This window comes from Armigeres subalbatus, chromosome 3, assembly GCF_024139115.2.
Source record: "Armigeres subalbatus isolate Guangzhou_Male chromosome 3, GZ_Asu_2, whole genome shotgun sequence".
Lineage (NCBI taxonomy): Eukaryota > Metazoa > Arthropoda > Insecta > Diptera > Culicidae > Armigeres > Armigeres subalbatus.
In genome coordinates this window covers 63,386,455-63,530,633 of record NC_085141.1, presented here as the reverse complement: position 1 = coordinate 63,530,633, position 144,179 = coordinate 63,386,455, and the positions used below count along the sequence as shown (strand labels likewise).

General features: G+C 39.5%; 3 protein-coding genes and 2 long non-coding RNA genes across 5 annotated transcripts in view; 2 read left to right on the top strand and 3 right to left on the bottom strand.

Moving 5' to 3' along the window:
- The window catches only part of LOC134219863 (neuropeptide SIFamide receptor-like), a 110,841-nt gene extending 91,673 nt beyond the window's left edge, over positions 1-19,168 (bottom strand). Inside the window, exon 1 of the mRNA XM_062698752.1 lies at positions 18,421-19,168. The gene's annotated coding sequence lies outside the window, so the exon portion shown is untranslated. The remainder of the gene's footprint in view (positions 1-18,420) is intronic.
- On the top strand, positions 1,988-2,848 carry LOC134225863 (uncharacterized). The gene is made up of 3 exons (XR_009983341.1): positions 1,988-2,112; positions 2,174-2,246; positions 2,325-2,848. It is a non-coding gene; the product is annotated as an uncharacterized LOC134225863 (long non-coding RNA).
- On the top strand, positions 11,510-12,583 carry LOC134225097 (uncharacterized). The gene is made up of 3 exons (XR_009983163.1): positions 11,510-11,633; positions 11,694-11,766; positions 11,845-12,583. It is a non-coding gene; the product is annotated as an uncharacterized LOC134225097 (long non-coding RNA).
- A 10,314-nt stretch (positions 19,169-29,482) lies between the features above and the next one.
- LOC134227324 (leukocyte elastase inhibitor-like) lies at positions 29,483-42,495 on the bottom strand. The gene is made up of 4 exons (XM_062708711.1): positions 42,242-42,495; positions 30,479-31,243; positions 29,981-30,417; positions 29,483-29,920 (listed from the first exon to the last, which is right to left on the bottom strand). Exons 1-4 carry the CDS (start codon positions 42,273-42,275, stop codon positions 29,615-29,617), a joined length of 1,542 nt encoding a protein of 513 aa, XP_062564695.1. The 5' UTR covers positions 42,276-42,495; the 3' UTR covers positions 29,483-29,614.
- Positions 42,496-51,291: 8,796 nt separating this feature from the next.
- Positions 51,292-141,909, bottom strand: LOC134221676 (uncharacterized). The gene is made up of 14 exons (XM_062700863.1): positions 141,326-141,909; positions 95,348-95,614; positions 94,644-95,290; positions 94,416-94,586; positions 93,911-94,042; positions 93,665-93,850; positions 93,320-93,601; positions 74,022-75,308; positions 71,266-71,314; positions 53,450-53,554; positions 53,096-53,355; positions 52,573-52,962; positions 52,130-52,511; positions 51,292-52,068 (listed from the first exon to the last, which is right to left on the bottom strand). The coding sequence occupies exons 1-14, from the start codon at positions 141,342-141,344 to the stop codon at positions 51,374-51,376; spliced, it is 4,872 nt and encodes a 1,623-aa protein (XP_062556847.1). The 5' UTR covers positions 141,345-141,909; the 3' UTR covers positions 51,292-51,373.
- Positions 141,910-144,179: the final 2,270 nt, after the last annotated feature.

The window sequence follows — 144,179 nt, the reverse complement described above, 5'->3', positions numbered from 1 at the left end:
TAGTGATCAACTAGAGTTTGTCGCCCGTCGAATGCAACTTGCTGAGAGGAAATCGGGTAAAGATTACTATACGAAAAGTTGGCTAATGTTTTTCGGTTCTCGTGTGCACACACACACACACATACACACGGACAGACAGACATTTGTTCAGCTTGATGAGCTGAGTCGATTGGTATATAGCACTATGGGTCTACGAGGCTTCTATAAAAAGCTCGTTTTCGGAGTGAAATGATAGCCTTTCGGTACAACTTTGTTGTACGAGAAAGGCAAAAAGGTTGCATTACATAAAAAAAATATTTTTTAACAATTTAGATCACTTTGAATATTGGTATTAAAAATATACGGAAAAACTAAAAATGCGTATATTTCCAATTTTGCAGATTAATTACTATGATTCATGCATTGCTGAGTTATCAATTGACTAAATATTGGAGAAGAAAATAATATATTTAAATAACTGTTTTTGACTATTCGTATACGAAGGGCACAAAAACCGCTAGCAGTATTAATCAGGTTTTTTTTTATTTGATTTTTCATTACATTGAGACAATTTACTATTGATTTTTTATTGTTAGCTAAAGCACTGACAACACGAAGCAGAATTCGCGCTATGTCCATGGTGAATTCCGACCATACGCATAAGCAAACTCCTACTATTTTGCCAAATTCCAACGAACTTTATGATATCATATAACAACCTTCTCGGTTACCCTAATTTATGGCTGCATTGTAGCCGGTGTCTGCACGAATAGTCTGACGTTTATTCAAGGTTAGAAGAATAAAATGCCACAGTAATTAATCAAAATGCATGGTCGGGGTTCTGCGAAACCGCACCAAGCTCCCTTTTGAATGACTTTGGCAGTTAGGATTTTTCCTCTGGTTTAATTGAACCATGTCACATGTGAGCATTACAATTTTTGCTGAATGACTAAACTTAAGATGATCGTTGCAATAGAAGATTGCAAAGATTTTTGTCAAAAGTTGGAAATTACTTTATTGAACATTTGTTGCAGTGTCTCAATATTAGAAATTCTATGAAGCTCATTAATACTATACCAGGGAGGCAACTTAAGAATCATTTTCAAAATTTTATCTTGAATCCTCTGAAGTGCCTTCTTTCTTGTGTTGCAGCAACTAGTCCATATTGGCACAGCATACAACATGGCTGGTCTAAAAATTTGTTTGTAAATCAAAAGTTTGTTCTTAAGACAAAGTTTTGATTTTCTGTATATAAGTGGATGTAGACATTTATTATTATATTTGTTACATTTGGCATGGATGCCTTCCATGTGAATTTTGAAATTAAATTTTTCTAGCGGAGTCGAAAATATTTCGCTTTGCTTGACCAATTAATTGGAACCTCATTCATAGTGACAAGTCTACTAGAAGGTTTCAAATAAGAAGCTCTCGGCTTATGTGCGAAAATTATAAGCTGAATTTTGGAATCATTCGGGGAAATTTTCCATTTTTGCAAACTTTTTTGACAAATGACACGAAGGCTTCGCCCATTGGCTGAAAGGCCCGTGTTATCTTGTAACGAGCATGTCCGTTCGTTAAATGTATTCGTATTATTATCTTCAGTATAAATTATCCGTATTATTAGATTAGTTTGAACCAGTCTAGTACTGGAAAGTTCACCCACTGCATGAATCTGGTTTCATATTCACGAGTAGCGTCCCACAAGTAATCATTTAAATGAGTTCCTACCCTAGCCAACTCGCACATGCTGTAACCGCCCAAAAAGGGAAAAGTGATAGCAGCAGATATGAAATTTGCGCGCTTGCTGCTGTGCATTGACCCCGGAGGAATGCATTCAGGGATATTGAACTTATCCTGAATGGGTCCGCTCTCTCAGATTTAGCGAGCTGGGTGATGTAAGCCTTTCGGCGTAGACTAATCCTCCCTTTAACCTTGATCGTTTCATGAGCGTGGGAATTATCCAACCTTCGGATTTCCTCTCAGGATTTCCCGAAGGTTATGATTGCGAAAGCAATTAATAATGCGCACCTTGATCTGAGGAAAAATTGACTTTGATCGATCACTTCGTTCTGGCTAGTGGAAGAGGCAGGAGTGATCGAATTTTAAGTGTCGCGCCGTGATGTGTGTTTAAAGGTGAACAAAATATTAGCATGCTTTAATTTAATTAATTTTACTAAAGTCTTTCCCTTATTAGTTGAGTCAGCTAAGGAAAAGTGCCAAGTTCCGTATAGCTACTAGTTTCGTGCGTGTGTTTTAGTATTGTGCAGGTAATTTGTCGGTCAATATTGTGTACATTATGTGTGTGTGCTAATCATGTCGTCGAACGACACCACGTGTTTAATCAGGTTTGTGGCATACTGCGAAACCCCACACATCGCACCCCAAAGCCAACGATCGCTTCTGACCCCACCGTCAGCTACGAGGGTTTCCCGGAAGTACGTCGACCGGAAGAGGGCTTGCGTACGTTTCATCGCGCCCTAGGCAGAGGTTGCAGTCATCCGCGTTCATCATCGAATTGCGCCAACCACATACAGTTCATCACCGCGACGACCGTACCCGTTCATCGCCGCTGCGTGAAGCCCACAGACCGGAGGGAATATCATCTGCGTCAACGTCAGCGACGCGAGCTTCGATCAACGGTGCTCATCGAATGAACGACCGTTTGATTTTCGAATTCCCTCCACCAAAAGCGTACGCAAAGCAAACCGTAAGTAATCATGCATGATTAGATAAGTCCATGCGCATGGCTCAGTTCCCGCCGCTACCGAAGAACTAACAGTAAGTAGCGTGCCAATCGAAACTTTCACGTGGCTGTCCTTAGTCCCCGCGCTTGCGCTGATAGCCACGCTTCTGAGCACACACACCTAAACCGACCCGGAATGAACACACGCCCCGAATGAAGACAGAGGTTAGATAGAGAAAGAGAGAGTAAGGAAAGCAAACAGTAGGCCTAGGCAGAGAGGAGAATGGAAACATGAAGAGAAATATATGTATGTGAAAATGAATCTGTTCTGAACATTTGTAGTGATATGTTGTTTTGTTAATGCTGGTAGCATAAATGCAGGCGAACCGTCGTTCGTAAAAGTCTATCCCGAATGCAATGCAAGAATAAAGTTGGTTAAAGTTTAGCATGTTAATCGGTCGTTAATTTATTTTTATTATTTATTATATTTTGCTGGGGCGGTTCCCCGAAACAACCACGATAACTCCCTATTCTTTTATAGCAGGATTCGCAGGTTCTTTCAGGTCATCCAGTGATGATAAAAGGGCGTAAGTATTGTTTCGCAATCGCCTAATTCCTGCGCTAGTAAATCGATTTCCCTTCCCCTTTTCCCCTTCATTGTCTTCACCCCCAGTCTTACGTCACCCGATTCGTTCCCTCTCTGAAAACGGGAGTAATTAGACCCATCCCCTGGGGTCTCAGCGGCCGGGCAGCCCTATATCTGGAAGGTGGTCTCCGAAAGGAGTGGCGCTTAAACCACCTATCTTATTTCCCCGGGAAACGTGCGGGTTGGCGGGTTATAACTGGCGCCCAACAAAACAAGGCTTTTGAAGTCCTTTTTCACATAATTTCTTCTAAATAAAACACTCTTGTGTAGGAACTTTTAGTTTAAATTTGTGTTTGTATATTTTCTGTTTGAACATAAATTGAACGTTTTTTCATTTTTGTATTTATTTTGTTTCATTGGTCATATTGCTACTCGTTTCTCCTATTTATTTATTAAATTATTTATTTATATATTAAACTATTTATTTATTTATTAGATTATTTATTTATTTTCCTTTTTACAAAATTATTTATTTATTTATTTATTTATTCAGATATTTATTTTCTAATCTAGTCATAGAGCTAGCATTTTCGAGTACCATTTTTTGGTTAATACATGCAATTTGAATACTCATTTATTATTTACACATAATTACGATTTACATTTGATTGAGAACTCTCTGCTCAAAATGTTTCGTTTGTTCCCACGTGCAGAGGATCTTAATCTAGAAGAGTTAGATTATGAACTTCTTATACGCAATCAACCACAAGACGTTTTCTCACTCGATTTGACTGGAAAGCAGAGACATTTAAGAAGCTTATTTAAAGAAGATTTAAAAGAGGGTAGATCTTACCGATCACCTCTATCAATTTCGGCGGAGGTTCAACACATTCAAGGGCGAATTGATACTCTCGAAAAGGCTCTTGAGAAGAAAGTGGAGTCAAAGTATGAATCGAGGGTTCTACATTACTGGTATCGAACGAAATGGAGTAGGGCTACAGGTGAAGAAGAAAAGAAGATGCGAAGAGAGCTAGGTCAAAGGATTGAGACGATCATGAAACACTACCAGTTTGGACCACCACAGACCCCAGTTATCAATCAGATAAATAATATAATTACGAGTACAGAAGGGGCTGTAGGCGGTCATAAGTCGAATTCAGTAACACCCGAACGAGGAAGCGATAAAGGGAAAAATCCTTTGGAAGAAAAAGTAACCGGAACCACACCAAAAAAGCCAACTGCGAGTGTTGAGGACCCATCAGTTATCACCGTCAGTCGAGCAGAATGGAATGAGATGCAGACAATGTTGAGAGAACTGACTACTAAACTTTCGGTAGCTAATTCTTTAAAACCGATGGACAGAGTTACAAATGATGGTCCACCCAGGACTTCAAGTCAATGGCACGACGAGGACTTGAACCAACGACCATTTGATATGCAGAGAAATCAACCAGTCAATAATCGTTGGCCACTGACATTACGACCAAACCCTTCGGAACGGCAGACACAGGTACACTATCCCATGGCGAACACGTACCGCGACAACAAAGATGACACCAGTAGCGATGAAGACAGACACGTTCCTACCAGACAGCATCATGAGCTACCTAGACCATTTCAGGGATCACTGGGAACCTACCGAACACGCGAAGGAGACCAGAGGAACAGGTATTCAGCGAGCAGTGACTTCTCGGAGTATGAGAACTCAGGTTATCGTCCAACCACAGGGCATCCACAGGAGACACGAACGAGAGTCCACTATAGACATTCATTTCAAAATCGCATTGAAAAATGGAAGATCCGTTTCTCTGGAGACCACAGGTCGGTCTCCGTCGAAAATTTCCTCTATAAGGTCAAAAAGTTAGCAGAACGTGAAGGAATTCCTATGGAAATCCTTCTACGGGACATACACATGCTGCTTGAAGGGCCAGCGTCAGACTGGTTCTTCACCTTTGTCGACGAGCTACAGACTTGGCAAAATTTTGAAACGTCCATCACCTACCGATTCGGTAACCCGAATATGGATCAGGGCATTCGATCTAAAATTCACGAACGGAAACAGTTGCGAGGGGAAACCTTCATAGCATTTGTCTCCGAAATCGAAAAGCTTGATCGGCTGTTGTCTCGGCCATTATCTAAGCGCAGAAAATTTGAGGTAGTATGGGATAACATGCGCCAACACTACCGGACTAAAATTTCTTTGTTCGAAGTGACAGATCTTCAGCATTTAATCCGGCTGAACCATCGAATCGATGCAGCTGACCCACAAATTCAGCAACAGACACCTGAAGTACCAATGCGTAGACCGGTTCACCAAATCGAGGCACAGTACAGCGACTATGAAAGCGATCAGTCAGCGTCTATCAACGCGATAGGAAGCAGAGGTAATAGGAATTTTAGACAGGGTAATGAGCATGCTTTGACTAGGAACCAACAGACCAATTCAAACACGTTAAATTGCTGGAATTGCCAGGAGCAAGGCCACGGCTGGAGGCAGTGCCAGAAACCCAAAATCATTTTTTGCTATGGGTGCGGAAACATAGGCAGAACCATACGCAGTTGTGAGCGATGCTCGCCGCCAGCGGAAGGTGTCCTCCAACGCCGACAGGGAAACGAATAAAGGGGTGTGACGTCGGGAATTCGCTCATCCCTTCGGAAGCCGACGTTCCCAAAAACTCAAAACCAAACAAGACATATAACCCCTTCTCTCATATTTATCACATTAGAATCAATCATACGAAATGTCCACATATCAGGGTCAGAATCTTTGATTCTGAATTAGATGCTCTACTCGACTCAGGGGCGGGGATCAGCATCTTAAACTCCCTTGACATTGTCCACAGATACAATCTTTCAATTCAGCCAGCAACAATCCGAGTCACTACGGCTGACGGTTCTGCATACGGCTGTTTGGGTTATGTAAACATACCCTTTTCATACAGAGGCCTTACAAAAGTCGTCCCGACATTGGTGGTCCCTGAAATATCTCGCCATCTAATCCTGGGTGCGGACTTTTGGGAGTCCTTTGGGATTAAACCCATGATTGACGTAGGGAAAGGACTCGAGGAGATAGAAACGGTTGAATACCGCGATAACTCTCCGCTCTGTTTCACAATAGAGCCTTCAGGAGATCTTCCATCGCTGGATACGGCAGAGGAAGACGATACATTAGAAATACCAGTATATGAGGGGCCAACAGAATCAACACCTAATACGGACGCGATAGAAACCGAACACGACCTTTCCGAACTACAAAGACAGCAACTGTCGAACGTAGTAAAAAGGTTCGAACTAACATGTGTAGGTAAGCTAGGAAGAACTAACCTGATAGAGCATGAGATAATTCTCAAGGAAGGGGCAAAGCCTAAAAATGCTCCAATGTATAAATGCTCCCCCTACATTCAGCAGGCCATCGATGAAGAAGTGGAACGATTCAAAAAGTTAGACGCGATAGAAGCATGCTACAGCGAATATACCAACCCTCTTGTACCAGTTCTGAAGAAGAACGGCAAAGTAAGGGTATGTTTAGATTCGAGGAAAATCAATAAAATGACCGTGAAAGACACGTACCCAATGCGCAATATGCAAGACATATTTCGTCGATTGGGGAAGGCAAAGTACTTCACGGTCATTGATTTAAAAGACGCCTACTTCCAGATTCCCTTGAAGCAGGAGAGTCGAAACTTCACAGCGTTTCGGACGGCAAAGGGCGTTTACCGCTTCAAAGTGCTGCCTTTCGGTCTTATGAACGCTCCATTCACCATGTCCAGATTGATGGATAAGGCGATAGGCTTCGACCTTGAGCCATACGTATTTGTATATCTGGACGATATAGTGATAGCTTCAAACACCTTCGAGGAACATTTACGACTGTTGAAAATTGTAGCGGAACGATTGCGGAAAGCAGGTCTGTCAATCTCACTCGAGAAGTCGAGATTTTGCCGGAAGCAAGTCGTATATCTAGGCTATCTTTTAAACCAAAGTGGCGTGGCCATTGACACTTCACGCATACAGCCAATACTCGATTACGCCCAACCTAAAACGCAAGAGGACATCAGGCGACTGCTGGGCCTCGCGGGGTTTTACCAACGTTTTATTAAAAATTATAGCCAGATTACTGCCCCGATCACTGATCTGCTAACAAAAGAAAATAAAAAGTTCAAGTGGACAAAAGAGTCGGAGAGTGCCTTCAGAAGCCTCAAATCTGTCCTCACGTCAGCTCCGATTCTAGGCAACCCAGATTTTTCTCGGATGTTTACAATCGAGTCAGACGCCTCCGACAGAGCCGTAGGAGCAGCACTTGTTCAGGAACAAGAAGGGGACTAGGGTCATAAGTTATTTTAGTAAAAACTTAACCGAACGCAGCGTCGCTACTCTGCCGTGAAAAAGAATGTTTAGGTGTTCTCTCGGCCATACAACATTTCCGGCATTATGTAGAGGGAACGAAGTTCCGTGTGGTCACTGATGCCCGGAGCTTATTGTGGCTCTTTAATGTGGGAACTGAGACCGGAAATGCGAAATTGCTTCGATGGGCACTTCGTATTCAAGCTTACGATTTTGACCTAGAATACCGAAAAGGAAAGGCCAATATAACGGCAGATTGTTTGTCTCGTTCGATAGAAGTCGATACGGTTACGATAACGGGACCAGACTTTGAATACGAGGATCTAATCGATAAGATTCAAGCAGACCCTGGAAAACATGTTGATTTCCGAGTAATAGACGGCCAGGTATACCGTTATGTAAAATCGCTGAGCAAACAGACCGATCCACGGTTTGCATGGAAGCTGATTCCAAGTTCATTACAACGGAGAGAACTAATTAGGAAGGAGCATGAAAAAGCTCACCTGGGCTTTGAAAAAACGTTAGCAGCAATAAAACAACGTTTCTTTTGGCCGCGAATGAACGAGGAAGTACGCCGGTTCTGTAGAAGCTGCTTGAAATGTCAGACAAGTAAAGCCGGAAACTCTAACGTTACTCCGCCAATGGGATCACAAAAACCTGTCGAATATCCCTGGCAGTTCGTGACCCTAGACTATGTCGGGCCACTGCCACCATCGGGAAGAGGTAGACATACCAGCCTTCTAGTGGCGACCGATGTCTTCAGTAAATTCATACTGGTTCAGCCGTTCAGGGAGGCAAAAGCGCATTCGCTGGTTGAGTTTGTAGAAAACATGATCTTCAGACTATTCGGAGTCCCAGAAATCATGTTGACCGACAATGGTTCGCAATTCATATCAAAGCAGTTCAGAGAGTTGCTGAAGAACTACAACGTATCGCATTGGTTGACCCCGGCGTATCATCCCCAGGTTAACAATACCGAGAGAGTTAACCGGGTGATAACGACAGCCATTAGGGCAACGCTGAAAGGCACTCATAACCATTGGGCAGACAATCTGCAAGAAATCGCTGACGCCATCAGGAATGCGGTTCATGACTCGACCAAACATAGTCCGTATTTCATAGTGTTTGGCAGAGATAAAATTTCTGACGGGTCCGAATACGCACGAATAAGGGACAACACCATAACGACAAACGACGGTAACAATTCGACGACCGAAAGTAGACGTAAGCTGTTTGACCAAGTGAAGCAGAATTTATCGACCGCCTACGCGAAGCACTCCAAGACATACAATCTCAGGTCAAATCCTAATTGCCCGTCTTACACTGTTGGGGAAACTGTTCTTAAACAAACTTTCGATTTATCGAACAAGGACAAAGGGTTTTGCAAAAAACTAGCTCCGAAATTCGAGCCTGCAATTGTTAGGAAGGTATTAGGGACTTTTACGTATGAATTGGAGGACCAAAACGGCAAACGCTTAGGGGTCTACTTTGCCAACAGGCTGAAAAAGATGCAGGCTCATCTAAACCATTAAGTGGTAGCAGTTTTTTAAGCTATGTACCTCCTAGTGAGTGACCACAGACTACGATGAGGAAAAAACACCTACGGGGTTAATTGCATCTTGAAGGGCATTTCGACGGACTCGTGGGAGGCAAGTTTTCGAACGAACCGAACACTGAGGGTACCGAAATTGTTCCTACACCAGCTATGAATAACTTTCTTGAAGTGACTACAAAACGACGCGTTGATATAAACACCGAAAGGGCAGACTCGAAGACGAAGTTACGACCCACTGTGGCGTACACGTTGTAAATATGTAAATAGTTAGTTATTAGTAATCCTAGTTCCCTAAATCTTAGCGTTAATGTTAGTATAGAGCCTTTTCGTTAATAGTAAATTAATTGTCACTCACGATTACACTCGTTTTGGTTGGGTTTGTCATCATTGTACATATAGTAGTTCGTTCAGTTTCCATTTCATAGTTATTTATTTACATTTTCCGTGTATATTTATTTAAATATTTAAAGTCGTTGTTTCCATACCTAAAAAGGGGAAAAAAATATAAATTTTTGTCCAGTCACTAGTAGAATTGTAAATTGGTACAATAATTACCTTTTTGTAGTCATTTCTGCAGTTATGGTGTAGTAGACGTCTAGTCATTCTCCGTTCTTTCGTCCGTCCATATCTTCATGCATAGCTCATACGTAAGGTGACTCGTTTGTATTTTCGTCCCCGTCGTTGTCATCTATGTAGCTCGTGCGTATTTTTGTCCCCGTCCTCCCGAGGATGTGGTCGGTCCAACTGGGGAAGAAAAATAAACAAAACAACTTACATCTAATGTTTGGAACGATCGCAATCGGCAAACTATCCTGAAAAATTGGTCCAACCGGGGTGGGACACCTGCGGAACACTCCAACGGTACCATTTTCCTCCGTAACAAACCCGAAACACGAAAACTTTCCACTTTTCTACGATTTCCACACGCGAACCGAGTTTTCCGCGACGACGTTGTTTTGACGTTTCTTTTTGTTGTTGACCTGTATGCTTGATAGACTGGTATGAGTGGCGATGAATGAATGAAGTAATTCATCAGAGTTCATTTATTTTGAATGCAAGGGGTGCATGGATGGTATTTATTTTGTGTTAATGTTTTAGAAAAATTTCTTTGAGAATTTTGTTGTCGGGTAAAGCCCGGCGTGAAAAATTCTTTCAAGAAGATAATTTACGTTCCGATTTCAGAATGAGCATTAATCGCGGATGTGAATCCGTGGCTGCAAATTCTGAATAGGTACAGTATTTATGGTGGGAAGAAATCGAATCTCGCACGCTCGCTTCGTGTTGGGCTTGAGGTTGCAATTTCGACCCATCGGTTCCGCGTCCACTTTTGTGGGATTTTCGTGTGCACTGTCTTCGCTAATCGGCATATGTCCTGGTGTAGAAGATAGTGTACCGGTTCGTTTCGTTTACCGCGTTAGCTCACTCATGTTTGTCGACAACATTGAGGTGATGCCTTTTAAATGTAGTTTTTGTTTATGTATCGTTATTTTTCTAATTTTGCGTGTATGTGGTCATCAACAATAAAAACAAATAAACTTCTTCAAATTATGGTCTCAATAGCTTTTTCCGTTCAAATCAAAATCAATTGTTAGTATATGTTTGTAATTAGTACATTGAGTCTTTCAAGTTCATTTTCGCTGGAGACTGGAGACTTAATGTCGTTGATAGTCAGTAGCAGGCAGGTTCCGTGATAGAAACTGTGCTGTAAGCAGAGATGGAGTTAGCCCAGGCTAACGATGAATCTATATGACCCCGAAAATTGAACAGATTGCTTCATGCACTATTGTAAATATGTAAATGAAAATGTCTTGTAGACTGTGTGTGGCCTACGAAAATTTGATTGGTAATTGTTATCTCCATTCCAATGCCAATCAAATTTTCGTACTTTTAGTGGGGAATGATGTAACGAGCATGTCCGTTCGTTAAATGTATTCGTATTATTATCTTCAGTATAAATTATCCGTATTATTAGATTAGTTTGAACCAGTCTAGTACTGGAAAGTTCACCCACTGCATGAATCTGATTTCATATTCACGAGTAGCGTCCCACAAGCAATCATTTAAATGAGTTCCTACCCTAGCCAACTCGCACATGCTGTAACCGCCCAAAAAGGGAAAAGTGATAGCAGCAGATATGAAATTTGCGCGCTTGCTGCTGTGCATTGACCCCCGGAGGAATGCATTCAGGGGATATTGAACTTATCCCGAATGGGTCCGCTCTCTCAGATTTAGCGAGCTGGGTGATGTAAGCCTTTCGGCATAGACTAATCCCTCTCCCTTTAACCTTGATCGTTTCGCGAGCGTGGGAATTATCCAACCTTCGGATTTCCTCTCAGGATTTCCCGAAGGTTATGATTGCGAAAGCAATTAATAATGCGCACCTTGATCTGAGGAAAAATTGACTTTGATCGATCACTTCGTTCTGGCTAGTGGAAGAGGCAGGAGTGATCGAATTTTAAGTGTCGCGCCGTGATGTGTGTTTAAAGGTGAACAAAATATTAGCATGCTTTAATTTAATTAATTTTACTAAAGTCTTTCCTTATTAGTTGAGTCAGCTAAGGAAAAGTGCCAAGTTCCGTATAGCTACTAGTTTCGTGCGTGTGTTTTAGTATTGTGCAGGTAATTTGTCGGTCAATATTGTGTACATTATGTGTGTGTGCTAATCATGTCGTCGAACGACACCACGTGTTTAATCAGGTTTGTGGCATACTGCGAAACCCCACACATCGCACCCCAAAGCCAACGATCGCTTCTGACCCCACCGTCAGCTACGAGGGTTTCCCGGAAGTACGTCGACCGGAAGAGGGCTTGCGTACGTTTCATCGCGCCCTAGGCAGAGGTTGCAGTCATCCGCGTTCATCATCGAATTGCGCCAACCACATACAGTTCATCACCGCGACGACCGTACCCGTTCATCGCCGCTGCGTGAAGCCCACAGACCGGAGGGAATATCATCTGCGTCAACGTCAGCGACGCGAGCTTCGATCAACGGTGCTCATCGAATGAACGACCGTTTGATTTTCGAATTCCCTCCACCAAAAGCGTACGCAAAGCAAACCGTAAGTAATCATGCATGATTAGATAAGTCCATGCGCATGGCTCAGTTCCCGCCGCTACCGAAGAACTAACAGTAAGTAGCGTGCCAATCGAAACTTTCACGTGGCTGTCCTTAGTCCCCGCGCTTGCGCTGATAGCCACGCTTCTGAGCACACACACCTAAACCGACCCGGAATGAACACACGCCCCGAATGAAGACAGAGGTTAGATAGAGAAAGAGAGAGTAAGGGAAAGCAAACAGTAGGCCTAGGCAGAGAGGAGAATGGAAACATGAAGAGAAATATATGTATGTGAAAATGAATCTGTTCTGAACATTTGTAGTGATATGTTGTTTTGTTAATGCTGGTAGCATAAATGCAGGCGAACCGTCGTTCGTAAAAGTCTATCCCGAATGCAATGCAAGAATAAAGTTGGTTAAAGTTTAGCATGTTAATCGGTCGTTAATTTATTTTTATTATTTATTATATTTTGCTGGGGCGGTTCCCCGAAACAACCACGATAACTCCCTATTCTTTTATAGCAGGATTCGCAGGTTCTTTCAGGTCATCCAGTGATGATAAAAGGGCGTAAGTATTGTTTCGCAATCGCCTAATTCCTGCGCTAGTAAATCGATTTCCCTTCCCCTTTTCCCCTTCATTGTCTTCACCCCCAGTCTTACGTCACCCGATTCGTTCCCTCTCTGAAAACGGGAGTAATTAGACCCATCCCCTGGGGTCTCAGCGGCCGGGCAGCCCTATATCTGGAAGGTGGTCTCCGAAAGGAGTGGCGCTTAAACCACCTATCTTATTTCCCCGGGAAACGTGCGGGTTGGCGGGTTATAATCTGCAAACAAAAATTGTTGACACCCTGGTGGTAAATCAGGTAAGTCAGAAGTAAACATGTTATACGATATGTGCCTAATTTCGAATTCTGATAGTTTACCTGCAGTGAGTGATTTACCAATCGAACCTTTATGCCAAACACTCACAAATACTTTTTTCTATAACAAGAAGAGCAACTCCAGTCGAATATCTTTCAGATTTGTTGATTCGATTTAAATTCGTAACACTTAACAACTGAATGCCCATGACAAGAACCAAATTGCTCATCCGCGAAAATAGAATTGTCCATTAGATCTGTTCAAATTTCAAAAAGTTTTTTAAAATCGACAAGTCTACGACAATTCTTATGCGAAGATAGACTTCTGGTGATAATTTCAGCTCAATTGGTTGAAATTTAGGTGTGTTTCAAATCGATTTAGTGTTTTCGGCATGCTTTTGCTCCTAAGAAAATCGTAACTCTGAGTTTTCTACAATTTTTATTTGATACTCACTTAAGATTGAATTCCATGCTATACTAAAATGAATGTTTTTCTGCAACTTCCAGACACATTTAATCCAAAATAATATCTGGATGTATATTTCATAGGCCTTTTATCAACGAAATATGTTGATTTTTGGGTATCTTAAAGGACAAAATCTCTTAAAACACAAAGCAGACCTGTTCCTATCATGAAACAATGTTGTACAAAGTTGTCGAGGATGGGTATGGCTGTCATTTAGTTGTTGTTGAAACGTTCATCCCATTCAGAGTTTCGATTTTCTTAGGGGAACAATCATGCCGAAAACACTATATTATCGATTTTCAAGCACACCTCAATTTCATCCAATTGAGCTGAAATTTCCACCAGAAATCTATCTTAGCATAAGAATTGTGCTAATATTGACCGATAGATTTTAAGAAGCTTTTTGAAATTTGAACAGATCTATTGTCCATAATATGAATCATCATTTCATTCAAAACTACCCAAGTAACATTTTAAGTTTTATAACGCTCTTGAAGACCATAATTTGCTCTTCAAGCATAAAACCAAAATGTTATTAGGGTAGCTATACGTACCCGGCCTTGCTCGAAATTGTCAGTTTGATTCGCAGTTTTTTCACAATCGGAAAATGAATAAACCAATTGGTCAACAGGTTAATTGTGTTTTCTTATTGATACTTCATCATTTTGATTAATTATGATTAACCTTAACTTCATCATTTGTTTAAAAGAAGGCAGATTTCATTTGAAAACATTGACTTATTTTGAAGAAGGGATCAAACCCACAATTGCCTCATTCCGGGCAAACGTCTATTTCTAAAGAGGGAAAAACATCCACCAATGCCTTATTCCGGGCAAACGTCTATTGTTAAAGAAAGGATCACATTCACCATCCAGAAGAAAACACATTAACCATTGCTTTTCACTGGGCAAACCATGATTTCGATAAAGGGTTCAATTGATCGATAGCTAAACAATACCTCTCCCCCAAATCCTCCCCTTTTCCATACCTAACCCACTATCGTCGTCTCCTTAATATAAAGAATGTGTGTTCCAAATTTGGTTGAAATCGACCAAGGGGTTCAGAAGTTACACTGAGTTGATCGATAACTGAGCAATGCTTCTCTCCACACACCCTCCCTCTTTTACGAAGAACATTCCTAACCCCCTATCGTCGTCTCCTGAAGATAAAGAATGTGTGTTCCAAATTTGTTTGAAATCGGTCAATGGGTTCAGAAGTTATGCTAGAACATACATACAAACATACATACAAACTTACATACAAACATTGAGTTTTATATATATATATATATATATATATATATATATATATATATATATATAGATAGATAGATAGATTTTCAAAATATTAAAATTATATATAGACCTCAGTAATTTCGAATGATTTTTTTTCTCAGAAGATATCAATGAGCAAATGGATGTTTCTTGTATTAGTAGCCAAAATACCTATTAGTTAAAAAAACGAATGGCAACGTTTTCCAATATTTTCTTCGCTTTCTACTAATCTGCCGTAATCTGGCGAAGTGACGTATACGCCATTTTAAAAAAATGGTGTTAATGAATAGTTTTTACCGTACTCTTTAACGAAAAATGGAAAACATGTAGGGTAGACCTCTTCATGTTTTCAAAAAGTATCCAAAATTTGACCAGTCAGCCCAAAATCATAATTCTTATGCTAAAATAAGCCGCCTGTCAAATTTTCAGCTAATTCGGATAAAATTTCGAGGTGGCTCAAGTCGATTTAGTGTTTTTGGGCTATTTTCAATTTTGAAAAAAATCTAACAAGAGATATAAATGTCGAAAACTATCGCAACAACCTCTATACGAGAGCTTTTGGTGTGCTCTACAAGTCTTGTGAACATTGCGATTCGTTCCGTTCACGTTTTGACCACGTTAAAGTGATTTTCGAGCTTTTATATGCATAAAAATACGGTTTCCCCTAAAAGTCGTTGTTCTATGAAATTCTTGAATTCATGACAAATCATTGCTAATTTATTATATTATTATTCCTCTTTTATCCCTGGACATTTGAGTAATATAATTGCCAATGTGCGATTTACCATTAAATTCTTAAAAATGAGAAGCTGAACATTTGTCATTAATTTGCACGTTAGGATTTCTTCAAACAAGTTATTCGAACAAAACATAAATCAAATCATATTATATTTGATACTTACAACAAACGACTTCCAAATTTGATTCATTTCACCATATGTCTGTATGCTTTTACCATTGAGTGCATCGTAGTAACAAGTGAAATCAAAGCTTCTTTGTTCGAACAACTTGTTTGACGAAATCCTAACGTGCAAATTTATGAGAAAGGTTCAGCTTCTGATTTTTAAGAATTTAACGGTAAATCGCACATTGGCAATTATATTACTCAAATGTCCAGGGAAAAAAGAGGAATAATAATATAATAAATTAGCAATGATTTGTCATGAATTCAAGAATTTCATAGAACAACGACTTTTAGGGGAAACCGTATTTTTATGCATTTAAAAGCTCGAAAATCACTTTAACGTGGTCAAAACGTGAACGGAACGAATCGCAATGTTCACAAGACTTGTAGAGCACACCAAAAGCTTTCGTATAGAGGTTGTTGCGATAGTTTTCGACATTTATATCTCTTGTTAGATTTTTTTCAAAATTGAAAATAGCCCAAAAACACTAAATCGACTTGAGCCACCTCGAAATTTTATCCGAATTAGCTGAAAATTTGACAGGAGGCTTATTTTAGCATAAGAATTGTGATTTTGGGCTGATTGGTTAAATTTTTGATACTTTTTGAAAACATGAAGAGGTCTAATGTAGGGGTAATGACTGCTTTGGTGGGTTTTGTTCTATTATTGGCAGGGGGGTTTTTTATGACTGATTATGCTCAAATTTGGCCCAAACATTCTTTGAATATCTAAGAATATTGTGGCCAAATTTCATAAAATTCGGTCGACAAAAATCCCCCTGCCAATAATAGAACAAAACCTGTCAAAGCCGTCTGTTCCCCTATGTTGTAAAATGGCGCAAACGTCACTTTTTCAGATTACGGTAGTAATGCTTTTCAATTTTATTATTTATACGTAAGCATAAATTACTATTTTGTCGCTCTAATGCAGCGGTTCTCAACCTAGGGTACATATACCCCGGGGCTACCTTTGCTGACCCCAGGGGGTACCTCGGACGAAAATGCGTAATGGCAGACGTATTACAATTCCAATATTTTTTTTGTAAAGTTGTAATGATTGTATAAATTTATATTGCAGGACTTTGTATTATATATAATATGCATAGCAATCAGTAAATCAAAACATATCGAATCATGTCCACCACAGCTAACACAGTGTATGAAGGGCTTTGGTCATAAGATCAAAATAATCTTCAAATCCAATCTACTTGATGGAAACACAATTATGAAATATGTTAAGAATATACTTCTTAACTAAAATATGTAATTTGAAGGTTCAGAAGCCTAAGGCATAAAGGCCCCTTTTCAAGTGGCTCGGAAACCCAATCGAGGGACTCGGAATTCAACTTTCAAGAAGCTTGAAAGCCTACTTTCAAAAGGCTCAGCAACGTCATTTTAAGATGGTCAAAACCTTCTCTCAAGAGGTTAGAAAGGCCCCTTTCATGTGGCTTGTAAACCTCCTTTAGAGAGGCTCGGAAACTTCCTTTTGAGAGACTCGGAATGATTCTTTAAAGAGGCTTGGAAGCTCACTTTCAAAAGGTTCAGAAACGTAATGCCCAGGAATAATTTAGTTAATAACACTAGGAATTCCTTTTTACATTCGTCCAGGGATTCCTTCGCAAATCTCGCTGAAATGTCTTTGTAAATTTCTCTCTCTCTTCTGCTTAGAAACTTCTTCCAGGAAATCCTTTTAGTAAAATCATACGAAGTTTCTTCCAAAATTCCTGCTGGAATGATTTTCGGAATTTTGTGGGAAGAATCTTTCCGGAAATTTATTAAATAATGAGTTTTCGAAAGTTTTCCAAATGAATTTTCAGATGAAATTTCCAAAACAACTCTTAAAGTAACTTTTGAATTATTCCTAAAAGAATTTTTGAATATCCGAAAGACTCAAGGAATATTCAATTAAACATCCGAAGGAATTCCGAAAAAAAATCCAAAGACTTCCTAGATGAAGTTCTGAAGCAATTCTGACGCAAGCCTCATTTCAAGAGGCTCACAAGCCTCATTTCAAGAGGCTCAGAAGCTTCATTTCAAGAGGCTCGGAAGCCCCCTTTCAAGAGGCTCCGTTTGAGGGGATTATAATTCTTTTAGCCAACCTCCACGATTGGTCGGAAGCCTCTTTTCAAAATGGTCGGAAGCTCGGAAGCCCCCTTTCAAGTGGCTCTTCTTGCAAGAAGCTTGGAAGCCTACTTTCGAACGACTCAGCAACGTCATTTCAAGATCCTCAAAGTCTCCTTTCAAGAGGCTCGAAAGACCCCTTTCATGTGGCTTGTAAACCTCCTTTTGAGAGACTCGGAAACTTCCTTTCGAGGGGCTCGGAATTATTCTTTAAAGAGGCTTGGATGCTTACTTTCAAAAGGTTCAGAAACATAATTTTAAGATTCTCAAAAGTCTCTTTTCAATAGGTTCAAAAGCACTCTTTCAAGATAATCTTATGAGTTGGGCTTGTCAAAATAGGTAGTACCTCAACGAATACAAAAACAAGAAGGGATACCTCTCAAGAAAAAGGTTGAGAACCGCTGCTCTAATGCAAAGAGTTTGGTTGCAATATTATTGTCTAATTTCATAGCAATTTTCTTTTGACTTTCGCAGATATTCATTATGCAGAAATTAATATGAAATACATTATCATAAAACATTAGCCAAATTACATATCTTACACCTCTGTTTAAACGCTTTTCATACATAATAAAAGAACTCAGGATACTCACGTTTGCAATTGATTGCACTCAATTTACCAATCCAGCATAAATGAGCAAACAAAACATCCGAAATCGTTATTATGATTCTGTATACTTTTGCCCGATACTGTATCCACCGATACGTAACATGTGTAGCAAATTGTTTACCACAAACACAGACTAAACTACTCTTCAGAGTTTATTCCTTCTTAGATCTCTCTTTGTTTTGTGTTTCTGTGGAACGAATCCACTTCACCTATCGCACAAACAGATAATAGCTTGCCACATAAAACTTGGTCGATCCGGTCAAGTGGTTCCCTTACTTTTCGATTCCACTTCCAGCGGGACTTTCGGGAGACACTTTGTCACAATCAGAAACTTAACCATAGATACAAAAATACGTTCAATATTCCAAAGGTCCTTCAAAGTGGTACACGGGTATCATTATCCTTAGGACGACACAACAACATCGTTTGGCGCGACTTGGGTTATTTTGCATCGGTGACATGTAGCAATAAAATCAATCAAAGCGCAGGACGATGCAACAGATTAATATCCAAATCGCACAGAATAACGAACAATCACTTCAACTAACTTTCACTTTCGAACGTGAGTTCACAAATAACCGCCCACGCTGCGAGCCCAAACTGATTTCGACAGTTGGAAAAGCGCTCCACATGTAGGTATAAATCAGGCGTCGAACCGCGCGGAAAATTGCGAGAACCGAGAAAAGCACATTCGCATCCGGCGCTGGCCGAAGTCGAAGTGAAAGTGAAAATGCAGACCCCACCGAGGGGAACCCCATCAACAGGACTGCGACGCGACGCCGTACCGGCCTCTCTTTGTTGGTGTTGTGCGTAGCGCCGGCGACGGCGTCCTTTTCATTTTTCTTTTCGGTTGTCTCCACCCAAATTGTGCTGTTAATAATGACAACGTTATTAAATTATCTCTATAAAGAGCTTATTATAGTGAATCTGGAATGTTATGTAAAATTTATTCGAACTAGCAATTGTTCAATTGAATTTTATTCCTCAGTCATCCGTTCTAAATAAAAACTATCTTAAGACAGAGCATTGTGTCCTTTTTCATCCAAGTTTCTTTTCAGACACCTCGATTTTCTAATAAAAGAATATTTTTGCTGCAATACATAATGAAGATGTTTTTCTACATAAAAGTTCTAAGACTATTTCCAGTAGGTTAATAATTCGGAAATATCTAATGGGATTACAGGGTTTTCTCAAATATTGGGAATTTGATGTTATTATTGAGGATATAACATCTATGAACTCCACATATTGTTCATATAATAGATTTTTTGACGTAGGACTTACATCTTTCTTTACTATACTGGGTGTCGGTTAGATTTATGGAAATCGAGAGCGTTACGCTGAGAAAGAAGATTTCGAACGTTACTAGCGCCTTTATCTTTCGATGGATTTTGAAGATTTATATATCAATCGACTCGGACACTCTCCAGCAATTTGTCAATTTCATTGAAACTTAATATTATTAACGATACGTTATTGAAAATGTGATATATGTGATTAATCCCGTGCATTCCTAACACGAACATCAGAATTCTGTTAGTCACGGGCCTTCGGGTCCACCGCAAGATTCTCTTTGTGAATAAAAGAAGCATTGACTTCCATGTGCGAGTCATTACAATTTCTGACAGCAGCGCGTACTGAAGTGCTTTTTGCTCGCTCATTTTTCGTTTCATTCGTTTGTTCGCTGTGTTTACCTACACAGCATGCAGTCGCCAGCGGGAGAGCTGCCGGTGGGTCTGCGAATATGCATGAAAGAAGAGGGCGCAATTGTTTTGTCATTCTGTGCTTGATGATGGTCGGATGCAGTGGTATCGGTTGGGATAGATGCGATCGCCCATCGCATCGCTAGGAGTTAACGGCTAGAGGCCGATGATAGCTGAGGCAGTGGTGGTAGATGAAGAAGGATAAAATTAGCCCAGAGAGATTTGGAATGCTCATCCACGGAAAGTGATTGGTTTCATAATCCATTTGATACTGGGATACATGGCATATGACTGACCATTAGAGTGATTCAAATTTTGACTTTTTCGCTCCCCTATACTTAAACGATTGTTTTTACTATTTTAATAGTCCTCCCAAATTTTTAGCTGATTTGGATGTAATTTGGTTGTGCACGTGTCGTTTGAAGGTTATATGAAAATTACTATGAGAATTGACACTTATGTAAAGGATCGTTTCGTGAAGCAGCCCAGAATATATTTGATTATATTTAATGCATCGTCATCATAGAATAGATCCTAAGCTGAAAGTCAGTTGTTGTTGCGAAGCAATCTGACTTTTGTGAGCAAAATTAACCTTTAACCAACTAAGCTACGAGGGACCTCCGTCGGCCTTCGCAACCTAGCGGCTACTGAACGAGCTCGAGATTCTCAAATTGGACGCATAGTAATTCGCATCTCCACCGAAAATTTATGAAGAAAATATACCGAAAATGAAATCAACAATGGAGTTTTTGGAGGAATTCCTAGATTAATTCCTCTCGGGAGTTTCTTCAGAAATTCCTCCAGATGATCCTTCGAGAATTCCTCCGGGAATTGCACCAGCAGTTCATCCAGGAGTTTCTCCTGGAATTCCTCCGGGAGTTCCGCCAATAGCTCTTCCAGAAAATCTTTCAGGCTTTTTTTCAGTAAATCATTTAGGCTTTCTTCAGAAATTTAGCTGGAAATTCCTCACAAAGTTCTTCCGATAGTTTCTCTGGGAGTTCCTCCGGGAGGTCCTCTAGGAATTCTTCTAGGAGGTTCTTCTGGAATTCCTCCGGGAGTTCTTAAGGGAGCTCTTCCGGCAGTTCCTACGGGAATTCCTCAGGGATATCCACAGGTAGTTTCTATACGAATTCCTCCGGGAGTTTCACTGACACTTCCTCCGGGTGTTCCTTTTGAGGAGGAACTCCCAGAGTAATTTCCGGAGGAACTCCCGAAAAAATTTCTGGAGGAATTCCCGGAGAAATTATCAGAGGAATTCTCGGAGGAACTGCCGGTGGAACTTCTGGAGCAGATTCTTGAAGAACTACAAGAAGAATTTTCGGAGGAAATCCTGGAGGAACTCTCGTAAGAACTCTTGGATGAACTCCCAAATGAACTTCCGTACGAACTCCTGGAAGAATTCCCCTAGGGGAGCTCAAGAAACATGAGTGAGTAATTAGTGATTTTATAGTAATAGAATGTTGATGGATTTCACCCGTGACATTAACGTCATCTCCTGCACGCTTCTTTTTAACTGTAGTCATGTGCGTCGCTACGCCACGCCTGCGAGAGTATTTTACCATCACGACTGCCCGATGAGGACTGACAAATTGTTCTTCTCGGAAGCACTCCTCCAACGTACCCCGATAAATGGCAATAGAATAATGCAACAATCATTGGATGCACGACATGAAACATGAATATATAAAAACATGAAATCATAAAAATGGACTCACGATAAGATGGATAATAATGGCGAGTAATAATGAAATCCCAAAATAGACCCTGTGTGGATTCTGTACAGCAGCTACTTCTATGGTATTCTGCTCGGCACAGTAGCAGGAAAATAACACTAACAAATAAAGAAAGGAATAAAAAATATCGAAATTTATTATTTCTGCAGAAAAAATAGTGCGAAGTAAATACTTATGCTTGAATTGTGCTGTAAGTAGGCATAGAGTTAAAGGTTTAAAATAATATCTGAACATGTTATACTGTCTTAGTTGGTTTCAACTGTTGCAGCTTTAGAGTTGAGGTAACGAGGCTCAATAAGAGTAATATTATTGGGTTTACAACTGAACCGTTTGTTTGAGAAACTGCATAAATAACATTTTTGGCCAAAATGAGATTTTTATATATTCTGAATCCTTTTCCAAAAAAACGTATTCTGGCAAAAAATACGAAAAAAATTTTTTTTTTCAGGAATGTATGAAATTTTTTTCGTTTGTTTGAGAAACTACATATGTCCATGTACTTTGAAGAGCAATTGTGGCGTACTGCTTACATTTTTTGCACTGAAAGTGCCCCAGGGTGTTGCCAAAAACTATTGATCTGTATCGAAGAAATCGAAAGATTCGGTGCAAATTTGTTCAAAAACAGTTTTTTGTTGTTTTCTCGAAATAGTGTAAAATGGACTCATGCAGTTTCTCAAACAAATGATTTAACTATTCATGTAAACCCTATCTAAACGCGTCTAAATTTGAATCAATTTTAATTTTGAGCTGCCAGGGAATAACTCTATCTAGTTCGATCCGAATTCGAACCCTTTTGCACTACTTCTAGTTCGTTTGGAGCTAGGACCATTTCTCAAACAAATTTTAAATGCTTCAGTCGATGGTAGAAAAGACATAGGAAATAGAGAGATCATAGTGAAATATAGCTAATTTTATAAATTTTGTGACAGCACGTAAGAATGTTAGTTAAAATATCAAACTTAAACTTTAGGTGGCATTTTTACCTCTACAGCTGTTATTTAATTATTATTTTGGAATATTTCGTCGGTAATGGCTCAGAAAAGGAACCAGGGATGAAAGTAATAAAAAATATACAACCTGCATGCATGCACTCATTACGCACACATTTCACCCCGATCGCCAGTCAGCCCTGCTTCACCAGATCCATTTCATTCTCAATAATCAAATTGCGCATATATTCTGCTTCGTACGAATCCGTGGAGAATTCACTCTTGTAAGCTTGAATTGCTGCTTCGCTACTAGGAGTCGAGCGTTCAGTAGAGATGGCGGCAGATTTCTCCAATCAGCTGCAATAGTAGGAATCCGACCGGACTCGGAGACACGACACATTCCACCAGATTTATGACGTCGTTGTATGTTAAGGTCAGGAGGGTTCGCGACTCAAAAAATAAAGAGTTATCCATTTTTCTGCTTGGGCCAAAATTTCCGGGTTTCAAAATTGACAGCGAACGGAACGCGAGAAAATACGTCCAACTTGTAGTAATGCTTACTACGATTCGAGGAACTTCTGGAGGAATTTGTAGTTAAATTCCTAAAGAAAGCCTAAATAAATTCCTGAAAGAAAGCCTGAATGAATTCTCAGAGGAACTACTAGTGGAATTCCCGGAGGTATTTTCAGAGGAACAGCAGGTGTAATACCGGGAGTTTAATTTCTACAGAAATTTCCGAAATCCCATTTCCCGTGAAATTCCTGCCAAATATCCTCCAGGAATTCCCTGTGAAGTTCCTGGAGAGATTCCCGGAGGAACTCTTGGAAAAACTCCTGGAGGAACTCCCCAAGCACCTCCGGAGGAATTCCCACAAGGAAGTCCTGAATTAAATCTTGGAGAAGTTCCTGAAGAAATTTCCGGAGAAATATCTGAAGAAATTCCCGGAAAAATACCAGGAGGAATTGATGCAGAAATTCCCCGAAGAAATCCTGAAAGCATGATGAATTGCTGAAGGAATTACCGGATCAATTGCCGGGTTTGTTCTGAAGAAATTCCTGGAAGAACTTTTAGAAGATATCCTATCAAATCAAATTAATTTCCGAATGAAATTCATAAGCAAATTTCGAGTGAATTCCGAAAAAAAATTCAAGGGCAATTCCGTGGAAAAATTCCTAGAGAAATTCCTGAAGGAATTCCTGGAAAAGTACCTGAAGGAATTCCGGGGAAATACTTGGACTGGAGAAATTCCTTGAGAAATTTCTAGAGAAATTTTTGAAGGGTATTCTGAAGTAATTGCGGGAATAATTCCAGAATGAAATCCTAGAAGATTTCATTATTGAATTCATGAAAAAAAAATCTTGGAAGTTATCCCGGAGGAATTAAAGGAAGAGTCCTAGAGAAGTTCCTAGAATAATTTCTGAAGAAAACGCAAGAAATCAGCTCTATCTTGATTTGATGAAATCAGTAGAGAAAATGAAGGATTTTTATGCACTTTCAGAAGAAAATATTAAATATTAATATCCGTTCTTCTTCATTAACATCATCTACTTCTTCTTCACCATCTTCTCTTCTTATTGGCATTACATGTCCCCACTGGAACATTGCCGCTTTGCTGATTAGTGATCATTAAGCACTTCCACAGTTGTTGACTGCGAGGTTTCTAAGCCAAGTTACGCATTTTTTTGTATTGCATATCATGAAGCTAGCACGATGATACTTTTATGTTGAAGGAAATCGAGAAAATTTCCAACCGAAAATTTCCTAGATCAGACCAGGAATCGAACCCAGCCACCTTCAGTATGGCCTTGCTTTGTATCCGTGCCTCTAACCGCACGGCCAACAGAGGCCTCTATGCTGATGAAATAACGAACTTTTTTTTAAACTCCACGCGCGATTTTTTGGACATCCTGTTCGTTAGCTTGCAGCCATTTTATTCGACAAGTTGAGGTCGAAATACGTTTCTGTGAAGATTGCAACGTGGTGGAATTAAACGGAATAGTAGGTACTGATCTCGTCTTATGACAGGGGAAAATTTAACGTTTTTAGTCCGTTACTGCATATCGCTTGCCAAATCATAATTTCATCAGCAAACTTTTCAGCAAACAAAAATTTGAATCTTTTAAAAACATCTCGAGCCCACAGAAAAATGGCGATTCTCGCTTTGTTTTTGCTCCTTTTGTGTTGGTTACTGCACAACTGTGTAGAACAAGTTGAAATGCATAATCAGAGCCAGTGCTCCCCGCATTTGGAGCTTTCTAAAAGAAATTTATCACGGGGTATAGCCTCCCGAATCAGCTTCTTTGCTCGAACGCCACTAACATCGTAGTTTATAAAATCAAACACTCAAAAGCAGTTGAATGATCTAAATAGGGTAAAAGACCCAATAGTGGAGGAACTAAGCACGTTCCACCACTATTTCTTGCTTTCCATTAAGTCTATAATTCATTGCACTTACCTCAAGAGTGTATAAGAAAGATCGTTAAACATATTTTATCCGAAAAATGTTGTAACTGCAGTAGAATCCATTATTGCCACCTAAAATAGTACCTCCAATTACTGGTACAGTGTTCCAATAGTTGCGTTATTTTTTAATTCGTGTTCCTATAGTTGCGAATCCCATTGTTTTCATATGAGACTTGCAACTATGGGAACACTACCGCAACTGTTGGTGCAAAGTCGAGAAAAAGATAAGGTATTTTAGTGATACTTTACCGATTTTGAGGGAAATCTAAACCTGTTTCCTTTTATTTCGTCTACTGACTTGTCAACAAATTGATGGACATTTGTTGCGTTCAATTCGTAAATTTTGTATAAACAACACTACCGCACGGATACAAATCTGATCCCGTTATCATGATTTGTAAATCATGAAACCAGAAACTACATTCCTTTATGAAATCATGACTATGAGTCATGAAATCATGACTATGAATCATGATTGCAAGACCGAAATTACCATTTTCGTGATTCCGCGCACCCATTTTCATGAGCCAGAAATCATGATCACAGCAAGCGTTATTCGTAACTGTCAAAACGTGCAATCAATCATTTTGTAGCATCGTTCGCGTTCGAAAGTAAAAATGTGAAACTTTTGAAAAAGTTTGTTTTTATGAAATAAGAAACATTTGATCATTTCTTTTTCATCAGCTCAGTGCCAGTGTTTTCGTGCCATCGTTTTTGTAGGTGTTCTTGTCCGCCAGTGAAATTTTAAATTTCGTTTATTTCGTCGCCATCCTGTTTTCGCTAAAGTTCCGGTAAGTAAGAAAAATTGATAAACTTGAAAGAATAACTTTCCTTTTCTCTCGACTTTTTATGATTAAGTGCTTGTTTTATTCAACACAGTTCCCGTTATCGTACGTCCCGTCCAGGCCCGTCTCCAGTCCGACCAGTTATGTTTCTACTTGCGTCGATCAGTTCCATCCAATTGCGTCAGTTAGTTCCGTCTCCGCTCCATCAGGTAGGTGGATCATTTTGCCTTTCTATACAATTTTTAGGTTGCGGAATTAAAACTAATACAAAACTAAATTTTAGCATATTCATCAGTATGGATCATGGAATGAACCTCTGCTGCCTGCAGTAATTGCGGAAATAACCCATGAGCAGAGGTTTCTGGACAATGAGGCTCTAGATGTGGATTTTGAAACGATCTTGGACCGTGCAGGGCTGGCCAATTACTCCTACGGAGTTCTGCGAGCTAAAGGAAAGCGATTAGAGATTTTCTGTGGAGTTGCCAAAGATCGTATCTTACGGCAAAAGCTCTAAAAGAACTTGGCAAGACATTTCTTTCTTAACTCCCTTATTTCCCAATTCAGAAAACTGGTAGTGCATTGAGGTCTATTTTGGCCCAGTAATGATTTAAAAACGTTGCAGCTTTGTAACCAAATGTTAGAGGGTTTTGAAATTTTCTGACTATTCCTAACTTTCGGAAACGTAAATTTTTGGGTGATAACCGGCTTTTAGCGACCTCTAGGAACGCCACAACAAAAAAGTGACACTTTGTGCATTAGCGGGTCAAAAACGGCCCCAACTTGAATTCGTTCCCAGAAGTTCATTTTCGAACCGATTCTCAATCTTTTGGAACCAAATTGGAGGTATAGATTCCGAATATGTCGTTTTTGCAATTTGGCCTTTCTGGTTTCCAGGAATCGATTTCGAAGGAACATAGATTCTTAGGCCAATTTTGGGCGTGATTTCTTGTCTTTCGAAGGATGATTTTGGAAATATGAGCATTGCGTAGCAATAATCAAAATAAAATGTAGTTATTGTCCATTTCCATGGATCAACACAATTCCTGGTTATTCCACGGTTCGGTGTCCCTCCGGAAAACCCGGAACGTCCGTGGTCAATTCATGAAACTTATCATAGAAAAGCGCGGTTTTTTCAAAGTTTTCCATTTTCGAATGCTGAGTAACAAATTATTGTGGTGACCCATTGTGATAGACTTGAGTGGCCACCGGAGGATCCGGAACATCCGTAGAAGTGGTCAATTTATGAAACTCATCATAGAGGAGCACAGTTTTCTCCAAAGCTTTTTATTATCGAACGCTGAGTAACTGATTGTGGTGACCCATCGTGATGAACTTGAGTGGCCACCTTTCTAAGATCCGGAACATCCGTAGAAATGTTCAATTCATGAATTTTTCACCATAGAAGAACACGTATTTTCCAAACTCGAATCATAAGAGCACGGTTTAAAAAAATCTATTATCGGACTCTGAGCAAGACATTATTGTCGTGACCCTCACTTATGGACTTGAATGGCCAGTGAAGGCCCTCTCGTGGTCCATACACTATTAGAAACTATGGGTTCCGTTCACAGATTTTACTTTCTCAAGGCTATATTTGTAAAACAAATTGAAAAATTAAAAATATTTTTTTATGATATTGTCACGTTTTCTATTTTATCACCCCCAACATTCATCAAGGGGTGTTAAAATAGCGATATTACTGAACATGAATGCAAAAATGGTAACAGGATTGTGTATTTTGGTGAGAAAATCAATCTCTCAAAATTTCAGCTCAATCGCTTTTTGGTTCTGATTGCTCGATTGAGCTCAGAATTGCAAAAAGGTCAGTTGGTATGATTAATTATTTTAGAGCGTCTTAGGGGTAATGCTACAAGGTTAAAAGACTATTATTCTTCCATTTACTTCCACTATTCACCACTATTCAGTTGGTATGTTACAGAGCAATTTCATAGAAGATTGTATGATGAGTAAATAAACTCTTATATAGTTTCCGGCTGATTCGATTCGATCAATAAATCCAAAATACACAATCTAGCTCCTAATAAATCAGCCGTAAACTAAGAAAAAGTTCATTTAATCATCACAATCTTCTGTGAAATTGTTCTGCAACATACCAACTGCCCTTTTTGCGAATCTGAGCTCAATCGAGCATTCAGAACAAATTTCCAGATCGAATGAGTGACGGAGGTGCATTTTCCTATATATTTGGGCTGAAATCCCCATACAAACTTTAAATCAAATGCGCCAGCTTATGCAACAAGCGATTGAGCTGAAATTTTGAGAGATTGATTTTCTCACCAAAAGACACAATCCTTGGGGGTGACCCGTGGAATTCGACAACTTTTTTTTCTCCCCATACTAAGCTGTCCAGCCAGTCTTTTGTCCCATGTTTCTTTTAGTTTACACCCAACCAGCGGATGGCAGATTTTAATACAGTTCTGCATAAGAACCTTACAGAAACTGTATAATAATTGAGCATATACAATTTTTGGAAGATTTTAATACAATCGTTGTATTGAAATTATACAGATTTGTTTTATTTTAATACAATTTGTGTATAAAAACCTTACAGATTTGTATATGGCACGTTTTTATATAATAATTGTAAGAACTGTTTTTTGGGTGTACGTTGTTTCTTTACAAAAATCGAATTATTTTACAGCAGAATTCATGTCTTATATTTCTACAAAGATGTTATATACACATTATTTAAAAGCTTTTTCCCCTTCAAGAAAACTCTGTTCAAGGTATCGTGCGACGGGAAACCAGTAAAGACTTTGCAACCTGAACCGAGGCCAGAATCAATGAAGCAACTTGAGAACTCAACGCAAAATCTGAAAAAGGTATTCTACGTGATAAATCGTCAAACAATAAATAAAAATATTCATTTAGTACATTCAGTACTTAGTACTATTCTAGTACTATGAACAAAATAAATCTAATGAAAATACAAAAATGTGTATTACATACAGATTCACAATGCCAAAAACATGTTTTTATATATGGTACCCGAAAAAGTCGCACCCGATTTTATTATTCAAAATCCCGAAATCATGATTTGGATTCATGGTCCTAGAAAAAAAACCGGAATCATGAATTGTGCGCATCCACTATCATGAGCCAAGGTCATGATTCCCAGAATTCAAATCATGATTTGGGGAGCAGTGACTCATGATATCATGATTCCGATTCATGGTTCTCTCATGACAGAATAATTGGTAACGCTTCGGATGCGTTACGGGAGCATGAATCATGATATCATGAGCTCAAATCATGGTGTATTTTCATAAAGGGAAAATACACTAGGCTCATGATATCATGAGTCGTTTTTACCACTTTTGGGAGCGGGTTTGTACCCGTGCGCAACTATTGGAACACCCACGACTTTCACCCTACGATACAGATGACCATTAACAGGGAAATAAAAACTGCTTATTGTTTTTTTGGCTAAGACGCGCTCGATCTTTTTTATAAAATTGTATCCCAGTCTTATCATATGCACATCAGATTATCAAAATTGTATATTTTAATCGCTTTGATCTGTTTTCTGAGTACGATCAACTGTTAACCAAACGCTCGTTTGTCATCGTCTTTGGTCTTCAGTGGCTTCCGAATCTTAGCCAAGAACAGTGGAATCTCCCGCGTTTTGTCGACTACCATCACCAAGAAAGGTTCGTCGCACTTGAAATCCATGTCGTCGTACGTGTTCAGGCTGAGGGGAATAATGGTGACCCTGCTGACCGCGGTGGCAGTCGTTCCCTTCTCGTCAACACTGAGAAAAGCATCCTGTTTGACGTCTCCCACTCGGGTTTGCGCTTTCGATAGCTTTGGCAGTGGGCTATCATCCTCAAATATTTCTTTAATGCCGAGCTGCAATAAAATTATAAAAAAGTAATAAGCATAGAAACCTACTAATACGAGAAAATATACCTTCTTCAGCGGTTGGACTAATGAAACTGAACTCTGGATGGTAAATCGTGGCATTTTAAGGTGAATCTTTATCGGGTTGTGATTACGGCGGAGTACTCTGAATATCTCTTGGAGATGACTTCCGTTAGTTTGGCTCAGCATTTCGTCCAGTTGGTGGCGCATCTTTGGAAGGAGAACAATCATCGACAGCTCGTCGCCATCGTAGGGCAGCTCGACCCAACGTAACCCTTTCTCGGGATCGGAGTAAATGTCGAAGTTGATCTCACCAAAGCGAAGCTTATTCGTTTGGGACATCATGTGGACGGACATTTTTTTATTTTTCATCGATTCGAATTGACCCCGTCTATTTGTTTCAGTTTCATTAAACTTGTATAACCAGGTTCCCTTGAAATAGATAGCATTTACCAGTAGCATTGCCATGTCCGGAGAGATGCCTTCTGTAAGTTAAGCAAATGTTTAAGTTTTATTCGAAAATTGCAAAATTGTTACTAGCCTTACGTTCTGAAATTACTTGTGGAATGTTTCCTCTAGTTTTCGTACTCGCCCATTCGTTCACGGTGCGCGCGGCTTGTGCCGTATCAGAGAAATCAATGTCAATCATTTTAATGTTATTCCGTTTGGCATCGTCACGGAATTCATCTAACAGCTTCATACTTTTCGCTTTGAAAAACGCCGATGCAATATCCAGTTTGTTTGCAGTGGAGTCCTTATTGGCCGCGGAAGTTAGGGCATCCACAAGGGAGGCCGCTTCATTTCCGTTCAACTTTAAACCTTTGATCATTTCCATCCGGGCCTTCTCAGAGCACGCCTCAGTCAGTTGCGCTAGCAGCACTTGCGGTGACAGAGGACTTACGATAAAATTATCGTCTGGGTTTTTGGGATCAGCGGCTTGAAATAGATCAAGCGCAAATTGCATTGCTTTTCCAGCAGGATCATTCGATGAATCCAGATCGTGCTCATAGTTGCATCGATCATTCAAGCCAATGTAATAGTGTTGGTGATCCATGCAAACCTTCGCCCCAGGTTGTGAAGGTAGATATTTTTCGATGTCTTGCTCACAGGTTTCCCGTTGGAGTTCGAACTGATTGCACAGGCATGCCCAATGGTCCATTTGGGGACTGGCAGGAATGTTCATAGCTTCACAGTTCCGTGAATCGAAAAACTCGTTATCAGCCGGTGTTGGAGTGGTGGATGGTTGAAGGGAGCGATTTCTCTGAGTCAGATTGTTCCGATTTCTCTGGCCGGCTGTTAACATCAAACTAGCTAAAATATATGAAGATAAAATAAAAATATTTGAAACAAATTTAACGACCGTCATTATGATGATTGATTTGTCTATCGGCTTTAACGGTCGGTCCTACTCAAAGCATGAAGGAGTAGATAATTGAAAGTAATTTATTTGAAAATCAGCAGATAGAAAGCTGTTCGCTAGGACGCGAACAAGTATGAAGCGTCAAGGCATAGAGACCATCTATTGAGCCCCGAGCAGGAGCGACGACTTCAATGACAGAAATTGGTATGAACTAGCCTTGGATAAGAGATAAAATACCAAAAAATAATACCAAAAATTTATATGCAAAATACTTTAGACATAACATGCTTAGGTATTTCAGTACCAAACGAATAATAATTTGTGATACGTTTGGTATTGTAATAACAGAGTATGTTATGTCTAAATTTTTGGTATTATTTTTTGGTATTTTACCATTTTATGCAAGGCTAGCTTATAACAGAGTATGGTATCAATAACAGGAAGAGGTATTGTTGAGTTAATTTCTCCTGCTCGGGACAGCACAACAATCGAAGCGGGAATCTTCTTGTCTAACGCCCTGGTTTGTAGATAAAGCCGATAGACAAATCAATAAAATATTAACATGTGAAATGAACACGCTACTTCACGATGCATTATTCCTATTAGAACTAAGCTGGACTCTAAACTTGCTCTTATGAACACATTTTAGGTTTCCGAGCCTCTTGAAAGGAGCTTTCCGAGCCTCTTGAAGTCGGAGTATCTTGAATAGACGCTTTTGAGCATTGCAAACTTTTTGAATGGCCGAATGGAGAAGACTCTTATATACCGCACAGGCCACTTCGGCCTTAGTCTGAATAAATAAAATAAATAAACTTTTTGAATGGCGGCTTTCGAGCCACTTAAGAGGAGGCTTCGGAATATCTTGAATGGACGCTTCCAAGACTTTTAAAATAAGAATTCCGAGCCTCTTAATGGGAAACCACTTGAAAGGAGGCTTTCGAAGCTCTTGGAAGGAGATTTCCGAGCCATTTTAAAAGATTTTTCCGAGCCTTTTAAGAGAAGGCTTCCAAGCTACTTTAAAAGAGGTTTCTGGGCATCTTGAAAAGGGGCTAACGAGCCTTTTGAATGGTGGCTTTCGAGCAACTTAAAAGGACGCTTCTGAGGTTTTCGAAAGTATGGTTTTAAGCCTCTTGAATGAAGAATTCCGAGCCTCTTTAAGGGAGGGCTTCCAAGCCTCTTGAAAGGAGACTTCTGAGCTTCTTGAAAGGAGGTTTACGAACCTCTTGGAATGAGGCCCTCGAGCCTTCCGAGACTTTGAAAAGAGCTTTCCAAACATTTTAAATAAAGGAGAAAATAAAAACAAACCTCAAGGAAAAAAACTTAAAAGAAGGCTGCACAGCCTCTGAAAAGTAGGCTTCCGAGCATTTTTTCTTTTTAATCTTTCGTTTATTTTGGAGACTCAATTGCCGTGAAGCGTTACGGAGCCGAAATCAAGTTTAACAATTTATTTTTTAAATCTTATACATAATGTTAGTTTTGGGGAACCGAAAGACTCGCGGTTTGGTCGAGGTAAGGGAATACAATAATATAGTAGGAAAGGAAGGGAATTTGGGGTGCTTAAGTAATTAGGTTGCTAATGTTCATATAGTTGACATTCTTGGCGATGTTTCACATCTGTAACAGGACAAACATTTTTTTGGGAGACAACAATGAGAGGAAGACATACGAAAGGGGTTAACGACAGACATTGAAATGGACAACAAGAGGAAGACATTCGATATGGGGAACGACAGACAAGGGGGTGGGTAGACTAAGATCACAATCTTTTATCAGCAACTTTCACAAATTGGTGGACGAGGGACATGTATTCGAGATCAAGGCCCGCCAACACTTCCCTAATAGGCTTTGGTTGTTTTCCTCGGACCCGGAGATGTTCAGTTAATGCAGATCTGGGGCTGCGATTCTCCTCGCACGCCCACACAACATGATCAATGTCCTGATAATCCTCGCCGCAAACACAGAGATTGCTTTCCGAGAGCCCCACTCTAAAAAGATGTGCATTTATAGTGTAGTGATAGGACATTAGACGACACATGGTTCGAATGAAGTCTCGTCCTATATTCAATTTTTTGAACCATGGACGCTTCGACACCTGCGGGCGAATTGAATACAGCCATCTACCCAGCTCCCCATTTGTTCATTTCTGCTGCCAGCTGATCAAGGTTTCCTGACGAACTAATGAGAAAAATTCATCGAAGGTGATTTGCCGATCGTAAATATCACCCACCTTAGCCAAAGAGTCCGCTTTCTCATTTCCCGGGATCGAGCAATGAGAAAGGACCCAAGCCATGGTGATTGTGAATGACCGTTTTGATAAAGCACTTAAAGCTTTCCGTAACCCGGTTAGAAGATACGCTGAGTGCTTTACAGGTTTCATTGGCCGAACAGCCTCCAAGGTACTTAGACTGTCGGTGAAGATAAAGAAATGGTCAGGAGGTAGAGATGCAATATGCTCAAGTGAATAGTGTACAGCAGCTAGCTCAGCGGTATACACGGAACAACGCTCTTTCAGCTTAAAGTAGGCGCTATGAAAAACGTTAAAAACACCGAAACCAGTGGAGTCATCCATTTTTGACCCATCTGTAAAAAAGCTTCTCTCCTCACTGGCGTGCCCGCATTTGCTTGCAAATAATGGAGGTATGACCTCCGCACACAGAAAGTCTGGTATTCCTTGAACCTCCTGCTTCATGGACAGATCAAAAGTAACAGAGGAACTGTAAGAGTCTAAGAAATTAGCACGATTGGTGTCAACCGAAGATGGGCTTACCTCCAGCGTCATATACCAGTGGTAAATACTCATGAATCGAGATTGAGGATTTTGTTCGAGCAGCTTCTCGAAGTTGTTAATGACCAATGTATTGAGAACCTCACAGCGGATGAGGATCCGGAACGATAATTCCGCGAAACGGTCTGTCAGAGGCAGTACTCCCGCAAGTACTTCCAGACTCATCGTATGAGTCGAACTCATACAACCCAACGCTATACGGAGACAGCGGTACTGAATCCGTTGAAGCTGCAGCATGTGTGTTTTAGCCGCGAACTAGAAGCATAAACTACCGTATTCGAGAACCGACAGAATGGTTGTTCGGTACAACGTGATAAGATCTTCGGGATGCGCTCCCCACCAAGTTCCCGTTATCGTTCGCATGAAGTTGATTATTTTCTGGCATTTTTGTACCAGATACACAATGTGCTTCCCAAAAGTACGTTTCGAGTCGAACCAGACCCCGAGGTATTAAGAAGACATGCTATGAGTGATTGCCCTACCCATCAGTTGGAGTGGGAACTTTGCCGGCTTATGTTTTTTTTTAAAGACAACCATCTCAGTTTTCTCCGGAGAGAATGCGATACCCAGCTTTAAAGCCCAAGTAGACAAATTGTCCAGAGTATCTTGCAACGGTCCTTGCAGATCAACTGCGGTTGGCCCCGAAACGGATACAACACAATCATCTGCAAGTTGTCTTAACGAGCAATTTGGCATGAGACATTCATCAATGTCTCTGACGTAAAAATTGTAAAGAAGGGGGCTTAAACATTAGCCCTGAGGCAGACCCATGTAGCTAATTCGTGAAGTTGCCGAGTTACCATGAGAAAAACTCATACGCTTCTCTGACAACAAATTGTACAAATAGTTGCTCAAAATTGGTGAAAGTCCTCACTCGTGGAGTTTGTCGGATAAGACATCGACGCAAACTGAATCAAAAGCCCCCTTAATGTCCATAAACACTGAGCCCATTTGCTCTTTTTTAGCGAAGGTATGCTGAAGGTATTTCTGAAGAAAGCAACGAAAGACAGTCGTTCGTTCCCTTACCCCTGCGGAAACCAAATTGTGTATCTGACAACAAACCATTCGATTCAATCCATTCGTCTAGCCTGAAGAGAATCATCTTCTCCAACAGCTTCCTAAGACAGGACTACATCGCGATGGGGCGAATTGCAATCCGACGCGGGTTTTCCAGGATTTTAGATGGTTATCACCCTCACTTGCCTCCAATCATCCGGAACAATGTTGCACTCCAATAACTGGTTGAACAAGCTCAATAGGTGCCTCTTCGCGACTTCTGGGAGGTTTTTGAGAAAATTGAACCTTATTCTATGCATCCCTGGAGCAGAATTGTTACATGACAGGAGAGCAAGCGAGAATTCAATCATCGAAAAGGGCCGATCCATATCATCCCTGTCAGCAAAAGCATTATGTCACACTTGCTTCAACGGCACCGAATCCAGACAAACTTTTTTTGTAAAATCGAGTTTTCATCGCGACGAGCTTTCACGATCTTCGTTTACGGACGACGCGTTGCGCATTCTTCCCCCAACGGTCCACAGAGTTTTCATTGAGGTCTCGCGCGATAAACCTTCAACAAAAGTGCGCCAAAATCCACGTTTCTACACTTTCACCAGCTTCTTGAACTGGATTTCGAGCGCGATGTACCGTTTGTGAAGAACGATCGATCCATGTTTCCGAAATTCCTTAAACGCGTTGGATTTCTCACGATAGAGCTGTGTGCACGCAGTGTCCCACCACGGACTATGTGGTTTCCTACGAACCGAAGCTCCTGGCACCGGACAGCGTTGTCCATGGAGAGCGCTGTCAATAACCAACTGAGATAGAAACTGGTACTCTTCCCGCTGTGGAAGTGTTTGTATCGACTGTAGGCCATCAATGATGGCCTCCCCATATTTCCCCCAATCGATGTGCTTTGTGAGGTCATATGAGAGGTCGATAGAAGTGGATTGATTATGTCCATTGGAAATTGAAACTTCGATCGGCAAATGATCACTACCATGGGGATCTTGGAACACCTTCCAAGTACAGTCCAATGATAAATGAGCTCGAACAAATGGAAAGATCTAGACGGCTATCTCTTGTTGGAGGAGCCACTCGTGTAACTTCTCCTGTATTCAAAATTGTCATATTGAAGTCGTCGCAGAGGTCGTATATCATTGATGAACGGTTGTCGTCGTACAGTTCCCCCAGCCTGTTCCGTGGGAGTTAAAATCTCCCAAGAGCAACCGTGGCTCGGGCATAACCGAGCAGATGTGCGAGAGATCTCTACGAGATATCGCGGTGTTTGGAGGAAGATATGTTGAGGCGATACTGAGGTCTTTTCCTCGGATAGCCACCTGACATGCGATAGCTTCGGTGCCTGACATCGGAGCAAAATCGACCCTATAGAAGGAGTGCTGTTTTTTGATCCTTAAAAGCACCCCTTCATATGAATTTGCCCGATAGCGGCAAATGATGTTAAAATCTGGAAAATGAAAGTCTACATCTGGTGTTAGCCATGTTTTACATAAAGCAAAAACATCGCATTGTAATTTGTTAACTAAAAATTTAAAAATTTCTAATTTTGGAAGAATACTTCGACAGTTCCACTGTAGAATCGAAATCATATGAGCTTTATCGACGAAATTAGTCATCGAAGGATACGAATGACTCGAGGAGGGGCATTTTTGAAGCCAGTTGCTTCAGGAGAGGAGTCAGTATAGGAAGAACAGTTTTGAACATGTTCTTAACGGGGTCGGAAGCATCGAAGATGTTGAGAATGAGCTCCACGATGCCAGAAATTGTGAACATTGGAGCGGTCGGAGATTGTTGTGCTCGCTCTCTATGCTCTCTTTCTGGCTGAGAAATCGCAAAAATTGGGGCATCTGGGATTTTAGATGTCCCCGGAAGCGGTGGAAACTTTCGTTCATCCTGATGAGAAACCACAAAAGTTGAACGTTTTTGAGTTCCACCTGCGTTTGATTTCGCCATGTTGGAATGGGGTTCACTTTGAGGCTGTTTTCCAAGCTTTTTCGAGGGACGCTGGCTTTGTTTTACTCGTTTCCTCATTGAGCCTTTGAAAACAAAGGCCCCATTCCCATTTCCAATTTCAGAGTCAGAGCTACCTTGATCGTCCAAATGAAGAGACCAGTAGATGGTGTCAGAAACAACCGGCGAAGCGGCCTTTCGCAGCATCTCGGCGTAGCTTCGACGAGACCGCTGATAAAGAGACCGTTTCTGGAGAATTCACAGCTGTATGTACGTCGGACAAGCTTCAAGACCATGTGGAGGGCCTTCGTTGCAATAGACACATTTCAGTGCTGTCTTGCACGCGCCACCCACATGCTTCTCTCCGCATGATGCACAGCGAGGTTTATTGCAGCAGTACTGAGCGGTGTGGCCCAGCTGCTTGCAATTTACACAATTCATCACCTTCGGTACAAACAACCGAACAGGTAGTCGAAGTTTGCCAATCACTACATAGTCAGGGAGCGCGGACCCGGAAAAGGTGACGCAGAAAGAATCAGACGGAGAATAAACCCGCTTCTCTCCCTCCTGCGACACCGAATACATTTGTTTGCAATCCAGTATCGCAACAGGAGGCAAAGAAGCATTCTTGAAACGACCGAAACCTTGTTTCAAATCGTCGCATGTCATACTGCCCTCCGTCACCACCCCCGCGATCTCGCACGCTGCTGACGGTAAGTAAACTCTATATTCGAGAGTGAAAAGCTCACAGGTGGCAATCTCGTTGGCTTGTTTGCGATCACTGACCGTAACATGGAGCTTACTGGACCCGACCATGTCAATGGTCATGACAGACGAAAATCGCTTTTCCAGACCTCTGCTGATCTGACTAACATTCAAGCGTTTGCCTTTGGGTCGGAAAATACAACATATGGCCCATTAGAGTCTGGAGGGTAAGCCTTGAGGCGGAGGGTCGTGAGGGGAGAAGTACCATTATTCACTGGACTTGTGGTGGTAGTTTTGCTGATTTCCATTCTACTCTGGGATGGAATACCAGAATGCAATAAAGGGTCATTGGATAGGGAATTTTACGAACTTCCACCGCCTTTGCCTTCGTGCATTGCGGAGACCAAGCGTCCCGCTGCAGCGAGGCACACACACTTATTTATAAAACACTTATCACAGGGAGCGTATAAAAAATAACGCAAAAATAATTATTTATCTAACAGCGTGGGGTGGGGGTGGAAGATACGAAAACTAACTACAGACTATAATAACTTATCGATAAAGATGGTAAAGATTAGGGAGACAACAAGGGGAAATTTCAAACACTTAGCTTTCTACTGCTGTTTCGACGGCTGCTTACGCACTAGACGATAGCACATGGTACGACGCCCGAGGCGTATGTGTTGGTCCTTTTCTCACCAACCGCACATTGCGAACGGATGGCTTGAGCTGCACTGGTGGCGATGATCCGATCGACGTTTGCTGCTGTCTACCTGCACACCACGGAAGACGACGGCGTGCGGGGACAGCGATGAAGCGATGCAGCTTGGCTTGCGCTTGACTGATGCGCACGATGACGCTAACTTTGCGAAAACTTAATTAACGGATACTTTATTGCTTCGCAAATAAGCTCCGCTTCCTTCTCACAGCTAAGAGAGATCCTTCACTTGACGCAAACGGTAAAAACTCGAAAACACGACGAGGAAAAAACCGAACAAGGTTTGACTGTAAGACACATCATGCGCACATCAAACCATGATTGACCTTGAACCGGTACTCGGTAAATCCATTTACCGGTTCTGATCAGTTCGAATATGGCCCAGGAAGTACACAAATACCATATAATGCCATAACTTTTGAAATCATGAAGTTTGTTGTATCACATGATGGGTTTTATCTATTTCCCAAGATTTACCTTTGAGCCGGTACTTGGTCAATCTGTCTACCGGTTCTAATCGGTTCAAATACGATCCAGGAAATACACAACTACCATAGAATGCCATAACTTTTGAAATCATAAAGTTTGATGTGCCGCATGATGGGTTTTACTTATGTCCCAAGATTGACCTTTGAACCGGTACTAGATAAATATGTATACCGGTTCCAATTGGATCAAATACGATCGAAGAAGTACACAACTACCATAGAATGACTTAACTTTTGAACTCATGAAGTTTTTTGTGCCGCATGATGGTGTTTATTTATTTTAAAAAACTTACCCTTGAATCGGTACTCGGTAAATTCGTTTCCGGTTCCAATCGGTTCAAATGTCAAGTAGAAACGGGAAGTAGAAACTCCTGGAATGGAACAGCTATTGAAGATATCCAGTTTGACTCAATGGATCAAATAGGACATGAACCAGTTTTAAAAAGAGCCCTTAGGTTAGGCGTATAGACCTCAAGGCCTATACTCCAGGGAATTCTTGGATGATTTAGAACAAAACACATGTAGAAGGCAAATGTTGAAGATGCAAAACAGCTACTTAGTTCTTTGAGTTTCTAAAAGTGTCTTCTTATAGGTTTACTTTTGAATGCCAATAATGCTTAAAATTCTTTCTACGTTACGTGCCGCAAAAAGGAGGACAAAGTGACCTATAAATAAGTGCTGTAAAAAGCGGGTTGAGTATGGCTGCTAGCATCAGGACACTCTTCGGGAGGGGCAAAGAAGAAGTCGCACCTCTGCTAGCTATCCGCGATACAAGCACCGATATGGCAAAAATCCCACGGCACATCGCATGCTTTACTCCACCCCTCTACGGTATCCAATTCCTTCGGTGGGGTTTGAATCCACGACCCCAGTTTGCTGGACAGGCGCTTTCCCTACTAAGCTACAAAGTTCCTCCGTCGTTCTCCACAGCTGAGCGGGTACTGATGACTGAGCGGTACGAATTCCCAACACTAGGTACATAATCGAACTCTCGCAATTGTTTTTTCTTTTAATTTTGAAAAACCTGTTGATTTTTTTTTATTCATTCGATAGAACACCTTTTTCTGAACTACAACATATTTTTTTCACAATCATATACCCTAGGGTCCTTCCTTAGCCATGCGGTAAGATGCGGGCAATTATCTTCCTTGAATTTCCGCCTAGTTAACACCAAAACACTCAAAAACACGAGTACTCGCGATGCATCGACAAGTCGCTTCAATGCAGAATTTAACGAAAAGTTGTTGAAATGGAAAAAATGGCCAAATTTGCAATTTTCGACAAAAATCGCTGCAATCTTCTGTTTCTACGGATAAGTCCTTCTACACGTTACGTTGTATCAATTAATTTAGGTTTAGTTTATAATTAATGTATTGGCGTATGTCGGAACGGTTCATTTGAACCAATGGAAAAATCACAACTGCCAGAGGCAATTGCAATGTATTAATTAGTAATAAATAAAAATGTACCATAGAAAATAAGGATGATAAAGTTAATCAAACACGGAACACTTAGTCTAAGAGATAAATGCATGTATTTGATAATTAACAAATAAAACTATATAAAAAATTGCGTTACAGAATATCTCCTCCATTTTTACCAGATAATAGCTAATTTGACAATTATCAATCGGTAGACATATCAAAAGATCATATCTGCCATAGGTTTTTAAAGACTGGTACTGGTACGTTTATCTTTTATTCCAATCTTGATAGTGCAATATCCCAGTGGAAATAGTTTCCCAATTAAACCATCCAACTAATCCATCCCGCCACTTTAACTGTGTTTCCATAATATTTCATTTGGTTAGTATAAGTGATCCTCGACAGCAATAGAGGTCACAAGAGAGCCATTGATAAGCTTCTATTGAAAAAATAAATCCCACCGTGGGGATTCCCACAGTTTCAGATCTGCTGAATGGAGGAACCGATTTCAGATTTAGCAATATTAAATATAGTGCTGTCCAATGAGAGCTTGAAGTAGCTCGAAGTTTCTCCCTGTCCTGCTCATGCCCATTTGTTTACAAAAAAGAACGAGCAGGACGGGAACAACTTCGAGCTACTTCGAGCTGCTCATTGGGCAGCACTTATGTTTGCATGCTGTTCATGTTTTTTTCAAACATCTGTGTACCGCCGGGCGAAACTTCTTTTGACTCCAGGCTTTGTTTTTTTTAAATATTTTCTAATAATTCCTTACGAAAAAAATCATTTAATGATCAAATTAAAAAAAAGAGAGTTACTATCAAGCTATCAAGAAGAAACCAGAATAAGGATGTTGGATTTTTTGCTTCAAAATATCAAAATGTCCAAAGTAGCCCACAATTTTTAAATAGAAGCCCTGCACCTAAAATATATATGCAGTACCTTCTTTTCAGAAGATCACAGTGAGAAATGACGTGATGTTAATTTTTTGAATGACCACAATTATTTTGTATTTGCTTAAGGTATATTCTTCTATTTTATCAGATAATTATATTATTTATAATCGGATCACTTCAAAGACCAGGGATTTTAAAGGTCAACACTATTTTCGAAACTTTATCATAGCAGCACAAATCAGATTAAACGGAATATTTTTTTCCATCTTTAAAGAAGATACATTGATAAACTTTAGATTTAAATACGTACTATGTACTAAGGGAAGATCCATAAAGTACGTCACGCAAAAATCGGTGATTTTCAACCCCCCCTCCCCCCTTCGTCACACTTTTTGTAATACACCTCTAAAATTTTTGTATGGATCGTCACGCTGCTCTGAACCCCCCCTCCCCCCTAGAGGCGTGACGTACTTTGTGGACGGCCCCTAATAAATACCCCAAGGAACACGTGTGACATGGTTACAGAAAGTTAAAACATTCGCCAAGGGATGGACAGACAAGACTATTTGAATGCATAGCTCATAGATTATATTATTACATTCTGGAATTCTCATATATAATACGAGCTTGCACTTATTTCAACTAATTACGACAGTCAACTGTAAGGTTATCGTTAGATGCGTTGTTTGCAGTAGAAAAAAAGTATGACATAGATTCCATGATTGGAGAAATATTCTGTTGATCAAACACTGAACTAAATTAGGCACTCCTGATCTATTATGTATGCAATCTATAGGAGAAAGTCCATTAAATTGAATAATAATTCTAAATCTAAGTATATGGAACCCGGCATCATCACGGTGATTCCCCACAGAACAATAACAACCTATTGGGGAAACCCATCTTTCATGCTGAGAATCTCCGTCACACAACATTGACGCGCCATGTAACCGTAACCCTTCTTACCACTCAAAACCACCAACAGCTTCATTTTCGTCATTTCGGTGCCTCTTGCACTTTGTTTCTCTGCAGCTTATATCTTTGAGCGAAAAATAGTTTCCCGGTGGTTCCGCCACCGATAAGTTAACAACTAAAACTGATCCCCCTGAGGGCGATCTTAATCTTCCGGACGACGCGACGCACACTTTGCATCAGGGTCTACGAATAAAAACAACTGATCGCGAACACGGCATTCAGTGCACTGGCTGGATGACTAATCGCCAGCAGCTTGGTCAGCCTGATCGCACGTTAGAAGTGTGCGTATTCTGAGGCAAACAAGTTGGTCAGAAACAGTGACCGATGTGCATGTCTCACGATCTTTTAAATTGTTTGAGTTGTTCATTTGTGAGAAAGAATGACGCTGTTGACGTCGGACAAATATGCTTGTACACTAGGTGTGGATGTTCTGTATAGAAGTGCGTTATCAAATGAAGAATATAGCTTGGTAGCAGTGTATTTATTAAATTGAAACCTGTTGTAACGATCATTTGTTTCAGGTTGAATTACCATCAGATGTAGACAAGCCATGCATTCTATTCTACGTAATCGATGTCAACAAAATCGGCTTCGCACCATTAGATTACGACCGCACCATTAGACGACGGACTAATGGAAAAACCCGATTGTTCGAAAATTGGACCGAACCTCACCTTCTCGTGCGTCAATCTTTACTAGCGGGTCCGTCTTCTCATTATTGCACTTTTATGAGCATTCAAATTCAACAATAAGGCATTCTAATTAACATCGCGCTAACACTGACACCTCTTCATGAGCGGCAATATCTACCTAGCTGACCCATTCCTTCAAGAGTAAATCTGAGATTCCAAGATCTGAATGTTGCAAAATATGAACACACCAAAAGCCAATCGAAATTCATTTGAAATTACCTGGGTAGGACAATCAGAGCATTGTTCATCCATGATCTTGTTAAATAGATATCAACTAGATAACAATGGTACTATCATACTCTATGACAAATATTTAGTAATATCATACGTCAAAAAAGTTTTTAATTCTATAAGAATATCATTCAAATGCTTAAAAATTTTATCTTCCCGTATTTTCATGGTCCTGGATCACTCACGCCGTAAATCCAGAAATTAGAATATTATACGTATTCAGCCAGAGATCGACTGGTGAATTATTCAAAGGTTGAAAATCTCAACTTGGAAAATTAGAAATGAATTCAAATGATTGGTTTGTTTATCGGCTTTATCGGTCAGTCCTAATCAAAGTTTGAGGGACTAGATAATCGAAAGATAATTTAAAATTAGATTGAAAGCCGTTCGCTACGGCGCGAACAAGTTTGAAGCGACAGAATGTGAAAGGGAGCCATGGTCCATGGAGACTGAACAGCACACAAACTAAGCGAGAATCTTCTTGTCTAACGTCCTGGGGTGGCATTGTGCATCTCGAATCGAATCACTCGATTCATACGTTTTTGCATTCGTTTCGAAAAAATTGCGGCATTATGTATTTCGTTCGACTTCATTCAGTCGCAGTACAAGATTTCGAATGGTGTTGTACTAGCTCAATCGAGTATGTTCTGTCAAATAAAATGTAAACAGAGAGAATGAGAGATAGCTGTCTCCGTGTTTAGTATGCCCACTGGAGAGACAACCTTCAGCGCATGACGAATATGAGTAAACAGAGAGAATACGAGTAATTTCATCTGCGTGTAGCATGCAGATGATAGATGGATGATGGAAAGGCATCCTTCAGGGCATGAGTTGGCAGTTAATTTATAAACAAGCAAATTGTGCTCAGTGACTATACAAAGCAATATTATTTATTGAGCAACATTATGCCGATACGATATGTTTTGTAAATTAAGATATTGTTACGACACCAATTATAAATTTTATGTTTATTCGAGTTTATGCCACAGATCCAATTTTGAACTAAATAATTTAAAGCCAAAGAAGGCTTCGAAAATAAATTACTTTGATGTTTCCATGTGTTTTAGCTAAATGTACTTGGGTCATCTCTTGTGAGTTTTTTCTTTATCTAACTCAACTGTTTTTACGTAGATTTTGGAATATACACGTTTTCACAAAGATTTTCCCCATAGATTTTTCACGCGGTTAATCGAAATCGTCAATAAATACGTGAACACTGAATAAAAGATTTAAGTTAAAGTCGTTTTTACGCGGATTTCGGGATAATTAGAGATTGCATGTTGTCTGGAAAGTATAGAAGTAGATAAACTAATGACATTCTCTCCTTCAAGATACATTAATGAAATATTTTATTCTCTTTCCGTAGAGAAATAATAACAAATATAAAAAAAAACTTTCAGCAAGAAATGACTCTCGAACAACATTCGAAAGCTATAAAGGTGACGAGTGTTTTTCATTCGACTTGAGTCGTTTTTCAGTGTGCTATCGAGTCTCCATAATGCCAAAACATCTCGTTATTCTTGTACCTCCTCGAGCATACTCGAACGATGAGTCGTTTTCGAGATCGAATCAAAACCCGTAATGCCAAACATGTTCGACTCGATAGAATTACGTTCGAATCGAGATGCACAATGCCACCCCTGGTTGTGGACGGCTTGGTTAGTATTAAGGAGTCCATCGTGTCAAGACAGACAGAAAGATCCAGGTAACGATCTCCTCTCATGTGCTGTTCTGTTTTATATTCCATTATATTTATCGGCGGGTTTATGTGGAATTTACACTGCCCCTCATGGAGGTGTGTCCATGTTGTGACGTGTACTGCCAGTCATCCCATTTCGATCTAATTGGATAGAACTTCATTTTTTTTTTGTAATTTCGCATGTTATTATTTGGGGGCATTTCAAGCATTATTTATTTATTTATTTAGGAGCCGGGCAAACTGCTTTTGCTGAATTAATTGATATATTGATGTAACATTGTAACAGATCGGTCGACAAACACCTGAGATATGACCGTTTCCGTGAAATCCGCGAAACCGGCTCTGAGCAAAGAGACCAGAGTTATAAGTGGTTATAGGAAACTAGCAAATGGTGTGTGGCGCAGACGCATGAAACATGAGCTGTATCAAATATACACAGAAGAAAATATTGTGAATCGTATAAAATACGGCAGACTTCAGTGGACTGGTCACTTAGTGTGAATGTCAGAATAAAGAATAGCAAAAACAATACTCAACAGAGAACCAGATAGGGGCCGGCGACTTCGTAGAAGGCCACACACGCTGGCTGCACGCGGTGGAATCGGACCTGGGGACCTGAACGTTCGGGGAAACTGAAGGAACATCGCCCAAGACCGACGATTATGGAGCTCTACAATACGCCAGACATAGGTGTATCGACGCTGTAGCCAACCAGGTATCCAGGTAGGTAACAATGCAAATATCCTGATGTAAGGGAAAATGATCTAAAATGCTCCCATGGGAAAACAAGAGCCCACGTTAATTGTTTACACTGCATTTCGAAGCGAATGTGTCCCTTAGCCATGTCTGAGAGGTTCGCGCCAGTCCGAAAAACGTCGGTGGTGGCAGCGGACGTATGTTCTAAATTTGATCAGAAGAAACGTAAGGTACACCGGGGCAAGTTGAAATGCGGGGTAAGTTGAAACGGAAGCTGTAATTTAGATAGGAAGTGACCGAATGCACTGATTATTTTTTTCAACAAACTACTCCCCTAAACGCACCTTCTGACTGTCATTCCCGGAAGATTGCAGCTTTCAAAACCAATTCCTGCCATTGTTTATGTCTCGTCCTTTGCAAAATTCAAACCAACTATTTGACGTGCCAATTCGCGAAGTCGAAGCAAATTCTGCTCTTCCCTCCTATGGGAAATCCTATTGGTATCTGTCAGAGTTTGAGTGAAACATGGCCGCCATCTCCTCTTCTCTGTTGCTCTACTGTAAAAACCCATAAAGAACTGTCATTGTTTGTGTGGAGAATTTTGCTTCGACTTCGCGAATGAAACAGGTCTTAAAACGAGGTTTGGAAGAGATTTTTCTTAAAATTTTCACGGTAGGTAATCATTCAATGTTGAATAAGCATAATGATTATAAAAAAATCGATGAAAGATTCGTTTTAATTTTTGTATTTTGGTTGTTTGATATTGCTCCGCATGTTCAACTAATCGGGGCAAATAGAAATGCGTGGTGCGGGGCAAGTTGAAACAACAATTCAAAACGTCACCCTCGCAATTAAAAGTAATATTTTTTCCAGAATTCAACATGGTCCGTAAATACATACATTCGGAAAACATAAATTTATAAAAACATGCAAACTTCTGAAAATAAATGTAATAAATTTCCGCCCATTCCGTCATGAATGCAACTCTCCTACAATCTCCACTACAATGAAAAGGGGTCATGTTTAAACTGCAGTTTTGAGATTCTTAATCTAGGGTAAAGGATGTATTTTAGACCACCCTTACGGGAGCTCTTATTTTGGACCACCAAGAGGAATTTGCACTCAGTGGTCCAAAATATGAGCCGTCGAACTGGTGGTCCAAAATACCTCCCTTACCCTACTGAGCACTGACTCTCAGAAAAATAAAACATGGAGTATGTAAACATTTCGTTAACTCCACCTTTCACTTCCCCAGCTGCCTATTTCTCTAATCGAAGAGTTTATGAGAGATGCTGGCTTGTTAATTAAATAATTTGTATTTATGAAGAAGCCACAACCGAATTAATCAAGTGTACAATATACAAGTGAACCAAATAATGAACCATCCTGAATAGTAATCCGAGTGGTCACCAGTAGGAGGAAATCAATTTGATAAATTTTCAGCGTAGTGCGTACTCTAGAATTTGGTCTCTGAAAATTCGCTTGTGACTTTGTTGTACACTGCCCTTATTCGTCCCATGTCATTTTCTCCGACTTGAATAATTTGCCGTTGATTTTTTCAAACTTTCACGATACTCAAGCCAAGCGTTTGTCGGCCGATCTGTGACATCAGTGTTGTATATCTGAAACAAAGTTAGTACACTTTTCATATCGAACTTGAATTTTTCTCGAGTACAGGCAACTTACCCAACTACGGAATTAGTGCGCTGGATTCGCTTAAAAATGCGCTGAACAACGCATCTATTAGTTTGAGAGATGAAACTTCGGAAGAATGTTTAATTCGGAAGTCCCGACTTACCCTCAAATAATCCGTCCGGATTATAGGCTCCCCCAGACCTTAGTGATTTCATCGCCGCGTGTTTAGGGGAATCTTATCTCTGGCATTTCGCGGTAAGAATGTATAATATTATTGTATTTATCGATACCTTTACTTATCGATATCGGGCTTACTTTTTAAAATGGTATTTTTCACGCAATACTAAATGCAAAATTAAAGGGTGACTGTTTTTTGAAATTTCTGTCACGTTTTCCTTCGTTTGCGCAAAAATAGGAATCAGGTTCGGCTGATTTTTCATTGAATTTTCATGGAGAAAAAAATGTTTTTGCGTTTTAAAATTTTATTTCTTTTATTCGAGTGTTACAAATTACGAAGTGCGCGAAGAGGCTTTTGCAATTTATATACAGAGATGTGTTTAGATTAAAAGTGTGCGGCTAATATCAGGTTGTATCCCGGAAGAGGAAGTGTAATTCAATGATAAAAGTGGCAAGATTTAGCGTTGAAAACGGATTAATAACATGAGATGGTGCTCTGTTGCTGCAAATCACTATTGGATCGAAATCAAGAGGGTATTTTTCAGCATTATTTATTATATGAGTATTGGCATAATTGAGGGTTAGTTAACTATCTCAAGGGGTATTTCAACTATCGGAAGTATGATTGTAGAGAGTGCTACACAATTAAATTCCAATCAGATCTTTATTGATAATAAATACTATACAAAGCAAGTTTAATGTTTATATTTGTCACATGTTAGGCACCGGACAAACGCAAACTAATGATCGTTTGTAATTTAATAATATTTACAACACATAAACAGCAGTCGTAGTTGTATATTTAAAACTACGCTCAGTGGATTTTTATTTATGATCCAATTCAATCTAAAGGCCTACGGTAACAGATATCAGATGTATTTTAACGTCACAGTCATTATTTTTTATATGGGTGTCTTAGCGGAAATTCTAATAACTTACTTACTTATGGATCCTGTACACCTCCGGTGGTGCGAAAAGCCGACTTGAAAGATCTCCATCCTGAGCGTTGCCCGGCTATCGCTTTAACCTGTTGCCAGGTTAGATTTCGGTCGACTTCTTTTATTTCTTTATTGAGGCTTCGCCGCCAAGAGCCTATGGGTCTGCCTCTGCTGCGATGTCCCGCTGGGTTCCAGTCTAATGCTTGTTTACAGATTTCGTTTCCGCCCTCTACCCGATCAAGAATGCATAACAAAATTATAACAAGGGGAGTTATTTATTTCAGAAAAATAATATAACAAAATGTGTTATAAAATTGGTTGGTTAGTTGTTAAAATAACAAAAATTATATCAAAATTCCCTCTAGCCGTAACATAATTATATCAGAGGTTGTTACTTTCATTTCAACATTATAACAACCATTGATATGATTATGAGGTACAAAAATGTACTTTCATGGTAATTGCCTACATCACGTATAAAAATGTGGTACGCTACAACGCCGTATTTCCATCCATAATGTAGGCAATTAACTTTGTACTAGCTATTAACATCGAACATTGATTCAAGTTATGATACTGGAGGTGATTACCTCCGCTTTTTTCCAATATCAAAAAATGTAGGCAATTATTTTGTGTAAATATACATAACTAATGTTGTTATAATTTTGATATGAAATAAAACTGGCCGAAGACACATTTTTATCGAATTATCAAATTATAACACACGTTGTTTTAAATAACAACCATTGATAGAATTGAGTTATAATTTTGTTATGGATTCCTGATCGGGTACGTAGGGGCGACCCAGCCCCACTTTCGATCCCGAATTTCTGTTGCTATCGGTCTCTGGTGACAACGACGATGGCACTCTTTGTTTGAGATCCAGTTGTGAGGCCACCAGGCCCGAATTATATACCGCAGGCATCTGTTGATGAACACCTGCAGCCGTTGAGTGTTCTCCACTGACACACACCATGTTTCGCTAGCGTATAACAGCACAGATTTCACGTTAGAGTTGAAAATTCGTATTTTGGTGCGCTCACTTATCTGCCTGTGTTTCCAGATATTTCTTAAACTCGCAAAGGCAGCCCTTGCTTTCTTGATCCGTGCCGCCGTACCGCCGTCTGACGCCATTTGGCTACCAAGATATTGGAAGCTTTCAATATTCTCCACTGGTTGCCCGGCTACTGTGAAACTGGAAGGAGTCACCGTGTTTACATTCAACGATTTGGTTTTGTTGACGTTGATGACTAAACCTGCCGAAGAAGAGCGCTCGGCAAGGTTGTTCAGCTTACTCTGCATATCAGAGCGCCGTTGCGCGAGGAGTGCAACATCATCAGCCAATTCAAAGTCGTTTAGGTGCTCCATGGTTAAAGGCTGCCATAACAGCCCGCGGTTTGGCTTACGGTCAATCGCATCTACCAGAATCTCGTCGATTACGATGAGGAACAGTAACGGTGATAGAATAATCCTTGCCTTGCCTCACACCAGCTACGACCCGGATAGGGTCGGACAGGACCCCATTGTGCAGCACTCTACACGAAAAGGCCTCGTACTGTGCTTCGATGAGGCCGATAATTTTCTCAGGAACCCCCTTGCGTCTCAGGGCGCCCCACATATTCTCGTGATTGAGACGTTCGTAGCTTTTTCGTAGTCAATGAATACCAAGTAAAGGGACTCTTGGAATTCGTTGACCTGCTCCAGAATGATGCGGAGCGTGACAATATGGTTCACACAGCATCTTCCGGCACGGAACCCGGCCTGCTGCCGCCGGAAAGTTGCATCGCTCTTCTCCTGAATCCGAGCTAGGATAATTTTGCATAGAACTTTGAGAACGGTACACAGCAACATAATGCTTCGCCAGTTAACGCATACAGTCAGGTCACCCGGTCACGTTCACTGACTCGTACGGTGTGGCGGGCCAGTCCGATGAGTTATGCTTCGGGAACAAACCTTCAACGATCCTGGGATTTCTCAGGAGGTGTGTTGTTGGTCCTAGCCATCACTATCCTGTATATATCCCCCCATGGAGTATTATTGGCCATCCTACACAGCTCTTCAAAGCAGGCTCTCTTACTACATTTGATTTCGTAGTTCAGAGCTCTGCTCGCTGTTTGGAACACCCGGCGTCTTTCTAGCCTGTCCGCTTCGGTTCTAGCACGTCGCAACCTTCTTTTAGCTCTAAGACAGGTTCTGCGAAGATCAGCTATCGTGCTCGTCCACCAGTGCACCGGTTTGCGGTTGCCGGTTGGCATAGTCCTCCTGGGCATTGTCACGTCACATGCTCGTGTTAGGACATCGGATAACTCATCACCATTAAGGCCTAGAGACCGATTTTCCCACCGTAGTGATTCTTCCACCAGTTCAGCATAAAACGTATTTCCTGATGGTCATGGTGAGTTTCAATGTTAAAAACGTCAATGTGGATGGCATCGTCAGGTACATCATTAATTGTACCTAAAATTTCAGCTTGTGACGTCGAAGCTATTGAGAAGACGGACGAAAAGTGCTCAGCAAAAAGATTGCATTTGTCCTCAGCATTTAGGGCAACGTCGTTGTCCAGGAATAATTTAAATGGGTGACAGATTCCGTTCCTCTTAGTATTAATGAATGACCAAATCCCTTTGGGATGGCGTCAAAGATTCTGCTGTATACGACACACGTACCGCTTGTAGAGTTGCTTGTTACAGCGGCGATAACAATTGTTGGCAATTGAGAAGCTTCTTTTAGTAAGGGATCGTAATTCTCACTCATTCTCACGAGCAGAGAATGCTCCCTCACGCTGATTTTCGCCGCAATTGAATAATAGATTAGTCTAATGCAACCATGAAGACTTGTCAAATATTGCTTTTTGTTGTTGAAGCTTTTCGATGAAGGTTAGAAAATGCAAAATTTTATGGTGCTCTACAGACACCATGGGCGGAAAAGGGTTGAAATTGTTTATTCCTCTCTATTAGTCAATATGAAAACAAATGGAGTTTTATTTTAATTTATTTGTCGAATAAAATTGAAACCGCTTTTAAATTCATTGGATTATGCAAACCTAAATCAACGCTCATTCTCTTGGGTTATTGATCTGCCCAATGAAGAACGGATAGCGTTCCTGCTTATCGACAATCATCACCAGGAAAGGCTGATCCACGTCAAATTTGACATCCTTGTACTGCGGAGTGATGCTCAACGTTATGATCGAAAGGGACGCCACCGAGGTAGCCTTCGTACCGAACTCGTCCACGCTCATGTACGATCGCTGGGTAACATCGGACACTGCCGTTGACTCATTTGTTATGTACTGCAGTGCGTCCGGATCCTGGAAGATTGAGTGCAGTCCCATTCGTTTTAACGCCGGGATCAGCGATACTGAATCGGTCAGCGTAAACTTGGGCATATTTAGACGCACTTTGGTGTTGATGTAGGTACCCTGCAGGTCGGCCATCACTTTTGCAAGATCGTACGGCTTTAGCTGACGCGCTGCTGCGTCCAACTGATGCCGTACGGTTGGCAGGAAAACCACCATGGCTAGACTGTTACCTTCGTAGGGGAGCTCCACCCAGCGAAGTCCGTTTCCATCGGGGAAGTTCAGCTCACCGTAGCGAAGCTTGTTGAGTTGGAACATTTTATTGAGCTGATGGTTATTGTTTGGCGACGATTCGAATAGTCCCGGATTTGTTTCAATGAAGGTATACTTCCACATGCCTTTGAAGTAGATGGTGTTCACCAACAGCAGTCGAGTATATGGATTGATGGTGCCTAAAAGAAAACATGATCTCTATTCATTTGATTTTATTGAATAACTGCGGAAAACCCTTACTCGGATTGAGGATTTCGTTGATTAAATTATGAGTCTTCCCCGAGACCCAGTTGTTAGCATTACGGGCTGCTTGTTGCGGCTGATTAAAATCTACCCGCCTTACTTCAACATTGCGTGTGCCAACGTCGCTGGCATAGGTCTTATTGAGAACTACATCTTGGGCTATGAAATTGGCCGAAGCAGTTTCGATCGTATTTACCGTAGACTTGGAAATCCTTTCGAGTTTACTAGCTAGTGAAGCCAGCTGGGACGGGTGCAATAAGATAGTCTTTTTTAGTTGGGCCTGTGCCACCGGACTTGCATAGTCCACCAAACTCGAAAGCAAGAGCTGTGGCAGAAGTGGGCTTATTACGGAGTCACTGTTCGGTAGCCGTTCCAAATTCTAGAATGTTCATACAAAATGAGTTATGGGATTAATTGAAGTAAGAAATAGTGATGATAACCTTGAACAAATTTAGAGCAAACTCCGTAGCTTGAAACCCTGCAGTGCCGGTTTCAACAACCACTCTATCGTCCTCGTAATCATCGTCATCCACGCGACCCCCATTGGAAGGCCTCGGATGCGATAACTTGGTTGGTTGCTTGTTGAGCACGTTCTTCTGAGATAATCCCGATGAACTGATTGGTACTTGTACCGCATCCTGGGGATTTCCAAAGTTGAACTGGAATGTACCTTGCTGTACCTGTTGTGTAGAGACGGATTGTTCATAGGTTGGATATGGTCGTGCCGGTGAAGCTGGAGATTGCTCCACATTCTGTATACTTGAAGCCTGAACAGGACTGTACTCTGGTTTATGACCTGCATTTGATCGAGGCGGTGTGGCGATTTTGTTCTGAAAAATAATGTGGTTTATCAATGATGTATACTTTATAGTTAGTTAAAAAAAATGTCCTAATTTATACGAGGTAATGTTATATATTAATATCTTCTATATAATACCTTGCCTTTTGTTAAATCACGCTCACCTTCTGTGCATTAGTAGTTATCAAGTCGTCGTATGTGTCGTCCCTAAAAACAATGCTCGAATCAGATATTCGAGTAGCGATCTGCTCATCATTGACAGTAGCAGTTGTTTTACATTCATTTGTGAAGGTATAACCGCTTTGATCCAGGGAACATAAATATAAGTGTGGGTTCTGCTTGATTAAACCGTTTATATAGCTACAACAAGTAGTAGCTGGATAATTTTGACATATTCGTCGAAAGGCATCTGCTGTATTTAGGGCTGAAAGGTTGTGAGCAATAAAATAAGCATTATGCATGATATTGGCTAAATTGATTCTAAGTATGGAAATTTCACTCAGGGGTGACGCACTTACTATTTCTTACCGATGGCTGACAATATCTGTTCAGAATATTTATATTACTGGTTTGAGCATTCGTCATTTGTTGACTTTGGGCATAGGGCAGTATGAGGAGGAAACCTGAAAAAAAAGATTACCGAAAAGATAAAGATTATGCTCAAGAAGTTGAAACTATCGTCTATATGAAAAACCTAAGGAATGGACCTGGTGATGTTGGTGCCTCTCTTATGCAACAGAAAAGGCATAAAAGCATAAAAAAATCATTGATAGGGAAGTGGGTCTCATTATTCACATTCATGGACTACGACATGATGGACTTCGAATCTGGTATCACGTTACCACGGGTCTGCCGATGACAATCGAGCGCTAGTTGAGGGTTCCATGCTTAGCAGATAGTGTAGCTGTCCTTCCGACATCAACTAGAGTTAGGAGTGCAAACTATACAGAAGCTGCCTTGGATGTGGTGTGGTTTGACAGTGGGTTTTGTTCAACTTCTATAAACAAGCCAGGCCATATCAAAGCGACCATCTGCCGCTTAAAGCGCACTAGCCAAATCCAAGAATGGGAGAGAGACCTTAAACAAATCTGCACGAACTTTCGTTCCCCACGTTAGGAGCGGGTTGAAATAGCGTCTACAAGGTCGGCTATAGATAGTAGCCACATTACGTGGCAAGGCACCGCAGCCGTCTGGGTAAGTCATCCATAAAGCTTGCCAAAATCGTTAGGTAATGGGGGATTATTTAAAATCCCGAAGCAACCTGTATTGACTGCTGCTTTGGATACTTGTTGAAACAAATAAATCCCTCCCATTGGCATCAGGATTATCAATGAACAAAAAAGAATATTACTAGCCCTACACCCAACTAGAGAATGCATAATTTTATGACAATCTTGCATGAATTTCATGCACAGATTGCATTAGGCAGAGGCCCATGCGGGCCCAATGAGTTGAGTCGTGTTGAGCTAGTCTCATATGGCATGAATGAGGTGAGTCAGACTCACATGGTATGTCAGAAGTGGGAACCTAAGCGAAGAGTCCCACAAGGGATGCCAGAGGGAGTGTTAGGTCGAATGACTCGAGTACACGGATACAAATCTGATCCCGTTATCATGATTTGTAAATCATGAAACCAGAAACTACATTCCTTTATGAAATCATGACTATGAGTCATGAAATCATGACTATGAATCATGATTGCAAGACCGAAATTACCATTTTCGTGATTCCGCGCACCCATTTTCATGAGCCAGAAATCATGATCACAGCAAGCGTTATTCGTAACTGTCAAAACGTGCAATCAATCATTTTGTAGCATCGTTCGCGTTCGAAAGTAAAAATGTGAAACTTTTGAAAAAGTTTGTTTTTATGAAATAAGAAACATTTGATCATTTCTTTTTCATCAGCTCAGTGCCAGTGTTTTCGTGCCATCGTTTTTGTAGGTGTTCTTGTCCGCCAGTGAAATTTTAAATTTCGTTTATTTCGTCGCCATCCTGTTTTCGCTAAAGTTCCGGTAAGTAAGAAAAATTGATAAACTTGAAAGAATAACTTTCCTTTTCTCTCGACTTTTTATGATTAAGTGCTTGTTTTATTCAACACAGTTCCCGTTATCGTACGTCCCGTCCAGGCCCGTCTCCAGTCCGACCAGTTATGTTTCTACTTGCGTCGATCAGTTCCATCCAATTGCGTCAGTTAGTTCCGTCTCCGCTCCATCAGGTAGGTGGATCATTTTGCCTTTCTATACAATTTTTAGGTTGCGGAATTAAAACTAATACAAAACTAAATTTTAGCATATTCATCAGTATGGATCATGGAATGAACCTCTGCTGCCTGCAGTAATTGCGGAAATAACCCATGAGCAGAGGTTTCTGGACAATGAGGCTCTAGATGTGGATTTTGAAACGATCTTGGACCGTGCAGGGCTGGCCAATTACTCCTACGGAGTTCTGCGAGCTAAAGGAAAGCGATTAGAGATTTTCTGTAGAGTTGCCAGAGATCGTATCTTACTGCAAAAGCTCCAAAAGAACTTGGCAAGACATTTCTTTCTTAACTCCCTTATTTCCCAATTCAGAAAACTGGTAGTGCATTGAGGTCTATTTTGGCCCAGAGATGATTTAAAAACGTTGCAGCTTTGTAACCAAATGTTATAGGGTTTTGAAATTTTCTGACTATTCCTAACTTTCGGAAACGTAAATTTTTGGGTGATAATTGGCTTTTAGCGACCTCTAGGAACGCCACAACAAAAAAGTGACACTTTGTGCATTAGCGGGTCAAAAACGGCCCCAACTTGAATTCGTTCCCAGAAGTTCATTTTCGAACCGATTCTCAATCTTTTGGAACCAAATTGGAGGTATAGATTCCGAATATGTCGTTTTTGCAATTTGGCCATTCTGGTTTCCAGGAATCGATTTCGAAGGAACATAGATTCTTAGGCCAATTTTGGGCGTGATTTCTTGTCTTTCGAAGGATGATTTTGGAAATATGAGCATTGCGTAGCAATAATCAAAATAAAATGTAGTTATTGTCCATTTCCATGGATCAACACAATTCCTGGTTATTCCACGGTTCGGTGTCCCTCCGGAAAACCCGGAACGTCCGTGGTCAATTCATGAAACTTATCATAGAAAAGCGCGGTTTTTTCAAAGTTTTCCATTTTCGAATGCTGAGTAACAAATTATTGTGGTGACCCATTGTGATAGACTTGAGTGGCCACCGGAGGATCCGGAACATCCGTAGAAGTGGTCAATTTATGAAACTCATCATAGAGGAGCACAGTTTTCTCCAAAGCTTTTTATTATCGAACGCTGAGTAACTGATTGTGGTGACCCATCGTGATGAACTTGAGTGGCCACCTTTCTAAGATCCGGAACATCCGTAGAAATGTTCAATTCATGAATTTTTCACCATAGAAGAACACGTATTTTCCAAACTCGAATCATAAGAGCACGGTTTAAAAAAATCTATTATCGGACTCTGAGCAAGACATTATTGTCGTGACCCTCACTTATGGACTTGAATGGCCAGTGAAGGCCCTCTCGTGGTCCATACACTATTAGAAACTATGGGTTCCGTTCACAGATTTTACTTTCTCAAGGCTATATTTGTAAAACAAATTGAAAAATTAAAAATATTTTTTTATGATATTGTCACGTTTTCTATTTTATCACCCCAACATTCATCAAGGGTGTTAAAATAGCAATATTACTGAATATGAATGCAAAAATATTTGCATTTGTGTATTTTGGTGAGAAAATCAATCTTTCAAAATTTCAGCTCAATCGCTTTTTGGTTCTGATTGCTCGATTGAGCTCAGAATTGCAAAAAGGTCAGTTGGTATGATTAATTATTTTAGAGCGTCTTAGCGGAAATGCTACAAGGTTAAAAGACTATTATTCTTCCATTTACTTCCACTATTCACTATTCCACTATTCACCACTATTCAATTGGTATGTTACAGAGCAATTTCATAGAAGATTGTATGATGAGTAAATAAACTCTTATATAGTTTCCGGCTGATTCGATTCGATCAATAAATCCAAAATTCACAATCTAGCTCCTAATAAATCAGCCGTAAACTAAGTAAAAGTTCATTTAATCATCACAATCTTCTGTGAAATTGTTCTGTAACATACCAACTGCCCTTTTTGCGAATCTGAGCTCAATCGAGCATTCAGAACAAATTTCCAGATCGAATGAGTGACGGAGGTGCATTTTCCTATATATTTTGGCTGAAATCCCCATACAAACTTTAAATTAAATGCGCCAGCTTATGCAACAAGCGATTGAGCTGAAATTTTGAGAGATTGATTTTCTCACCAAAAGACACAATTCTGCCCCGTGGAATTCGACAACATTTTTCTCCCCATACTAAGCTGTCCAGCCAGTCTTTTGTCCCATGTTTCTTTTAGTTTACACCCAACCAGCGGATGGCAGATTTTAATACAGTTCTGCATAAGAACCTTACAGAAACTGTATAATAATTGAGCATATACAATTTTTGGAAGATTTTAATACAATCGTTGTATTGAAATTATACAGATTTGTATTATTTTAATACAATTTGTGTATAAAAAACCTTACAGATTTGTATATGGCACGTTTTATATAATAATTGTAAGAACTGTTTTTTGGGTGTACGTTGTTTCTTTACAAAAATCGAATTATTTTACAGCAGAATTCATGTCTTATATTTCTACAAAGATGTTATATACACATTATTTAAAAGCTTTTTCCCCTTCAAGAAAACTCTGTTCAAGGTATCGTGCGACGGGAAACCAGTAAAGACTTTGCAACCTGAACCGAGGCCAGAATCAATGAAGCAACTTGAGAACTCAACGCAAAATCTGAAAAAGGTATTCTACGTGATAAATCGTCAAACAATAAATAAAAATATTCATTTAGTACATTCAGTACTTAGTACTATTCTAGTACTATGAACAAAATAAATCTAATGAAAATACAAAAATGTGTATTACATACAGATTCACAATGCCAAAAACATGTTTTTATATATGGTACCCGAAAAGTCGCACTCGATTTAATTAATCAAAATCCTGAAATCATGATTTGGATTCATGGTCCTAGAAAAAACCGGAATCATGAATTGTGCGCATCCACTATCATGAGCCAAGGTCATGATTTCCAGAATTCAAATCATGATTTGGGGAGCAGTGACTCATGATATCATGATTCCGATTCATGGTTCTCTCATGACAGAATAATTGGTAACGCTTCGGATGCGTTACGGGAGCATGAATCATGATATCATGAGCTCAAATCATGGTGTATTTTCATAAAGGGAAAATACACTAGGCTCATGATATCATGAGTCGTTTTTACCACTTTTGGGAGCGGGTTTGTACCCGTGTAGTATGTGTCAGCGCGAACTGAATGAAAGAGGTGAGCAGTCTCACATGGTACGATAAAGGTGGGCATAGAATTAGTCCCGCACGGCATGAGAAGGGTGGGCACAAAAGTTAGTCCCGCACGGCATGAGAAGGGTGGGCACACAAGTCAGACCCATAGGAGCGTTAATGTGTGTGCAAGCATGGAGCGTATGAGCATGAATCAAGGGTTTGGGTGGGCATACAAGTTAGACCCACATGGCATGAGAAGGGTGGGCACACAAGTTAGACCTGCACGGCATGACAGAGGTGCAACAGAGTATGTAGGGTGTGTTTGAGGGTGCGATAGAGCGAGCACCCAAGTCAGTCTCGCGTGGGACGAGTGCCTGTGTGAGCGATAATGAGCGAGTACGCTTAGTACTGCCGTCCCCAGAAGTAGTACTGCGAGGTAGTTCCTGGGGGAAACGATGGTGGAGCCCAAGGGAGTTTAGTCGGTATTACCGGTATGGTCGAGTCCGACACTCCAGTACACTTCCGTGTGGTAGTTTGGCAACTACAATGCACGTGTACTGGGTTAGTGTGTAAATGCATTCTCCCTTGTAAAAAAAAAAAAAAAAAAAAAAAAGAGGCCCATGCACAGATTGCATTAAGTCAATATAGCAAGCCATTGCACTAGGTCTCGGGTCACGAGAAAAAAGAACTTGCTTGTTTGTTTCTACATAGAATCTATTTTTAAACTTCCGTCGAGGAACGATACTTCGCCAACATTATTTGCTTACAAAAAAATTAGGCTGAAGACGAGAATTGAGCCCAATCCCTCCACCAAGGCTTGTCTGACGCGCTAGCCATCTGGACTATACACCAGATGAGAATTTTTTTTCGCTTTATTATCTTGATTTTTTATTAGCTAGCAGATGAGAAAAACAGTGATAGAAAACTATCATAATCCTCGTTCTGTATTGTGTGAATGTGATAAACATCACATAATCACGAGTAGAAGGGTAATAGAGATAGCAAAGGAAGATGTTATTGGAATTGGCGCTATGCTTATCTGCGTCCTTTTCCGTCAACAAGTTAAACGGAGTTGGGAAGATTGTGCGAGTCGAAGTCATACTGCTGTACACGATGGTTATATTTGTTGCTGGAGGAACCCACGAGAGCCGTTTAGATGTATTGATCGAAACCAAATAAACCGATTTAATGCAATAAGCTGGCGTAATGAATATAACATTCTCTGAGCGGTTTGCATGAGATATTTGATACAAAATGCTTAATGCAAAAAATTTCACAACTTTTTGTTTTGGGTGACCTTATGAACCTTTTTTTATTTATTCAATATTCCGAATTCATTGACTAGACGAGCTCGGTGGTCTAGTGGCTACCGCTTCTGAATCATAAGCAGGAGGTCGTGGGTTCAATTCCAGGCTCGGCTGCCTATCCGATTCTGTTTTTTCGCACTTGTATACTAGTTTGATAAATTTGTTATCATGGCTTGTTATGATTCGGAACAGTTTTTGCCTCGCTTTTATCGTTGTTCGTTATCTATTGAGAGCGATTTCTGCAAACCTTGATCTTATTATTGATTAATATCAAAAACTTTTCCAATTCTGAGCCAAGGATGTTATCGATCATTTAGTAATCTGCATTCGATCATTTAGTAGTTTGTCAATAACTCATTTCAAAGGCCTAATTTCAAAATGTATTGTATGGTGGACTCTTAGTGCGAAGGTTTTTCTACAACTCTCTTTAACAGGTCGATGTTCGAATTCCACTATTAAGGGGGTTACGGTGCTAGTTGCTATACTTATACTAAATGATAATGAAATATGCAATGATTTAGTCTAAGTTACTGCTACTAGCGCTATAGCTCCGTAATTAGTGAAATTTAAACAACGAAGTTTTAGGCAGAGTTGTAGATAAACCTTTGCACTAGATGCACACCATACAACACATTTTGAAATTTAGCCACTGGAATGAGTTATTGACAAACTATTAAATGATCGAAGGCAGATTACTAAATGATCGATAACATCCTTGTTCTGAGCAATTGAAAATAACAAACCATAGTCAAAGTACCATGCCTAAGAGCGCTTTTGGACATTAGAAGGCTAAGAAAAAATGAATGACGCTAAAAGTAACCTCATACCTAGGGCGACTTGTCCATTGATTCTGTTCCCATGTGTTCCCAAAAAAAGTGGAATTCATGCAAGTTCGTCGCGAAAAGTAAAAAAAAACCTAACTAATTTATAGTCTGGCTTGGACACTCGGAAATCTTTGCCGTATTGTATTTTGAATCGGGCCGAATTGCTAATTTTTTATCCCATATTCCATAAATCCCGTCCATACACATAGGAGCGAAATTTCCAGACAAGCTCCTGTTGTGTAAACTAGCATTAAAGTTCCTAGAAGACCTGAAATCTAGCCTTTAACCCGACCCAATTTTCCCCCGGTTTGAAACTGCTTTAAGCTCGATTTCGTTCAGTTCTTTTTTTCTAGCGGATGATTTCGAAATATTCAGAATTATTAAGGGTCTGTCTCATTTGGAGAATTAAACTGAAATTAAACTTAAAAGTGACATTTCAATAATTATCAAATAACCCTGCTCGCAGAGCAAGATTACTTTTGACAGATATCGAATCATTTTGCATCGATGTCTTATTGGAATTGCTGGGCAGCACCAGCCATTCTTATTACCGGGTTATTTGTTAATTTTCGAACTGTCACTTTTAAGTTTGATTCTCCAAATGAGAAAGACCCTAAGAAAGACTTTAAATGATTAACGCCCGAATGAACTCACTTTCATGATAATCACTTGATTTTTTCATGAAGAACTCAACATATTAAAATAATAAACTTAAAATAATGTAATTGAAATCTACGGTCACAATTTTATTTTAGCACGATGGGCCATATGTGCTGAAAATGGTGATCTCTCTCTCTCTCTCTCTCTCTCTCTCTCTCTCTCTCTCTCTCTCTCTCTCTCTCTCTCTCTCTCTCTCTCTCTCTCTCTCTCTCTCTCTCTCTCTCTCTCTCTCTCTCTCTCTCTCTCTCTCTCTCTCTCTCTCTCTCTCTCTCTCTCTCTCTCTCTCTCTCTCTCTCTCTCTCTCTCTCTCTCTCTCTCACACACACTTTCTCTCTCTCACACACACTTTCTCTCTCTCACACACACTTTCTCTCTCTCACACACACTTTCTCTCTCTTTCTCTTTCTCCCTCTCACTCTTTCTCTCTCTCTCTCTCTCTTTCTCACTCTTTCTCTCTCTCCCTTTCACTCTTTCTCTCTTTCTCTCTCTCCCTCTCACTCTTTCTCTCTCTCCCTCTCACTCTTTCTCTCTCTCCCTCTCACTCTTTCTCTTTCTCCCTCTCACTCTTTCTCTCTCTCCCTCTCACCCTTTCTCTCTCTCCCTCTCACTCTTTCTCTCTCTCCCTCTCACTCTTGCTCTCTCTCTGCATCTCATTATTTCTTTCTCTACCTCTCATTCTTTCTTTCTCTCCCTCTCATTCTTTCTTTCTCTCCCTCTCATTCTATCTTTCTCTCCCTCTCACTCTTTCTCCCTCACTCTCTCGCTCTTCTCTCACTCTTTCTCTCTCACTCTCTCACTCTTTCTTGCTCAATCTATCATTCTTTCTCTCTCACTCTCTCACTCTTTCTCTCTCTCTCACTCTTTCTATCTCTCTCACTCTATCTCTCTCACACTCACTCTATCTCTCTCACACTCACTCTACCTCTCTGTCACTCATTCTCTCTCTATTTCTCGTCCTCCCCCACACTTTTCCCTACAACATTTGGTTGCACATTGCATAAAGGAGCAAATTTATTCATCGTCACATGTTTTTTTTTTGTTCGACGCACATTAGGGTGGTCTAAAAAAACACTTTTTCAAATTTTTTGATGGGCCGCCCTCTTATTCGGTTCTATTGGTTGCCCTGATGCTCTGGACAAAATTTCAGCCAAATCGGTCAACGTTTGGGCAGTGCTAAACTCGTTGGAAGTTTATATGGAAAAATGTATGCAGAAACATCCAAAAACAGTGATTTGCAGTTGGACGGCACAATTTACAATCAAGAACAATGATACTCATTCAGTTCTTGTAGAATTAAATACAGAATGTTATGCTGAAAACCGCGAGAAGATTAGAGTTTATTAGGCAAAGATATTAGCATTTTACTGGAGTGTTGTAGGGGTGAATTTATTTCTTTTCAAAGGTAAAAGAAACGAAATTTGCTCAAACCCCACTTCAGAGAAATGCTAATAACTTAGCCGGGCAAACTCTAATCTTCTCGCGGTTTTCTGCATAACATTCAGTATTAAATTCTTCAAGATCTGAATGAGTATCATAGTTCTTCTTCGTAAGTTGTGACGTCCAACTGCAAATCACTGTTTTTGGATGTTTCTGCATACATTTTTCCATATAAACTTCCAATGAGTTTAGCACCGCCCAAACATTGACCGATTTGGCTGAAATTTTGTCCAGAGCATCAGGGCATCAAATAGACCCGAATAAGAGGGCGGCCCATCAATAAAATTGAAAAAAGTTTTTCCCATACTAATTTGAGCCACCCTAACGCACATTGTTGAAAAGGTTTTGACAGCTCAACAAACGCACACTCATGGATCACTCGAAAAAAACTTCATTGGTTGTTGTTTTGACGCTTTGAAAAAAAATTCTTCTCTACATGACGATCCATACTGCACTGTTTGGTTTTATTACGGCCATGGCGTTCATGACTTGCTCAATATGGCTGCTTTGAAACCAATATAACATATGACTGCAAACTAGGAACATCATATCACATTCAATCGGTACCTCCATAACGTCAACAAAACGATTTCGTGTATCCCTCCTTGAGCATGTTTACGAAATCGGTCAATAAGAATTGGTAGGCGTATTAGCGAAATGGTTTTTATGTGTCTTTTGCCACTTTCGGTGTTTCACAACGAGTTTGTTTGTGGAAGGATCTTTAGAACTGTGCAGTGGAGTATAATTTGATTATTTTTCTTCGTCCGGCCGGTATACTGGGAAGTTTTATATAATAATAATTACCAGTAGTATATATTTTTTACTAAAATGATGATGATTCTGATAGCTTGAGATGAAATTCAAAACATTTGAAGCTGCCATCGATCATATCACCATTGAAAAGGTTTAACGGGAGATAGTTACTTTGCAACCAGCACCAGAACAATCCAACAAGTTCCGCCGATGAGGAACTAATATTGGATGGAGATATACGTGCTTTTGGCCCAGTTGAAATTTACTCATCGTGTGGAGACCTAAGTGGAGAATTATCAGATATTGATGCGAGCATAGTAGAAGGAAGCAACGTTGTTTCCACATAGCTAACTAGTCAGGGTCTTGAGATTCAGATTGATGTTTTATGCGAAACAAATTTATACGCTTACTAGCGCCACCTCGTACAAAAATTCAAAATTATTTCGATCATTTCTTGTACCGCCAAGATGCTCTAAACAACTTTGCTAAAGACTCCATGTAGCTAACTAATCAGGTTCTTGAGATCCAGATTGATGTTTTATGCAGAAGAAGTTCGGATGCTCACTAGCGCCACCTCATGCAAAAATTCAGAATTATTTGGATCAGTTGTTGAACCGCCAAAATACTCTGAATAACTTTGCTGAAGACTCTATGTTGCTAACTAGTCAGGGTCTGGAGATACTGATTGATGTTTTATGCGAAACAAATTTAAACGCTCACTAGCGCCACCTCGTACAAAAATTCAGAATTATTTCGATCAGTTCTTGAGCCGCCAAGGTACTCTGAACAATATTGCTGAAGACTCCATGTAGCTAACTAATCAGGTTCTTAAGATACAGATTGATGTTTTATGCAGAAGAAGGTTGGATGCGCACTAGCGCCACCTCATGCAAAAATTCAGAATTATTTGGACAAGTTCTTAACCCGCCAAGGTACTCTGAACAATATTGCTGAAGACTCCATGTAGCTAACTAATCAGGTTCTTGAGATACAGCTTGATGTTTTATGCAGAAGAAGCTTGGATGCGCACCAGCGCCACCTCATGCAAAAATTCAGAATTATTTGGACAAGTTCTTAACCCGCCAAGGTACTCTGAACAATATTGCTGAAGACTCCATGTAGCTAACTAATCAGGTTCTTGAGATACAGCTTGATGTTTTATGCAGAAGAAGCTTGGATGCGCACCAGCGCCACCTCATGCAAAAATTCAGAATTATTTCGATCAGTTGTTGAGCCGCCAAGATCCTCTGAACAACTTTGCTGAAGACTCCATGTAGTCAGATTTTTGATGTATAGAGTGATGCTGTTTGGGCGTTCACTACTCATTACTTGATATTTGAATGAAAAAGTTCAGTTTTCTATGGACGGCTACGCCACCTAGTGAGTCAGTTCCGATTCAAATTGTTCACCATATGAAAGATATTAGTACATAGAACAATATTGACGAAGACATGTATAACTTCAGAGCTAAAACTTCCCAACAGATATAAAAAATGTAACTGATCTATAAATAGATCACTGGGCGTTGAGAGCTTCTGATCTATAAATAGATCACTGGGCGTTAAAGGGTTAATGTTTCGAAAAGAATCAAATGATTGACGAATATGTAGTAGGGTAAGACGATATAATATACCCACCCTAAGGCAATACCTATGAAAACTTTTTACTTTTCAACGCATTTTATGCAAACTTTATGTTATTTGTTAGTCCAAAAAGTCACCAATGCATTGCCTTTGAGTAGTCATATAAAAATATTACTGAGAACACGTAAATAAAGCTTTTTTGAAAAGTCGTTAAAAAATGGATTTCAAAAAGTGCCTGGGCAATACGCCGCACCGTAACCAAAGACGTTTCATAGCCCTTCATTAATATTTTTTCTATCGCATAATAAAAAGGTTACAAATCCTAATGTGCTTGACATTAAAATACAATTTGCACATAGGAAGCAATTCCTAAAGGTAGACGAATTCATCGACCACCTCGAAGGTATCCCCGTCTACCGTAACACTGCTTCCCAGGCGGGCCCTGTCGCGCTCGATTCCACCAACAAGCATGTACTTTGTCTTCGACGCATTCATTACTAGTCCAACTATTGTTGCTTCACGTTTCAGGCGTGTGTTTTCATTTCATTTATTTAGTCTACATCTAAGCAGATAACACTGAATCAACAATTTGACGCCACAATACACGGTTCGAGGCCGCATCTCTCCATCCTCGCCCCACGCTCACCAAGTTGTTTTGCACCTGGTCTGCCCATCTCGCTCGCTGCGCTCCACGCCGTCTCGTACCTGCCGGATCAGAAGCGAATACCATCTTTGCAGAGTTGCCATCCGGCATTCTTGCAACATGTCCTGCCCATCGTACCCTCCGGCTTTTGCTACCTTCTGGATACTGGGTACGCAGTACAGCTGGGCGAGCTCGTGGTTCATTCTTCGCCGCCACACACCGTCTTCTTGTACACCGCCAAAGATGGTCCTAAGCACCCGTCTCTCGAATACTCCGAGTGCTTTGAAGTCCTCCTCGAGCATTGTCCATGTTTCATGTCCGTAGAGGACAACCGGTCTTATAAGCGTCTTGTACATGACACATTTGGTGCGGTGGCGAATATTTTTTTACCGCAGTTTCTTCTGGAGCCCGTAGTAGGCCCGACTTCCACAGATGATGCGCCTTCGTATTTCACGACTAACATTGTTATCAGCCGTTAGCAAGGATCCGAGGTAGACGAATTCCTCGACCACCTCGAAGGTATCCCCGTCTATCGTAACACTGCTTCCCAGGCGGGCCTTGTCGCGCTCGGTTCCACCCACAAGCATGTACTTTGTCTTTGACGCATTCACCACCAGTCCAACTATTGTTGCTTCACGTTTCAGGCGGGTATACAGTTTTGCCACCTTTGCAAATGTTCGGCCGACAATGTCCATGTCATCCGCGAAGCAAATAAATTGACTGGATCTGTTGAAAATCGTACCCCGGAGAGCCGGGTCTCCGCATGACACCTTCTAGCGCAATGTTGAACAACAAGCACGAAAGTCCATCACCTTGTCTTAGTCCCGGGCGCGATTCGAACTGGAGTGTTCGCCCGAAATATTCACACAGTTTTGCACACTATCCACCGTTGCTTTGATCAGTCTGGTAAGCTTCCCAGGGAAGCTGTTCTCGTCCACAATTTTCCATAGCTCTACGCGGTATCTTCTGTCGTATGCCGCCTTGAAATCAATGAACAGATGGTGCGTTGGGACCTGGTATTCACAGCATTTCTGAAGGATTTGCCGTACAGTAAAGATCTGGTCCGTTGTCGAGCGGCCGTCAGCGAAGCCGACTTGATAACTTTCCAGTAACTCATTCACTAATGGTGACAGACGACGGATGATCTGGAATATCACTTTGTAGGCGGCATTAACGATGGTGATCGCTCGAAAGTTCTTACACTCCAGTTTTTCGCCTTTCTTGTAGATGGGGCATATAACCCCTTCCTTCCACTCCTCCGGCAGCTGTTCAGTTTCCCAGATTCTGACTATCAATTTGTGCAGAAAAGTAGCTAGCTTTTCCGGCCCCATCTTGATGAGCTCAGCTCCGATACCATCCTTACCAGCTGCTTTATTGGTCTTTAGATGTTGGATGGGATACTTAACTTTCCTCAGGGAGGGGGCTGGTTGGCTTCCACCGTCCGCTGAACTGACGTAGTCATCTCCTCCGCTGCCTTAACTTTCACTGCCTGTACTCTCAGTGCCAATCAAATGTTTCTCGTAGTACTGCATCCACCTTTCGATCACCACACGTTCGTCCGTCAAGATGATCCCATCCTTATCCCGGTACATTTCGGCTCGCGGCACGAAGCCTTTGCGGGATGCGTTGAGCTTCTGATAGAACTTGCGTGTTTCTTGAGAACGGCATAGCTGTTCCATCTCCTCGCACTCTGCTTCTTCCAGGCGGCGTTTTTTCTCCTGAAAAAGGCGGGTCTGTTGTCTCCGCTTCCGTCTATAACGTTCTACGTTCTGCCGGGTACCTTGCTGCAGCGCGACCACCCGCGCTGCGTCCTTCTCCTCTACAATATATCTGCACTCTTCGTCAAACCAATCGTTCCGTCGACTTCGTCCCATATACCCGACGTTGTTCTCCGCTGCGTCGTTAATTACTGCTTTGCCATCGAGTCATCGAGCTCACCCTCTTCCGGCAACGCTGCCTCGAGATTCTGCGCGTATGCAGTGGCGACATCCGGTTGCTTCAGTCGCTCTAGATCGTACCGCGGCGGTCGTCGGTACCAAACATTGTTGATGACGGATAGTTTTGGGCGCAGTTTCACCCTCACCAGATAGTGGTCAGAGTCGATGTTAGCGCCACGATGTGTCCTGACATCGATAATGTCGGAGAAGTGCCGTCCATCAATCAGAACGTGGTCGATTTGTGATTCAGTCTGCAGTGGTGATCTCCAGGTGTACCGATACGGGAGGCTGTGTTGGAAGTAGGTGCTGCGAATGGCCACATTCTTCGAGGCGGTGAAATCAATTAGTCGTAGGCCGTTTTCGTTCGTCAGTCGGTGAGCGCTGAACTTTTCAAACGTTGCTCTAAACTCCTCCTCTTTGCCAATCTGAGCGTTCAAATCTCCTATGATGTTAAGAAAATTATTTTGAGCTTTTTAGTGGAAAGTCTTCACTTGCCATAAGACGAGTTTGTACCATCCATTTAATTCCACCACTTGATTGTACCTTGACAGATACGTATTTCGACCTCAACAGTAAGGTCGTCTTCAGTGTCTGGTACTTGACTCGTACTCAAGTCGTGTCAAGTACGAGACACTGAAGACGGCCATACTGTTAATGTCAGGGGAACGACACCCAATTTTTTCACTATGGATTTTGACAGGTTCGCCTGTTCGTGCTTTTTTGGGTGATAAATTTATCCCCCAGTGTCAAATCACCCCAATACTGATTTATTTTGCAAAAGTATGTGCGCGAATTTTGAATGTTTACGTTTTTACAGGAGAATATGATCCAAAATGCCCATTCCACTCAATAATGCAACATGATACAATCATAAGAAAATAGAGAAAAAATGAACAAACTATAAATTAAAACTATTTTAGACTCGATTCCATGCTTTAAACTTAAGAATGTTCAACTTATTTGCTCAATTCTTTAGAATGCTACTTGCGTAAGACACTGTCTATGCTTTCGTTCGTTTTATATCATTTTCACCCTGGAAGTTGTTTGTGTTGCATTCGCAGTGCACTCGTATTGGTGACTCAGAAAAGATGTGACAAAGATGGCGTAGCTTGTCATCCCCGTGGTTAATGTCGAAATACATATCTGTCAAGGTACAATCAAGTGGTGGAATTAAATGGGATGATACAAACTCGTCTTATGACAAACTCCTATGATGATTTTGACGTCGTGGCTAAAATCGCCTTACAAAAAATCATAGTATTATTCAAACTATTTGATTATTTTAGAAATTATCACATTTTTATAAAAAAAATCTGTTTATTAAAAATTAAGAATAGATACCCAAAAAACTAGTGTGGAGGGGAACGAGTTGGTCGGATTTTTGAAATCTAAATGATATAAATTATCTAATTAATTTCTAAACGGTGAACTATTCGGTCCCATCAAGCTTAATAATCTTTGGTAGGACAATTTTTTTTTTTGAAGAATAAAGTTATTAACGTAAAGAAGAAAATTTGAGATTATACTTGTTATTAAATATTGTTAAATAATGTTATTTTGCTGGTATACAGAAAACTTCGAGCTCATATTTAACAATAAATGTTGCTGCAGAGGCGTAGCCAGAATATGGGTGGGGCGGGGGGTGCTCGGTGTGGTTTCTGAACATTTTTTTTAATTCGAGAAGGTTCAAAAAAAAATTTCTTCTAAAAATTTTGTCTCTGGGGGGGTTTTATGTCCAAAACCACCCCCGTGGCTACGCCACTGTGTTGCTGTAATTGCTGTAATAACCTAATTTCATGAAAAAGAAACAACTTGTAAATCACTACTCGTTCCCGTGGCGCCGGATAGATACCTTCTCGTGGCGTGTTACTTAATATGATATCTTAATATGGTACTATGGTGTCACATTGCTAGCTCCTGGCTGATATAACGAATACCATCCTCAATATCCAACTCCGTGATTCTTATGAGAGTATCGTAGTCAGGATGCATTTATTGGGGGGTATTCTGACTTGTCAATATCCCCAACTCAGCCATCTTGGATTGTTGTATGGAATTTATGCTCGTTTGTTTACGTTTTGCACTAAAAATTAATGTCCCCCCCCGCGCTGGTTATTCCCATCTACTGACGAAGTCATATAACCTGTAAATTAAAAAATCTTGATCGTAGTCACTGACCTCTTGCTTCCACCCTCTCCCTCCTTAAGGTAGCCTCTCACCTCGGGAATTTGATCCGCGGATTTTTTCCCCATGTATTTTTGCATATGCGATGTTTTCGGGATTTGGGCACGGAAAATCAAAATCCCGGCCCCATTTAAAATGCACGGGGCCTAAAATCCGGCGGAAAATTTTCCCGAGGTGTAAGGTAGCCTTTACGGTAAAGATGGGCGAGGCCAGTAGCAGTAATCTTCATGTTTTTGTTGTTTCTGCCTTTTCTTGATTTCTGATAGCATTCTAGATAAGGATTTCAGAAATAAAACACTAGTTTGAAAACTACGAACAATGCTAATGCAACTTGTAGCTCGATCCCCGGTTTAAAATTTCATACAAAAGTCACTATTTGGTCACTTTTTCTGCAATTGAAAGTTACTATTTGGCACAAATATTTGGTCACTTTTTCGTCATCGTTGGTCAGTAAAGTTGCTATTTTGAATGGCATTCATCGCTACCGGCTGTGATATAAAATACAAAAATTTTAATTGGGTTTTAAAAAATTTTCAAAAGTTTGCGGTTTTTCAAAATTATTTACTTTGCTCACCCAGCTGATTAAATATATTTCTGGCTCCATTATATTGTAGATCAAACTCGACTTCAGTGGATTCGAAAAACGTTAATTGGGTTTGACAGATTTGCAAAATTGTAAGGTTTCATGCAATATTACCATGAGAATCAAGGCTTTTTGGATATGCCCAGTTCTTATACAGGTTTTTGTAGGGTCTTAGGTGGCATCCATAAATTTCGTAACGCTCAGAGGAGGAGGGGTGGGGGTTTGCCCGAAGTGTGACAATCCATACAAAACATTTTAATGATTCATACAAAAAGTGTGACATAGAGGGAGGGGATTGCCAATTTTTGCGTTACGTAACTAATGGATCTTCCCTTATACAGAATTGTTAGAAAATCTAACAATCACCGGTTGGGTGATACTTTTGAATTAACGCCCGCATTACCTTTTGAAATCGTTCTTGAAATTTTAAATAACACTCGAACAATATAAAAATAAAATTTAGTTTATGAAACATGTAACAATTGTAACATGAACCACTGAACCATATTAATATACAATGCGGGTGAAGGTCGAAAGGTCAAAACAATCGATTAATGATAGAGTTATGGGAACTCCAGGGTCTTCTGTCGATGCGGCAACACTCTCACGGCACAATATCACCAATATCTAGCTTAATTAAAACAAGTCAAACCACTGAGGGACTGATGATAGCAGCACCAGAACACAGGCTTGTGTACTCTGCTTTGGAGACTATTCATCCCAGCTAAAGATTAACTCTGATGGTTTAAAAGCTGGAACTAAGCACAACCATACCGGTTTGGGTAGCTTGACGAGGCTGTTGGGGATTCCCCAGGTTCCATTTCTCGCTGGTTTGTTTATTAGTAATTTCGCATTTTCAGGGCTAATAGATTTTAACTAAGTAATGCCGAATTATTAAGTTTAATCCTGATGGAGCAGACTTTCATTGGAATTGTAATGGTCAATTTAACAAACTCATTTTTCGCACGTAAATACGTCATAAGTTGACGCGCTTGGTTATTACGATATTGAACTTGCTTGAATTTATTTATCCTATCTTGTTCAAAACAAGCTTCTTTCTATTTACCACAAAATAGTGCACTGAACTTTTCCATCGTTGCAACGGTTGTTGTACACTTTCCACGTGTTAAAACTCAATCTTCGTTCTTTCGCCGAACCTGGAGCTGATTTCCGATCGCGCGCGGTGTGAAACCATTCGACACTATGCACCGACAGACCTCAAACCTGCTGGAGAGGACTTCCCCACGGAACCGAAAATTCTATGGAGCTCTGTTTACAAAACTTGTTTAGTTCAGATTCCGCGCCGCACAAGACTGCCTTGCGGCATTAACGAGATTCACACATTGGTGGTAGCGCTGTGGTGCTAAATGATCGAATCCGACCACCACAACGACGATCGATGGGCCAACAAGTGGTTTGACTGTGCTCTGTTCTGAGTGCCTGGCCGGGTTAGTTGGATGAGCTCTTCCGCGCTTCCGAATGAATCGATTTCCAATCGAAGACTGATCGGGTGAATAATGCAAAATGATTGTCAGTACTTTCGTGTGTGATCGCCCGTGACAACAACTACAGCGATAACGATCTACACGTCGAATAAACGAAGTATTAGTCCAATACTAATTAAATAAAACTCTTCTAGATAGGCACTAAAACTGTCGTATGGGATAGAGAGAAGGTCACAAACAAACGTCTTCTTGAATTTCAAGTTCAAGACAGACACCAAGTCATTATTAAGTCACATATTCCAGAAAACATTGGTCATCACTGTATCTAGTAATTTACAGGTTCTCAAACTGGGGTTCGCGCTTTCTAGAGGCACAAGTTAGCTCGTGAGATTTTGAAATTATTGAAAAATGATAATTTTGGAAACTCTCCATCAACATACTATTTTGACTTGGGTTTACGTCTGTGTTTTCTATACCGTGGTACACTTTGCTATTGCGGAAATCGGAGACCTTCGTGAAAATATGATAGACTTTGAACGTTAATATCTCAGCAGTTTCTCGATGGATTTTTTTTAACCATTCGATTAAACTGACTAAAGAGTCCCTGCTTCTATCCGTCTGTCGCCCACCGCAGCTAACATTGCCTCCCATCACACCACGAAGCCAGTCGAAACTGTCGGTGGCTCAGTTCCGGACACTTATTCACGGTGATCCATCATCATCGGAAGACCGTCGTCATCAACAGCAGCAGTCAAGTGAAATTTTCTCACATGGTTTGAACTATCGTTTGGTTGTTGTTAGTGATTGAAACGTGCATCATTATGTGAAGATCGGTCCTTTTTAGGACCACAATGTTGTGAGGGATATGGATGATTTGAGAGCTATTTTCAAAATGTGCAAAAGACAATCGCATGTTAGAGTCGGTGGGCCGTCGTCGACTCTTGAAATTTTCTCGCAAGGTTCGGATTGATAAGTGTGTGTTGATTCGAAAGGAATTTTCTCCAACGTGCAATTTTCTTTCCACAATGCGCCTTTTCAATGACTACCTAATAGTTGTAATTTCCACTTTGTGTTGCTACTGTCGGCGACGGCCACTCGATGATTTACTTGCTGCTGGGACATCTGCTACCGGCGTCATCGTTGCGACAGATGAGTGCTGCCGTCTGCGATGGCCACCCGCCACTGGCACTGTTACTGGTCGACCACGCTGCGCGGAGTCAATGCTGCCATCGTTGAAGTTGAATGATCTGCAGCAATCACCCCGACGCGACGACCAGCGCCGATGCTATGGTTTCCGTTGAAAATCAGGTATACCTCGATAGTACGTACACCTGCGTTATTTTAGTGTACGTACTATGGAAGCAAAAAAAAAATCCGAACAAAAATTTTTTTTATTTAGGAGTAGCAGAATGAAGCCACCCAGAAGCCAACATTTTGATAGAAGGCTCTGTTCGAGCGATGACGAAGTACCGGGGTAGAATTTATAAGGCGAGAGAGATACTTTCCAGTTCACGTTTATTTCAAGACTAAATTCATGTGTTTCTGCGTGTCCTATTTATAGTCGGCTCTACCCTATTATACATTTAAGAACCTTCTAGAATTCTATTCAATTCCTAAGCTTATTGTATGCAAGTCAATGCAAGTACTAAATATTTGTATTGTGTAAAGTGTACGTATGGCTGAATGTTCTAGAAGTGTCAATAACAATGAATGTAAATAAACAAATGATTCTGTGTTGAAGATCTAGAATGATCGAAGGTAAGTAGTTTGATGTAATGAGTAAATTATTTGATTAATGATATGTTTTCTTCTTTCCAGGCATGATTTTATGATGCTCCAGCTGTGGAGCTAGGTATGAACAAAAGGGGTAAGTATTTAATGGAATACTAGTGGTGTTTTGAAGTGTGGCTGGCAGCATGAGGCATGCTGTATCCGCTGGTGTGGTGCTAGAATAAAGCACCCCGGTGGCTTGCTGCTGGCCGCAACATTCCGCCCACCAAATTGGGGATAATTTGCAAAAGATGCGCTGGAAATAATGCATGATTACGTTCGATAATTGCACTTTTTCATAAGACTGGATATGACACTGCTCTTGGTCTTGGTTTTGATGATGACAAAATGCATATTGTTGTGATGACGTCGGAGTATTGCTTCGATGACTGAAGGTGATCAGTTGATAAAGATGTTCGTTGAGATTTTGGTTTTTGACGAAGTTTCTGCCGCCCACCTTGAGCGATCGGGTTGAGTTGCGGGGTTGGATGGGGATTCTTCGTACATGACAATGACCTTTATCCCATACTCTCCTTCGTATGATACCAACAACTTGCGCGTTGCAGCCAAAGTAGACAATCCATGCCGCCCACCATAGACGAATTACTTGGTGTGAGGATGTTGTGCTGACGAGGTTTGGCTTATGATGCTGATCGATGTGATGTGGGTTCTTGATGTGCTTCATTTCACTCACCTTGAGCAATCGGCTTGACTTGATTAGCTGGGAGGGAATCCTTTGTTGATAACGATGATTTTCTCCCCATACTCTCCTTCGGATGAAGATGAAAGCAATTACTTGCAAGTTGTAGCGAAGATGGTTGGTAACTCGTGCCGCCCACCATACACGAATCATATGCTGAGATGATGTGGGGTTGAAGAGAATTTGCTGTGGCTGTTTTTTGAGTGGTGGACATTGCCGATGCGATGGGGAAACGATGTCGATGGATTTCGGTAACCTGTAGACGGCTATGTTGATGGATGACCCATGTAGATGAATGATTCCGTTTGCTGGTGATGAGATGCTATGTTCTGCCATGTTGGATGACTGGTTTTTCGTGCTCTGTTCTTCGTTAGCAGATAGACGTATGCATGCTTCATAGTGTGTCGATGATTGTTGTAGATGGTTGATTGAGATTTCATTCAGCTGCTTGATTGTAGCTACGCTCTTGGTATGATGAATGGGTTTCGTTGCTTGAGTTTCCGATGAATGTTGCTTGCTTGTGTGGTAAGTGATCGAGAGAGATTGGGACGAAAACTGTGGCTGTTTGTCACATCCCGATGGTTCCAGAGTCTTGGTGACGATTTGTGGTGCAGGTTGTCCGATGATAGCTTCCTGAGAGATGGCTTCTTGTGGCGGTTGGTCGAGTGATGAAATTTGAGAGTTTGCTGTGCTTGCATCCTGAAGGCAATAATTTTCAACTGATGCTGCAGTTGAAAATCGCTCCAGTGATGGATTGTGATGGATCAAAGTGTTGGGGATTTGAAGACAAACGATGTCGGCTGCGTTCGTATGCTTCGGCGGTGTGGATTCCAAGGTTGGCTTGGGTGGTGCGTATTGATGACGGGTTTCGGTCGATCCGGTAGTGTTGAACTTCGGATAGAAAAGGCATTGTTCGCCAGTGAGTCGTTGAACGGTGGTACTGGATTTCTCTTGATTCGCCATTGAATTCTGGGCCTCTCGAAGTAGCCGTTTGATGGTTGATTTGATCGCGTTCCTTTGTGTGTCAGCTTGAATTAGTTCCTCGATGATACTGTCCAACTGGTTGTCGTCTTCACAGAAGTCCAGTATTTCATCTTGCAGGGATTTGAATTCCTTCCACCAGCTTTCCAAATGGTCCATCTCTGCAGTCAGACTCCCGACAGAGCATTCAGCACCCATGTGGCTAACTCGGACCTTGATGTCGGCAAACCGAAGTTTCAACATTTCACCTTTTTGCACTACTTGCTCCATTGTTTCACTAACTTCACTACACTACTAATCCTGTCTACAGCGCCAATTTAGTGTTCGAGCGATGACGAAGTACCGGGGTAGAATTTATAAGGCGAGAGAGATACTTTCCAGTTCACGTTTATTTCAAGACTAAATTCATGTGTTTCTGCGTGTCCTATTTATAGTCGGCTCTACCCTATTATACATTTAAGAACCTTCTAGAATTCTATTCAATTCCTAAGCTTATTGTATGCAAGTCAATGCAAGTACTAAATATTTGTATTGTGTAAAGTGTACGTATGGCTGAATGTTCTAGAAGTGTCAATAACAATGAATGTAAATAAACAAATGATTCTGTGTTGAAGATCTAGAATGATCGAAGGTAAGTAAACCGTCTAAGACGAATTAAGTACTGTCCATTTAATTCCACTAGTTAATTTTCGTTATCTTTGCAGATACGTATTTCGACCACAACTGTGTGGTCGTCTTCAGTGTCTTGTACTCGACTCGACTTCCGACGAATTCGAGTCGAGTACAAGACACTGAAGACGACCACACAGTTGTGGTCGAAATACGTATCTGCAAAGATAACGAAAATTAACTAGTGGAATTAAATGGACAGTACTTAATTCGTCTTAGACGGTTTAATACATTCCACTAAAAGAGCTTAATATATTTTTCCGAAGGTAAGTAGTTTGATGTAATGAGTAAATTATTTGATTAATGATATGTTTTCTTCTTTCCAGGCATGATTTTATGATGCTCCAGCTGTGGAGCTAGGTATGAACAAAAGGGGTAAGTATTTAATGGAATACTAGTGGTGTTTTGAAGTGTGGCTGGCAGCATGAGGCATGCTGTATCCGCTGGTGTGGTGCTAGAATAAAGCACCCCGGTGGCTTGCTGCTGGCCGCAACAGGCTCTGTATTCTAAGCATATAAGTATTTAATATAGTACGAAATATTGTATTTTAATGTTCCGGAACATCCATAATATTTGTAGGAATAATGTTTTGAAGATATGTTACACAGCGTACATAACTATGCATGTTGTGAGGTGCATACATACCTTATACTTTTACATTCATTCCCCTTACGTATGATTGTTGATGACGATGATGACAGATTGATCGTGTAGATCAATCGCATACATCTGTCAACAAGTCAGTGCGAGCATTCGCCAGAAGTAGCGTCAGCATCCTATCAGGAAGTGCGGAGCTTCCTAAGCAAATAACTTGCAGTGCATAGATCGACGGCCATGTCGAGTGATTCCTCATAATGGATGGATATTTACATTGGCGACCAAAGACAGGACCGACAGAAAAATCAACAACAATTAAGAAATCAGAAAAGGAATCACTCGTCATGGGACATACCAGAAATGTGGCGGTGATTAATTTCAAAAAAGTGAACCGTCGTGATGGTTTTTTTTTTATTGAAGTGAGGGTGGTCGCATTACGAAAAGCTGGAAGTAACGAGGTAAGACAGTTGCGATGAAAACAGGCGTGTAAAGAAAACCGCCGGCACAAAAAAGTGTAAAAAAAAACCACTAGAGAAAAACGGCGTGTATTGAAAACCGCCGGGGAAAATGTCGAGTAAAGGAAACTCACGGTACAAAAACAATGGCGAGTAAAGAAAACCGCCATTGAGAAAATGGCGTGTAATGTAAACCGTCAAGGAAAAACGGTGTGTATTGAAAACCACCAGAAAAAGAGGAAAAGATGGCGAGTAAAGTAAACCGCCTGCGCGTGTGTTGAAAACCGTCGACAAAATAATAATGAGTAAAGAAAACTCTTGGTAACGAAAACAGTTGAAGAAAATGGCGAGTAAAGTAAACCGTCAGTTAAGAACGTCATTAAGAACAAAAAAAAATAGAGTAAACAGAAAACCATATGAGTAAAATGGTGTATATTGGAAACCACTGGTAGGGAAAAAAACTCCCGGTGCTTAACAAAAAGGCGAGTAAGGAAAACCGCCGGAAGACAAAAATGCTAACTGAAGAAAACGTCCTGCTGGAAAACAAATGGCATATGAAGAAAACTACTGGAGTAAAACGGCGTGTATTGAATACCGCCGAAGAGAAAAAATATGGCAATAATTAAAACACCGCTGCAAGAGTGGAATGTGAACAAATAGCATATGCTGAAATCCACCGAAGAGGAAAAATATAGCGAGTAAAAAAAAAAAAATGCCGTTACAAAATGGCTTTATAACAAAAATGTGATAAGTAGTTGAAAGGGCCCGTTTGTTTTCAAACAAACATCAAAGAAGGTTGAGCAGGAGGATAATATTGAGGTGAGTGGCGTTTTGTCGCACGCACACTAATATTCGCTTCGTCATGTGTAAATACACTTATTTTCCTGCGTATATCCTCAAAATCGATCTCTCACCACAATTATCGTGAAGGAGTCAAAAATATGTATATGGAATTTTACTCATTGGAGAACAAAGCTTCGAGGAGTTGTCTAATCAACGTGTGTTTGTTTTACTTTAACGGCTAACTGTAAAATTGTTAAAGCGGCAAATTGAAACCAATTTGAAAAAGAAAATGAGTGATAGTAATAAAACAGATTCAAAATAAATAACATTTGACTAAGAAAAATGAGAATCATGAAATGTGTTTTATAAAACGTTAGCTCGCGATGTTGAGTCATGAAATTGAAAACTGAAATACGGTGCGGCGAGTGCGAGTATGTTTAATAAAATGGTCTTCTTTTGCGAAGTTGATCATGAATTTGAAACAACTACCTTTAAATCCAACCGTTTGGTGGCACTAGTATCAATTCGACTGGTTGGGTTATATTGAGCTCAATTGACAGTGATGGTAAAATAAAAGTGATGATGTCACTATGAAAGTGACGGCATCGGGTTTGAAATATCTGGTCAGCGGTTGTAAACAAGTACATTCTCGGCAGTGTCTTATGAAATGACCTATTGTTGAGTCTCAATGACTCTGCTACGTCAGACATCAGACAATGTGAAGGAAGGGGAGAGAAATGGTGACGCAGTCGCTCGGCCACTACAAGTCAGAATTTATCTACACGAGTTTATGCCAGGTTGAGTAACGGGTTACCACTGTGATGGGAAAGAAAGGATGGCCTTTTTCAATGCAGAAACGAACTTTCATTTATTTTAAATTCTAGCAGATACTGTCATGTTGAAGTTATAAGGTAAAGATGGAAACGGTATGAAGAAGATTGCTAAGAAAATAAGAAAAATAGAGGAAGATACGAAGTAGAAGAACTTACCGGGGCTGGGATTGAACCTACGACAGGAAGGCAATAGAAGAACAAAATGCAAGTTTCAAAGAGAACTCATTGTGAATCAAAAATATTATGAACTATCGACAAACGGGAAGGTCCATATATTCCAAGCGAAAGAAAACAAAAAGAAAGCATGCGTTGCTGTTGATTGTTGTTGTAAATTGAAATTGTGAAAGTAAATTGTAATCAGAGCATAAAATATTCACTTTCATGAGGCACATTCGCTCCGAGTTTTGACAATCGTGTTTTGATTATTCAAAAGATAGAATAATACTCAGTTTACTTCTTCATAAATTCATTCAATTGATTACCACTGAACATGGTAACTGCGCGCGAAAAAAAAGCATTTAGCATTGATTATACTGACATTTTGCGCTAAAAATGCCCCTCAATTGAACGTCGGGATTAGATCTATGCGTGTATTTATTTAAATCATCAAACATGTGTTCAGTTTTACGATTATTTAATAATTTGTGATATTTAAATAAATACTCACTGACCCATATTCATTCCGAAAATTGACGGTGCAGTGCCGAATATAAATATGTTTAGAAGTGAAGTAACCAAGAAGGCCGATGGGTTTCATATAAAAATAATCGAATATTTAAAGCTCTGATGTAATTGCTAATTGTAGAGCTAGCCTTCCGCCAGCAGGTTTGCAAGTGTTTCAAGACCAAGCATTCCACAGCAAACATGCCGATCTGTTTTGTACCTACGACCTCATTTAATTCATGATATTAAAGCTTCGGAGGCTAGTGCTAGTTTTAGACATTTAATAGCTATACAAACAAAAAGCTTTCGTCAGGAAAAGTTAATTGTCAATAATAAACATTTACTATATACGAGTCAATTGCCCAAAATGAGCAGCTGAATTGCGGTATACTACCCAGAAACTGGGAATCAAAAACAGAAGTACCAAAAACTATGTTGGGTAGGGTGGCATTGTACCGCGTATGACAGTCGTTTCTTTCTCCGGATTTGAACGCATATATACGTCAAATCATGTCGGAAATCAAATCATTGTATCGGCTTCGTATAACCAAGTATAACTGCTCATGAATTTTAACAAAATTCGATCTATCGGAAATAAGTGTGAGTTAAAAAAAAAGTATCTGGTGAAATACTATATATCTCCATAGTCTTTAAATTAATAATATCTATAATATACCTCGAAGATTAGAAACATTATCATCTACGAGTTAACATAAGTTAAAGATAAATGTCATCGCAAAACTGACACAACACGTCTATAAGTCCTTAACTTCTTTGTGCATCTTCATGGAGATATGCCTTCACAGCACAAATACACAGTCATGCCGGTTAAAGATCAAGTGCTCAATGGACACTTCGTTGTTTTTCTAATTGGTAACTGAATTCAACACACTGATTTTAGTAAGGTTGAAGTGGTTGAATGATCGATGGAAACAAACATAGTTTATTTCAAGCTCTCATTGAATAGAACTAATGTAGACAATCGTTAGCATTCTGGTGTAATATGTTTTATAGCTAATATTTATAATTTTGTCAAAACCATACAGTCGATTGTTCAACATAGCGACGCTACAGCATACGCCTAAGTTTAGCTGAATACTAAATGGCATTTATTCGTAAAAGAAATCAGTTAAGTGAGATTACTGGTATTTATGCAGTTCGAGCATAATTAACTAGAAACGTTATTACTAAACTTTATTGTATTGTGTGATTGTACTTTAAAGATATTTTATATTATACCCTTTAGTGGGCCATGCAAAGAAGTGTCGTGATGGCAACGTATGAAATCATAAAGAGAGGTAAAAATAATAATGGAGCTTTAAGAACGTTTAGCTTGCTTCTGATGTTTAAAAAAATGTAAACATGTCGGATTGGAACAGCTTTTGACGATTCTATAGGAAACAAGATGGCGTCTACGCCCATTACTTTTCCATTCATATTTGATTTAATTGTAAGACTCAGTCTTCATGCACGGTGGCCCCTGGATTCTTGAGACAAATGGCAAGTCAACCTCGCGTAGGGAATGGCTTTGAGTATTTCATAACGATTATTCAATAAATCTATAGATTTTAAATGGATTCTTCAGTTTGTCTGGCAAGCAAAGGCGGAGAATTGCTGATCTGGAAATGGCAAGTAGAATTCTCGATCCGGCCTTGCCTGTTTTCGAATGGGAAACATTTTCGACACAATGTATTCATAATAATTGCCACGCAAGATACATATTCATGCAAGGACGAGCGTAGAAAAGCATTCAATTTATAACTGTGAAATAGTAGAAGAACACTAAGTCGAAAAGTAGGCCAAGCTCTAGATGAAATGTAGAGCCATTGAAGAAGAAAATAAAACGGCAAAAAAAAAAAAGATGGAACACATGCTCATGGTATGATAATCAGAGCAGTGGCCTGCTCCGCATATCTATATACTTAATGACCATAATTGCCGACGCATTTATTTTTTTTTGTGCAGAAGGGAGATGTGAGGTGCATACATACCTTATACTTTTACATTCATTCCCCTTACGTATGATTGTTGATGACGATGATGACAGATTGATCGTGTTGATCAATCGCATACATCTGTCAACAAGTCAGTGCGAGCATTCGCCAGAAGTAGCGTCAGCATCCTATCAGGAAGTGCGGAGCTTCCTAAGCAAATAACTTGCAGTGCATAGATCGACGGCCATGTCGAGTGATTCCTCATAATGGATGGATATTTACACATGTTACTACAAAAAGCGACAAAAGGGGTTGATTAATAGGTCATTACATTTTTACGTGACGTATTCTATGGATTTCCCTATAGTTGCGACTCTTTTTTCAAAATTGACGCTTCCTTACCAAAGAAACAAACTGCCAGCTTCAGCAACAGTCACACCACGTTGGTTTGAAGGAACTATTATTATGATTCGTAATCATATGAGTACAAAACACTAAGATGAGTACATATAAAAATAACAAGAAAGCTGATTATCTGATTTCTGGGGAGCCTATAAATTAATTGTTGGAGGAATTTCTGGAGCAATTTTCTGGGGAGCTTATAAAGTGATTTGTGGAGGAATTTCTGGAGCAACTCTTAAAGTATTTTTCAGGCAAATTCTGACAGAAGTTTTGGGAGAATTCATGGAGGGAGGGATTCCTGGAAGAAAAAGTGGGTGAGTTTCCAGAAAAAAATCTGGAAAATCCTGGAAAAATCGTAAATGGCTTTTTGGATGATTTTTTTGTAAAAATTTTAGGGAAAGTATAGTTCATGGAAAAGAGACGTGGAAATTTCTAAGGGAATTCCTAAGTGAATTGCTGAAGAAATCACCGAGGAAATAAGGGAATTTCTTGGGTATATTAAAAAGAATTAAAGCAGAAATGCTGGTCAATAAATTAAGATGGGTGTTCAGAGGAATCTTAGAAATAATCCACGGACATATTTCTAGCGAATTTTTGGAGGAACTTCCGGAAAATTTACTGGAGAAACTTCCGAAGGAATTCTTGGATGAACTTCGGGAAGAATTTCTAAAGGAGCTTCTGGAGGAATTCCAGGAGGAACTTCCGGAGGAATTTCTTGAGAAGCTTCCGGAGAAAGTTTTAGAGAAACTTTCAAAAGAATGTTGTTCCTACAAGTTCCATGAACGGTTAGGGTCCCCAGGTCCGATTCAACCGCGTGCAACCAGCGTGTTCATGGCCTTCCACGAAGTCGCTGACCTCTATCCGATTCTCTGTTAAATATTGTTTTCGCTATTCTTTCTTCCGACATTCGTACTAAGTGGTCAGCCCACTGAAGTATACCGTATTTTATACGATATTCTTCTTTCACAGCACGCCGAAAGTTCTCCGGCCCGCCTCTTTTAACGTCCATGCTTCATGTCCATAAAAGACCATAGAGCAAATTTCATTTCCGTTTCCATATTGCGAGACCTAAACTGGTTACGTAATCCGTAGAAGGCCCTATTTGCAGCAGCAATACGTCTTTTTACTTCACGGGAAACGTCATTGTCACATGTTACAAGCGTTCCAAGGATCCAACTTCCAAAACATCCCTATCAAGTACTAGAGTTAATGGTTCAGCCTATCATCGCCGTCTCCCTCTTCAGTGGATCAAAAACTTCTACAATTGCTCTGCGATCGATTCCAATGAGGTCGTCCATAAAGCCCAGGAGCATATGCGACCGTGTGATGATAGTGCCGTTCCTCTACTCGCCAGATCTCGAAATAGCACCCTCGAGGGCAATGTTGAACAATAAATTCGAAAGTGTGTCACCCTGCTTCAATCCGTCTAAGGTCATAAACGAGGTTGACACTTCGTCTGCAATCAGAATACTTAATTTCGAGCCATCCAGCTTTGCACGTATCAGTCTTTTCAGTCTCGCTGGAAAACCATGTTCTGACATTATCTGTCACAGCTCATTTCTTTTCACTGAATCGTACGCTACTTTGAAATCAATGAAGAGAAGAGTCTGCAAGTTATGCTATGCTCCCGGAATTTATCAAGGATCATCCGTAGGCTAACCATCTGATCCGTCGTTGATCGGCCCTCACGAAAACCTGCCTTCTATTTGTCCTATCTATTTGAAAACTCCTCAAGAGGTCTCAGTCTGCAAACAGAATACGCGACAGGATTTGGTACGCCGAGTTCAGAAGGGTGATCCCTCTGTAATTGGCACACTCTAGTCTGTACCCTTTCTTATAGATTGAGCAAATGAGGTCATCCAACCAGCCGGCAGGCAGTTCTTCACCCAAGTAGCACATGTAACAACTCTTAAATATAAAAAAATTAATGAAAGGTTACATAATGGTCGGATTTAGGATGCTTGAAACATTCCAAGTCGCGGTTGATTGCATTTGGATCATTTTTCAGTTATCTTGAAACTAAATGTGTTATAAGTTTTTAAGTAGTGACCCTGTAATTGAATTGTAACCATAACATTGAACTGCCATAAGTACTTAGTCACAATATTTTTTTTTATTTAGTTACCGAAAGACTATCCGAATAGTAGTTGCCAAGTAACAAATTACAATGTAACTTTGAGGTGAGTTACATCAGTGTTGCAAAAAATATTGTTACTAGTAACTAATCTTCACAGGCGTACTAGTTGCAATGTAATTTGTTTATGATTTGTAAAAATGATAGGTTACTTGTAACCCATATGTAACGGATTTGTATAACCCTATTTATATAATCAACATTGCATGCGAAATGATTGTGTCCATATCGGAAATCGTTGTATTGTTGAAGCTTAATATAGTTTAGTGCACAGCAATTTGACAAAACTATTATTTGTCTTAATAGGCATTAGTTTTATAAAATTAGGTAGATCGTACGTTTGAGTGTTAAGTCAATACAGATACAGTTACTTAAAGTTAAAGTCTATCTACTGAAAAAATATTTAAGCTCTTTTAATGAAATGTATTCAACCATCCAAGGCGAGTTTAGTACTTTCCATTTAATTTCACTACGTTTTGTTATCTTTGCATATACGTATTTCGACCTCAATTGTAAGGCCGTCTTCAGTGTCTCGTACTTGACTCGACTTCTAAAGCCTTTCCGAGAAAAGTCGACTTTTGCTTCTTTGAAAAATGTCAAAGACATCTACTAATCTCGGAAATTTGCATTTAGATACAATTATTCAAGGTTTTTTCCCTATAGTTTTTTTTCACATACCTAGCTGTTTTTTCCATAACTTTTAAAGACAAAAACAACAACAGTACAATTTTTTTATCAATCAATTTTATCAATAATAGGAAGGATATTACTAATAGACAAAAAATTTCCATTCCTATTTATAAAGAAAAACGAAACCCAAAGGTGTGCATAAGTGATGCTAAAATTATGTCATTTAAAAATCAAAATTTTTCTTACTAATGAAGTGTTATTTGAACAACTGCTTTAGAAAAATGTTGATAAATCTACGGCCATCCATAAGGGCCATGTTTTGGAATTGACAGTATGAAAAGTAAAAAATATAGTGATGCAAATTAGCAACGATTGAACCATACACGACCTTTAATTTTAGGCAGAAGCATTATCCAAATCCAAACATCAGTACATTGAAAAATTACATAAGTTATCAAATCTTTTGAACCACCATGTATGCGGTCGTTTGATGAAATATGCTCGGAAATATGCCTATAAAATATATTTTTTGAAAATTATTAATATAATAAATAAGAAAACGGCTGTTTTTATGAACCTACTTTTAATTTTAAATTCGAGATTTAGAGTATTATAAAGACATTTTTTTCTTTACTGTTATTGAACAAAAATGCAATCATGTTGCTATAAATAATAAAACCTAAAAGTTGGTTTTACCGAGGGCGCGAGGTTTTTGATTAGCTAGCCGCACATTTATCTCTGCTAAAATAACATAAAAATAACACTTTTCATATAACCATTTACAGTTTGTTATTTTAGATTTATGTCTTCAACTTTCTGATTACTGACATTCAATTTCAGTGACATTGTGACCAGATTTGTTTTATTTTCGTATTCAATACATAACAAAGTTTCATGGCAACAAATAAAATGTTGACAAGTAGAAGTCAGTAAACAGTTACAATGTGGCAATCAAGACCAGAATATTTCAATTACTGTAACATGGAGATGTTACGGATAGATTACAGCGCAACTAATGTGAGAACGCATAGCTAGTTACATAGTAGCTCAATTTTTTGCGCTTTTTTGGTTGCACGAGTGTTACAGATACATTTACAGTTATTAAAATTTCACATATAATTTTGTCGCATATCGATCACCGTAATTCAATTGTGACAATCTGTGCCAATCTGCCTGGTATTCGCCGACGAAGGACTCCTCAAGTGGTTTCAGTCTGTTAAACAGGATATGCGACAGGATTTTGTACACTAAGTTCAGAAGGGTGATCCCTCTGTAATTGACACACTCTAGTCTGTGCCCTTTCTTATAGATTGGGCATATGAGGCCATCCAACCAGCCGACATGCAGTTCTTTATCCTCCTATATTTTCTGGATAATGTGGTGGATTGATTAATGCAGCTGCTCACTTCCGTGTTTGAGAAGCTCGACCGGGATCTCGTACTTCCCAGCACCTTTACTGTTTTCAGCTCGTTAGAGCCTTCTTTACCTCGTCCAGCGTTGGTGGTTGACCGTCGCCGACTATGTCCATCCTGATCGTTAATATATCCTCATTTTCACCGTTCAACAAGTCTTCGAAGTGCTCCTTCCTCCTGGCTGCCACCATAGTCTTGCCTGTCAGTAAATTTTCCTCTCGGTCATTGCACATGGCGGGCACTGTCGCACAGCTTTGCTTTTTCCGCAATCTGTTGACGTCGTCAGATCCGGTAGCATCTTCTATACGCTCGTCCAGCTTCTGGTGGTACTGTTCAGCAACTCCTTCAACTGACAAGCGTTGGATATTGAAACGCATCGTTCTGTTGTTTCGTGAACTCGTGACGCTGATAAGTCGTGCTCAAATTTTTGCAACTACAATGTAGTGATTCGAGTCAATGTTCGGGCTTCTGAAGGACCTTACATCTATAACATCCGAGAAATGCCGTCCGTCGATCATTACGTGGTCTATCTGTGAGCAAGTGTCTTTACTCGGATGTTGCCAGTAGGATGTACTGAAGTAGGTAATGCTGATTGCCATCCCTATAGCAGAAGCAAAGGTCACAAGTCGATGACTATTATCACCGATCAACCTTCTAAGGTATCCCAAAAAGAGCCCTTGAGAGAAACTGCTGTTCCAGGATAATCTTCCTCGAGATTTCCAGTAAGACGCCTTAGAAGAATCTTAGAAGGACCTTACATCTAGAAGGACCCTCTCTAGTGGAATCCAGGGATATTTTTTTGAAGAAACTTCTGGGAAAAGATCATTACTATTAACTATATTAAATATATAAGTAATTGTGGGGTTTGAGTAAAATGCCTTCAGCGTGTGTTTATAGATTTCGCATCTCAGCGTGTCAATCAGCGAACAGCAAGCCATGACTGCCTCTTCCAGTCAGATCTCCGCGGCGTGCACACTCATCCACGGAGAGTTGCTGTCATAACTTCGTTCCGGCCATACATTTTGGCGATCCTGCCAGTATATTTTTTGGATCCTGTCGCTGGTTTCATAAGGTGAGTTGAATTCAAGTGGTTAAATTGTGACTAGTGATATAATTTAGTTTGCAAAATCACAAGGCACGTCTCAAAGACCGTCAGAAAATGGTTTGTGGTTTGCTAAATCACAAGACGCGTCTCGAAGACCGTCGGATAATGGTTTGTGGTTTGCTAAATCACAAGACGCGTCTCGAAGACATTCGGAAAATGGATTGTGGTTTGCAAAATCACAAGACGCGCATCGAAGACCGTCAGATAATGGCTTGTTGTGGCGCGTCTGAAAGACCGCTGGAAAAATGGTTTGTGGTTTGAAGAACCACAAGGCTCGTCTGAAAGACCGCCGGAAATTGGTTTGTAGTTTGCAAAATCACAATGCGCGTCTGGAAGACCGGTGGAAAATGTTTTGTGGTTTTGAAAACTATAAGGCGTGTCCGAAAGGTGGTCAAAAAATGTATTGCAGTCTGTGAAACTAAAAGGTGCGTGTGGAAGACCAACGGACAATGGTTTACAAGGTTAAAAGACTATTATTCTTCCATTTACTTCCACTATTAAGTTAATAGTGGAAGTAAATGGAAGAATAATAGTCTTTTAACCTTGTAGCATTTCCCCTAAGACGCTCTAAAATAATTAATCATTATAATGGTTTACAGTCAAGAAAATTTCAAAGTCCAACGAGCATTGTAGGGGCCCTCCTTAGCCGTGCGGTAAGACGTGCGGCTACAAAGCAAGACCATGCTGAGGATGGCTGGGTTCGATTCCCGGTGCCGGTCTAGGCAATTTTCGGATTGGAAATTGTCTCGACTTCCCTGGGCATAAAAGTATCATCGTGTTAGCCTCATGATATACGAATGCAAAAATGGTAACTTGGCTTAGATACCTCGAGTTAATAACTGTGGAAGTGCTTAATGAACACTAAGCTGCGAGGCGGCTCTGTCCCAGTGTGGGGATGTAATGCCAATAAGGAGGGGGGACGAGCATTGATTTTGGTTAAAACAAATTAAGATTTCATGTGGCCACATGGCGGCATTAGTGTACATGAGACAACCAGTTGAGCTATGATATAACGACATCTGGAGAAATATTCTATGCCGCACTGTTCAAAACTGTTCGGAAAGCCAAAATTATTATCTGGAAGTTTATCTTAGAAAGTACTGAATTAATAGCCATAGTTGGAATACCTGTAGGATCACATATCGTTGACTTTGCAAAGTTAATAAAGTTGCCGGATTTCACAAAGCTATTCGGAAGTTCAAATTTATTATGCGTAAGATTAGTTAGTCATTTGCTAGCAGTACAAGTTTACACGTCTATCATTTGGGAATAATATCTTGAAATTTTAGATAAATGTTATTTGCAAGGCGTTTGCTCGGAAGGTCAACATCAATATGCTGAAGTTCAGATTGATAGTGATACGCGAAACTAAAAGTTGGATAAAATGTACAGAGTTGGATTGGATTGGATTTGTATTGGATTGGATTTGAATTGGATTTTGATTGGATTGGATTTTAATTGGAGTTGGATTGGGTTCGGATTGGATTTGAATTGAAGTTGGATTGGATTCGGATCGGATTTGGATTGGATTGGTTTTGTGTTGGATTGGATTCGGATCGGATTTGGATTGGATTTGGATTGGATTGGTTTTGTGTTGGATTGGATTTGGAATGGATTTGAATTGGATCTCGTTTGGATTTGGGTTGGATAGGATTTGGATTGAATTTTGATTGGATTTGTATTGGATCTCGATTGGATTTGGGTTGGATAGGATTTGGATTGAATTTTGATTGGAATTGGATCGGATTTGGGTTGGATTTGGATTGGATTTGGATTGGATTTGGATTGGATTTGGATTGGATTTGGATTGGAATTGGATTGGATTTGGATTGGATTTGGATTGGATTTGGATTAGATTTGGATTGGATTTGGATTGGATTTAGATTGGATTTGGATTGGATTTGGATTGGATTTGGATTGGATTTGGATTGGTTTGGATTGGTTTGGATTGGTTTGGATTGGTTTGGTTGGTTTGGATTGGTTTGGATTGGTTTGGATTGGATTTGGATTGGTTTGGATTGGTTTGGATTGGATTTGGATTGGATTTGGATTGGTTTGGATTGGTTGGATTGGTTTGGATTGGTTTGGATTGGTTTGGGATTGGTTTGGATTGGTTTGGATTGGTTTGGATTGGTTTGGATTGGTTTGGATTGGATTTGGATTGGTTTGGTTTGGTTGGATTTGGATTGGATTTGGATTTGGTTGGTTTGGATTGGTTTGGATTGATTTGGATTGGTTTGGATTGGTTTGGATTGGTTTGGATTGGATTTGGATTGGTTTGGATTGGTTTGGATTGGTTTGGATTGGTTTGGATTGGTTTGGATTGGTTTGGATTGGTTGGATTGGTTTGGATTGGTTTGGTTGGTTTGGATTGGTTTGGATTGGTTTGGATTGGTTTGGATTGGTTTGGATTGGTTTGGATTGGTTTGGATTGGTTTGGATTGGTTTGGATTGGTTTGGATTGGTTTGGATTGGTTTGGATTGGTTTGGATTGGTTTGGATTGGTTTGGATTGGTTTGGATTGGTTTGGATTGGTTTGGATTGGTTTGGATTGGTTTGGATTGGTTTGGATTGGTTTGGATTGGTTTGGATTGGATTTGGATTGGTTTGGATTGGTTTGGTTGGTTTGGATTGGTTTGGATTGGTTTGGATTGGTTTGGATTGGTTTGGATTGGTTTGGATTGGTTTGGATTGGTTTGGATTGGTTTGGATTGGTTTGGATTGGTTTGGATTGGTTTGGATTGGTTGGATTGGTTTGGATTGGTTTGGTTGGTTTGGATTGGTTTGGATTGGTTTGGTTGGTTTGGATTGGTTTGGTTGGTTTGGATTGGTTTGGTTGGTTTGGATTGGTTTGGATTGGTTTGGATTGGTTTGGTTGGTTTGGTTGGTTTGGATTGGTTTGGATTGGTTTGGGATTGGTTTGGGATTGGTTTGGATTGGTTTGGATTGGTTTGGATTGGTTTGGGATTGGTTTGGATTGGTTTGGATTGGATTTGGATTGGTTTGGATTGGTTTGGATTGGTTTGGATTGGATTTGGATTGGTTTGGATTGGTTTGGATTGGTTTGGATTGGTTTGGATTGGTTTGGATTGATTGGATTTGGTTTGGATTGGTTTGGATTGGTTTGGATTGGTTGGTTGGTTGGATTGGTTTGGATTGGTTGGATTGGATTGGTTTGGTTGGTTTGGATTGGTTTGGATTGGTTTGGATTGGTTTGGTTGGTTTGGATTGGTTTGGTTGGTTTGGATTGGTTTGGATTGGTTTGGATTGGTTTGGATTGGTTTGGATTGGTTTGGATTGGTTTGGATTGGTTTGGATTGGTTTGGATTGGTTTGGATTGGTTTGGATTGGTTTGGATTGGTTTGGTTGGTTTGGTTGGTTTGGATTGGTTTGGATTGGTTTGGTTTGGTTGGTTTGGATTGGTTTGGATTGGTTTGGATTGGTTTGGATTGGTTTGGTTGGTTTGGATTGGTTTGGATTGGTTTGGATTGGTTTGGATTGGTTTGGTTGGTTTGATTGGTTTGGATTGGTTTGGATTGGTTTGGATTGGATTTGGATTGGTTTGGATTGGATTTGGATTGGTTTGGATTGGTTTGGATTGGTTTGGATTGGATTTGGATTGGATTTGGATTGGTTTGGATTGGTTTGGATTGGTTTGGTTGGTTTGGATTGGTTTGGATTGGTTTGGACTGGATTTGGATTGGATTTGGATTGGTTTGGTTGGATTTGGATTGGTTTGGATTGGATTTGGATTGGTTTGATTGGTTTGGATTGGATTTGGATTGGATTTGGATTGGATTTGGATTGGATTTGGATTGGATTTGGATTGGATTTGGATTGGATTTGGATTGGATTTGGATTGGATTTGGATTGGATTTTAATTGGATTTGGATTTGATTTGGATTGGATTTTTTAGAAACGAAAATATGGATCATGTTTTAAATTTCGCGACCAACAATTTGGGTTGGTGTGTAGTTTTTTTTGTGTGTAGTTTTAAATGGAGTTAGCCGGACGCTCAAATGCAACAGATGTTCACTTTCGTTTCATTTGAATAACCCAGGAGAAAAACAAGCATTGCATGTTATGCTAAAAGATTTTATTGCGTTTTTAATGAGAGAAGAAGGTGAATGTGGGGTTTGGGTAAAATACCTACAGCGTGTGTTTATTGATTTCATACCCCAGCGTGTCAATCAGCGAGCAGCAAGCTATGATTCTGCCTCTTCCAGTCAGATCTCCGCGACGTGCACACTCATCCACGGACTTGCTGTCATGACTTCGTTCCGGCCATTTAGGGCCACACAGCAAATAATAAAAAAACAATAAATCAAATAAAAATAACTATTTAACCAAATAAATTCATCCTCATTTTAGTAACGCTGCTAATTTGTTTCTATAGAAAATGTTGTCACAGACATGTGGATAGATTGGAACTAAATTTACTATTAATTGAATTCTTGAAATCTTGTTCAAACTGAGAATAGGATCCAAATCCGCAAATTGCTTTATTTTTATGTCTGTGCTCGCGATGCATTTACAGGATTGATTGGTTTACCTATTTCTAAACTTTTTACCAATTATCGATAACAAATAGTTAAAAAGCAGTATTTTCAGAATAATACTCGAAGTTTCTCCCGCCCTGCTCGTTTTTTTGTCAATAAATGGACATGAGCGGGATGGGAATAACTATGATCTACTTCTAGCTGCTCATTGAACAGCATTAAGTTATTTTAGTGTGATTAGCTACACAGGTGAGTTTAAATAATTAGAAAATAATTGGTACGCGGTTGTTCCTGATTTCGTTCTGTACGTCAGATTGTCCGGGAAGAACGTGAACTGCCAAATAAGAAATTTCTGCTCTGCTGAGCATATATTTATTACCTAGTACGCGATTGTTTGTGTTAACGCCGGGCTGTCCAAGGGTGCCTGTCGGATCGTGTTATGGCTTTGTACGTTACTTAATCCTATCCCACCCGAGCAGCAGAAGTCAGGCAAATCTGGTTGCAGCAACTTGATTGTGACTAAATCTGGTCACATATGAGTTGCAGTAACCTATGTGAAATATGTGTGCTGATAGGGCATAGACTGAAGTTAATACAAACATAAAAAATCCCTTATAGCAAACATAATAATCTATCCCAAGACAACCGTGGAGATGCAGAGGTGCTCTAGCTATATAGTAGCAACGACAGTCAAAGCAACAAGCCTTCCCTTCCTAAATTACCGTTAGGATGTGTCCGTTGACTTGAAATACACGAGCTATAAAAATATGCACATTAAGAATGGATGCCTGATCCAAAGCTCCATTCAATTGATTCTATGTACAATTGGACAAGTTCTGCTCAATCACTGAATAGTAACTAGTAACTACTACTAATTCTTCTTCTTCTTATTGGCATTACATCCACAAACTGGGACAGAACCGCCACGCAACTTAGTGTTAAGCATTTCCACAGTTATTAACTGCGAGGTTTTTAAACCAGGTTACCATTTTTGCATTCATATATCATGAGGCTAGCACGATGATACTTTTATGCCCAGGGAAGTTGGGACGATTTCCAATCCGAAAATTGCCTAGACCGGCACCGGGAATCGAACCCAGCCACTCTCAGCATGGTCTTGCTTTGCAGCCGCGCGTCTTATCGCACGGCTAAGGAGGGCCCCACAGTAACAACAAATTGCGATAAAAAAAACTACTGAAAACCCCGATAATCATCAGGAGTTGTCCATGGGGGTCTTTGGAAGGAGTTCACTAGGGATACCAATGGTACAAATGAAAAGTTTGTCTACTAACGTATGATCAATTCCTTTCATAATCTCAAAATTCTCCTTGCCTTTAATGGGGAAGAAGGAAATTGACAGTCCTACCTTTAGAAAAAATCATTTATTTCCACTTAAATTTATTTAATAATTTATGCTTTACATAAGTTATCTTATTCATATTTTGTCCCTAATTTATCCTAAATCTGTCCGAAAGTTGTAGTTTGACTGCAAAGAAGAGATTTCGAAGATTGCATTCATCACTTGTGTAAATAGTTCAACAGTATCAGTGCTTTGCTTATTTGCATTTTGCTATGGTCAAACCCTGTAACGTTCATGTGGACAGCCTTGGCATTGCCGTTAAGAAATACAATTTCAAAATACTGAGATCATATTTTGAAAAGATTTTATACGCCCGTCGAGTTTTCCCTAACTATCCACAAATGAATCCCACTTCCGGTTTATATGTATTAGGCCAATTATCGCCATCTTATGAAAATACCAGCACAAGATGGGAAATGTTATCTTTCGATGTTTTTTATTAGAATTTTCAACCGAAAGTGAATTCATCGTTATTCAAAGACGATTTGTTTTTTTATCATAGTGCTTTGTATTCTGATCTAACATTTAGAGAAAATGTGCGAAGTTATGTTCCTGTAGTTTTGGATGATGTACTCAAGAAAATGTAAACTATAGGAAAAATGGCCTGATGAATGCAATTCGTGAGGGATGAGACGACGCTTAACTAAAACGTTAATGTTAAGATCTTCACTAGCCTAGTACTACTAATCTATTGAGAGAATGTTAAAGGTTTAAGTCTTTTTTTTATTCATCAATCATATTACTATTATTCCGATGCCGGAACATCGTTGATCTTGCCAGCAACGATCACCAAATCGTCGACGGTATCACGCACGAAGAACAAGAATGGCCTGTCGATGACGAATTCTTCCACTTCAATGCCAGTTGTTTTTGCTTCAACTTTGTTGGTAGCGGATAGGGCAGTTTCACTACTGGATCCTTCATCTACCCGGATCGAAACGTGCTGGACCAGTTCATCGACATGAATCTTCTGCTCTTCTGTGATTCCGCTGAGGTTTGCTTTGGAGGTGAACATCTTGATCAGTCCCAGCTGAAATAGAGATAGCGTTAAACAGAAGTGGCCCACAAGTGATGCTTCCCAAATTATAGAGACCTTGGCCAAAGCCTTTTCAGCTCTGCTAGTTGTGTCAATTTGGAATTTGGGCATAGTGATTTGAACTGGAATTTCGTTGAGGTCTTTCTGAGCGCTGCTCAAACTATGGCAGTTAAAGTTTTTGATCAACTCTTTGAGCCCGTCGGCCTTGTTGGGTACCATCAGCATCAGTGAATAGCGTGAGTTCTGTGGCGAGAATGGATATTGATAAAAGAGTTATTTTAGCTAAGTCCGTAATTAACTTACATTGTATGGCAGTTGAATAAACTTGGCATCCAGTTCTTCACTTGATCCCACGCTGAATTTGCCCGTTGAACGCATTGTGGTCACTGGTTTCGACTGGCCGTTGGTGGAAAAGTATCCTACGTCGGACTGAACCTGTGGAAAATGAACGATACCTGAGTTAGATCCCGACGTGTATTCATCAGTTAGAGAATTGCTGACATAAATAAAAATAAAGGTAGTTCACAGTTGCAATTTAATTGAGTGCCATATGAGCAAGCAATAAGTCGTGTAAATACTAATTTCGTCGATTCAATAATCCCAGCAATTCAATTTCAAATCCAAACATAATCTTTGGGAATATGGCAAAATTAAACAAGATATCAGAGGTTATACCGATTAAAATATTTTGTATTTAAGGATTATTTTCTCATATTTGGAGCATATCCAACGTAATAAAACTAAAGCGGGAGCAAAGTAGGATTTTGCCCCAATTTTCAAATCCTACAGTTCATCAATACACACTCACCTCAAACGGACTGGCCCAACTCCCGCGGTAGTACAACCCATTGAATAGCAACATCTTCGACTCATTTTGATCTTGATCCCCTTCTTTGGCATTAACTTTACGTCCGACTAAAGAGTTTCCGCTCAGGGCCGAGGCAACATCTCCCGACAGAAAAGACCGTCTGACGTTGAACTAGAACGAAAACATACAATTAAAAAATTATATTCCAACCAGCCAAGCATATCTCACCCTCTGCCTCGAAGCCTGGCTCTCCACAGCATGCATAATCTCATGCTCATCGCTCTCCAGCTTCTTCAATGATAAACTGACCTTCTGTGGAGCATCCACCTCAACTCTGTCCACCTGTTTAACGGCAGCCTTCGACAATGGTTCGTCTAACACCTCGTTCGTGTGCTCGTCCTTTTGTTTAGCAATTTCTTCCTTAATTTGTGTTGGTTCCACGTACTCCTTATCTTCAATATCCTTGTCGAACTTGGGATTCTCCGCGTCATCCACCTCGTCATACTTGGTTGCAACACCGACATCCGATCGCACATTATCCAATGGAACTGATTTGATCTTAAGATCTTCAAAATCGATAATATCCTTGCTGTTGTTATTCGATGGAACAACCTGGACTACGACGATCGCTTCTTCATCCGGAGTAAGATCAATCGAAGGTTCAATTGATCCCAGTGATGTCTTCGGTTCATCAAAGTTGTAATCGTTACGTTCAATATCACGAACATCTACATAGTAGTTGCTCTGTAGCACTGAACGATAATCTGGCTTGATCGTGTTATCCTTGTAGATATAAAACCAGCTCTTGAACTGAGGCTCATTGGCTGGGTTTTGGGCACTGAGTCGCTTCAGAGCTTGGTCAAACGCACTGCGAACTAAACTATAATGTTTTAAACAGTCTATCCAAACTTCAATAAGTCACAATAAATTACCTTGATTTCGCTCCGTTGGAAACTTGAGAACATCGTACAGTTCCTCCCTAGTTGCACCTTCGGCACCCTCACTGATCATCGCCAAAATGGACGCAAATCCAACCGGCGAAAACACCTGATTGGCGGGAGAATCGACGCTGCCCTTCAGCATGCTGGCCGTTATTATGTTGGTCGAATGACCGACCACCGGCTCGTCGGCTACATCCTTCGCGTGGAGATCCTTTGGCAGGGCACTAACCAAACAGGCACATATCGCAACCAGTAAAACTGCGAATAATTAGAGAGAGAAGAGTACTAATTAGTATTTTTATATTATTAGATTAACATTATCAAATGAATAGATTTGGTGAGCTTCTGATCAATAATTTCATCAACAATCAATGACAATTATGGTGATAATGATGATGATACTACCATATATATGAGCAAGGCAGGGTGCCTCCAGACGCAAAGATTATCGAATATTATCGAACCTCCGTGGTTTTCTCACGAAAAGAAAGCTTAGAGAGCACCAGGAAAAGAATACGCCCTATTTTAAAATTGTATGTTTTTTTATATACATACATGTTACCTGCAAAAAATAAATATATGTTTTCCTTTTCAATAGTAATTGAATAAAGTATTGTTAAAATGCCACCAGCAATACGAAATCTTCCAAATACATGAATGTTCTTCGACATTCAGGCAATGAGTCCAGCCCACGTAGGTTTGCCATACATTGAGATTGGTCGAGCTATAAACTGCCTATGATCGCATATTTGCAACATTTGCATTTTGGTTGATTTTGGAAAACTTTTGTCAATCCTCCCCACAAACTCATTTCCACCTTACCATAGATAAGCAAGATAGTAAAGCCTATTTTACTGTTGTGGGATTGGATGCAGTAAATTGAGCTTTCTGAACGAGTCACAGGCTTTCAACAAAATGAACAAAAATGTGAGTGTTACAAATATGCGATCATGGGCACTGCCATTGGCTTTCATTTCGTGACTATTTAAAAAAAAATCGAGCAACTTTTTTGACGTAAACTACGTCTAAGGGGAAGACTCAGATACAGGGTGTAAAACCGTAATTTCCAAATTCAAGACCGTCACGAAATTAGGATAGATTTCAAACGCTAATAGCGTCTTTATCTTTCGATGGATTTTCGACATTTGCTTATCAATCGATTCAGAAACTCTTCAGCAATTTGCCAATTCTATTGATACTATTGATTATCAACGTTGAACTATTGAAAATGTTGTTTCTTTCCAAACCGGGTGAAAAATTCAATTCCGTTCATAAATCCCCAACACGGACATCAGATTGCAGTAAGGTACGGGCCTTTTGATCCAATGTTTCGTTTTCCCCTGTGTATAAAAAGCCCCGTGTTTCGCGTGCGCGCGTCATTTTCATTCTGGATGTCACGGCGAGCGGACCAGGGCGTCTAGAAGCGGCCCCAGTGACAACGGCTGTCTCAGCGGTGGTGGTGCGGATGAAATTTTTTCGGTCGGTGGTGGTGGCGGTCGTGGAAGCAGCAGCACATCATTTACATCCGTGTCCCATCTTCGGCGGATCTGGTGGTCGCGCAGACCAGTGGCTGCTGTTAATAAGGCACATAAGTGGAAATTAATCGGTTCTTTTCAGGACCATCATTATATTTGGGAGGAAGGTTAAGTTGAAATAATTTTCCTAAAGTGCAACAGTTAGGAACTGGACAATTTTTCAATGAAATTTTCTAGCGTAATTCGGAGTTATATGATTTTAGTGATTGAGAATGTTGATATTAGACGAACTTTCTTCATAGAACAAAGCATTATTGTTTGGCATCGGTAGCGGAATCATAGCATTAGTGCCGGTCCGAGCATAGGCTGTCATCGGAAGATTGCTACAGCCATTTATTCACTAATTTGGCGTTTGCAACGATTTGGATGTTGTCGGCACAACATGAAATTTTTCCGCGAGACACTAATTTTGTATTTTTCCTGTTTATGATTGAAAAAGAAATCGGTTCTGAGATTAATTTTATTCAAAGCGCTATGCTAACGTCGGTAGTTGAATCCCAAGCAAGTAACGGAAGGAGACCATGCAAACAATTGATTCGCATTATGACTGAAAAAAATTGTATGGCGTCAGTATTGATGTTTGCTACAGATTTTTTGACGTAAACTTCGTCTAATGGGAAGACTCAGATACAGGGTTTAAAACGGAAATTCGAGACTGTCACAAAAATTGGTTTGGTCTGTTGTGGTAAAAACTCATGGACGATTCAAATCAAGCCCAACTCAGCACCTAAAAACTCATGGATAAGTTGAATCATCGTATGTTTTCTGTATGTATGTGGAATCACTGTATGTATGTAGAATCACCAGCGCGCGTCAAACGGAGAAGCTGCAAATATGTATTCGCATGGATGACTATCTACTAAAATTATAAGTCTTTCTCTGAATCGTGATCTCGTGATTCTACTACCGACGGAAAACAATCTGCCATCACCAAGCAATTAAGTTTTACCTTGATCAAAATTCATCTCGCCTCAAGTTGTGACTTAAGAGCTACTTTCATTGATGGTAGCCAATCGTTAGTAGGGGAAATTACGGCTTTGGCAGGTTCTATTATTGTCAGGGGAGTAACTGTAACTAATTAAGCTCAAATTTGGCCTAAACATGTTTTGCATATCAAAGAATATTGTGGCCAAATTTCATAAAAATTTGGCCCACAAAAACCCCCGGACAATAATAGAACAAAACCTGCCAAAGCCGTCATTCCCCCTACTTCATACAAGAAAATTAAATCTGAGCGCTGCTAATGTTAATGACGACGACCGCGCGACCCACACCATCGCCGGGAATAAAATTTCCGGTAGGGGTAGGAGCTCCGCCGATGCCGAAGGTGGTACCACGGTCTGCTCTCCGCGACATCTCGAACGAAATGGCTCGCGCGCGCGGAAGAGTAATCAATAAAGTAATTCATGTACTGTGAGTTTTGGTGCTCCATGTGACGCCCACCGAAGGATGTCTTTTCTTGCCTGGACATTCAGCAGTTCAACTATTTTCCTGCCGTTGGTGTATGTTTACTGATCAGCAGTGCTTAACATCACTTTCAACGGACCAACCCGACAGACGTCACGTTGAAGGACCACCATTATCAGAGATATCATCTAAGTGATTACATTCACCGGCACGCGATGAACATCACTTCAAATGGCTTCATGCCAACAGAAACAAACGGCACTTTTTCAGGGCCACCAAATATTTTGGTAGAAGAAAGATTGTGTTGTGATATGTACTTGATTTTCTGATATCCCATTTTATGTTGTTTGAGTGGAGTTCACATAATCTGTGTAAAACCATGAATTCAAACTGTTGCGCGCATGATTTCGCACAGAATTTATGAACCGCACTCGTCAATTCATCTCAGAATCTTGAGAAAAATTTCACTTTCCACCGACACCAGCCAAACCAATGAAGACCCCACCATAGGGAACAAATTTTCAGCCATCGTCTGCGAATAAATTTATTGCAACGTCTCTCTCCGACAAACTGTGCAGAATGGACCACGATCTGCTTTTCGCGACATCTCGAACGAAATGGCTTGCGCGCGCGGAAGAGCTGCTTTCTTGTGATCAATCAAGTTAAACCTGTAGCCACGCCTCTTTGGTGAGCGATTCGGTTACACAATATTTGCAGTCATACCGGACAACAAAGAGGCGGGACTAATGAGCCATCTTTATTCATTATAAGAAAACTGCTTTCCCCCGCGCGCGAGGCTTTTCATTTGAAATGTCGTGGAGAGCGGTCCCAGCATCGGTAGAGTTGCTGAGCGAACTCCAGCCCGTGTCGTGGATCGTGTGGTCGTCGTCGACATATTTGGGGAATCAATCGGTTCTTCTCAGGGCCACCATTCTACACAAAGGAAGATTGAGGCGAGGCGAATTTCATTCAAAGTGAAAATTAACCGCTTGGCGACGCCATAAAGTTGCCTGCCGTCCGTAGCAGAATCACGAGCGCGCGTCGGACGGAGATGGTTTCAGTGGCAGTGAAATTCTTATTCGGTTTTGTTATTCCAGCAGCACAATTACGGGCGCGCATCGTAGATGCTGCAAATATGTATTCGTATGGATGGCGTCAGTTGTTGTCAAGTGAAATTTTCTCTCAAGATTATGTTTTTTTCAGAATCACCATTTTACACAAAAGAATTAATTTGCCAGCATTTTGACGTAAACTACGTCTAAGAGGAAGCCTCGGATACAGGGTGCCAAATGAAAATTTCCAAATAGGGGACCGTCACGAAATCATGTAAGATTTCAAAAGTTAATAGCGACTTTATCTTTCGATAAATTTTCGAGATTTTATTATCAATAGATTCGGAAACTTTCCACCAATTCGTTAATTGTTTTAAAACTATTGATTATCAACGTAAAACTATTGAAAATTTTAGTTCTTTCACGTCTGGTAAAAGATTCAGAACTAACCAATTCCGTTAATGCATCCCCAACACGGACATCAGATTGCTGTAACGCACGCACTCTTTGGCCCACCGCTTCATTTTTCCTGTGCATAGTCGTGTCTTGCGGCCATTGGCGGCCGTCGACGGGTAGTTATTGCAGTAAATTATTCACAAAGATGACGTATGTAGCAAATAAGCGGAAAATCATTGAGTGGCTGTCGCCGGTGACAGCAGAATTGTGAAAATGCAATTTTCTCCGCGTTTTAACTCGCTGTCGACAAACCTTTTCTACTAAAAAATGTAAACAAATTCTATTGAACGCTGCCGATGCTGATGACAACCGCACGATGATTTCAAGCAAAACCGCAAACGCGCGCGTGAGAGCAGCTTTTTGAACTGACTTGAGACGATGGCTGCGCCGGTAGCGGTCCAAGTAACATCTGTATGGTCGTCGGTGGTGATTGAGAAAAATGTTTGTTTTCAGAACAAGATAAGTTTAAGATAATTTTTGGTTGAAATTCGCTATTGTGTCATGTATACAACCTAATGTTCATATGATATTACTATTCCCATTGCACTAAGAGGTTTTACGTAGTTTACGTCGAGCGGTCGTGTCTTGTACACAACCCTTCTGATTTTTTCTCTCTTAATCGGAACTTTTTAGATGGAAAACCATCGATTATTTACTGCGTCCCTTATTAAATGAGATTCCTAATTTTTTTCTTCCAACCTTCATATAAAAACTAAGGAGGAATCGATTATTTCCAAGTTATAGTCTAAATAACTTGTTTATTGGAGCTCACGCGTCAAAGAGCCTAACGAAGCCAAACCACCCGACTTGGACATTAATTTACAATGTTGTGAAAACTCATATGTGAATATGTACGTTATGTGGAAGATATTGATTTGGAAAATGTATTGGAGGTAACCACTTTCCCTTCGATGGGACTCGAACCCATGACCCTACAGTACGCTAGACTGGTGCTTTAACCAACTAAGCTACGAAGGACCTCCGTCGGCCTTCGCAACCTAGCGGCTACTGAACGAGCTCGAGATTCTCAAATTGGACGCATAGTCCAAAATCGTTAAATTTATTAACAGCTAAGAAAGGCTTGGATGGAGATTATGCACTGCAACGCAATCTTATGCACTTATACACCCAATTCTTTCCCAACAAATTCAAAAATTTAAACTTGTTATGTGAATGAATAAGTTTGACTGGTGTCACAAAATTATTCAAAACGATTGACCATGTTAAACAATAATTTACCATGGTAATATAAGGGCCCTTCCATGCGGTAATATATACAGAGGATGGACAAAATAAGTAGGATAGGCAAATTTTGGGTAAAATTAGATGTGTTGTAACTATCTTAGTTATCATCCGATTTTGACAATTCAGGCATGCCTGAACTATAGAAAGTTAATGCAGTTTGACGGTATGTCCATGGAACTGACTATGGCCACCGGATTCCATAGATATTCCGGATTTTTCGGAGGTAGGTTCAAAACCGTAAATTTGAGGTGGATATTAGGAGAAGTTGTGGTTAAAAATTTAATAATATTAATGACCACAAAAAAAGTAGGGCTCTTGCCGATTGGAACCATATATTGAGATTTGGAATCGGACTAGAATCAAGTGAGATATGGCCTTTTTTTTATAATCGGTTCCGATCGATACTTATCAAAGGGGTCAGGACACAACTTCATTTAAATTTCGCTTTTTGATAGATCGTTCACTATGATTTTATTCCAGAAGGCTTCCAATGTGTCAAGAATATAAAACCAATTGAATAAACGGATCCTGGAGTCGCTGGGATGCCCCCGGGGAACCTGTGAATGAGGGCATTTAAGTTTTAGCACCAAACCAGTCATTCGACGGCTCTTTTTTATGGTTTTCGATCAGGAGGCGAAGTATGAACATAAAATGGTCAACTGACGGTTCCGACCGCTTCCAGGACCTACGGATTGGCCCCGGGGAACCTGTGAATGGGGACATTTAAGTTTTAGCACCAAACCAGTCATTTGACGGCTCTTTTTTCATGGTTCTCGATCAGGAAGCGAAGTATGAATATAAAATGATCAATTGACGGCTCTGACCGTTTCCAGGTCATACGGATTGGCCCCGGGGAACCTGTGGACGGAGACATTTTAGTTTTAGCACCAAAACCAGTCATTCGACGCCTCTTTTTTCATGGTTTTCGATCAGGAAGCGAAGTACGAAAATAAAATGGATCATTGACAGCACTGACAGCTTCCAGGACGCATGGATTGTCCCCGGGGAACCTGTGGAAGGGAACGTATAAATTTTAGCACCAAAATCAGTCATTCGACGACTCTTTTTTTATAGGTTTTCGATCAGGAAGCAAAGTATAAATATAAAATGACCATTGACAGCATTGACCGCTTCCAGGACCTACTGGTCGCTCCCGAGGAACCTGTGGAAGGGTACATTTTAGTTTTTACACCAAAATCAATCATTCGACAGCTCTTCTTTCATATAAGCAAAGTATGAATATAAAATGGACCATTGATGGCTCTGACCGCTCTCAGGACCTACGGATTGCCCCCGGGAAACCTGTGGAAGGGAACATTTAAGTTGCAGCACCAAAACCAATAACTCGACTGCTTTTTTCGTGAGTTTTGATCAGGAAGCGAAGTATGGGTATAAAATGAACCATTGATGGAGCTGACCGCTTCCAGGACTCACGGATTGCCCCCGGGGAACTGTTGAAGCGGACATTTTAGTTTTAGCACTAAAACCAATCATTGGACGGCTCTTTTTTATGGGTTTCAAACAGGATGTGAAGTATGAACAAGAAATGGACCATTGACGGCTCTGACCGCTTTCTGGGCGGTATCCGTAGCTCACGGGGAACCTGTGGAAGGGAAAATTTTAGTTTTAGCATCAAAACCAGTCATTCGGCGGCTCTTTTTTACGGTTTTCGATCAGGAAGCGAAGTATGAATATAAAATGGACCATTGACGGCTCTGACCGCTTCCAGGACCTACGGATTGGCCCCGGGGAACCTGCGGATGATCCTTGATAAATTCCGAGAGTACAACTTGCAGATTGTAGATTGTAGATTGCAGACGAAGTATCAACCTCGTTTGTGACCTTAGACCTTAGAGGATTGAAGCAGGGTGATACACTTTTGAGTTTATTGTTAAACATTGCCCTCGAGGGTGCTATTAGGAGATCTGGCGTAGAGGAACGGCACTATCATCACACGGTCGCATATGCTCCTAGGCTTTGCGGACGACATCGACCTTATTGAAACCAATCGCAGAGCAGTAGCGGAAGTTTTGTCCCCCTGAAAAGGGAGACGGCGAGGAACGGCCTAACTATTAACTCTACCAAGATAAAGTACACGGTGGCAGGTAGGTACAGAGGAAGACCTAGTGGTGTTGATGCTGAGGTAGTGTTTGATGGGGATGTGTTTCAAGTCGTTGAAGAATTTGTTTACCTTGGAACACTTGTGACATGCGACAATGACGTTTCCCGTGAAGTGAAAAGACGTGTTGCTGCAGCGAATAGGGCCTTTTAAGAATTACGTAACCAGCTTAGGTCCCGCAACATGCTGACGGATACGATATTTGCTCTATAAAAAACTCTGTTCCTACCAGGGGCCCTTTGTGGACTTGAAGCATGGGTATTAATAGAGGCTGACCGGAGAGCTTTCGGGGGTTTCGAGCGAAAAGTGCTGCGTACAATACTCGGAGGAAAACAAGAAAATGGTGTGCGGCGCAGACGCATGAATCATGAGCTGTATCAAGTATAAAAAGAAGAAAATATCTCGGGTACTTATTCAAAAGAACGCATGTGATTTTGTAAACATTGATTTAAACGTCGCTTTGTTCAATCTGATGGCACTTCCAGGCAAACCAACACCACCAACAGGTAGCCGAAGCCTCCCTCTATCTGTCTATGATGATGTTTACAAAATCACATACGTCCTCTTGAATAAGTACCCAAGATATTGTGAATCGTATAAAATACGGCAGACTTCAGTGGGCTGGTCACTTAGTGCGAATGTCGGAAGAAAAGATAGCAAAAACAATATTCAACAGAGAACCAGTATGTGGCCGGCGACTTCGTGGAAGGCCACGAACACGCTGGCTGCACGCGGTGGAATTAGACCTGGGGACCCTAAACGTTCGGGGAAACTGGAGGAACATCGCCCAAGACCGACCATTATGGAGCTCTACAATACGCCAGGCATAGGTGTATCGACGCTGTAGCCAACCAGGTATCCAGGTAGGTATTCAATTACTATTGAAAAGGAAAACATAATATATTTCGTGTTTGTATCTAACATGTACGTATAAGGGTTCAAGGAACCATACAATTTTCATATAAAGCGTATTAAAAATTTCACCGATGAAAGATTTTAAAACACTCCGTATCCTTTTACTGGTGCTCTAAGCTTTCTAAGAAAACAAAATGACAAATGATTTTAAAATTATTTTCAGCATTTAGTGGATTGTCTTTACTTGTCGTAATCCGAGTTTGTACCATTCCATTTAACTCTTGTGGGTAGGGCCAAAACAGGTTAAATGGTTCCAAAAGCAGAAACGTTGCATAGCATATCATAGTTACGGTGTACTTCGTAGATTGGACACTAGTGATACTCATGTTTTTCTTTTGAAATCCTTATTTAGATTGCTATCAGAAATCAAGGTGGGTGTGGTCCTTGATTTCAATCTAGGATAAAAATCACAAAAGCATGATGATTACTACTCCTGGCCACGCCCATCTTCAGCATAACTTGGGAGGGGAAGGAAGTGTTGTTGTAATACTTACTTAATTAGAGGCCCCCGACTCAGCGACACCCTCATAAGTACCACGGAGTTGGATATTGGGGAAGGTATTCGTTGTGTCAGGATTCCAAAGGCAGAAACGTTTATGCAAAAAACACGGAAGAATAGAGAATCTCCTTCCAGATAACAGTCCGTACAAACGATCCAACAAAAAAAAAATGAAATTTGCAATACTTGTCAAGCTTTCCACGGGATGATGGAAGTATACTTTGGTAAACGAAAAATGTTGATTACGCATGGAAAACGATGGAAACGTCAACATATTTACCTAATGTTTTCACAATCGATTTCACTTTTAATGTTTTTTTTTATTTTCTTTCTTTTAGGTTATTTAAGAACTGCTGACAGTTGACCGTATTATAAAACACGCCTGGAGGGAACGATACCATTCATTTTATGTGCCAGGGTAAGAAAATGATTGATTTTTAGTGCTATGATGATCAATAGAAGTGCGGTCGAAATATTGAAACATGTAGGGGGAGATCCCCCAGCGCCAGATACCTCCCAATACCGGACACTTCTAAAAACAACACTTGCAGAGATCCCTCCATAGTTTTATGTAGTACAAAAGAAAGATATTGAAAAGTCCTTTACCTGCACGGAATATCAGATCCTTATTATGTACACTTTGTACAAAAATTGAAATTGAACAAAAATGCCAAAAATGTTTCGACTTATTCTAGAAGGTTTGAATCAACAATATTAAAATCAATCGAATGCATTCTGATTATGTCGAGATGGTCAACATTAGTCATATATCAAATAGCGATCATGATTTGTTAGGTATATAATGTATCTATGGTGTATATCAATTTCTGTATCCGATAGCTGTCCCCCGGGTCCGGACAGTGAGTTTTTTCATGTGATAAAGTAGCCATTCTTCGCACCTGTTTTGTTAAACTTACTTCAATTCAAATGTTTTTCCTTGCTGAGGTATCAGAAAGCCACAGATATAGGCAGAAATAAATTTTAAAGATGTGATTGAAAATGGAGGGAATTTTGAGTAGGATGTAAGAAATTGAGCTGGAGAATCAAATAAGTTCTACTAACACGTATTTATATCTACAACTTGAAGCAAGTGGAAAATATTACTATTCTAAATGATGTTTTCACTCATGTAACAGGAACTTCGTCAATTTTGAACATGATGCTATAGTGTGCGGTACTCGATGACACTTTTATGAACAGTGAAAATTTTCACCAAAATTCATCGTCGAAAAACGTGTTCAAATGCTCAAATATAGTTTGTATGAATCATCAATGATCATATTTTGTGTATATGGTATACAAGCAAACATAATCCGGATAATTAGTGAGTTTTTCGTTAAACGGCTTATGTGTCCGGCACTGGGGGATCTCCCCCTGTTACTGGCTACGCGGGTTTCATAGATGGCCAGTGGGTGTGATTCCTCCAAGCGGTTATTTTCTGAAAATGCCACTTACAGCCATCGAGTGTGACAATGGGTCTGGGGGTGAGAATGGGACATCGCTCTCATCGGTAGTCTGTAGGTCGTAGAGCAAATTCGTTCGTTATATTTTAGTCTTCTTGCCCGTATCAATCTATTCTACAAGAATTCTAAGTAGTTGAAACAGTGACCCATTCTCACTTCCATTTGACCCATTATCACCCCCGACGATGGTGTCTTCAGATTCGGCATCAACTGCTGAAAATGGAGAGCTGACTCATATACAAATCGCGTTGTAAGACGCACAGAGACGATTTTCTAGGCACCGGAGTTCGAAAAACGAGGAATATTCTCTTAATGATAGAATTCTTCTAGATGTTTTTTTTTTACGTAAACGGGACCACAGCCATGCTTGGTTAGTCTTCCGAGTACGATGGTCAACAGTTCAGTTACCGCCAATCCAAAACACAGTTACCGCCAATCCATAACACGTCGACCCGACACACGATCAAGTCAACGATAACACCGAGCCGAGTCAACGATATCACACGGACAGCAAATATTAACAATCGATAATTATCATTATCGAATCACAACAAGGAGCAAGAAGTAAACACTTTTCACCATCTATAAATACCAGCAACCACCAGAATATGAACAGTTTGTGATTAGCTTCTTAGGACTTAGACAATAAGGTTCATAGTGAATAAAGTTTATTTTTTAAAAATAGGTTTTAAGTAGTAATTCGTTTAACTGTTTTCTGTGAATGTACAGTCGCCTCTCCACATTTCAATATTGAAGGGACCATCGAGATAGGGAGAGATCGAATAATGGAAGGAAAATTGAAATGATCCAAAAAAGCTCGTTGAGCTCGTTGCTATGACAAGCGACAACAAAACAAGTGTCACATCTTGTTGTTGATATGTTTGTTATTCACAGTTTAGTAGCCTAAAAATTTGAACATATCGACATGAGGAGAGTGAATGCAGAACAACATATGATTAGAACACATCGAGATAGAGAGATATCGAGATAGGGAGGATATCAAGATGTAAAGTACCCAAATGTAGATAAATATGGTAAACTTGCCTTCTGTTCAAATGAGTTAAAAAAAAGGTGTTCAATTCGCGTTCAAGTGAAACGACTTGCTCAATTAATTTGCCTACACTAGACTTAGAATAAGATAGTTCAGGAAAATTGAGCAAGTATAACTAGAAACGAACGATTAAACAATTTAATTTGTGCTGTTATGCATAAACGTTAGCGCCTGGATGCTGGCAGGCGGTGGGTAAGAAACCAGCAACTACTACTGGTGAATCACTAAGCGTCACCTGCATCCTCCTACCACTAGCAATCCGTGGTATTATTCTTAACCAGATTTCTCGAATACTGACACTACACGGCTATCTAGGCTTTTCAGGAAATGTAAGTCAAAATTGCATGCTGGCTATCGCCTTGTGTAGTCGAACAGCCCCGATTAACACTTAGTTAAATCATAGCACAGACATACAGACATAACACATGGCACATTTCCCACTAAAATTATTTGTCACGCAAACACTAACAACACCTGTTGTTAACATCGAATAGGGCAAATAATAAATCAGATGGAGGTAACTAGCAAACGTTAAATTCTAACTAATTCGATTCGCACGATACGATGCGATTTGGCCAACTAATATTTGAAACAATCGATAAATCAGTAAACGAGAATATGTTCTCGAGTGTTACGTCTGTTTTTCTCTTGATTATACTTCCAAACGCTGAACCTGACCTACCTAAACATTGCGTCAAATCAAACTAATTTTACCACTTCACTTCATGATTATTTTACGAAAATTACGGAAACTTGTTTCACACTATCAAAAAACTATGGAAGATGCTTCCTTATTTTCACGAAGTTATCACTTTACTGAAGTAGAATCTTTTACTCACTTTTGATGTTATTCTATTTTAAACAAAAATGAGTCGAATTCTAAGAAATTTTGAGTGGTCAGGCTTAGCGTGCTGGCAGTTTCGCAATGGTTTGAATGGGTTTGAACGGTCAATCTTTGAACTCATTTGTGATAAGAAGATTCGACTATTAGACTGTATAGTTTCAGATATGTATTTCATCCCTATTATTAAGGTCGTCGTCAGTGCCTCGTACTTCACTCAACTTACCGAGTCAATGTCATACTCTTATACATTACTGACATCAGTCTATTTATAACACATTTAATTGATCATGGGTGTAGAACCAAACTTTCGTGCCCTTGCACAAAAATGCCTTTTTTATCCAAGCAAGTTTTATAATATAGGCACACCTGATATCGCACTATAAAATACCGTTATTTCGAGCAATTAATACGTACCACCGGATTTTCACCTCAGATCCCAGCTAAGCAAGCGATTATTGCCACCAAACAGCGGCTTTTATTGCGATGTTGCTGTTTATCTTTTTGTGGGTGCATTCTGAGCCGATCACTCACCCGCAGTGATCGTGTAGGTCTGATCGCGTACACGGTCAAGCGATCAGTTGGTCAACATCCGTCGTCGTCGTGTCGTCGCCATCACTGACCCAACGGGCAAAAAAAAGAAACAAGTCCAGAAAATAAAAGCACCATCATCTCAAATGTACAGTTATAATTGGAAGACAGGTTTGTTAGGTCCCTGAAGCTGGTGAGGCTCCGTCATAGCTGTCGGCATTGAGAACGAATGGTAGATAGTGTTTATCTGCACCGTTCCGCGACTGCCTTGGGTGCTCTGGATGTTGAGTAGGGTTTCGCAGATGATGCAAACAAAACAGCGCAGAAAATGATGGAAAGTAATACTAAAAAAGGATGGCAGCACAATCCCTGTGATAGGTACAACAATTAGTCGACTAGTACTCGGCCACTTTGCCGGAGTTTGACTAATCACCGAATCTTGTGAAAGCTCTTTTAAGATTCCAGTTCAAAGAACACATCGCTCTTATATTTTCACTCGGATAAGACTTTCGACAAAGGGACAAAATGGGCACTTCTATGCCGGTACGAGCAAGCAGTAAAGGACATGGCAGGGATTTGGATGTTTGTGCGACCCGAACAAAACCTTCTCGTAAGCATTTTTAGCTCAAGTACCACACTGACGCTCCAGTAGCTTTGCGAGCAAAGGTGTAGGATTGCCAATCCGGTGATGGCGAGCTCGATTCTGGGACACCCTGTGCATAGTGTATCCATTGTACTTGCCACACAAGATACATACTCGATACTCATCCAATGATGGGCTTAGAAAAGCTTTCAATTAATAACTGAAGAAATGCTAATAGAATACTAAGTTGAAAAACAGGCCAAGTTCCAGTTAGAATGTAGAGTCATTGAAAAAGAAGTGACCACACTAAGGTAAATAGACGTAAGTATTTAAAAAAAAAAACGGCAAATGGAAACGTTCAATAGAAAGCGGTATGTATTTTAATATGTTGCCATGCAGAAGATGATTCACTTAAGTTGTATAAATGCCAAGTGTGGCAAACTGGACTCGAGCCAGGATTGAGAGGCCTGTGTATAGAGACCATGAACCATGAACCGATGCTTGAATACTCTTCAAACGTTGTAATCATTGTTGGAAAAATAATTCAGTTGATGATTCACAAGACACCGATTCTGACGTCCAGAGCGTGGCGCAAGGTATAATAATAATCCTAGATCAACATTTGAAAAGGGCGTAACAGCCAAAATTTATTCCTTCTGATTCTTCGTCTACATATTTAGCTATATATGTGGCCAAAGAATCAGAAGAAATAAATTTTGGCTGTTACGCCCATTTCAAATGTTGGTCTAGAATCATTCTAAAATAAACTTGACCAAGTATAATAATCAAATACGACTCATTTTCAAATAACTATTCAAAGGTACGAATAGCACCAATCTGCTGTTATTATCATTGCTTCGATTTTAAAAGTCTATGGAAAAGTCCAAGATTAATAAACCTAGTTGGCTCGTATCATTGGCAAAGGATTCTTAACCGTTTTTAAATGTTTTTTTAGATTGGCTGAAAACATGCACATTTAATATTTAGAATTGTGCCTTCTTCCAGTGGAAGTGTCTGAGATGGACAATCACGGCCTCGATTGAAAAAATGGTGTTTTCTTTCCGAAAACTTGCCAGCCACTTGCCAATAACCATCGGCAACAATACGAAGCGATGTGCTCGTGTGCTTGGAAAATGGGCAACTTTTATCCGCCTCAATACACATGACTGATTCCAATCTTTAAGAGGGATAGGTGAGTGGAAGTTATGGAGGCACATTGAGTAACGCAATGCTAATTGAATAATTCAAAGTCAGGTGTTCAAAGAGCTAGCAAGCCGAAAGCAGATAACTTAGATGTACGTATATTGTTTCGTTGTGCATAGTTCAAAACTATCCTTCAACACATTTCCTGTTTTTACTTAGATGTATCATATCACACTTTTCTTAAAATGTTTATAAGAAATCTAACAAAATAACGATTGGAGATTTACAGGGCGCGTGAAGATTTTTTGCAGTAAATTTCAAATAGAAATTTCTTATGATCACAGAACAAGATTCAGATATATTTGGCAACATTGGATATTTTACTAACTGGTGTAGATTTGCTGTACATTTCAATTACCGGAAAAAAATCGTCACGGACCCTGTATTTGTACAATAAGCAAAATAATACATTATCGGAACTAAAAATGTTTTATTTTGCTATTTTATTTATTGAATGCAATAACGATGATGATATTAAAATCTCGATCATGACCATTAAATACACAGACACACCACCACTAGCTTGGATTTTAGATTTTCTAAAAAAAATGAAACAAAAATTTCCAAAAGCCATCCAACTATCAACAAGACACCCGAATGGTGATAATAGCAATTTTATAGTAAATTACGTATTCTTGTTTCAAAATGTCTAAATTAGCTCCCGATTTGTCAAAAGAAGCCCCGCACGACAGTACTGTTTTAACAAGCTGCATCGTAAGTTCTCAACGGAGCGGACGGAGTTCAAAAGAATATTTGATAAAATAATAATTCTGTTTCCTTGAGGCTGAAAAGTTGAACTTATTTAATTTAAATTGAATAACTAGCCGCATAGATAATTTAATTAGTATAATTTGCAGTTCTTCAATACCTTTATCAATTGATCATAAGCAACGATTGTCAATAATTGAATAACTACCTTTTGTACTTTTTTAGCAATTCGCAAAGATGTGTTAAAGGGGAAGGCTTTGTGATTTGTGCAATGCTCCACCACCCCACACAGCCATCAAAGATGAAGCTAGATCTAGATAAACCCAACAGAAAGGCCAGCTGGCGATCACCTCAAAGTAAGCAGACCGCGGATGCAATGAAAGTTTCCAATTTGGAACGTGTTCGCGTTCACTGAAACCCATCATCGCGAGTAAAACTGAAGAAAAAATGATAATTGTCGGCCACACCTGAATGCCAATAATGATGCGAGCGAGGTTCAACCCTCCCTGATCAAGTCTACTGAAGCCATAGAGCTGCACTACCTACATATATGAAAAATGATGTGCGTTAAACGATCGTTCCGATCTGTGTAGCGGAAAATTCGAATTTCGTTTTTATTTTTGCGAGAACATTTAATGCCAATTCAATGCCATTTAGGTAATGGCACCGACTGTTTTGAAGGTGTTGAGTACTACTTGTTGTGAAGGTGTGTCCAATAGGCGTCAAAACGATGGAGCCAAACGCCTTATTATCATCATAATGCAATCAACATAAACCAAATTGTTCCAATTCCTTGGCTACATTATTGCATAGTGTTGCTGATCCGCTCTGGAAGCTTTAAGCTATAAAGGCTATCGAGTTAAACAACACTTACTGAAAGTTTTTCTACAAGCTTTGAAAAACATTTGATCCGTTGTCGAAATAAGCTGTTCGAGAAAAGCAAAAGATGTTTAGGTGTACGTAGTAGATAAATTGCTAGGGTGAGAAAGGAATCAGGGTGTTAAATGTAGTGAGCTAAATGCATATCATGATTACGCATATGACTATCATCAATTCATGTTGTTTAAAAAATATAACGGGAAGTTTTTTCTCGGTTCTACTGCATTTTAGATATTAAATTGATGTCTTCAGTAAACTTTTTAAAAGTTAATACTTTCTCAATTAATTCAAAAAATGTAAAAGATCTATTTCTGAAGTGTTTCAAAAATGATTATAAATAACGAGTTTTTATGTCTATGGGGCAAGAGTGGCACCCAAATGCGGCAGACAGCCACATAGATAATATTGTTTTCTACTGATTGACCGCTAGAAACAATTATCTACTTTTTCGTTCAGTTTCACACTGTAATATACACATTCTCGATATTCTGTTTCTATGAAGACGGCTAATTAGAGTTGATTGGAATAGACTAACGCAAAATGAGCTCCCCCAAGAAATTATGACGTTTGAGCTGGTCGCATAATGAACGCAAAATGAACTTTTGTTCGAGTGGACGACCCGCTCAAATGTCAAAATCCATCGGGTCAGTGAATTCGATGAACCCCTGCATAAGTCTATATTAAAAAATGCACTCAATGTTGACGCACATTATAAAATTGATCATAAAAAAGTGAAATTTTGGCTATTCTATATAAAATTCCTTACATTATGTCTGGTAATACGATCGAACCTATCTGTGTATCTGCTGCTGGACTATTTCATAGATATTTTACTAAATAAATGCCGTGTGACTTACTTGCCCCTATGGCATACTTTGCCCCAACAATTTGCTGAGATCCCGTCAAAAAAAATATGTGTAAAGGAGCCGAAAATCAATATTTGGCGTCATTTGACTTTCGTTTTTTGACGTAAACTATGTCTAAGGGGAAGACTCGGATACAGGGTGTAAAACGGAAATTTCCAAATTCGAAACCGTCACGAAATTAGGAGAGATTTCAAACGCTAATAGCGTCTTTATCTTTCGATGGATTTTCGAGATTTTCTTATCAATCGATTCGGAAACTCTCCAGCAATTTGCCAATTCCATCGATACTATTGATTATCAACGTTAAACTATTGAAAATGTTATTTCTTTCCCAACCCGGTAAAAAATCCAGCAAAAATCAATCCCATTCATGCATCACCAACACGGACATCAAAATGATGTAAGGTACGGACATTTTGGCCCACTGCCCGTTTTACCTTATACACATTATTAAGCCCCGTGTTTTGCGTACGCGCGTCATTTTCATTCTGGATTTCACGGGGAGTGGACTAGAGGTTGTCTAGTAGCGGTCCCAGCGACAACGGCTGTCGCAGCGGTGATGGTGTGCAGCAAAGGGGTGTAAATGACAAAAACTTAGTTTTGAGAAAAATGAGTGTGAAATTTTCAATATTTTTTCGTTCCATACTTCCAATCGTATGAAAGTCAAAAAATTACTAATTTTCTGTGGATTTTTACATTTTTGACAAATAACGTACAAACTATATCAACGTGGAGGACGATTTGGGGACCCTCCGCAGACTGCGTGGTTGGCGAAGTGCAGCTGAATGGAGAAGACTTTTATGTGCAGCACAGGCCACTCCGGCCTTAGTCTGGTAATAAATAAATATATCAACGTATTGCCGCAAAGCTCTAAGACCAAAGCATTTTTTGCTGTAGTTAACTAAATTACGACCAAAATGTCACTTACACCCCTCTGCTTCAAACCCCCTTAATTTAAAATCAATCGGTTCTTTTCAGGACCACCATTATTATTAGGAAAGAAGGTAAAGTTGAGCTGATGTTCCCAAAGTGCAACCGCTAGTGACTTGCAAATTCTCCAGTGATTTTTTTCGTGTGATAATGCGATCGGTTAAATGCTGTTAGTGATTTAAAAAGCGTTTTGTTGAGAAGAGTAACTAGTGGAAGCACATAAAGGAAAATTAATCGGTTCTTACCAGAACCAACATTATATGGTCGGTGTCGTATCCCAACCGAAATGGCTGGACGAATCCGCCATTGAATGGCGGTGCGACATTCCGTTTCTAAAATCGTCAATAAACTGACGGTACACCTCTCGTTGAAGCGATACTCAATCTCGCCTGCTCTGATCTCACCCACACCAACTCTCCCACATCGGGTTCGACGCAGTACATATTCAAACAAAATCATCTTTATGTGTATGTTCGACAATACAAGTACAAGATTTTACGGTAAATTGGGGCTTCCGAATCATAACACTCTTATAGGAACAGATAAGGTAATAAAGGAAATTACGAATAATTTCCAAAAGGTTTAACGTTAACTCCGAATACTACATCCTTCTCCTTCTGTACTCTTTAGAATTTGTTAAAAAAATATATTGTAAATGAAATGATTCAACAACGAATGTTACTCCTATATAAGTTGTTTCCCAAAAAAATAACACCTTTTTAGAATCTTTATTTAAGCGTTCAACTGAATTGAAATATATATTTAAGTAATTTAGAACTTCTAATATTACTTTTTTTTCAACTTTCATTCAACTTTTTATCCTATTGTTAATTTCAATTTTACAATTTCTTATGAAAACAATAAAATTCAAAATACAACTCAAGTATAACTTAAATGCAAACCTAAACTTATCCCATTTAGGCTGATCAACACTCCTTCAACCGCTTGTAAAATCTTATTCATATTTATTTGTTCATAATTCATTTTATTTGAGACTTTGTTTTAAACCTCATCCCAATCGAACTCAACCTAATTCAGTGGTACTTTTCAATCTAAACTTCAAGTCGAAAGTCTAAGCCCAATCTTCAAGTACAACATGCAGTACTTTTTTTTCGCATTTCAAACTTGTCACTTCAACCCAAAAAATAAAACTTCATTGAAAAGCATCAAATTACTTCTTTAAATCTCAAGTTCAAAACCAACCCCGGCTTACGCTTTTAATACAATTTCAAAAACCAGTATTTAAATGTAAACTTGAATTCAATAATTAAGTAAAGTAAATTAAGTAAGTAAATTAAGTAAGTAAACTTGAATTCAATAATTCAATCTTGAATTCAATAAGGGCCTGTTCCATATATATTTTATCCGAATCCAAATATTTCAATCAAATTTCTAATAAAATTCTGCCACAACAATAACTGAAAACTGTATTCTACTTTTAATCTCCATAACCATTATTGAAACCCAATAAATAAATCCAAATCCCAAAACTATAATTCAATTTCTAACGTCAATTATATATATCTGACTGGAAATTTTGAGATTAATCGAATCTCAAAAACTAACTGCAATCCCATTTTAAATTTGTTTTTTTTTCTGAATCCAATCTTTAAATACAAGCTCCAATTTACATTTTTTTGTGAAATCCAATTTTCAAAGGTAATCCATAAAGTCCAAGTTTCAAACAAAAAAACTTCGAAGCTAGTCGATGGTAGTAATCTTGAAATTTAGACTTCAAAACACGAAATCAAGATCCCAACATCAAATCCTTGAAAATCTAAATCCAATTTATAAATTACCCAGGTAACCAGTAAGCGTTATATAAAGCATTTAAGTGGCATTATATGCGCCTTTACTGCAAAACATTAAATGCCAATAAGCCCTGTAGTCGCCTTTAATGCTATTTTAATGCAGGTTTTGGCCCAATATATGGCTGCTTAAATGCTCAATCCTACTTTATCGATAAAGCAGAAATTTTGCTGAATAGCATTTATTCAGCATCTGCAATGCTGAATAAATGCTTAATTTTTAAAACAAGAAAAAAAGTTTTGGCATTTTTTTCTAAATTCTTTTTTTACATAGTTTTTTTTTTCATATTATATTTATATCGCTATTGTATTTTCATATTTGAAATGGAACATAATTTTTAAACTTTCTTCGAGCGGGATTCGAACTCGCGCTCTTGCCATTCGACGCTGTAGTTGTCATCGCCCTTACCAGCTGGCCCATAAGAGAGACATGGTAGTGAGAATAATTTTGCCCAACATAAACAAAATCCCCTTCAGGAACATTGAAACTAAATCTAACTCATCTCAGAATGCAACCGTCACAAACGTCATACCCAGTTGCAATGTAACAGCTACAGTAGTGCTGCTTTAATGCATCCATCGAAAATAGTGCAATGGAATAATAAAATGTAGCTAAACTATGTAATTAGTGATAGGGTTAGGTTAATGACAAGTACTCCTGTCAATGGTCGGAATAGAAAAAACATTCTGCACGTACCGATTTCTATTTTCAAATGTATGTTCATTGGACAAATAGTCCCCGCTATATGGTTCCATATTGGAAAACGTTTGACGTATGAACACTAAAGGCCTTAAAGTGGCACTAATGTAGCTGTTCCATTGCACTTAACGAAAAACAACTTTGTGCATTCCAAATGCTATTTTAAGACTATGCATCTCATGATTGCTTTGAGAATGCTTATTTAGAACAGCCAGGTTTTCGAAATGCTTATATACAGCATGGAGCATATGCAATGCCAGTATAATGCTACTATAGTGCTTACTTTAATGCTTATTGGTTACCTGGGTAATCTTAGAATTCATAAATATTAAAATCAAGTAAGAATATCATATTGAACTTTTGAACTAATCGTCAAACGAAGATTTCAAATTCAAGCCCCCTAAAACAAAGATTGATTGCCTCAAATTTCTAACAAACTCAAAATTCAATAGATCTTTAATCCACCATTCCATCTCTACATTCTCTGAATTATTTTCAAATCCAAATTCAATTTCAAATAAATCTTCTCTCCGTCCCAACTTTAAAACCAATCCAAATCCAATTTAACATTCAAATTCAAACTTCTATCTTATTTTCCAATATCAATTTCTCAATTTAATATCAAACTTATTTATTGAAACTTCTGCACACGACTAGAAATCTTACGTGAACTGGAATTTACAAATCCAATACAACAAACAATCTTCTTATAAAAATTGCAAATTAAATTTTCAATGCAATTCGAATAAAATATCTCTATACACCGATAAAATCTTCCAAATCGATTTACAAAAGAAATCGCTAAATACCCCATATACAAATCATATCTTCAAATACAGTCTCTAAACTAAAACTTTAATTTCAACCTCGGAATTTATTTGTTTGTGCAGTTGCTAAAACAAATCAGCAATATATTCTATTGATAATATTAATAACATTAATTCTAAAATTAATGATTAATAAAAATTATATTCTGTTAGTCAATCAAACGTCTTAACATGTTAGAACTTTTCACACATTGAAAACTCCAAAACAAGTTTGAAACATTAGGTCCTGTTGCACACAATAAATCATTCTCAATCAAGAATCTTTAAATTCAATCTATAAATGCAAGCTCAATATTCGATATCTTTATTTTAACTCCCTATCAGAACGATTCCCAATAATATATTTTATTTATCAATCAAATTTTCAGAAACAAGCTTCAAATCCAGATTTTGACCACACAATCTATTCTTCGGAAGAAACATTCATACCCATTTCTTATGTCTGATTATTATCCAAATCTGGGAGCAATATTTTTGTTTGAACCGTTGCCCACGATTTATTTTAGACATCGGATCAGAATCCTACTCGCTCCAATTTGTTTTAATCGTCAGAGACCTACTCGCTCTGACTTTGACTAACGTTAACTCCGAATACTACAGTCGGGGTTCAGCGAAACCGCACCAAGTGCATTTTTGACTGACTTGTGATATTTTGTTCATTTAATGAATACCGAATCTAATTCATAATTCATATTTGTATATTTGTTGTTCAATATCCTCAATAAGGGGGATATCCTCCTGCGCCGGACGCCTCCCAATACCGAATACTTCTAAAAACAACACTTGCAGATATCCCTTGCAGTTTTATGTAGTACAAAAGAAAGCTATTGAAAAGTTCTTTACCTGCATGGAATACCAGATCCTTATTATGTAAACTTTGTACAAAATTTGATATTGAACAAAAATGTCAAAAACTTTCATGTTTCGCCTTATTTTAGAAGGTTTGAATCAACAATATTAAAATCAATCGAATGCATTCTGATTATGTCGAGATGGTCAATATTAGTCATATATCAAATAGCGATCATGATTTGTTAGATATATAATGTATCTATGGTGCAATATCAATTTCTGTATCCGATAGCTGTCCCCCGGGTCCGGACAGTGAGTTTTTTCATGTGATAAAATAGCCATTCTTTGCACCTGTTTTGTTAAACTTACTTCAATTCAATTGTTTTTCCTTGCTGAGGTATCAGAAAGCCATAGCATTAGGCAGAAATAAATTTTAAAGATTAAAGATAGAGGGAATTTTGAAATTGAGCTGGAGAATCAAATAAGCTCTACTAACACGTGTTTATATCTACAACTTGAAGCAAGTGAAAAATATGACTATTCTTAATGATGTTTTCACTCATGTAACAGGAACTTAGTCAAATTTGAACAAGATGCTATAGTGTCCGGTACTCCGGGACACTTTTTTGAACCATGAAAATTTTCACCAAAATTCATCATCAAAATACATCGTCGAAAAACGTGTTCAAATGATCAAATATAGTTTGTATGAATCATCAATGATCATATTTTGTGTATATGGTAGAGATAATTAGAGAGTTTTTCGTTAAATGGCTTATGTGTCCGGCATTGGGGGATCTCCCCCTATAAGGTAGAAGGATATCAGATACAATTTGGATTCAAGAAAATGGGTAATTTTTCATTGGCGCTTGGTGTGATTTGGCTGAACCCCGACCATATTTGGAAAAAAGTAAAAGACGTTGGTTGGTGATGGTGATGTTAGCGATTCAAAGTTTGTATTAAGTATAAACCAATCCTTTTATTAATCCGAGCGAACTTTTTCAAAGTACAAACAATAATCACTTGGCGCGCATCGGAGCGAGACGCTACAATAAAATTATTTGCTTGGTGACTGAAGAAAATATATTGGCGTTAGTATCGGATCGAGCGGTGGTATTGAAGGATCTAGCCGTTGTCCGCAATAAGTGAAATTGGCTCGCAAGATTCTGACTTTGATTTTGCTGCTCTTAATAATTGGACATTAGGGTGGCTCAAATTAGTATATAAAAAACTTTTTTCCATTTTGATAAGAAAATTATTTTGAGCTTTTTAGTGGAATGTTTTCACCTGTCATAAGACGAGTTTAAACAATCCCATTGAATTCCACCACTAACTTCGCCGGGCAAACACTAATCTTTTTGCGGTTTTCAGAATACCATTCTGTATTAAATTCTCCAAGATCTGAATGAGTATCATAGTTATTCATCGTAAATTGTACCGTCTAACTGCAAATCACTGTTTTTCGATGTTTCTGCATACATTTTTCCATATAAACTTCCAACGAGTTTAGCACCGCCCAAACGTTGACCGATTTGGCTGAAATTTTGCCCAGAGCATCAGGGCATCAAATAGAAGAGAATAAGAGGGCGGCCCATCGAAAAAATTGAAAAAGTGTTTTTTGAGCCACCCTATTGGACATGCATATGGGTTTTTTTAGAAGCACAATTTTATACAAGAGAAAGTTGATCCGAGGCGAATTTTCGTCAAAGTACAAAACATAATCGCTTGGCGACGATAGAAAATTGGCGTAAGTGACGGAAACACAAGCATGCGTCCTTTATTCGCATGGATGAGCCTTTAACAACCTAATATTTACATGATACTAGAATTATCATTGCACCAAAAGGTTTTGCGTAGTTTACGTCGGGCGGTCGTATCTTGTATACAACCCTTCTGATTTTTTTAATTGACTGAGCCCATGCAATATTGGTATTTTTGAAATTCAAAATGGCCAACTTTTGGATTGTGTACCTAGTTAGTAGAAAAGGACCTCGAGCTATGCTTCCACCGCCGCGCCAGTTAGTTTTCGACGCAGCCACCTCCGTCAGAAATAATGCCATGTGCGGCCGAATGAAAGTCAGCCATGGAATACTTCACTTTTACGATGGCTATGAAAAAACTATTGCGGCGCAGTAGGTTCAAAATGATAATTTTTATATGTAGTTAAGTTACATATACATATCTTTGTGCAATTGGCTTGTGACAATGCCTTATTTATCACCATTCCGATAATGTCTATGAATCTAAATCATTGACTTATGTTCTACAAACAAATGTAACTTGCATTACGTGACAAACACCGATTTTCGGATTTTACTAATCATGCCCGTCCCGACAATAGGTATCCATATTGCATGGATTTGCAAACATTTTATTCGGCCAATCTTCAATTCCAAAATGGCGCCAAACACCGATTTTCGGATTCCACTAATCGAGCCCGTTCAGTCATTTCAGAATTTCAAAATGGCGTCAAACATCAATTTCCGGCTTCTAATCATCTTTTCTATTCAAAAGAACTTAGAATATTTTTCAATTGTATTTTTTTATATCTCGACTAATTGTATCTCTAATTTGTGTCTATACCCTCGCATTCTAATCTTCAAATCCGAACTGTGAATCTGTGATCAAATTTATTTCTTGACTTTCCTTTTTTTGCCTTGGACGAGGTAAGGCTCTAAACGAGCTGAAAACAGTAAAGCTGCTAGGAAGGACGAGATCCCGGTCGAACTACTCAAACACGAAAGTGAGCAGCTGTATCAATCGATCCACCACATTATTCAGAAAATGTGGGATGATGAAGAACTGCCAGCCGGCTGGCTGGATGGCCTCATCTGCCCAATCTATAAGAAAGGGCACATACTAGAGTGTGTCAATTACAGAAGGATCACCCTTCTGAACTCGGCGTACAAAATCCTGTAGCGTATCCTGATTAACAGGCTGAGACCGCTTAAGGAGTCCTTCGTTGTCGAATACAAGGCAGGTTTTCGTGAGGGCCGATCAACGACGGATCAGATGTTTAGCCTGCGGATGATCCTTGATACATTCCGGAAGTATAACTTGCAGACTCACCATCTGTTCATTGATTTCAAAGCAGCGTACGATTCAGTGAAAAGAAATGAGCTGTGGTAGATAATGTCCAGACATGGTTTTCCGGCGATACTGATTAGACTGATACGTGCAACGCTGGATGGCTCGCAATCAAGTATTCGGATTGCAAACGGGAAACTAGGAAGTGGTGTGAATCATGAGCTGTATAAAGTATGCAAAGAAGAATCGTATCGGCTGGTCACTTAGTGCGATTGTCGCAAGAAAGATTAGCGAAAACATTATTCAACAGAGAAGTAGATAGAGACCGGCGGCTTCGTAGAAGGCCACGAACACGCTAGCTGCACACGGTGGAATCGGTCCTGGGGAACCTAAACGTTCGGAGAAATTGGAGGAACATCGCCCAAAACTGACGATTATAGTGGTATAAATGTATCGACGCCAGGCATAAATGTATCGACGCCAGGCATAAATGTATCGACATTGTAGCCGACCAGGAATCCAGGTAGGTAGTTAATACAAACACTGTTTCTACAAATCCAGGTTCTCCAAATCGATCTGGAGTTCAGATCAATTGACTTACCAGGGCAACTACGCTCTGTACCACACCGACGTCTACCCTGCAAACCCATACATGTCCGTAAAGCATTGGCACTCCTCTCCGTTTCAAACCGGGGACATGTGAACAGGGTGTGCACAGCCGTTTCTGTTACGTCTAAGCATTGGGGACAGACGGAGTAAGCCGCATGTCCGAATCTGTGTGGGTACCACCTGAAGCTTCCGCGGCCTGTTAAGAACTGAGTCAAGCCAAACTTTAGCTTTACATGAGGTCTGCTAATCCATGCCTACACACTTGGGAGTAGACGATGGGTCCACCTGCGCTTAGTCAAGTTGCACACATCGTCTTCATTCACCACCAGTTTGATAGGCATCATGCCCGCTAGTACACATGCTACATCGCGTGATGCGGTGCGATACGCGCTGATGAAATTCAATTCAGGGACACTATCCTATGAGTACTCTCCAACTTTCGGGCCTTGCAGTTTGCGCTCACCACATATCTGATTATTGACGACTGCCATCTCCGTTTTATGATACGTCAACTGTAGCTTGTTGCTGTGCAACCATTCCTCAAATAAACTAATCGACCATGCTACAATCAGTTCGATGTCCTCGATGGCCTATCCTAACACAAATATGGTTACGACATCGGCGATTCTCACTAAGGGGTCGTAAACTTATTTCTTACGTAATATGTGTACGGCCCCTAACTTGACTTCTGGTGGGAGCTACAATTTCGGCTCGCCATCGTACATCACGTTCCGCAGCAATGGACCCGGAATTGGTCCCTGTGGGACACTGCCGTGATGGAAGCGCTAGCCAAGCCTACGTCTGTCTCGTAGGCTTGGCTAGCGCTTCTACTCGATTCTGAAAAGTAGACGTCGATGTAATACAGAACGTAGTTGATCTGGTATACCAATTGATTTGAACTCCGGAACAGTTTGAAAAACTTAGGATACCTGGTAGAGGCATGATTGAACTGCAAGTTATATACATTAGGGTTTGATGAGCCGCCCTCTTATTCGGTTCTATTTGATGCCCTGATGCTCTGGACAAAATTTCAGCCAAATCGGTCAACGTTTGGGCGGTGCTAAACTCGTTGGAAGTTTATATGGAAAAATGTATGCAGAAACATCCAAAAACAGTGATTTGCAGTTGGACGGCACAATTTACGATCAAGAATCTAGACTTACTCATTCAGTTCTTGTAGAATTAAATACAGAATGTTATGCTGAAAACATAACCAAAGATATTAGCATTTTACTGGAGTGTTGTAGGGGTGAATTTATTTCTTTTCAAAGGTACAAGAAACGACATTTGCTCAAACCCCACTTCAGAGAAATGTTAATAACTTAGCCAGGCAAACTCTAATCTTCTCGCGATTTTCTGCATAACATTCTGTATTAAATTCTTCAAGATCTGAATGAGTATCATAGTTCTTCATCGTAAGTTGTGCCGTCCAACTGCAAATCACTGTTTTTGGATGTTTCTGCATACATTTTTTCATATAAACTTCCAACGAGTTTAGCACCGCCCAAACGTTGACAGATTCGGCCACCCTAATATACATAGACCCTATGGACATATGTTGGCCTAGAAATACAAAATGAAACTACATGTGATGGGTAAAAGATCAATAAGCGATTTAAGTTTCCTCCAAATATGATTTCGGCATTCGGCGGTATGTTAAAGACGTTTATATCATATCACATTGACGAACAACGAGCATCGTTTGTGCTTGTTCCAAAATCTAATTCACCAATTCAACGAAAACCACTTTTTTTCAACAACCCCATGAGTCAACTTCCATCATCATTCATATGAATACTTTCCTTTCCTCAGTTTCCAACCCACTTTCATGTGCGGATCGATCCCGACCTAGTTCAACTAGACAGCGTTCCGACTATGCATACTTCGAATTTCTTGCCTTAATTATCAGTTTCGTGTTCAAGCTACGCACTTCCCAATACGCATATCGATTACAAGTCAGATAAGCGGAGAGATCTTAAACCCCCACCATTATGTAAATGAGACCACTCTTCTTCAGTAGTATTCGCATTCCGAATCGTAATTCGTTCAGCTCAAGTTATCAGTTTTTTTCATGAGAATTTAATTTTCGCATACAGCCTCCATTAATCACCATTATTATTAAAGCCCCTGTGCGATTAAATGGTTAGATACAGCGCGGCCTTCGCAGCAATTTATTGAATTCCTCTTCGTACTCGATATGGACGTTATTAAAACAGCCAGCCATAGCTCAACAAGTGGATTCAATTTCACCTGCTCACGCGGAACTCTCATAAACGTAGAACAATTTGTTGTTGAGTTCTGGCTTCTTGTTGAACCAATATTTACGGTTAGTTAAGCGATTTTTTCCTACAGAAGAAAATATTGAACAAAACATTGAAATCCACTAACGATTTCCCTATGTTTCGTCTACCATATCATTGTAGAGACAAGGTAAACAAGTTAAACCATACGAGTGCATACTATTTTCTCTTTATTGCAATCTGCTCCTAATGCATACTTGTTAACAAGTTGGTTAGAATATAGCTATCGGAAATTGTTTTTATCTACTACCTATTCGTTACGATACTTCAATGGCACTTTTGCTTGCAGTTTAGAAATTGGGTTCAGACGAAATTCACATCAAAAGCATTTATCATGAACTGTAGCCGGCATCCTGACCAATCTTGTATCAATTTGTGATAGATAAGAAATAGCATTTTTATATCGATACAATGCTCTGGACATAGCAAAGTTGGGAAATTTCGAACAACCTAGGGTAAAGGATGTATTTTGGACCATGAGCCGTCGAACTGGTGGTCCAAAATAACTCCTTTACGCTTTACCCTACATGTCCTTGACCACTCAGTCGCCTTCAGCATGGTGTACTTTATTGCTGCGTTTCTCGTCAACGAACTCCCGGCCAATGGTATTCCTGGTTAAAATTTACAGTAGATTTTTAAGATAAAATTAATGTGAACAGCAAATACTGCATAATAATAACCTATCTGAAGATAAATTTTATTTTAAACTAGCTGACCCAGCGAACTTCATCTCGTCCATAATTGACAAATAATTAAAATAAATAATTCCTAAAAGTCACAAAAGACGGAATGTGTCGTATACCGTCATCAGAAAAGTTTTAATTTTTTAAGTTTTTCCAGTTTTATCATTTTTTTTTCTCCCAGTGCAGTGAGTTGAACTGAACAAATATTTTTATTCTTTCTCGAAGGATACACGATCATACGAACTACTCATCAGCTAGATATGGATGTGTCAACGGCCTGATTTCAACAGACTCCCGGAACTGAAATTAAAGTCCCACAGCACACGATCATCAAAAGTGAAACCCGTGTTGTTGTTTGATAACAAATCAATGAACCGTTGTCAATTGGGAATTGCATACCCGATTACCGAGGGGGGAAATTACCATTCGGGCCCCGTTGCGTTACAATCGCTGCATTGAATAATGATGAAAGGTTGCGACCAAATGGGAGTTCAACCACAGCAAATTTCATGCACTTTCGTTTCTGTTACCAGGCCAGGTGATCGATGATGATGTGTATTTAGGAAATTAGGCGGCATTGCACGTCGCGCTGCAGCGCTTCGAGGCTACCAGATGAGAATAAAGCGGTCAATCAATTCGCATCAGATATCAGCATATGCGTCACTGTTTCTACGAAGTAAGTTATGCGTGCAGAAAGCGAACTGTTGCTGATCATTTCTTTGTATTGTTTCATTCGATGCTTTGCGTGCTCCGATGTGATGTGAAATCAAAGATGATCGATTAGTATAAATGCTATCTGATTAACTAGCATTATATGGATTAGAAACAAAGGGATGGAATGTGAAAATGTCGTTAAGCGATAAGTCATAGAAAGGGATTCGAAATCAAACTAAGTTGCGCTTTTAATGTAACGGAACTACGCGATTTATTGGTCTCTTCTGTATACGGAGCGAAATAGGGGTTGTTGGCGACTTCGATATGCATATTTATAGCGACTGTGATCATCTGGATGAGATCAGCTTGAACATGGGTTCCCGAATCTGAGTTGCGATTCTCAGGGGGGTCGTGGGCTGATCATTGATGGACCGTAAAAGACAAATCTTGATTCTTATTTTATTCCCTATTTTGTCACAAAAATCTATACCAATTTGGATCTAAGTAATAAATGGATGACTAAGGCACAACAAATCAAACGAAATCAATGGTCCGAGACAATCAGAAATTGAATAAAAATTTGCTGAGAAGCACATACAATGAAATCCAAAATCAAATTCGAATTCAATCCAAATCCAATCCTAATTAAATCCAAATATCATCCAAATACAATCCAAATCCAATTCAAATCCAATCTAAATCAAATCCGAATCAAATTCAAATCCAATCCAAATCCAATGCAAATCCTTATCAAATTCAAATCAAATTCAAAACCAATCCAAATCCAATTCAAATCCAAATCAAATTCAAATCCAATGCAAATCCAATGCAAATCCAATCGAAATCCAATCCAAATCTAATCCAAATCCAATTCAAATCCAATCTAAATCCAATCCAAATCCAATCCAAATCCAATCCCAATCCAATCCAAATCCAATCCAAACCAATCCAAACCAATCCAATCCAATCCAAACCAATCCAAACCAATCCAAACCAATCCAAACCAATCCAAACCAATCCAAACCAATCCAAACCAATCCAAACCAATCCAAACCAATCCAAACCAATCCAAACCAATCCAAACCAACCAAACCAACCAAACCAATCCAAACCAATCCAAACCAATCCAAACCAATCCAAACCAATCCAAACCAATCCAAACCAATCCAAACCAAACCAAACCAAACCAAACCAATCCAAACCAAACCAAACCAACCAAACCAATCCAAACCAACCAAACCAATCCAATCCAATCCAATCCAAACCAACCAAACCAATCCAAACCGATCCAAACCAATCCAAACCAATCCAAACCAATCCAAACCAATCCAAACACAATCCAAACCAATCCAAACCAATCCAAACCAATCCAAACACAACCGAACCAACCAAACCAACCAATCCAATCCAAACCAATCCAAACACAATCCAAACCAATCCAAACCAACCAATCCAATCCAAACCAATCCAAACACAATCCAAACCAATCCAAACCAATCCAAATCAAACCAATCCAAACCAATCCAAACCAACGCAAACCAATCCAGATCCAAACCAATCCAAACCAATCTAACCCAATCCAAACCAATCCAAACCGATCCAAACCAATCCAAACCAATCCAAACACCATCCAAACCAATCCAACCAATCCAAACCAATCCAAACCAACCAAACCAATCCAAACCAATCCAAACCAATCCAAACCAATCCAAACCAATCCAAACCAATCCAAACCAATCCAAACCAACCAAACCAATCCAAACCAATCCAAACCAACCAAACCAATCCAAACCAATCCAAACCAATCCAAACCAATCCAAACCAATCCAAACCAATCCAAACCAAACCAAACCAATCCAAACCAATCCAACCAATCCAAACCAATCCAAACCAATCCAAATCCAACCAAACCAATCCAAACCAATCCAAACCAATCCAAACCAATCCAAACCAATCCAAACCAATCCAAACCAATCCAAACCAATCCAAACCAATCCAAACCAACCAAACCAATCCAAACCAATCCAAACCAATCCAAACCAATCCAAACCAATCCAAACCAATCCAAACCAATCCAAACCAATCCAAACCAATCCAAACCAATCCAAACCAATCCAAACCAATCCAAACCAATCCAAACCAATCCAAACCAATCCAAACCAATCCAAACCAACCAAACCAATCCAAACCAATCCAAACCAATCGAACCAACCAAACCAATCCAACCCAACCAAACCAATCCAAACCAATCCAAACCACATCCAAACCAATCCAAACCAATCCAATCCAAACCAATCCAAACCAAACCAAACCAATCCAAAACCAATCTAAACCAATCCAAGTCCAATCCAAGTCCAATCCAAGTCCAATCCAAAACCAATCCAAATCCAATCCAAATCCAATCCAAACTGATCCAAACCAACCTAAACAATCCAAACCAATCCAAACCAATCCAAACCAATCCAAACCAATCCAAACCAATCCAAATCCATTCCAAACCAACCAAACCAATCCAAACCAATCCAAACCAATCCGAACCGAACCAATCCAAACCAACGCAAACCAAGTCCAATCCAAACCAATCCAAACCAATCCAACCAATCCAAATCTGATCCAAACCAATCCAAACATAATCCAAACCAATCCAAACTAATCCAAATCCAATCCAAACCAATCCAAACCAATCCAAACCAATCCAAACCAATCCAAACCAATCCAAACCAATCCAAACCAATCCAAACCAATCCAAACCAATCCAAACCAATCCAAACCAATCCAAACCAATCCAAACCCAATCCAAACCAATCCAAACCAATCCAAACCAATCCAAACCAATCCAAACCAATCCAAACCAATCCAAACCAACCAATCCAAACCAATCCAAACCAATCCAAACCAACCAAACCAATCCAAACCAACCAAACCAATCCAAACCAATCCAAACCAATCCAAACCAACCAAACCAATCCAAACCAACCAAACCAATCCAAACCAATCCAAACCAACCAAACCAATCCAAACCAATCCAAACCAATCCAAACCAACCAAACCAATCCAAACCAATCCAAACCAACCAACCAAACCAAACCAAACCAATCCAAACCAATCCAAACCAATCCAAACCAATCCAAACCAACCAAACCAACCAAACCAATCCAAACCAACCAAACCAATCCAAACCAATCCAAACCAATCCAAACCAACCAAACCAATCCAAACCAATCCAAACCAATCCAAACCAACCAAATCCAACCAAACCAATCCAAACCAATCCAAACCAATCCAAACCAATCCAAACCAATCCAAACCAACCAAACCAATCCAACCAATCCAAACCAATCCAAACCAACCAAACCAATCCAAACCAATCCAACCAATCCAAACCAACCAAACCAATCCAAACCAATCCAAACCAATCCAAACCAACCAAACCAATCCAAACCAATCCAAACCAATCCAAATCCAATCCAAACCAATCCAAACCAATCCAAACCAATCCAAACCAATCCAAACCAATCCAAACCAACCAAACCAATCCAAACCAACCAAACCAATCCAAACCAACCAAACCAATCCAAACCAACCAAACCAATCCAAACCAATCCAAACCAACCAAACCAATCCAAACCAATCCAAACCAATCCAAACCAATCCAAACCAATCCAAACCAACCAAACCAACCAAACCAATCCAAACCAATCCAAACCAATCCAAACCAATCCAAACCAACCAAACCAATCCAAACCAACCAAACCAATCCAAACCAATCCAAACCAACCAAACCAACCAAACCAATCCAAACCAATCCAAACCAACCAAACCAATCCAAACCAATCCAAACCAACCAAACCAAACCAATCCAAACCAACCAAACCAATCCAAACCAACCAAACCAATCCAAACCAACCAAACCAATCCAAACCAATCCAAACCAATCCAAACCAATCCAAACCAATCCAAACCAACCAAACCAATCCAAACCAATCCAAACCAATCCAACCAACCAAACCAATCCAAACCAATCCAAACCAATCCAAACCAATCCAACCAACCAAACCAACCAAACCAATCCAAACCAATCCAAACCAACCAAACCAACCAAACCAATCCAAACCAATCCAAACCAATCCAAACCAATCCAAACCAACCAAACCAATCCAAACCAACCAAACCAATCCAAACCAATCCAAACCAACCAAACCAATCCAAACCAATCCAAACCAATCCAAACCAATCCAAACCAATCCAAACCAACCAAACCAACCAAACCAATCCAAACCAATCCAAACCAACCAAACCAATCCAACCAACCAACCAAACCAACCAAACCAATCCAAACCAACCAAACCAATCCAAACCAATCCAAACCAATCCAAACCAATCCAAACCAATCCAAACCAACCAAACCAATCCAACCAATCCAAACCAATCCAAACCAACCAAACCAATCCAAACCAATCCAAACCAACCAAACCAATCCAAACCAACCAACCAAATCCAATCCAAACCAAATCCAACCAAACCAATCCAAACCAATCCAACCAATCCAAACCAACCAACCAACCAACCAAACCAATCCAAACCAATCCAAACCAACCAAACCAATCCAACCAATCCAAACCAAACCAACCAAACCAATCCAAACCAACCAAACCAATCCAAACCAATCCAAACCAATCCAAACCAACCAAACCAATCCAAACCAACCAAACCAATCCAAACCAATCCAAACCAATCCAAACCAACCAAACCAATCCAAACCAATCCAAACCAATCCAAACCAACCAAACCAATCCAAACCAATCCAAACCAATCCAAACCAATCCAAACCAATCCAAACCAATCCAAACCAACCAAACCAACCAAACCAACCAAACCAACCAAACCAATCCAAACCAAACCAATCCAAACCAACCAAACCAATCCAAACCAACCAACCAACCAACCAAACCAATCCAAGTCCAATCCAAAGTCTAATCCAAACCAATCCAAACCAATCCAAACCAATCCAAACCAACCAAACCAATCCAAACCAACCAAACCAATCCAAACCAATCCAAACCAATCCAAACCAATCCAAACCAATCCAAACCAATCCAATCCAAACCAATTCAAACCAATCCAAATCCAACCAAACCAATCCAAACCAATCCAAACCAATCCAAACCAATGCAAATCCAATCCAAATCCAATCCAAATCCAATCCAAATCCAATCCAAATCCAATCCAAATCCAATCCAAATCCAATCCAAATCCAATCCAAATCCAATCCAAATCCAATCCAAATCCAATCCAAATCCAATCCAAATCCATTCCAAACCCAATCGAAAATTTAATTCAATTTTTTTGGCATTTTTCGTTTTATGCACCCCAAGTGCTTGGATTATGATGTTTTTTTTCGGCGAAGGCGCAACAAGAACGGTTTCAAGCCGAAAGTGATCTTTTCCTCGATCTCGTCACCGCAGCTTTCTTGCTTGTTGTATCACACCTTATTTTCTGACTTTGAGGAACGCGGTCTAAAATTCCTTAAGCATTGAATTTTTGATCGTATATGATATTTGCTGCTAGAAACCTTTAATGCCAAGTTCTCTTAGATATTACTCGAAAGAAACATTATTTGTTGATATCAAAACGAACATGTCAAGGCTCAAGAGAGATGTGATGTGTGAGATGCAACAGGGTGCGCACATTGAGCCACATTCCCCTGATCACTGAAAAGGTTGCGGTTTCGCGCTGACTAACGATATGAAGGTGGATGATGCTGATGCTATGCAAGCATCAGCTTTTAAAACGTATGGTAATCGACAGCACAACGATCGGCGAAGGCGTACCGACGAAGAAAGTTATAACGGTGGTTAAACCCAGATATTGAGCAACGTCGTCGTGCGCTTTTTTTTGGAATGTTTGCGTTTTATTTAACTGCCTTCTTCCATTCTACCATCGGAGACCGACAAAAAAAAGTGCTACTTTGGTCCCTCTTTGGCCTTTTATCGACTTTCATGGAGTTATTCGCATTACTCGGCGATTGATTTCAAATGGTCATGCTGCGTTGAACCGAGACTGTGAAATAGACTTCTCATTCTTGAACGGTGAAAATTGATCAATTGCTATGGTTAGAAGTGAGCCACGTTCTGTTTTTGATAATCATTGTTATTTCGTGAAACACGCTTTTTTTATTTTTTTTCCATGTTAAGTTACTGTACCTGAGAATCCTGGAGAATTAGTTTCATGAATTCTTTAGAAATTGCCAAATTCATATTGTATTGTATGGAGATTTGAATTGACTCATGAACATGGCCTTTGTAGATTTGTAGAATTGAATCACAAAAAGAGAGTGTAGTTCAAAAGTTTTACAATTTTTGCATGATTTATGGAATTAAAATCTTGTTGAAATGAATTGAATTTTTAGTAAAAAATTTAAAGTCGTCTAGTTTTTTGAAAAATTAAGAATATTTTTCCGAAAAAATATAAATAATATTTGAAAACTTATGAAGAATGTGATTATAATTAATATGATTGAGATTTTCTACAATATGAAGATGGTATAAGCTAGCTACCCACTTGAATCATTTTACAGATTTCAATGATTTTTTTTTCGGTAAAATTCAACGAAATCGAAATCAGCAGTATTGTTCGGTGATTGTTTCACCGATATTCTGTGATTATTCCCTTTGTAACAGAAATTGCTTAATGCTTAACTCAGGCATATAGCCCCCCCATCTTTTTGCCTTTCTCGTACAACAAAATTGTACCGAAAGGCTATAGGACTACTCCAAAAAACAACTTTTGATAGAAGGCCCAGAGACCCATAGTGTTATATACCGATCGACTCAGTTCGACGAATCGAGGTGATGTCTGTATGTGCGTATGTATGTGTGTGTGTGTATGTGTGTGTATGTGTGTGTGTATGTGTGTGTGTATGTGTGTGTGTATGTGTACAAATTTTGTAGACACACTCTTTGGAACTTAGCATTAACCGATTTACTCGCAACAAGTTGCATTCGACGGGGAATGCGGTCCCATTGTTTGCTATTGAAAATTGGCCCGATCGGACATTGAATTTCGAAATTATTGAAAAATCATTGTCCCCCCTTGGGAAAAAAAATTAAAATCGAAAAAACATTTTTTTACAAGGATGTTGGCAATGCATAGTAATTAATGCAAAAACATGCAAAATGAAAACATGCGATCTAGTCCCCTAAAGCGCTTTTTTGACCTTTCTTATGTGATTTTTTCAGTACATTTTACGATGCACGAGAGAGGCATCATCGCTGCTAGGTGGATTAATCTGGGTTTTTAAGTTATATCAATGCAAATGTGTGATGGATAAGTTTTGTTACGACGATGATAATCGAGATAACGACCCCAGACATGAAACATATGGAGCTGTTGTAAGTAAAAGTGAAAATCTGTATTTAATTCTACAAGAACTGAATGAGTATCATAGTTCTTGATCGTTAATTGTGCCGTTTAACTGCAAATAACGATGATATGGAAATGCTAATATCATCTTCCAAACTTAGACGTACATGTTCATGATATAATTAGAGGCGAAAGTATAGAATTGATAGTTCCGTTAGGATACGGCAGGCATGAAGAATGTTTTTATAGAAGTCGATTTGAAAGCGATCATGCACATGTACGTCTAAGTTTGGAAAATGATATTAGCATTTCCATATCATTGTAAATCGTTTAACTTCACGTAGAAGTAACACACACAAAATCATTAATTTAGTGCAAATAACGGTTTTTCGATGTTTCTGCATACATTTTACCATATAAACTTCCAACGAGCTTAGCACCGCCCAAACGTTGACCGATTTGGCTGAAATTTTGTCCAGAGCATCAGGGCATCAAATAGAACCGAATAAGAGGGCCGGCCCATCAAAAATTTGAAAAAGAGTTTTTTGAGCCACCCTAATGTACACTGATGGACATATAAGCCTTGTCAAAAAAAAACTAAAAACTATGTCCCATCCCAAGACGTTGAGGACCTAAGGAGTGACGAGATGTCCCCGTTCTATGACTTAATGTGAAATCAAGTTAAGGACAATCCTCGCGGAATCCAAATTTAAAAGAACTCGCGTTTTCCAAGGCACACCACTCAATACGGAAGCAATGCACAATTGTTATTTTTATTATTTCACGCATGCTGCGACGCAGCTAAGCAGGAATATTAAAAATGACAGTTGTGCGTTGCTTCCGTATTGAGTGATGTGCCCTTGAAAACGCAGGAACTTTTAACTTTGGATTCCGTGAGGATTGCCCTTAGGACTTGATTTCCACAGTTATTAAACAAAGCTGCACAGTAGGCCTGACCGATTCTTCGTTTGAACTACATTTATGATGTACTTCAAACATAAATAATGACAAGAAAAGTAATAGATGTAGTCGTATCACTTTCCAGGATTCTGTAAAGAACTGGCTGTGTATGTGTAAACTAGACTACACTAGACTAGACTAGAAAAGCATGCTGCGACGCAAGAACTGGCTGTGCATGTATAATAAGGTGGCTCAAAATACACTTTTTCAATTTTTTTGATGGCCGCCTTCTTATTCGATTTAGGAATAAAGGAATTACCGAATTTCGGTAAAAAAAATTACCGAATCTCGGCTGTTGGAATCTCGACAGAAATATTGCCGAGGTCTGCAAAATAATTTAAGTGTGTAAGTTCCAAAAACTTGGAAACCAAATCCACAAACAACAGTAAAGGTTGGATCACAAAAGCACGTTGCGCGTCGCGTCGTGCTGTGCGTTTTGTACTGGATGGATTTAAAAATGCATGATTTATTGCTCACCAGATATTTTTCAATAAAGTGAGTAAATTATTAACGAACTTAGTATTCAGAAAGGATTAAAATCGGCTATAACAATTATTATAAAAATCCTGCATTCTTCCAAATGTTTTAGAAAACTAAAACCATACACTCAGAAAAAAGTGCATATTATAAATATGTGCAATGCACATAAAATAAGACCAGTTGCTTTCACTTTTATGTAATATGTGCGGGGCTAATGAAATGACGTTGATTCTATCATTATGAATTTTATGTGCGAATGTATTACGTTTCGCATTAGCACTGCACATAAAACATATAATGATTTGATCGACAAATATTTATTAGCGTTGCACATACTTTTTAAAAGGTTAAATAACTGGAATATATTCATGCATTCCGCATTTGATATTGGTTTTTGCTTTATTTTTATATCAGTTCATGAAGTTAACTTATTATAATAAATATCATCAAATAAATATAAATCATGCTCTTTTGAGCATGTCACGCTCTTCTTTCTTTATGTCAATATAATTTCTATCTGGATCGAGTTCGACTGAAAGTCCCGGAAGTCCATCACAAAGTACAGACTTGTGTTCAGCCAAGATGTGCTGTGATATTCCTTCAACATTTGTCATAAATGATTAATTTTCGAGCTGCAGTAGCTGCGAGTAATGAGCTGCAATAAATCCTTCTGCCAAGCATCGGAATCCATCGTGTGCTGCAGGTTGCAGTCATATAGCAACGGTCATGAAAACATGCTGAGGATATCATCGATGGCGTTTCCTAATGCCGTTAAAAGTTTGAATACTCATGTTTATTGATGATACCGCAGAATATAATTTAAAGCTGTTTTTTGGTAATCTAATGAGCTTTGAACTTTTGTTTTTAATTCAAACTTTGTGTTTAATCGACTTGTTTCACTGATGCAATACATGATGAATTTTATGTGTTAAGACTCATAGATCGAGAGTCAGTGGACTGCACTTAAAATAAATAACATTAGCTCTCAATAACTTTGCACATATTTTGTATGACTTGCATTTGAAAATAATAATGGTACACATAGAGGAAGTCTATGCGGCTTTTGCACATAGAAATAATTAGTCGATTAATTTGAGTGTACATCTGAGTTTCTGAACAAATCCTCTCTGAAATATATATTTTCTTTTTGTCTTTACTAAATAATATTTATTATAAAATAGGCAGAAAAAACAATATGCAAGCTTTCTCCAGGAATTCCTTCGACATTGCTTGCGACATTGCTCCAGGCAATCTATCAGGAATTCTATCAGGGATTCTTTAGGAATGCCTCCAGCAACTTCTTCGGCAATTTCTCCAGGAATTCCACCATCAATTTCACCGAGAATAAATCCAAAAATTCCCCTATTATTTACTCCAAGAAATCCTCCACAAACTCCTTTATGAATCCTGCAGGAAATTCTTCAGATAATTCTTTCATGCTGTTTCTTATAAAAGTTTTATGAAAAATTGCACCGTGGAATTCCTAAGAATATTCCGTGGAAATTCAGCAGAATTGCCAGTAAACATTCCTGAGAATTTCGCGATAAACCTTCAAATTTCTTGTGTATATTCCATAAAATTTTCCGTGAAAGTTTCGAATAATTTCTTGTAAAAATTTCAAAGAATTTCTCCAGGAATTCCACCGAAAATGAAATCAACAATGGAATTTTCGGAGGAATTCCTAGATTAATACCCGAAGAAATCCCGAAATAATTCCGGTGGAAGCTTCAAGATTTCCACTGAGAGATCCTTCAGGATCTCTTCTCCAGAAATTTCCTCCGGAAGTTCCTCCGGGAATTCTTCCATGAGTTCCACCGGCAGTTCCTCCTAGAATTTCTCCAGGATTTCCTCCGAGAATCATTCCGGTAGTTCTGTCGGCATTTCCTCTGAAATTTTTTTCCGGGAATTTCTCTAGAATTTCCTACGGGAATTCATTCAGGCTTTCTTTCTGGAATTCATTTAGGCTTTTTCAGGCATTTATATAGGGAGCTCCTCAGGGAATTCTCCGGGAGGTCCTCTGATGATGATGATGATTTAGCTACATACCCTTACAAAGCTTTCAGCTAGCCGAAATTTGTCTATAAGATGAATTCTCCAAGATTTTTTGCGAGAATTCTTTTGGTAGTTTCACTCCGGGGGTTCCTTTGAAAATTCTCCCGGGAGTTTCTTCAGAAATTTCTCCGGAAGTTCCTTCGAGATTTCCCCCCCCCCAGAGTTCTTCCGGGAATTGCACCACAAATTCATCCGGGAGTTTCTCCGGGGATTCCTCCGGGAGTTTCACTAGTAGCTCTTCCAGAAAAACAATTAGGGTTTTTTTCAGGAAATCATTTAGGCTTGCATCAGAAATTTAGCTGGAAATTCCTCCCGAAGTTCTTCCGATAGTTTCTCTGAGAGTTTGAATGAAGTGTTCGCTATGGGATCCACCGCCCAGAATTCACGTTCTCCAGTTCTGGGCCACCGTATTTCCTGAATTGCTGCCACACTCACGCCGACCTTCTGCAGCTCATGAGCCAGGAGCCCAACACGTGCGAGTTTATTCAAAGTTCTTACGTTCCATCCGACTTTCCAATCGTTGTCCTTTATTCGTTGCCGGGTCTGTTGCCGTTGAATCAATCCGTTTGCTCTACTTTTGCCTTTATTGGTAACTGTAGAATCTTCGGTAGGCTAACTTCCCAGGGTTGCGCTACCTACATCGCGTTGAAGGGGCTGCCTTCTCGATGCTGACACCGATGCTAACCTCCGAAGATGAGCAAATCTCCCCTTCCCTGTCAGCATACGACCATAGTTCCCACTGGGGTTGGTTAACCAATCTTCCCTAAAGTTGCTCGTATCCCAGCCAGCGCCACGAGGAGGTAGAGATAGGAGTTGCTGGGTAAGAGGCCAAGGACCGCAAAATGGGGTCTATTGTGATCCTTTAGGTACGCGAAGTACCAATGGTACGCTTTATCCAGCGTTTGCCGTGCCCTGACTTGTTCTGGTTTATGCCTCCCGTTTGTCATCGTTCTTTATCAACTGATAGCCAATTCTACAATCCTTGATTCCAGATCATGTCCCGTCGTCTATCACTCGTGGTGGATGAGTTCGTTGGAAGTTATCCAGCAGGCTTCGTTGAATGCGCTCAACAACGGCCCAGATCTTTACTGTACGGCTAATCTTTAAAAAAATTCGGTCGAATCTTACGTAAGATTCCGATACCGAGCGGCTATGACAAGGTGATGGAATTTCGTGCCCGCTGCTCAATATTGCGCTAGAATGCGGTGAGCAGGGTGTAGCAGCCGGGTACGGTTTTCAACAAATCAGGCAAAATTGTTTGCTTCGCGGTTAACTTCGACATTGTAGTATAACGGAACTTGGATTTTTTTTAATACAAACGTACTACAATTTGAAATCCTTTGTTCTTCAAAACTAATAATTCACTAAACCGAAAGCAATTTCCAAAAGAAATTATAAAAAAAAATCCGAATGAATTTTCCTAAGTGAATTTCGGAATGTTTTCCTGAAACAATTTTCGTAGCTTCCAAAGGAATTTTCTTTGTAATTTCTAAAAAAAATTTTAATGAAATTTTTTGAAGAATTCGTTAAGGAATTTCCGAAAGAAATTTCTAAGAAATCTTGGAAGGAATTTACGAAGAAATTTTTGAGACGCAAGTATTTCTTAAGGATTATTTAAAAAAAGATTTTCGTATTGGAGTTTTTGAAGAAACGTCTTGAAGCATTTCCTAAAAGAATTTCTGGATCTATCCACAGAGAATAGACATGGAGGCTCGAACAAAATTTCTTGCAAAACATGTGTAAACAGACAAACCGAACCTCAACGCCATCGACGACGTCGACATTGCAACTCACAATCTTATTTTGACAACACGATGGTGCTGGTATGCTCTTGCATGCATAACGAAACTAGCGCACAGTGGAATTTTTTATGACGCTAGCGCTGATTCTGCACGGGATAACGGCGACATTCCAAAGATGTTTCAAAATGATCAGTAAAAAGTTATCACAACATAGCGAGTGCATCTTCAACGTATGTTCTCTGTGATCTACCTTCGAAGTAATTTCCTAAATTTGCCAAAAGAGTTCCTGGAGAACATTCTGAAGGAATTCTTGGAGGAATGCACTGAGAAAGAGAATTTCGGAAATTCATTCGAAAATTTCTTTAGGAATTTGTTAGGAAAACCATAAAAGAAATTCAGGAAGAATTAAGGGAGCCGATGATATGGAATGCCGGTAAGAATTTCTGAAAGTTTTGCTAGAGAAATTCCTGAAGGAAATTCCGGAGGCGTTTCTAAAAGAATTCTTAGACATATTTTTGAAGGCATATCATTTGCGGGGGTTTTTTGAAGAAATTACTTGAGGAGAGAGATGAAATTTACGATGAAATAATTTCTGGAGGATTTCCCGAATGAACTTTTGAATAAATGTATAAAATATAACCTGGATGAATAGTGGAGAAATTCCAGAAGTAAATTCCTAAGGAGTTCTTGAGAATATCCGAAGAAGCATTGTGATGGATCGACTGTAATCCAAAACAATTCAAAACAGATTTATTGAGTACCTTTTAACCGAATTTTCGAAGAAAAACCCGAAAAAAATCCTGACAGAATGTTTCTGAAGAAAATTCTTTCAAGATTTCATTTGGAAATTCCTTCTGAAATACACTTGGAAATTCCTCCAGGAATTTCTTGTAAAATTTCTCCCGAAAATCCTCCAAAAATTCTTTTGGAAACTTCTTAAGAAATCCCTTCTCAGTTCAGCAGAAGAAGAAATTTCAAAAGGAATCTCCGAAGGTCTAAAGAAGGTTCTGTAAGAGTTGCTAAAAATCTGGAGGAATGACCAACTAAGGGGATTTCCGAAGGTATTCCTAAAGCGATTTCCGTAGGTGCTGTAGGTACTGAAGAAATTCCTAAAAGAATTCGTAGAGGAATTCCCTAAAAAAAATTTTTATTATTATTATTATTCCTTCTTTGAATTTTCAAAGGAATATTATGAGAAATTTTCAAAGGAATTTCCGGATTTACATATCTCTGAAGTAATTTCCGAAGGAAGAAATCCTAACAAAATCCGAAAGAATTCTTCGAGGAATGTCCAAAGAAATTATTGCAGACATTTTAGAATGGCGAAAATTCCTTCAGGATTCAATCTGTAAATTTCGTTCGGATGTTCCATTACTAATTCTTTTAAAAATTCCCTTAAGAATCCATCTAGGAATAATTTTTGAAAATTCTAAGGAAACACCTTTGGAAATTCCGTCAGGAATACTTACGAATATTATTTTACGAATACAGACCCCATTCGATTTTGGCAACATTGTGAAGTGAAGGTGAAGAAATGTTGAAGTATCATGAAAAAACAAAAACCATTCGATTTTGGCAACATAAATGTTCCGAACGTGTTGCCAAAATCGAATGAGGTCTGTACCTTCGGAAATTGTTTTAGGAGAAATCCTTCGTATGTTTCTGCAAGAACTACTCGGAAAGTCCAAATTATTTTCAGAAATACTACGAGTTTTGCCAAAAACTATTGATCTGTATCGAAGAAATCGAAAGAATTGGTGCCAATTTGTTCAAAAACAGTTTTTGTTGTTTTCTCGAAATTTTGTAAAATGGACTGCAGTTTCTCAAACAAATGATTCAATTAATGGCGTAATTTTCTTAATTATTCCTGGAGAGAATTCGTGTTGTGGATTTTCAGAAAACAAATATTGAACAAAATACTGGAGAAAATTCAAAATGAATTAAGTGAAGCAAGTTTCCAAAGAAAAACCTGAAAAAATTTGCAAAGGAATTTAAACAAGAAGTTTCGAAAAATTTCCAATAGAATTTTTGGATATCTATTAGAATTTCCAAAGAAATTCCTAGATCTATCAAAAAAGAATATTTCGGAAATAACTCTAAGAAAATCTAGGAAAGTAAATCAATTATTTTTCAAAACAATTTTGGCGTATATAATTGAATTTGAGAGAAAATATGTGATTTCTCGCTTATCTTTTCAAAAGGACCTAAGTAACATTTTTTTCATGAATTAATTTGAATAGCGCAATCAACAGAACAACATGAAAGCTATTGATTGCAATATTCGAATTAATTCATGAAAAAATGTTACTTAGGTCCTTTTGAAAAGTTAAGCGAGATTTGGTTGGCCTCTTGCCTCAGCTTAACTCCGTCAGTGGTTATAATCAATACGAATAACATATACGCAAGGAATCGATTGATTTCTCTGGTAAGGGACCGAATGTAATATGCATTTAAAAAACTTGTAACACAATGAGTAACAACTTTGTTCTATACTACAGTAACATAATTTGTAATAGGTAATTTTAGTTTTTTCATCGCTTTTCATGTTACACGATGAGATAAATTTTTGTTTAACTTGTAAAGTTTTTGTTAAAACTTGAAGAATTTTGCTACATTTTTTGTTAATTAAACTATGATACATAGTTTATAACAAAAGCTGTTAAAAGAAATTGCTGTAATAGAATAACAAATTATGAAATAAATCTGTTACTATACTGGTCGGTTCATTACCTTCATTGTACCGCGTCGAGAAAAAAAGCACTCTAGCTCGCTCGGTGGCGTTTGACTAATAAATGTTTCATGGATTATAGAGAGTAGAAAGTTGGGGACTCTCTCACTTGGCTTAAACATCTTAATGGGACTGACTTGCGATTGGGTTTACATTCCACCATAATGAAAAAAATATCCGCACAAAGTTACAATGCATTAGGCAAAATTTAAACTTAATATTGCTGTAATTTACATATATAGAAGTTCCATTGAAGATATTTCGAATAGCATAAACCTGAGACGCATAAACTAGATTATACTTTTAAAATAATGTGATAAACGTTAATTACCCCAAATTGGCATAAATTCTAATGGCCGTAAAGAAACTTAGAAAATTGGAATTTGGTTAAGATTTTCCATGGAAAATCCCAAAACTTTTTTTGCTACAATAGAATTGTACAATTCTACAATTCTCATTCAGTTGAAACTGCCAGAAAAAGATCCCTGTCTCGAATAAACTACATATCTATAAATATTTTACAATAAAATTTAATTATTTGGTAAATATACAATAAAAGCTGGACAAAAAAAACTAGTTAGTTTCGACATGTTATACAACGGGGTTTAATTTTTAATATTCTGATTAACAGCTATACATTTTAATAAGAATTAAAACATCTGTTTTCTTTTGCGGAAAGAAAAAAACTGAATACTTGTCTGCTATGTTCAAAATTATGAGCTAAGCAATCATACGTCAATAAAAATATGCTACCAATGCTCCATACTTCCCTATTAAAAATTAATTTTAATTATGATTCACTGAGTTTTCATTAAAGTCCATAAATCAAGCTTTGACATCATTTGTTTAATATTAGATGTGTGCTCAACACTCTTATTATATCCGTATTGATATTAAAGAAGGACTACAGTAGGTCGAGAAATTTTGATCATCAGAAATAATAATACGAAGGGGACACTTACATGCAAATGAAGCACTCATAATTTCCGCAACCGGGTTTCTGCTTTCTTCGATGACGCAAGCGCAAAGGAATGTTCGCTTAACGGATTCACTTGCAACTGCTTCTCAACTTCTCAACAGCACCACATGAAACAAAATAAAAACAAGGAAAAAGCACATTCACTTTCTGTCTTTGATTACAGCACTATTACTGCATTTGAACACAATAGACCAACAACGTGAGAAAATGACAAAACCAATTTATAATCACTTCCACTTTTCCACCGTTGGCACCAGTTCCATTACAGCAAACGGTAGGAGTGTTGTTCAAAGCTTTGTTTTACTTTTTATGCAACAAATCGCAGCAACCCACCCGAACGAACTGAATCAAATTTGCACTCCGGTGTTACACTTCAGAAACAACGCGCTTTCTTCCCTGGCCCTGATCCTCTTACACGCACATGTGCTGCGAAAAGGCCACTGGAGAGAGAGAGCGGAACGCGCGATCGCCGCTTTGTCCTTAAAAGTTCAAGTCCTTCGTAGAAGGGCGCAGACCTTCCACACTTTTTCAAGATCAATGCTACCCGATCGAGGTTACACAACAGAATGTTACCTAATGGTCGAACGGTATCTGGTTTTATACTTCAAGACGGTGACGATGCCTGTCCGGCCACTTAGCATCACCACCGCAGCATCCCAACGAACGTCTTCTGGAGTGGCGCTCGAGGCGGAGAAGAAATTCTGCTCTTTTGCTTCAAATCGGCCCGCGTCCGGCCAAGTCCCAGGTGAAGTTGAACCAGCGAGGTTCCTCGGTGGACTGTTTGCCGTCGCAATGGAGAGCAGAGTATCGGACGCAAAAGCCTCCTTCTCTACCTCCCCCAAAGCCAAATGGAAAGCTAATGGTGCGCAAAGCGCAAAAAGGCTACTTGTTGGTCTTGGCATCGCGCGCTACTTCGCTCAACGGCACTGTTTGGAAGCGGCGCATGATGTCTGACTTTGTGTTAAAAGGAAGTTATGGAGGCAGGCGGGAAGGTGGTTCAACAAGAGATTCGCTCAACAGTTAGTTGCACGTTTTGTTTTGAGCGCGTTCGGCTTCATTGCAAATTAGAGAAAGAATGTTCAGGGAGATTTCGCATGAATATGAACTTGTACTGGAGAGATTCAGAGGCATAAAGATTTTCCACCCAATCATTTCTGTTGCTTTGCTCATTGGGCTTGGAAAAATTCATAATTGTTATTAATCTTTATGAAATATATGCATATAATAAACTATGTAGCGAAAACTTAGACCAAGTCCAACGATTTTGGATTACAAGCCGAATATCATATTTCATATTCGTTTGCCGACAGGTTTTTCAAAGAGGGATACAAACCTACTCACATACTTATAGCAGTAGTTCAGAGAATCAAATATAACATGATATGAATTAAGGCATTCAATTGTATTATTTCTATAGCGCAGCCAGGTGGCAATGGGAGGGTATCAGCATATTACTTTAGGACAAGTTCTTCTATTCTATTTCATTTCTATAAATTTCCTCTGCTTTACTGGTGATTAAGAGCTGCTTCAAATTTGTGAAGGCAAAATCATGCAATTATTTGAATTTTTTTGTCGGTTGTATGGAGGGTACGCCTCCAGTAGCTTTGCGAGCAAAGGCGTTGGATTGTTAATCCGGAAATGGCGAGTTCGATTTTTGGTCCGGTCTAGGATGTTTTCGGGTGGGTGGGAAATGTGGGGTTTGAGTAAAGTGCCTTCAGCGTGTGTTAATAGATTCACACATCTGTGAGTCAATCGGCGAGCAGTAAGCCATGACTTTTCCTCTCCTAGTCAGACCTCCGCGGCGTGCACACGCATCCACGGAGAGTCGCTGTCCTAACTTCGTTCCGGCCATTTAGGGCCACACATTTTGGCGATCCTGCCAGTCTATTTTTTGGATCCTGTCGCTGATTTCATGAGGTGAGTTATATTCAAGTGGTTAAATTGTGACGAGTGATATATTCAGTTTGCAAAATCACACGGCGCGTCTCGAAGACCGTCGAAAAAAGGGTTTATGGTTTGCTAAATCACAAGACGCGTCTCGAAGACCGTCGGAAATAGGGTTTCTCACCCCATTCCCGGCCTAACATGCGCACGACTATATTATTTAATTGATATTTATGACTAGGGGCAACTTTTCTGAATTTTGTGGGCCGTGTAATATTGCGATGGGGTTCACCTCTGCTTCAAAAATAGTTATTCTTGCTAAAAACCGCTTGAAAAAGCTTTTATTTGATTTAAATTAACATGGTGCAGCACTCATTTCAGTCATAGGCGATTGCTTATCCGGCATATCCCAAATCTCCTCGGCATACGCAATATTTTACTCAATCTCTCAACATCTTACTCTCATTCTCTCTCTCGGGACGGTAGAAAATGCGACGTAAACAAAAATATGCACGTTCCACGACAACAAGATGCCAGATGGTATTATTCATAATCATTTTTATTTGGTTGAGAAGATATATTTACTCATCCAAATTTCTTCCAAACACTTAAAACAATATCTTTTCCACCTTTTGAGATCGAGAGAATTATAAATAACATGATAGCGTCAACGTATTAGACAGTTTTCCTATTAACGATGAAGGATTATCTTCATACTAAAATAAGACTTATGGTCTTTTGGCAGCACTGTACAGCTAGAAGTTCTTGGGCCGAGGTGATTTTTTGTTCGGTTTGAGGATACATTTTTAAATGTATTCCAATATGTTTATATAAAATCTAGTGATACGAACAATTACAAAAGATTGAAGAGCTTGAGTTTAGCATTATTGTGTGGTGATAAACAGCCTGAAGCATGGTTGTATCGAGCACTGTGACGATTTTCAGGTAGGTTT

Coding starts and splice junctions, on each gene's coding strand:
- LOC134227324 (XM_062708711.1), bottom strand. CDS start 42,275: ATGACGAAAATGAAGCTGTTGGTGGTTTTGAGTG. Junction 31,244..42,241: donor GCTGTTGGTGGTTTTGAGTG/GTAAGAAGGGTT, acceptor CATATATTTTAG/CTAGTTTGATGTTAACAGCC. Junction 29,921..29,980: donor TAGTCCAACCGCTGAAGAAG/GTATATTTTCTC, acceptor ATTTTATTGCAG/CTCGGCATTAAAGAAATATT.
- LOC134221676 (XM_062700863.1), bottom strand. Junction 95,291..95,347: donor TCCAACGGAGCGAAATCAAG/GTAATTTATTGT, acceptor ATTATAGTTTAG/TTCGCAGTGCGTTTGACCAA. Junction 52,069..52,129: donor CAACGAAATCCTCAATCCGA/GTAAGGGTTTTC, acceptor GTTTTCTTTTAG/GCACCATCAATCCATATACT.